This window comes from Eschrichtius robustus, chromosome 5 (assembly GCF_028021215.1).
Source record: "Eschrichtius robustus isolate mEscRob2 chromosome 5, mEscRob2.pri, whole genome shotgun sequence".
In the NCBI taxonomy this organism is placed as follows: domain Eukaryota; kingdom Metazoa; phylum Chordata; class Mammalia; order Artiodactyla; family Eschrichtiidae; genus Eschrichtius; species Eschrichtius robustus.
The window spans coordinates 130586409-130730587 of record NC_090828.1 but is presented as its reverse complement, the minus strand read 5'-3'; the positions used below and the strand labels follow the sequence as shown (position 1 = coordinate 130730587).

General features: G+C 40.6%; 2 protein-coding genes across 3 annotated transcripts; one reads left to right on the top strand and one right to left on the bottom strand.

Annotated features, from left to right (window-relative positions):
* Positions 1–41795: 41795 nt before the first annotated feature.
* On the bottom strand, positions 41796–46879 carry DBI (diazepam binding inhibitor, acyl-CoA binding protein). Its single transcript, XM_068545272.1, has 4 exons — positions 46730–46879; positions 45574–45691; positions 43462–43524; positions 41796–42085 (listed from the first exon to the last, which is right to left on the bottom strand). Exons 1-4 carry the CDS (start codon positions 46736–46738, stop codon positions 42012–42014), a joined length of 264 nt encoding a protein of 87 aa, XP_068401373.1. The 5' UTR covers positions 46739–46879; the 3' UTR covers positions 41796–42011.
* Positions 46880–46909: 30 nt separating this feature from the next.
* C5H2orf76 (chromosome 5 C2orf76 homolog) lies at positions 46910–131250 on the top strand. Of its 2 annotated transcripts, XM_068545270.1 has the most exons (7): positions 46910–47004; positions 75153–75221; positions 78433–78577; positions 104274–104324; positions 116193–116230; positions 123453–123534; positions 131080–131250. In XM_068545270.1, the coding sequence occupies exons 3-7, from the start codon at positions 78445–78447 to the stop codon at positions 131154–131156; spliced, it is 381 nt and encodes a 126-aa protein (XP_068401371.1). In that variant the 5' UTR covers positions 46910–47004; positions 75153–75221; positions 78433–78444; the 3' UTR covers positions 131157–131250. The 2 variants fall into 2 exon arrangements, with proteins under 2 accessions (XP_068401371.1, XP_068401372.1); XM_068545271.1 differs by lacking the exon at positions 78433–78577 and having other exon boundaries at positions 46943–47004.
* The last annotated feature ends 12929 nt before the right edge of the window (positions 131251–144179 follow it).

Below are 144179 nucleotides of genomic sequence, written 5' to 3'. Positions count from 1 at the left end.
AATAATGAAAATGCCATGTGATTATGTTCAGAGATGTAAAAAAGAGATCGACAGAATTCTAGAGAAAATTATACTTTAAAAATCCAATCAAATGGAGTTGGGGTAAGATATTTCTGAAAACTATCAAAAAAGATCTGTACAAATCAAAAATAACACTGCTAGTTTAGACAGGAAGATCTAACAATATCAAGAAACCAACAAGCCTTTAATCAATTTATAAATTGAATTTGACTTCTATATTGATACCATTTGATTGTGTTGTGCAGGTAGAAATTTTATTGACAAGAAGAATAAACAAATAATATTTGTGAAAAACCTGAAGGAAAAAAGAGAGTGATGTCCCCTAACACATATTATAAAGAACTGGATGGGACTTCCCTGGTGGCGCAGTGGTTAAGAATCCGACTGCCAATGTAGGGGACACGGTTTTGAGCCCTGGTCCAGGAAGATCCCACATGCCGCGGAGCAACTAAGCCCGTGCGCCACAACTACTGAGCCTGTGTGCCACAACTACTGAAGCCCGTGCGCCTAGAGCCTGTGCTCCACAACAAGAGAAGCCACCGCAATGAGAAACCCGTGCACCGCAACGAACAGCCCCTGCTCGCTGCAACTAAAAGAAAGCCCGCGTGCCCAACACAGCCAAAAATAAATAAATAAATAGATAGATAGATACATTTATTAAAAAAAAGAACTGGAAATTAAAATAGTTTTGTGTTGATTCATGGATAGAGTGAGAGACTAATGGAATACAAAATTCAAAAGAAAAGTAAATGTATATGGAAATTTAATATAAATTAAATTACATAACTTTATGGATAATGTCAGGAGGCACACAAAACAGCACAAGCAGAAGACAACAACGCTTTAAAAGAAAAAAACATGTAGAGATAAGAAGCATCCTTGATTATGAGAAACAGACCACCTTCTTCAGAGCATATGCTAGCATAAAAACTGCTGCTGAGGAAAATAATCAATAAACAATCAATAATAAGAATAGAAAAGAGTTTTATTTGAGCTAAACTAAGGACCAGCCCAGAAGCCAGCTTCCAGATCACTCTGACAAGTTGCTCCAGAGAAGCAGGGTTTCCAGCACAGTTTTTCTATCTTGTCAGAACGAAGAACATGAACAAGTCAGGGATACATTTCTCGAAAGTAAAAAAAAAAAACAGACCAGCATGTACACAGTGAATCAACATGGCCTTGGCACCTGGGAAGGGAGTCATCATTAAAGAAGTACCAGCATTGGCATCCCAGAAAGAGAGGCATTTAATCTTTATTTTTAACATGGACATTCTTTATTTCTGGTCAATGTGCCCTTCTCTTTTATAATTAAAGCATATTTACAATGTATGTTTGATAGGCCACAAAGAGGCTATTTTAGTTAGCATAAAATTCAAGTGAACTCATGTATAAGCCAGAATGACTTCCCTATATCATAATCTGAAAAAATTTCTTTTATTCCTGCCTACACAGAAACCTTTCTTTGTGAGAAATTTTTCTCCGAGAAAAAGTAGAAAACCTTTCTGGCTATTGTCAAGAGGCACACACCCAAAGACAAAACCAGAACAGGGCTGAAGAAGGACAGAGCACCAGAGTCCTTGGCACCAGGATATGGCTGGGGTGACAGAAGTGCTGCAGGGGATGGAAGGGGGTGCCTCCTACACATGAGGATCTTTGAATTTCACACTTTTCTTGGGGTGTCTGTATCTTCCTGTGACCCTCTTGTCTATGATCAGACATTTCTGTTCCTCAGAGGTAGGTTGTTGGCTTCAGGCTGTGACACTCATCACTGCCTTTGCTCCAGTAGCAAGGAGTCCTGTAGTCCCAGAAATGTTCCGCCTTGATGTGACTCCCCTCCCAAGTGTACAGTCCATGCCTCAGGCCATTTTTTCTCTAAGATTAGGCCAAGGGCTGTCAGGCTCTCCAAAGTTCCCCGGTCGCTACTGTGGGTGAAGGTAGTTCCATTTTAGGTGGCTTTGGACTCTGTCAGAGGATGACACTGACATGGGTTTTTACAAGAGATCCAGCTACCCTTACAAACCTCTACGTGAGACCCCAAATCCTTTTTCTTTCTGATGTTTTTGTTGCTTCATTTTCCAGTCACATACACAGGAAAATAATGTTAAGAAATGTTTTGCCGTAAGCTCTGTCCACTTGGAGATCCTGGAGCCGATTGAGACAGCCTGGAAATACTTAAGAGGCAGGAGGTACAAACAGATACAACCTCTGCCCACTCTGTGGTCCCAGAAATGAAGTTTGCATCCAGAAATCAGTGAAAAAATGTTTTAACCCCACATTTGTGCTTTACTAGAGGATTCTTTTAGGGAGGACGAACAAGGAGTTGTCTAAAGTCAGATGCCTGAGAATCAAATCTGTGGGCCTTAGTCTGCATCCAGTAAAATAAAAGAATATACAATAGTAAAGAACAATGAAATTCTCCAGGATTGCAACTGCGGTCTGTGATAAGACATTCCTGTTTTAAGTTTCTGAAGGGCATTTTGTCATTCCCAGAGATTGGTATTCAAGTTCCGAGTCAGATGATCCTTCATGGAGACATGCTTGAGCTACATTTATCATGTGAACGGATAGAAAATTCTCCAATTACCCTTGTGTGACACCTCGAAATATTTAAAGTTTTTTTCTAAGAACCTTTGAAGAGTTTTGATACCGACCAGGGTTCTTGGCTTTCCCCAGTCCATAGAAACTGACTAGAGGCCAGACAAGAAATTCAGGCAAGGCTTCACTGGGGTCCCTGAACCGGCTGCAGGAGGGAGCGAGAACAAGTGACAGGCTCCCCTGCTCGCTCCCCCAGGGGTGGGGGGGGCGAGCTCGTTCCTTATAGGGGGGGAGGGTAGGGGCGTGTCCAGGGGTTGGGCTGGGGGGCATGCGCAGTACCGGGCTATTGCTCCCAACACCCAAGTTTTTGCTCCAGGCTCTGCAGAAATGGCAGTTGGGTTTTGTTTTGTTTTGTTTTGTTTGCCTCTTGTATCTTTTGGGTTCCGGAATTTGCCCCCACTGGGCATGCACACAGTTATTTTTAGTCCCATATAGTTTCTTTGTATTTTGTAGCTCCAGGAGAGGTGTGTCCAGGTGCAAGCTTTGCAGCAGGGCAGCAAAGGGTCCCAGGTCCCAGGCCTGTCTCAATGTGAATGCATAATCTGTAAAGAGCAATTACAATGTATAAGTCAGTGCGATGAAGGCGATCACGTGTGTTAATTTCCTTGTTCTTCACAAATCTGTGACTCAAGCACTGCTATTTATTGCATAGTAAACACAAAGAAAATTTAGGCTTGTCTAAATTTCACACTCTGGTTAGGAGAACAGTGGGGACTTGAACCCAACTGTTCTGGTTAGGAGAACAGTGGGGACTTGAACCCAACTGGGCTGGGCTGGTAATAAAGGCAGTGCAGTTAACTACTATGCTATACTAACACATCTACTTACCTGTGTGCTTCAAATAATCCACATCTATAATTAGATTTATTTTTATACCTAGTCATTTTATTTTATATTGAGGTATTATAAGTTTTGAGTATGGCAATTCTCCATTTATGTGTAAATAGTTATTTTGTAGGCCAATAATGATTATGAGTAAAGCTTTAGAGATCCTAATAAAATGTAGAGGCATAGATTGCAGTATGACGCTACAGGAAGCTACCTCATGAAAAGTTGTATTTAATAAACACAGGAATGACTCAAGATTAGGATGGCAATAGAGAAACTCAGTTGCTTTTATGCTTGGTAATCCAGGATATTTATGGGAAGAGACAGATTATATCAAAGATTTTATAAAGACTTTGTTCTTTATCCTGAGTATCTAATATTCCAAGCATCCCACGTCCAGTCTACTAGGTACCCCAAGTAAAGAAATAAAATCACCATTTACACAATTTTAATGTTTCCTAATTTACATATGTATTACTTTAGAACTCTAACCAAATTACACAATCTAAAACATTTTCAAAGCTTTACTATAGATACTATTCAGATTCTATTCCAAGTAAGGAAACAGAGGAAACCACTACTGAGGCATTCTTCAGCCAACACCATCCTACTGTTAAGAGGCAGTTCTATGAAAAGGATTGTAGTTGTGAAACATCCAATGGTATTTTAATAACAGATTATAATGTAACTATCACTATAATGATTCAATGACGTTAGTACATAAGACACCTCAATTAAACTTTTCCAAAAAAGCAAATGGACTTCAAAAGCTTCTCTATATTGATACTAGATATGTTGAACTGATTATATACATTTAAAATGATTATATCTAATGTCATGTTTTGCTGTAAACCACTTGAAATAATTCTATCTTTATTTCATATTATATATTCAACAAATAAGGTGATTGGTTCAGTTTTTCAGTGTTCTCATTTTATTTAATTATGCACGTATAAAGTATCTGTGAATCTCAGCAGTCAAAATTATATTAAAATATACACTCAGAGAGTTTCTACAATTCTGCCTATCTCTTCCCTGCAGCCGATAAGTAGACACTTGTATTCTTTTTGATTTTATTTCCCATTTTTACACCAAAAAAGCAGGCTATATCATATTTTCCACATACAGTGGAGATCACTCCATATTAGAATAACAGTCTTTCTCTGATGTCTTTTAGCTGTATCTCATATAATTATGTGTTTTCCCCTCATCTCCCAGGCCCCTTTCATCAAGGCAAGTCCATATGACAAATTCTGCCTAATAGGGTAAGAGTAGAATTGATGCCTCACTTCTGGGCCAATAATGTTAGAGCCAATGTGTGACCTGCTTTCTCTCTCTTCCTTTGCAATCATGATCAGAGAGTCCCAGTTGTGGGATGGGAGTAACTGCATTCCTGAGTAACCGTGGTAGTCAACACACCTAGAGGGTCAACTACCCAGAGCAACTGAGAGATAATAATAAGTCTTTTATGTATTAAGCCTCCTGAATTTTTGTGTTTTGGTCTCAGACACCGTAACACATGTGGAACTTCTTTACATCTGTCACGGAAGCTTCTTAAAGCAAAGACTTATTATTCCACTTCAATACACCTATGAAACATCTTTCAAATATCTGTAGTTGGCCATGGAAAAATCTCAGGTAGTTGTAAAATTTATTTATCGAAGAGACCACAGTTTCCTATCACAAGAGAATCAAAATAAAAGTAGTCAGATAGTAAAAATAATACTAAAGTATAAAAAAGAGTTTAATCACTTAGAATGTGATTAAAGCAAAAGCTATATATAAATATGTAACAACTAGGGTAAACTGAAAACAAAATGGCATTAATAATTATTGTCATTATCATCAAGAAAAATGTAAGTGAGAAAATTATGAGACCAAAGTAGTAGGTTTTTAAAAATTAGTAGAAAACAAAATTGTATAAAAATAAATGAATTAAATGTTCAACTTTCTAAGCTAAAAGGAGTGAAACATAAACCGAAGTGAATTAGAAGGTTCAAATCACTTCAAATAAAGTAGATATTAATAAAAGTTTAAAGAAATAATGAGGAATTAACAAAATGAAGAAAGATTATTGTATCAGTATTAATCAAAAGCAGCAAAATTTTACAGGGAAATAAAGAAAAAAGAACATATGCAGACTTGATTTCTGGTTCAGCATGTAAAAAGTATAGAAGCTGTCACTCCATATAACAAGTAAAAAACTGAACAAACTGAAAATAACTCTTCTTAGATCCATAAGAGAATTGAGGTCACAGGGCAAACTGCTGCCTTCAAAATGGGAGAGACAGACAGGTGGGTACAAAGAATCTCATTTACAGAGCAGAAACTCGCAAGGAGAAACCTCCACAGGAACCAGGGTAGGAAAATTTAAACTGCAATCTGCAAGTTGCTAGAGGTTCATTGTGGGCAAGTCTGAGAGTTAAAAACTTGGAGTGGGTACTCACTCATAGGAGGGGTCCCCCACTTTTGTGCGTCTAACCTACAGAATTCATCCCTACCAGGTTTTCACACTGAAAATTAGAGAAAATGTGCTGCACTTCCAGCAGGAGTGGGGTGGTAGGGGTGGAGTACCAATTTTGAAATAGGCCAGAACATTCTGTTCTTCTTCATGAGGCCTGCCCTCAAGAGAAACTATTTTACCAAACACTAAACAACTGGGTTTTTAACATAACTGACCTGAAGGAAGGGAAATACCCAAATGCAGCCCTCTGTAGAGAAACCATATAAATGTAACAGATGTAAGAAAACCAGTAGCCAGAAAGCTAACCTTTATTTAAACCAAAGAGCTCACAGAGGAGAAACTGTTTGCAATCACCATGAAAAGGTGTCAATGTAACCCTTCAACAAGAACACATTCTCCTTGTCAAGAAACCATAGGTCCCGTAATCACTCTGGATGAGTCTTTATCCAAGCTCCGGCCCCAGTGTGCAAAAGAAGACTGACTATAAATAGATATAATACTTAAAGCAGGAAAGTGGGGAGAACAGATTACTTGGAGGAGAAAACTCTTAGGTTACACCAAATAACTTCAAATGGAGAAGCAATTCAGTCACCTATACAACTGGAAGTCTATTAAACGCACAAAGACACTTGTAGGACATGTGAGGATTCCCACTGCCTTAAACATTCTCAGTGTCATAAAGAAAAGAAAGACTTTGGTGATCACTCATTGCTCACTCAACGCTAGTGATCTCCAGGTCATCATGATTAGAGCCCCATATCTGGTGATTCTGAATAACCATTCAAGAATTAAGAAAAAAATAATAACATTTTACCAACATTAATAGCTATTACAGCACTACTTAACATATTTTTACGTACAATTAAACCCCTCCACATCACTAACTACATTTCCATCAATAAACAACATAAAAATAAAATGACATTTTGAGAAAATGAATAACCCTTTTTTCACCACTAATTTTAAGCCTGACATTAATTCTTCCCTTAAAAACAATTTTATCGGTACTGGTCTAGGAATTTAGGTTAGCATAGTTACAAGAGCCTTCAAAGCCCTAAGCAAATACAATTTTATTAATTTCTGAAAAATAAAGATTGCAAGACTTTATCTTGCATTAACTGAACGCAAATCAAACACTTCTACTAAGCTAAATCCTAATTAGATTGCTTGGTTTCCACCCCACAAACTTTTAACAGCTAAATCCCCTAATCAACCAGTTTCAATTTACTTCTCCCACCTTTTCGGGAATAAAGGCAGGAGAAACCCCAGCAAAACTGAAGCTGCTTCTTTGAACTTGCGATTCAATGTCACTCACCACAGGGCATGCCAAAAAGAGGGCTTAACCTCTGTCTTTAGATTTACTCTGCTTGTTCAGCCATTCTACCTATTCTCAACAAGCCACAAAGATATCAGCGCTTTTTATTCACTATTTGGTGTCTGAGCTAAAATGGTAGGCACTGACTTGAGCTTTTTAATCCACGCCAATCCAGGTCATCCTGTAGCTTTACTAGGAGATGACCAAGTCTATAATGTAGTTGTAAACCACCCATGCATTTGTAATAATTTTCTTCAGACTTATACCTATCATAATTGGAGGATTCAAAAACTAAATTCCATTAATAATTGGAGCACTCAACATAGCATTTCCTCAAATAAATGTTTCTGAATAATCCCACCATCATTTTTACTCTTGCTCACATCATTGATATTTGAAGCAAGTGCAGGATCAGGTTGAACTATATACCCACCTCTAGCTGGTAATCTAGCTCATGCAGGATCTTCTGTTGACCTAGCCATTTTTCTCTACATTTAGCAGGGTGTCCTCAATTAAGGTTGCTATCAATTTTAGCACTACAATTATTATGAAAGCACCAGCTTTATATCAATATCAAACACCCTTATTTGTTTGATCAGGTCTACTTCTGGCTGTACCATTACTATTATCACTCCCAGGCTTAGCAGCCAGAATTACTATATTATTAACAGACCACAATCTAAACACTACTTTCTTTGATCCACAGAAAGAGGAGATTCAATTTTATATCAACTTTTATTCTGATTCTTTGGCCATCTCGAAGTTTATATTCCTATTCTGCCAGGCTTCAGAATAATTTCACATATTGGTACAAAGTTTTCAGGCAAAAAAGAACCTTTTGAATATATAGAAATATTTCGAGCCGTAATATCCATTTTTTAGGCTTTATTGTATGAGTTCATAATATATTCACAATGGGCATAAATGTTGACATGGGAACACATTTTACATCAGCTACCATAATTATTGCCATTTCTACAGGAGTAAAAATATTTAGTTGACCTGCAACCCTCCATGGAGTTGATATTAAATGACATTAAATGAGACTTAGGTTTTATTTTCTTATTTACAGTAGGATGTCTGACAGGAATTGTTCTAGCTAATGCATCCTTGGACATTGTTCTCCACAATACATATTATGCAGTAGCACATTTTCATTATGTCTTATCAGTAGGAGCAGCATTTGCCATTATAGGAGGATTTGTTCACTGATTCCCATTATTTTCAGGCTATACCCTTAACCCAAGCAAAAATTCATTTCACAATTATATTTGTAGGCGTTAACATAACTTTCTTCCCATAACACTTTCTTGGCCTTTCAGGAATGCCGTGATATTACTCCGATTACCCCGATTCATATAAAACATGAAATACCATCTCATCCATAGGTTCAATCATTTCATTGACAGTGGTAATATTAATCATTTTTGTAATTTGACAGGTATTTGCATCTAAATGAGAAATATCAATAGTAGAATTATCAACTATTAATCTCAAATGACTAAATGAATGTCTCCCACCATATCATACATTTGAAGAACCTACTTACATAAATTTAAAATAAGAAAAGAGGGAATCATACCTCTTCCAAATGGTTTCAACTCAATATGATAAACTCTGATAAACACAGATAAACTCTATCTTTCTCAATAAGTGAACTTTGTCAAAGTTAAACTATAGGTTCAAATCCTTTGTATCGCTATGGCATGTCCATTTCAGGTAGGTTTCCAAGATGCAAACTTTTACACTTTCATGATCATGCATTAATAGTTGCTTCCTGATTAGCTCCTTAGTCCTTTACATCACTTCATTAATGTCAGCAAGTAAATTGACTCACACAAGTTCGATAGATGTGCAGGCTGGTGTGAATTATTCTACCAGCCATTATCCTAATATTAATTGCCCTACCATCACTACAAATTCTTTATATATAAGACAAAATTAGTAATCTTTTCCTTTTGTAAGGGTCATCAATGATATTGAAGCTGTGACTATACAAATTATGAAGATTTAAACCTCAAGTCCTATGTAATTTCTGCATTAGACATAAAACTAGGAAAACTGCAACTACTACAAAATAATCTAACATATTTTCCTATAGAAATAACAATCCAAATATTAATTTCATCTGAAGACGTCCTACATTCATGGGCTGCTTCCTCCTTAGTATTTTAGTATTTTGTTGAGGACTTTTGCGTATACGCTCATCAGTGATATTGGCCTGTAATTTTCTTTTTTTGTGTGTGGTATCTTTGTCTACTTTTGGTATCAGGGTGCTGGTGACTTCATCAAATTAGTTCAAAAGTGTTCCTTCCTCTGCAGTTTTTTGTTTTTTTAAAAAAATAAATTTATTTATTTATTTATTTATTGGCTGCATTGGATCTTCATTGCTGTGCGCAGGCTTTCTCTAGTTGCGGCAAGCGGGGGCTACTCTTTGTTGCGGTACGCAGGCTTCTCATTGTGGTGGCTTCTCTTGTTGCGGAGCACGGGCTCTAGACACGCGGGCTTCAGTAGTTGTGGCTCACGGGCTCTAGAGCGCAGGCTCAGTAGTTGTGGCGCACAGGCTTAGTTGCTCTGTGGCATGTGGGATCTTCCCGGTCCAGGGATCGAACCCGTGTCCCCTGCATTGGCAGGCAGATTCTTAACCACTGTGCCACCAGGGAAGTCCCTCCTCTGCAGTCTTTATGGAATAGTTTCAAAAGGATAGGTGTTAACTCTTCTCAAAATGTTTGGGAGAATTCATCTGTGAAGTCATCTTGTCCTAGACTTTTGTTTGTTGAGAGTTTTAAAATTACCGATTCAATTTCCATACTGGTAATTTGTCTGTTCATATTTTCTATTTCTTCCTGGGAGAGTCTACCTTTCTAAGAATTTGTCTGTTTCTTCTAGGTTGCCCATGTTATTGGCATATAGTTGCTCATAGTAGTCTCTTGTGATCCTTTATATTTCTGCAGTGTCAATTGTAACTTCTTCTTTTCCGTTTCTGATTTTATTGATTTGGGCCCTCTCCCTCTTTTTCTTGATGAGTCTGGCTAAAGATTTATCAATTTTGTTTATCTCTTCAAAGAACAAGCTTTTGGTTTCATTGAACTTTTTAAATTGTTTTTTTAGTCTCTATTTCATTAATTTCTGCTCTGACCTTTGTGGTTTCTTTCCTTCTACTAACTTTGGATTTTGTTTGTTCTTCTTCCTCTAGTTGCTTTAGATGTAAGGTTAGGTTGTTTATTTGAGATTTTTCTTATTTCCTGAGGTAAGATTGTATTGCTATAAACTGCCCTCTTAGGACTGCTTTTGCTGAGTCCCATAGGTTTTGGATCATCATGTTTTTGTTTTCATTTGTCTCTAGGTATTTTGTAATTTCTTCTTTGAGCTCTTCAGTGATCCAATGGTTGTTTAGTAGCGTATTGTTTAGCCTCCATGTGTTTGCGTTTCTTGCAGTTGTGTTTTTCCTCGTAGTTGATTTCTAGTCTTAAAGCACTGTGATCAGAAATGATGGGACTTCCCTGGTGGTCCAGTGGTAAAGAACCCCACCTTACAATGCAGGGGATGGGAGTTCGATCCCTGGTCAGGGAACTAAGATCCCACATGCCATGGGGCAACTAAGCCCACATGCCACAACTACTGAGCTCGCACACCTCAACTAGAGAGCCTGTGTGCCACCAACTACAGAGCCCACACGCTCTGGAACCTGCGCACCACAACTACAGAGCCCATGCGCCCTGGAGCCTGCACGCCACAACTAGAGAAGAGAAAAGCCGCATGCCACAACTAGAGAGAAGCTCACGCGCTGCAGTGAAGAGCCTGCACACCACAACGAAAGATCCTGCACACCTCAACGAAGACCCCTCATGCCACAACTAAGACCCGATGCAGCCAAAGATAAATAAAATAAATAATTTTAAAAATTAAAAGAAAATGTTTCAAAACATGTATTTAAAAAAAAAAAGAAATGACGCTTGATATGATTTCAGTTTTTGTAAATTTCCTGAGGCTTCTTTTGTGGCCTGGCATGTAATCTATTCTGGAGAATGTTTCATGTGCACTTGAAAAGAATGTGCATTCTGCATCTTTTGGATGGAATGCTCTATAAATATCAATTAAGTCCATCTGATGTAATGTGTCATTTAAGTTCTGTGTTTCCTTATTGATTTTCTGTCTGGATGATCTATTCATTGATGTAAATGTGGTGTTAAAGTCCCCCACTATTATTATGTTACTGTCAATTTCTCCTTTTATGTCTGTTAACATTTGCTTTATATATTGAGGTGCTCTTATGTTGGGTGCATATATATTTACAATTGTTGTATCTTCTTGGATTGATCCTTTGATCATTATGTAGTGTCCTTCTTTGTCTCTTGTAACAGTCTTTATCCTAAAGTCTATTTTGTCTGATATAAGTATTTCAACTCTGGCTTTCTTTTGATTTTCCTTTGGGTGGAATAGCTTTTTCCATCCCCTCACTTTCAGTCTGTATGTTTCTCTAGATCTGAAGTGAGTCTCCTGTAGGCAGCAAGTATACATTTCTTGTTTTTGTATCCATTCAGTCAGTCTGTGTCTTTTGGTTGGAGTATTTAGACTGTTTACATTTAAGGTAATTATCAATATGTATGTTCCTATTGCCATTTTGTTAATTGTTTTGGATTTGTTTTTGTAGGTCTTTTTTCCCCCTTTATTCTCTTAGTCTCTTTTCTTGTGATTTGATGACTATCTTTAACGTTATGTTTGGATTCCTTTTTGTGTGTGTGTGTGTATATCTATTATAGATTTTTGTTTGTGGTTACCACGAGGTTTTTGTATAGGAGTCTGTATTTGTACGTGCCTGTTTTACCTTGCTGATCTCTTAATTTCAAAAGCATTTTAGATGCCCTGCATTTGTACTCTCTTCCCCTCACAATTACTGTTTTTGATTTCATATCTTACATCTAATTGTTTTGTGTATCCCTTAACTGCTTATTGTGGATACAAATGACTTTGCTATTTTGTCTTTTAACCTCCCTACTAGCTTTGTGCATGGATGATTTCCAACCATTATTGTATGTTTGCCTTTACCAGTGAGCCTTTCCATTTTATAATTTTCTTGTTTCTAGTTGTGGCCTTTTCTTTTCTGCCTAGAGAAGTTCCTTTAGCATTTGTTGTAAATCTGGTTTGGTGGTGCAGAATTCTTTTAGCTTTTGCTTGTTTGTAAAACTTTTGATTTCTCCATCAAATCTGAATGGGTAAAGTATTGTTAGTTGTAGGTTTTTCCCTTTCATCACCTTAAGTATATTGTGCCACTTACTTCTGGCCTGCAGAGTTTCTGCTGAAAAAAATATCTGTTATTTGTTACTTTTCCTTTGTTGCTTTTAATATTGTCTCTTTATCTTTAATTTTTGTCATTTTGACTATAATGTGCCATGGTGTATTCCTATGTGGGTTAATTCTCCATGGGACTCTCTGCACTTCCTGGACTTGGGTACTGTTTCCCCAGGTTAGGGACTTTTCAGCTCTTATCTCTTCAGATATTTTCTCCGGCCCTTTCTCTCTCTCTTCTCCTTATGAGATCCCTATAATGTGAATATTAGCATGCTTGATGTTGTCCCAGAGGTCTCTTAAACTGTCCTCATTTCTTTTCATTCTTTTTTCTTTTTTCTGTTCAGTGGCAGTGATTTCCACTACTCTGTCTTCCAACTCACTGCTCCATTCTTCTGCCTCATGCTTCATTTAGTCTACTATTTATTCCTTCTAGTGTATTTTTCATTTCAGTTATTGTATTCTTCAATTTTGTTTCGTTGTTCTTTATCTTTTCTAATTCTTTGTCAAAAACTTTAATTTCTCTCTTCATGCATCCATTCCCCTCCCAAGTTCTTTGATCATCTTTATGATCGTTACTCTGAACTCTTTTCAGGTAGATTGCCTAGCTCTATGTCACTTAGTTCTTCTTCTGGGGTTTTATCTTGTTCCCTTGTCTGAAACATATTCCTCTGTTGCCTCATTTTGTCTAAATTTCTATTTGCATTTTTATGTATGTGATAAGTTAGGTATGTTTCTTGACCTTGTAGAAGTGGCCCTCTGTAGGAGATATCCTATAGGTCCCAGCAGTGCACTCCCCTCTTATCCCCTAAGGGCCAGGGGCCTGCCGGTCTCAGGGTAGTGTCTGGGCTGCGTTCGCTGAATTGGTCTGCAGGCTGCAGGACTGTAGTTTTCTTGTTTCTGGTGTCTGCGACCTGGTGGGTGAAGCTGGTCTAGAGGGTTGTGCAGGCTTCCTGGTGGGAGCGGTTGGTGCCTGCCCCTGGTGGGTGGAACTGGGTCTTCTTCCTCTAGTCGGCAGGGCTATTTCTAAGGGCTTGTCCAGAGGCAGGTGTGGGCTCAGGAAGTCTTTAGGCAGCCTTTCTGCGGATGGTGGGTCTGTGTCCCCACCCAGTTTGTTGTTTGGCCCGGGGAGTCCCAGAACTTGATCCTATGGGCTGTTGGGTAGGGCCAGGTCTTGGTGCCTCCAGGAGAGCTCATGCATATAAATGCTCCCTGATCTATCTGCCACCAGTATCTATGTCTCCAGAGTGGGCCACAGCTGCTCCCCTCCTTTCCAGGAGACCCTCCAAGACGAGCAGGTAGGTCTGGACTAGGCTCCCACCAAATTACTGCTTTTGCGCTTGGTCTTGGTGTGCATGAGATTTTGTGTCCACCCTTTAAGAGTGAAGTCTCTATTTCCCTCAATCCTGTGGAGCTCCTACAATCAAGCCCCAATTACCTTCAAATCCAAATGCTCTGGGGACCCCTTTTTCCAGTGCCAGACCCCCAGCCTGATGTGGGGCTCAGAACACTCACTCCTGTGAGATAACCTCTGTAATATAATTATTCTCCAGTTTGTGGGTCACCCACCTGCAGAGTATGGAATTTGATTATACTGCAAGTCCGCCCTTCCTACCAGTCTCATTGTGATTCCGTTTTTTTTTTTTTTTAATGAAAGCTTCTTTCTTTCTTTATTTTATTTATTTTTGGCTGCGTTGGGTCTTCGTTTCTGTGCCAGGGCTTTCTCCAGTGGCGGCGAGCGGGGGCCACTCTTCATCGCGGTGCGCGGGCCTCTCACTGTCGCGGCCTCTCCCGTTGCAGAGCACAGGCTCCAGACGCGCAGGCTCAGTAGTCGTGGCTCACGGGCCCAGTCGCTCCGCGGCATGTGGGATCTTCCCAGACCAGGGCTCGAACCCGCGTCGCCTGCATTGGCAGGCAGACTCTCAACCACTGCGCCACCAGGGAAGCCCCTGTGATGCCGTTTTCATGAAAAAAGAGCTGTAGAGGATCTTTTCTGAGAGATTTCAGTCTTTTTCAAAGATGGTTTTCCTGCAGATTGTTGTGATTTTGGTGTGCTCGTGAGAAGAGTTGAGCTTAGGGTCCTTCTACTGTGCCGCTCTTGCCTGCTCTGTAATATGCGTTTTAATTTTGCGCGGCCAGTGTACTACTTCTGAAAAAAAATTCGGTAGCTCGTGGCCGTATCTAGGAAGTTTTGTAACAACCGGCTCATTGTTCATTCATTCTGTTGTCTCTTTCAGAACAGATTGTAATAAGGCCAGCGTTTCTAGAAATAGAACATCTCATAAAGTGTTTGAAATAGTGAAGAAATGAGCATGAGCATTAGATGGTGCTCCACTTTGTTATTTCTAGTATTTTCCTTTTCCTTTTTCTTCTTTTAAAATGAAGTATAGGTGATTTATAATATCATGAGTTTCAGGTGTACAGCAAAGTGATCGGTTATAGTTTTTCAGATTTTTTTTTCCTTATAGGTTATTATAAAACACTGAATATGATTCCCTGTGTGTACACAGTAAATCCTCGTTGCTTATCTATTTTGTGTATAGTAGTTCGTATCTGTTTATCCCATACTCCTCATTTATCCCTCCATTCCTCCCTTTCCCCTTTGGCAACCATAAGTTTCTTTTCTATGTCTCTGTGTCTGTTTCCGTCTTTTAAACAAGTTCATTTGTATCATTCTTTTAGATTCTACCTATAAGTCATATCATATGATGTTTGTCTTCCTCTGTTTGACTTACTTCACTTAGTATGATAATCTCGAGGTCCGTCCATGTTGCAGCAAATGGCATTATTTCATTCTTTTTCATGGCTGAGTAATATTCCATTGTGTGTGTATGTGTGTGTATATATATATATATATATATATATATATATATATATATATATATATAAACACACAACTTCTTTATCCATTCATCTGTTGATGGATATTTAGGTTGCTTCCATGTCTTGCCTATTGTAAATAGCGCTTCTACGAACACTGGGATGCATGTATCTTTTCAAATTAGAGTTTTTGTCTTTTCCGGAGGTATGCCCACGAGTGCGATTGCTGGATCACATCTCTTTTTAGTTTTTGAAGGAACCTCCATACTCTCTCCATAGTGGCTGCACAAATTTATATTCCCACCAACAGTGTAGAAGGGTTCCCTTTTCTCCACACCCTCTCAGTTTTTAAAAGGAAGGAAACTCTGACAAATGCTACAACATGGATAAAACTTGAGGACGTTATGCTAAGTGAAATTAACCAGTCACAGAAAGCCAAATATCACATGACTCCACTTATGTGAAGTATCTAAAATAGTCAAATTCATAGCATCAAAGAGTGCAATGATGGCTGCCAGGGTCTTGGAGAGAGGGGAAATTTGGGGTCAGTGTTTAATGGGAATAGTCTTGCAAGTCAAAGACTTCTGGAAATGGATGGTGGGGATGGCTGCACAGCAGTATGAATGTACTTAACAACACCAGTGAACTGTACACTTAAAAACAGTTAAGATGGTAAATTTTAGGTAATGTGTATTTTACTGCAGTTGATCTGATTTGAGGAACGTGAAATCTCGGTAGTGTTCAGACCAACCTCAGCAATTGGTTACTCCTGGGTGTGTGTTCCTGGTGCTCCAACCATGCATGGGATTGCCTAAAGGCCAGAATTGGGCAAAACCCTTGGGAAAACTAGCCTGTTCCTTTGCTTAATACTCTTAAATACCACGTCAACACTCTGGTCTGGGACAGCAGCTCAACACCATTCTCTGGTAAGAAGTGTTGTTTCCAAACTCAGGTTCATGCGCCCACCGGTCAGAAGCCAATAATTTGAGAGGAAGTGTCAATAGAAAGGAAAGGTGCTGTAATCAGAAAACCCAGAAATCTGGGGAGAAGGTTGCCTCATGTCCTGAGACCAACTCTGAAGATTCTGCTTAGCCATGACGGTTTCTAAATGGAAAAGGTGAGGGGGAGAGAACCTCAGTGAATCACTGAGGCAGGAGGTTGGGTTCTGCATCATTCTCCGTTGTGTGCAGGCTGGTTGACTCTCCCTTCAGATGTTATCTCGCCTGTGTGATCTGCCTACAGGAGTGCTAAAGGGGGCTGTTGGGGGTTGTCATTCTTTAACTACTTAATTCTTTATTCCTCTTTTTAATCTAGGAAAAGAATCAACAGGTTAATTCGGTTCTTTCAAGGTTAGAGGGGAACAGAAGTGGGCAAACAGGAAAGGGGCAAAAGAGCTACTTTCAATTCCCCACTGTCAAACATCATTCCACTTCCGTGGGATTAAGGGGCGAAGGTCCATCTTCCGTAACTTCTTCATGCTGACATAGGGCACTGTACTCTCAGAGTGGAGGATGTCAGCGTGAGTCTGTAGCATCTCTTTGTTGCAATTTTAGTTGCCCACTTACATATACAGGCAGAGCAAGCGACAGTTATTTTGATTCCCACCAAGATATAGATTATTATGAGCAATAATGTTAATCCCATTCTCTTGAGGCCAGTTCTTGGAACTGTGCTAGCCGTAGATTCAGTACTGCTCAAGGTGGAGCCGCTTATGTAATGGCTCCAGTCTGGTCATCACGCAGTTAGCGATATTTGGGTTTCCTTCCTTTTAAAACAACTCAGGAATGCGCATCAGACACTGAGTCTGTGACTCTGTAGTCCTAATCATTAACTGCTCGGTTTTGTACTTGGGGAGCGGGGGCTGCAGGGTTTTGCTCAGTTTCGCTTTCACTCAAAACATTGTGCCAAACTTCTGTTAAGTGTTTCATTATGTCAAGAAAACATTTTGGGACCAACTAACTGGCAGTGTGCTGCATGAGTTCTCCTTGGGTTAGCGAATCATTTAGTCTCCTTTAGGAGCTCAGAAAAGTCCATCTGCCTTCCAGGGATGCTCCCTCCTCAGCCTTGAGTTTGCACCATCTTTAAGGAATCTTCCTTAAGGCTCTGGTGGTCGCAGCTCCCTTGCTTGAAACTGCTTCCTGAACATTCTCTCAAACCCAAGAAATATGTTAAAAGAATCTTCAGCCTAAGAGAAAACTCAGCAAGAGGATTCCTTTGAGAGATTTTAGGGAGCTGGGAAGATTTGAGCAACTCGAAAATAGCCATTCTTTACATCTCTTGGAAATGGGAACCCTCCTGAGACTCTCAAGGAACCACTGTACCTTTTAGTCAGATTGGGACACAGATGTGCTGGGTGCCCATTTTAATGTGCTTTTTCCAGGGAACACTAGATCCATTTAAACCCAGGTTAAGGGTTTGTACTCCAAATTCTAAACAATTGTTGTACAGAGAGAAAGTGTGTCCATTTCTCCCATAATGTGGGGAGGGAGCATTTAAGGAAGAGAATCAAAGAAACGTCAGGAAAAGGCAAGCAATTAGGGAAAGTGGGGATGCAGACCCTACAATGGCTGGCTTCCTGCTGGCCCTCAAAGACCTCTAGTCTTCAAAGTCAGGCTCACAGTGTTCCCCTCCTAGGTCCAGCCCAATTTCAGAAGTGTGGGTCACACCCATTACTTGTCAGTGGGATAGAAGGAAGTGCCCCCTCCATCATGATCAGCCTGGCTTCTGGTCCGGTTCTGCCCTTGAGGTCCAGGAGCCAGAGTCTGCCACGTTCCTGTGCCATGTGTCCCCTTCCAGTCGAAGGCACATCCCTCTACTCCTGCTGCTGCTTGTGTGGTAGTGACCTAGCTCTCTGTCAAGGGTCACCCCCTGACCCCCTCCGACTCACATTCCACCTTGAAGCTCTCTGGCTTCTCAGGGCCTTTTGTGGGGTCTGGCCATGTGGGTGAGCTTGGGCTTCCTCACAGCATGGCAGCCTCTGCAAACTCAGACTGCCTGCAAATGCAGCTGAAAGTGTCAAGAGTGAGTGTGCCAGTGAGTGATGCAGAAGTGCATGACATTTTTTCTAACATCACTTTTAAAGATTTTTTTTTTGATGTGGACCATTTTTAAATTTATTTATTTATTTACTTATGGCTGTTGTTGGGTCTTCGTTTCTGTGCGAGGGCTTTCTCTAGTTGTGGCAGGCGGGGGCCACTCTTCATCGCGGTGCGCGGGCCTCTCGCTATCGCAGCCTCTCTTAACATCACTTTTAAATTTGCCTTTTCCTACACGATAAATGCCTTCAGATCGTAGTCTTTTGCCCGCTCAAGCCCAGTGTCAGTTTGGAGAAGGGAAGGGCCACCTCAGGTCCACACATGGGGCAAAGCAAAAGGCACCAAAGAAGCCCACAGCAGTATAAAGAGGGGTTATAAGGCTCAGGGAAGGCGAAATCTCTCCCATAAAGCCCGGTAGAGCACAGTACCTCCTCTAACTCAGGGGGGCTGAGAAGGGAGTCCCATGATTATCTTAGGCCAATTGTGAATCTTTGCCTGGGCCTGGGCACCCACTAGCAAGCATAGAACAAGGAATGGTCGTGACTTAGCCTCACTACATCAGCCACAGGCCTTATGCGCAGAGCTTCCTGTCTCCTAGGCACCCCTTAGAGCATGAGATACAGAAGCCCCTCACTGAGGACACTCAGTGGGTGACACCTGACTCTTCACCAGGGCAGCCAACTTCTGTCAGATCCCACGGAAGCAGGGCCAGCTTCATGGGCATGCGACCCACATAGTCACAAACGGCTCCAGGCTCAGGAGGGCCCATGCTTGGCACAATGTTCTGCAGTCACCATCTTGAAATTCATAGTAGTTTTCAACGAGGGGACCTGTGTTTTCGTTTTGCTCTGGGCTCCACAGCTTATACAGCTGGTCCTGCTCGTGCAGCAGGTACAGATACGATGGCAGAGCACGACCAGAGCCAGGAGTGTGGTGCTGGGGAGGGTGGAGACCTGGTCTTTCTTACTTCCTCGTTTGATGGATGAGGAAATGGAGTTTGATGAGGGGCAAAGCAAGGCTCTTCCTTCCCACCCCAGGTTCCTCATGCTGAAGAAGCTCCTCAGAATATCACGGAGGCAAAGAGCCAGCGTTCACTCCCTGCAGAGGCAGCCCAGAGGCAGCCCAGAACGATGGGGCATCCGGGCGACGGCATCAGATGGGCTGGAATCTGACTCCTAGCTGAGGGGTCTTGAACAAGACTTTCAGCCGTCCTGTGTCTTCATGGGGAAAATGGGATTATCATACATGGCTGATGTGAGGACTCCATGGGGCGTGGAAGGGACCAGTGACACATCATAAACCATTTGATGAGTGTTAGTTCACCTCGCTTGTTCTTGCCTCTGGGGACAAGCCGCAGCATCTAGAACCGTGGGCTCTCCAGTTCTGGGCTGGCCACGCCCTGCACGGTAAGGACAATTTTCTCGTTCATCCTTCCCACTGACACCTCACATCCAACAACCCGGACAACTGCACTGAATAGGCCTCACGGAGCAGGGCCCTGGAGGCTCCTTACCAAGCTGGCCTTAACCCTTTGTGGTCAGGGCGCCCCTGGGGGAACGGAGGAAGCTTTTATTTACCAACTTGTAGTAAAAGCAGCTGAACTCTCGGGGCTCAGTGGGCGACACACAGCACTGCCAGCAGATGCTTGACGAGTGAATCAATGTATAAAGGGAGTACTGAACAATGCTCGGAAGGAGGGAAAAACCACCAAAAGTGACTTTAGACTGTGCTTCTGTTTGTGTCTGTATTTCCAATGCTGAGCAGAAGCTCCCTTAAGGCCCCTGTATAGAGTGGAGTGTAGCTGGAGGGAAAGAAAACAGAAACCATTGCCCTGCACCGTGGGTGTTCTCTGGACCTCGGGCATGTCACAGCCTTTGGAGCTCAGGAAAGCACTACCTTATCACTCTTGCAACTGGGAGTTCCACCCCCCACTACCTATCCTCTTTCTGCCTCAGTTCCCTCATCTGTGAAATAATGATAATAACAATCCCTAACTTAGAGTCATTGTGAGAGTCAAGTGTGGAAATATGTATAGAGCAATTGGCACAATGGCTGGCACATAGTACTCAGTCTTCCATTAAAAAAGTCTGTTGCTACTAAGGAAAATTGATAGGAAAAGCACTTAAAATTGAGAATATTCTATTCGTCAATTTGGAAAAATCATGTTTCATGGTGGAGGGAACATGGACCCCTTGGGTGTAATCTCAGGGTGACCAACCCTCCAGGTTTGCTGGAGGTGGAGTGGTTTTCTAGGATGCAGGGCCTTCGGCGCTAACATCAGGACAGTCCTGAGCCAGTTAGACGAATGGGTCACCCTACGCAGGCTACCTATGTCCTCCAAGCCTTGATGTGCTCAGCTGCTGAATCACCATGGGCATTAAATGAACACGGAGCCAGGTGGATGGGGGACGCTCAGCCAGCACTCACTGTTAGTAACTGGTGGGCAGAGTGTGAGTTTGGCCTCCACGATGCTCAGGTGTCATCACTGTTTTGTGTAGTTAAGGAATGACCCAGTTACTTTCAGAATTCCAGCTTCTCAGGGTGTCAGGGAGCCAGCCCAGGTGTTAGGCAATGTAGAAACTCCCTGGCTTCCCCAGGAGCTGTAGGAATTTAGCTCCTGTACTGCTCCTGATGGTGGGAGAGGCCTGGATCCATATGTGGAGACTCAAGCTTGAGGACTGCGCTGTAAAAAGAGTCGTTGGTTACTTACATGCCTCTGCCCTCAGAATTCTATTTTACACGTTAATTACTAAATATTCTATACAAAAGCAGAGAGAAACGCCCACTTACCTTCAACAGTTCTCAACTGAGGGCTAATCTTTTTTTATCTATATGCCACTACCTACTCCCCTACCACTCTGACTTCTGCCTGAATGTTTTCTAAGCAAATATTTCACCCGTAAATCCTTCCGTATGTATCTCTAAGATGTAGATATAAGAATTCTTTTTAAAAAACATAATCCAATATCATTATCACAAAACAGTGATTCCTTAATCATCAAATGTCCCATCCATATTCAAATTTTCTAATTATCTCATCACTTCTTTTTGAGTTATTTTGTTCAAATCAGGACCCAAACACAGTCCATACATTGTACTTGGCTGATGTGTCTCTCGGGGTGTCTCCCTCCCTCTTTATCCCCCCCTACAATGCACTTTCAGGGGACAAAGCTTGATTTTTGCTTTGTAGTGTGTGTACCATCTGGAGTTTGCTGGTTGAAACCCTATGGGGCAGTTTAACATGTTCCTAAACTGTCTCCAGTATTTCCTGTGAGTTGATCGTTAGATCCGGAGTCTTGATCAGATTGAGGTCAGATTATTTGCAAGAAGGTCCCGAGGGGGAGGAGTGGTTCCGTTTGCATGATTCTCAGGGACATGTTTTATTTATGTGTGGTGGAGCCTGTATAATCCTTTGTGACCAAAGAAGAGGGGTCTCCGCAGCTGCCGCTCACTAGGTAAGAACCTAGCCTCCCTTTGCTTTAGGCCCCTGCGCCCATCATCTGGTGAGGGCGACTGGAATCCTTGCTCGCATGCGGTGCTCCATCCGTGGGCCCCCTCTCTTCCTAGCGCTGGGCCCACCCCACCCCGGGGCAGGGAGGTTGAGTCAGCTACAGGGCCGCTCTTTCTCAGACTCTCCCTGCCCCTGGGATGGGCAGGGTTAGGGGCAGGAGGCAGTGTAGAGTCCCTGTTTTTTCTCTTGGTAAAAAGCCCCAGACGAGGTGAGGTGGAGAGTTAAAGTGAAAGCTCTGGGGCCGGATGCCAGCTCTGTCCCTTACCGTGCACCTGCAACTTACTCAACCTTTCTGAGTCTCTATTTCTTAATCTATCACGTGGGGATAATAGTATCTACTCCATGTAAGGGCTTAGAAATAGCCTTCCTGGTACACAGCTCTGAAATGCTTCTCAATGTTAGTGGTCCTTCTCACCACCAGCTATTCCATCTGCCTGGACACCCAGGTGAGTGCTGAGGCCCCTCAGGCAGTGCAGGTGGCACTGGGAGACGGGAGGGTCCCTGGGAAGATGGCATCGCCCAGACACAGCTTCCCTGGCTTTCCGATGCCTGAGGATGCAGGAGGGAGTCATCTCTTGGGGGTGAGCCCTGCTTTGTTCCCCATTTCTCCTTTCGAAAGGCAAATATTCCTAGACAAGTATTAAACCCAAGTATTTAAACCCAAGTATTAAACCCAAGTATTTCTGGAGAGGGGCTGAAAGGAAGGGGGGAAATCCAGAAAATAGAGACAGGAGGGAGTGTCTGCAAAGGCGGGTTCTGCTCCCATCCTCGGGGGAGAGAAGCTCACAGGTGAGAGGCTCTGAGCAGATTTCGCTTTTGAAATCAATGGTGCTGTCCCAGGATGTCCCAAAGTATGGCCACGTCGGGGGACAGACCTCCCAGAGTCACTTTCAAAGGCAGGGGCGCTCACACGTCTTTGTGTGTAGGGATATGAAAATCTCCAGGGTGGCATGGAACGTGTTTAGAAACCACATTCAAATCATAACAACTCACTTTTAGAAGAGGGAAAAAACCCTACCTCATTGCAACACAGCCTACAAAAGTTAAGGCCTGACACAAAACTTTGGTGAAACTGCCATGAGCTTTTAAGGAGGAGGAATATGCTTCTGAGGCGGGGACGCGGTTCACGGGTTTCAACGAGGCTGGCGAGTCGAGGCTTCAGCGCGCCCTCTAGAGGCCAAGGATCCAAAGTACAGCGCGAGCTCGCCCCGCCCCTCCCCCTGCCCCGCCCCTCCCCCTGCCCCGCCCCTAGCGGAGCCGGCAGTCTCGCGCAGGGCCAGTTTAGCAGGGAGGCTACAAGAAAAAAGCCTTGTAGCGGGCGGGCGAGGCAGTGGTCCCTCCAAATAAATGTGCGTGTGCCTCTTCTTGTTCTGCCTCCGGTCCGCTGAGGGTACGAACTGAGTAATAGGGGGTAGTAAATTGCCAGTTAAAGGTCTCTTCTGGTTTAAGAGACTTTTGCAAATACTTCAGATTTAAGACTTCCCCATCAGGCCTCCTCTCCGGAAGAGTCTCCTCTCCACCCCTCCTTCCCAAGAGGTGAGAGGCAAGGGAGCGGTCTATGGCCTGGGGCTGTGTCTGGGTCACCACTGGATCCGTCATTGATGTGCGGTGGCTTCAGGAACTCAGGACCTGCGTATGCCTTCTCCCGGAAGCTCAGCGGTCCCCGTGCCCATGCTTGCTTGCCTTCACCTCGTGCTCGCTGGCCCTGCCGTCCTGGAGGCATGGTTACAGCTCACTTTGAGGCTCTGGCTTGAAAGCCTGCCTGCGTCCCTGTCCCTCAGAGCCCTTCTGTACCTTGCTGAAGGAGTCAGCACCAAGGGCATCGTCTGGGAACTTGGGCTCCTCTGGGTCCTGGAGCCGCCCCAGGCGTGGCCCTCAGCACTGGTGCACTGTTCTCCTTGCCAGAAACCTCTAGTCCTTCCCAAGATCCAGCTGCCTGCCAGCAAGGAGAGGGAGCTGCCTGTCTGATCTTCTTCCACCCTCAATCACTGGAGTAGTTTACTCGTATGGGACTTGGTCTCCTCCCTCCGTATTCAGCTAGAGGAGGGAGGGGTAAGAGAAGACCCTCCAGGATCACCTCCTGTCCTTCTCTCCCTCTCCTGGAGTGAAAACACCCCTTAGGTAAAATTCTGCATCCTCTTTATATTGTAGTTAATCAACAGTCTGTTCTCAGCCCCCCAAGCTTTGCTTTTGATAAGTAGTGGGAAGCTTTTGGAAATCAGAAAAACTTTTCTGTCTCTGTGAAGTCAAGTTTTCAAGATTGCTGTCTTCCTAGGATTAAAAAAAGAATCATTTTGAAAGGTGAGCAATGACACGTTCAAAAGATATTTCTTTTCCAGGTCTATAACTTCAAAAATGACAGCAGAAGATGACTATTATTTTGGCTATTTCTAAGTACCCAGGTTTTGTATTCTAATATAATTCTACATTAAAGGGAGTCAGGACTCTGCTAGAAGGTAACTGATTCTATGTCCAGGGAGAAGCAAAAGGTGAGGAGGGCCCCGGAGTATCCTGCTGTTGGTCTCAAACAGCAGGATAGTTGTAGTTGTTAAGAGCAATTTTAGTGTAAAAAGACATGAGACTATAATGCCACCTAGCAAGGGAAAACTTTATGCAATGTGTACAAAAAGATAGTATTTTCAATAAACTTCAGTAATACGGACAGTGTTGATAATGTATGGATCTCTTATTTCTTGAGGCTCTGTTTATAAAACTGCGTCCGTCCAACATATTCTCTATGTTTGCAAACGGCAACAAGTGAGTACAGGCAACGTGAGCAAGGGAGAGATGAGCTAGGTCCTTAGCAAGGACCTAGCAGCACTGATGGCCACACAAAGTCACAAAGTAGAAAGAGCCCGAGAGTGTGCTGCAAGATGATGGATCAGGCAAGACTCTAAACGAAGAGAACTGCCTAGACTGCATTTCCTGAGTTCTGGGAGATAAAACCTCTAGTTCTCCTAGTTAATTAAAAATGAGGGCTTCCCTGGTGGCGCAGTGGTTGAGAGTCTGCCTGCCGATGCGGGGGACACGGGTTCGAGCCCTGGGCTGGGAGGATCCCACGTGCCGCGGAGCAGCTGGGCCCGTGAGCCACAACTACTGAGCCTGTGCGTCTGGAGCCTGTGCTCCGCAGCAGGAGAGGCCGCGATAGTGAGAGGCCCGCGCACCGCAATGAAGAGTGGCCCCCGCTCGCCGCAACTGGAGAAAGCCCTCGCACAGAAGCGAAGATCCAACACAGCCATAAATAAATAAATAAAATTAAAAAAAAATAGAAATCTGTGGTCTATCCAGCCAATGGAATATTAAAAAAAAAAAAAAAAAAAAAAAGCTTAAAAAAAAAAAAAAATGAGTCCCCATAAAGCAAGCATATGCTTCCTCCTCTCCCTCCGCTTCCTTCCCTTCTCCTTCCTTTTCAGGTCTTTTTACTGTATTCCTAGAAGTTATCAGAATAAACCCCACCATAATCCCACAAAGGTAAAAAACAACTAAAAGGGTGATGATTATAAGATGTATCCCATGGTGTATTTGTGGATATTTTCTTTCAGTCTAGATCTTTTTCTTAAAAGGCCAGATACTTAATATTTTAGGCTTTGCAGGCCATGTGGACTCTTTTGCAGCTACTCAGCTCTGCCGTTGTAGTGCAAAAGCAGCCATAGACAACCTCTGAATGAAGGGCATGGCTGGGGGGGCTGATAAAACTTTATTTACAAAAGCAGACGGTGAACCATAATTTGCTGACGCTTGAACGAGAGTATGTGAAGCTTCAAATAATCAGTCGTGATAAGACTCTAATTTTAGTTTAAATTGTTGAGGAAATTTATTGAATTAAGTCTGTAATCAGTGTTCAAATATTTATGAAAACTTGTTCTCTAAATGTGGTTTATTAAAACTGTGTTGTTTAATAAAGGCTGCATTCATTTCCATACAAGTGGTAGGAATTGTTCCTCTCTGATCATAAAAGCCCTTCTGATATTAAAATAGCCTGCCCACGTAAAGGGCAGAGCTGAATCTAAACTCCCTCATTTTTCAATTGGTAAAATAATGAATTCCCATTCATTCATGTGTGACAGAGACTGGCCTGCTACCAAGCAAATCCATTTCCTCTTCTCTCGGGCACACACAGCCAGACCACATTTCCTGGTTCCCTTACAGTCAGGGTGCCATATGACTGAATTCTAGCCAGTGGGCTATCAGCACAAGTGATACATGTCAGTTCCAGACCTGGCCCGTAAAAACCTCCACTTTCTTTCCCAGTCTGCAGGCTGAATACAGAGAACTCCGAGGCTGTAGGAGAAGGCAGAGCCAAGGCCCTGGAAAGAGCCATCCACTGAGTGGGAAATCTGTTCTGGGCTTCCCATGAGTGAACAATTAAATTCTATTGTAAGGGTCTCTGAGATTTTTGGCATAGCTGTTATAGCAAAACACATTATTGTAATTATGGTAATGGTGGATTGCAATGAAGATTTATTAATATAATTTATTGTGAAATATCTTTGAAGGGGGTAAGGTGGAGTACGGCAGGAAGTAGATGGGATTTTGACGTCCAGCCATCCAACCATTTAACACATATTTATTGCGGATTTATGTGGCTAAGCTCTGAGGATACAGAGATGGAGAAGACACATTCCCTGTCTTCAAGGACCTCACCAGGAGGGAGCAGGTAGTTGTGTTAACAAATAATCGTAATACAGCACTCAGAGTCCCAGGATAGAATTGTATCCATGGGCGTGGGTGGGATAGAGGAAGGAGTTACCAGTTGGGGGAAAGGAGGGAACAGCTTCTTTCAAGAACGTACAAAGGTGCCACAGCCTGAGGTCAACTGGATCTGTAGTTGTTGGGGGAGCGGAGGAGTACCAGGAGGTAAGCCAGAGAAGCAGACACCCCTCAGGTCCCACCAGGCACGTGGCAAGAGGCAGGCAGGGGGGTCCAGGATTGAGCTCTGCATAAAAAGCTCAGGAGTCAGCGGAAGTCTGCTCTCACAGTGCTTTTTCCAGCCACCACAAGAAGAGGCTGTACAGTGAACTAGGCAACAGGACCTGAGTAAGCTTGCTGGGACCCCTACAGTGACGGCTGGCACCATCATAGTTCTTCCCTGGGCTTCCAGAGGGAGCTCCAGTGCTTCCTACAAAGGTTCAGTCTCTCAGTAGGCCCTGACTGTCTACTGTGTATCCGGTACAGCTCCAATTCCATTGTCTGGTAGGCGGTGGGGACCACAGACACATAAGCAGATCACTTAAATTCCGTACATGTGATCAGTCTGCCAAGAGACATACTTGTAGGATATCGTAGGAACTCAGTGAAGGGGTTGGCTATTCGTATAGAATAGGTAAGGACTTCTTGACCTCATCTTCTGGAATTTGTACCCTAAGTCTTTGTTCCCTCCTCACAATAAAAATTGCTGTACTTACGGAGTAGATGCTGGGTGCCAGGTACTTTATGCATCTGAACACATTTGATTTCATTCAGTCCTCATAACAACCCCCCTTCCAGATGAGTAAATGGCGTCTCAGAGAGGTTAGTAATAAGTGGCAGAGCCAGGATTTGAATCCAGGCCTCCTGGCACTGAAGTGAGTCCCATACTTTAAGCACTCTGTCCTAGGGCTGACTCCCTGGGGGCTTCACGCTCTGCTCATCAGGCCCTCAGGCCTTCTTTCTTCCAGACCTGGGCCCACTCCATCCAGGGAGCAATTATGCCATCTCTGCATGTCCCTCTGAGAACCATAGCTGGCTCTCTCTGGACTGTCTCCAGCCCTGTTCTGTCTTCCTACACAATAGTGGGTAGGTCCCCATCCTCCTCCCAGGGCCCCGGGCTGTCAGGTCTACATGTGACAGCCCAGTCTTCTCCTACACAGATATTTCATGGCCACTGTCACCTGCACAGCTTTAGACTTGGGGTTTCTCCACCTGCAATGCCTTCTGCCTCTCACACAAATTCTACTGCCTGTGATGTCTGCCTCAAATTCTGCCTTCTCCAGGATAACTTCCTGGCACGCCAGGACCTCTGCCTTTGAATTACCTATTATTTTCATTGCTAGAACACTAACTTAATTATCATTGTTTTCCCGAGACATCTCTCTTCTATGGTACTTTTTTCTAGTATAGTTTTCACATATGTGACAGCCTTTCTTTCTTTGGCAAGACTGGAAGTGTATCCAAATTTTATTAGACTTAAAATGTAAGGTGTAATTAAAATACAATTTAATTTGTGTCTCTAATAGTGCTTTTTTTTTTTTGTTACTTTAAAAAACATTAATTTTATTGGGGTATAATTTAATACAATAAAATGCACTTCTTTGAAATATACATTTTGATGAGTTTTGATAAATTTATATATTCATGTAGACCACCACAATCAAGACAGAAGACGTTTATATCACTCAAAAGAATTCCCTTGGGGACTTCCCTGGTGGTCCAGTGGCTAAGACTGCAGGCTCCCAATGCAGGGGGCCCGGGTTCGATCCCTGGTCAGGGAACTAGATCCCGCATGCCACAACTAAGACCCGGCGCAGCTAAATAAATAATTTAAAAAAAAAAAAAAAAAAAAGAATTCCCTTGTATTCCTTCTCAAAAAATTCTGCACTTCCATTCTGGCCCCAGGCAATCACTGATCTGGTTTCTGGCACTGTAGATTAGATTTGTCTTTTCTAGAGTTTCATGTAAGTGAAATATAAAATATGTACTCTTGTGTCTGACTTCTTTCACTCAGGATAATGTTTTGGATATCCATTCGTGTCTCAGTAGTTCCATGTTACTGCTGAGTAGTAATTCCATTGTATGAGTGCACAACAATTTTCTTTTCCATTCTCCTGTATGGATATTGGAATTGTTTCTTGGCTATTGAGAATAAAGTTGCTATGAACATTTGGGTATTAGGTTTTGAGTGGACATATGTTTTCATTTGTCTTTAGTCAACACTAAAGAGAGGAATTGCTCGGTCATAGGGTAAAAGTCTGTTTAACTTTATAAGAAACTACCAAACTGGGAAGTGGTTGCACCATTTTACATTCCCATTAGCAATATATAGTTGCTCCACATCTTCTTCAACACTTAGTAGTGTCAGTCTTTTTAATCTGAGACATTTTAGTGTATATGTAATGGTATCTCACTGTGGTTTTAACTTGCATCTCCCTGATGACTAATGATGCTAAGTATCTTCCTTTGGGCTTATTACCCTTTGTATATCTTCTTTTGTGAAGTGACTTAGAATCTCTTGCCAATTTTTAGAAATTGGATTCTTTATCTTCTTTTTATTATTGAGTTGTAAGAACTCTTTATATATTCTAGATACAATTTCTTGTCAGGTAAATGTATTGCTAATATCTTTCCCCCAGTTTAGCCTTGCCCTTTCATTTTCATTTTCTTAATTACATCTTTGAAGAGTAAAGGTTTTAATTATGATGAAATGCAATTTATCAATTTTTTTTCTTTATGGTTTGTGCTTTGTGTTTTTTTGTGTCCTATCAAAGAAATCTTTGCTTACCCCAAGGTTTCAGATATTTTCTTATGTTTTCCTCTAGTAGTTTTATAGTTTTACCTTTTATATTTAGGTCTATGATCCATTTTGAGTTAATTTTTTATATATGGTATGGAAAAAGGGACAGCTTTAATTTTTTTCCATATGGATTACAGTTGTTTTAGCTCCATTTGTCAAAAAGTCTATCCCGTTCCCCACTGAATCATTTTGGAACCATTGTCAAAAATCAGTTGACTGGGCTTCCCTGGTGGCGCAGCGGTTGAGAATCTGCCTGCCAATTCAGGGGACATGGGTTCGAGCCCTGGTCTGGGAAGATCCCACATGCCGCGGAGCAACTGGGCCCGTGAGCCACAACTACTGAGCCTGCGCGTCTGGAGCCCGTGCTCCGCAACAAGAGAGGCCGCGACAGCGAGAGGCCCGTGCACCGCGATGAAGAGTGGCCCCCGCTTGCCGCAACTAGAGAAAGCCCTTGCACAGAAATGAAGACCCAACACAGCCAAAAAAAAATAAAAAATATAAATAAATAAAAATTAAAAAAAAAATCAGTTGACTAATAAAGCTACAGTCATCAAGACAGTGTGGTATTAAGTACTAGAATAGACAAGGAGAATAATGGAACAGAAAACAGTCAATTGACCATTGACAAAGGAGCAAAGAGTAGTCTTTTCAACAAATGGTGTGGGAACTACTGCATATCCACTTGTAATAAAAAATTATTCTAGACATTAACCTTACATGTTTCACAAAAATTAACTCAGAATGGATCATAGACTTAAATGTGAAATACAAAATTATAAAACTCCTAGAAGATAACACAAGACAAAATCTAGGAGATCTTAGATTTGGTGATGACTTTTTAGATAAAATACCAAAAGCATGATCCATGAAAGAAAATTTAAAACTTCTGCTTTGTGAGAGACACTGTAAAGAGAATGAAAAGACAAGCCACAAACTGGCAGAAAATATTTTCAAAACACATATCTGATAAATTGAAAGTTAGTAAATGAGTAGCTCTTGCATCCTGTGATATTGCTAAACTCTGTTATTAGTTGTAGCTTTTTTGTAGATTCCTTGAGTTTTTCTTTCAATGTAACCATATTATCTCTTAATAAAGATAGTTTTACTTCTTTCTTTCCAACCTAGATATTTCTTTTTCTTACCACAGTGCCTTGTTAGACCCTCCAGTACACAGCTGAATAGAAGGGAGAGTGGTCATTTGTACCTTGCCCATAATCTTAGAGGGAAAGCATTCAGTCTTTCACCATTAGGTATGATGTTAGCTGTAGTTGTATCGTTTATACGCTTCATCAAGTTGAAAAAGGTTCCTTGTGATCTTAGTTTGTTGAGAGTTTTTATCATGAATGGGGGGATGACATTTGTCAAGTGCTTTTCCTCCATCTTTTGAAGTAATCATATTTTGTTTCTTTAGTCTTTTGGTATGAATTAAAGCAATTAGTTTCTGAATGTTAGGCCAAACTTGTATTGCTGAAATAAATCTCACTTTATGCTTTTTATATATCACTGGATTTGATTTGCTAATATTTTGTTAAGCATTTTGATATCTATGCTATGTTTTGTCTTTTTTTCACTCACTGTAATATTATGAGATTTGTCCACATTGTTGCATGAGGCTGTAGTTTGTCCATTTATTGTGCCACTGTGCGAACATTATTTATCTATTCTCCTGTTGACGGGCATTTGGGTTGTTTCCAGGTTTTGGCTATTGTGAATAGTGTTGTTATGAACACTTTTGTACAAGTCTTTTTGTGAACATGTGTATGCATTTCACTTGTGTGTATACCCAGGAATTGAATTACTGGGCCATAGGGTATATGCATGTTTAGCTTTAGTAGGTATTGCCACACAGTTGTAAAAAAAAATATTTGAGCTGAAATATTTGTGCTGATGAGACATCAGCAGTCTATGAGAGTTCTGGTTGCTCTACATCCTTGCCAACTCTTGACAATTTTTTTTTCCTTTCTCATTTTTGCCATTCTGATGGCTGTGTACTTGTCTCACATCATGGTTTTACATTTCCCTGATGACTAGTGAGGTTGAGCACCTTTTCATGTGTTTTTTGGCTACTTGGATAGCCTCTTTTGAGAAGTTCAAGTCTTTTATTCATTTTTCCATTGGGTTATCTGTCTTTTTGTTATTGATCTGTAGGAATTCTTTATATATTCTGGGTATGAGGATTTTGTAGGATAGACATATAGCAAGCATGTTTTCCCACTCTGTGGCTTGTCTTCGTACTCTCTTAATGGTGTTTCCCACTGTGGTTTTAAATGAAATTCTATTTAACAAAAAGTTTTTCCCTCGTCTCAAATAAAAACTGGGTTTCTGGCTGGCCCTATAGTTTGATAGTTTTCTCGTACATAATAAAGTGTCCTTAGATGGAGTGAAAGAAGCCTCCCACAAAGGATACAAATGTATGATTTCACCCACGTGAAGTTGTAGAACAGGCAGAACTAATTTATGGTAGAAAAAAATGAGAGCAAGGTTTGCCTCTGGGAGCATGATAACAGATAGTGGCTGGGACGGGACATGAAGGAACTTCCTGGATCGACGGTTGTGTTCTATATTTTGATAGGGATCTGGGTTGTACAGGTACATGAGCTTGTTAAAACTTATCAGTCGGTACATTTAAGATTTTTGCATTTTTTGTAAATAAATTTTACCCCAAAGAAATAATAAAACTGTAAGCAAATGTTGAACACTACTTAATAATATATACACTTAAGTATTCGGGGAGAAGCATACTAATGTCTGCAACTTACTTTGAACTGCATCCAAAAAATCATTCAGGTCCCTGGATAGAGTAGTGGATGGATTGCTATATGATAAAACAACTAGAGTAAAATGCTGTGGTAAAAATCGAGGTAGGGGATACTCGGGTGATCACTGTAAAAAAAAAAAGTCTTCACTTTTCTGTAGGTTTGTAACGTTTCATAACTAAATGGACAGAAATAAGTTGAAAGTCCTTAAAAAGTCCTTCAAAGTTCGGTGTGGCTAGAAGAAGGCCAGTTTTTCCTGCTCTGCATCCATCACCTGCTTCTGCAGACCCTCCCTCCATCTGCGCGTCCCGCGGTTCTGGCCTGGGGCTACCCCTGCAGGAAAGCGGCTTCCTCCCTCCCAGCCAGGAACACCATTCCTTCCGCCCATCCAAGAGCTCAGCATCCTGTGCAAGCACGTGCGTCTTGACTGTCTGCGTGGTGCAGGAGGATTGCGTCCTCACACTCAGCCCGCAGAGACTCCAGGAAAGGCTAGGCGTCTGGTGTCCCCCTGCCTGTGGCATCCGGCCAGCCCAGCCCAGGGGGATGGACCTCCGCCCCACGCGGCTTTCCTGGGCGCAGTCCAACTGGGAACTCCTGCCGCCTCCAGGGGCTTCCCGGTTAACCATTTAACACACGTGACCTCGGTTAATGGAAAACATCTGGCCTTATGCTCCCCGGCAGATTGAGACTTTGGAGAGCAGAGCTGGAACTGAGAAAGACACGTCTGCTCCAGACAAACGAGCGGAAACTGTGCAAGACTGTGAAAGATGGCAGAGAGATTGAGAGAGAGGGAGGGAGAGTCTGGAGGAGCAGCGGCCACTAGAGATAGGAACCTGGAGAAGACATCAAACCCTCTCACTTTCAAGGGGGTCTCAAACTGCAAAACACCATTTTTTACCTGCCAAACTGTAAAAACAAAATAATTCTTAAGTGATAATACTCAGTGCTGGCAAGGATGTGATAGTGAAAGAGCACTTTTGTACATTACCAGTAAGAATTTTTTATGGAAATAATTAAAAAATATGTATAAAAGATCATACATTTTGAATCAATAAATTACATTCTAAGGGTGAAAAATCAACATGTTTTCAAAGACCTGTATATAAAATTGTTTAACAAAGTATTATAATAATAGCAAAATTGGATATTGTCCATCAGGGTACTAATTAAATGACAGTCCAACAATGTAATGCAAATACTATGCAGACATTTTTCATGATATGCTTTTAAGGGAGAAAAATCAGGTTACAGAATTTTATATACAATGTGATTCCCATTATATGCTATAAGAGTATGAGAAGTAACTTGTTCTCTTTTTCATATTTCTCGTATTTCCCAAGTTTTCTGCAATGCATGCACATTGTTTTTCAAATCAGAGAAAATTTTTTTTTTAAAGCAGCATAGTCTTGGACTGGGGTATGAAAGTGATGTCTGTCTAGGGATTTGGGATATAATGTAAAGAAACTGTATCTTAAGAGGCTTGTTTAAAAACTCTTCAAAAAATCAATTTGCAAAGTCTTTTGCTTATAATATGAAGTCAGTGCAGGTCCCTGTTTGGGATCATATTGATGGAAATGTTAAGTTGGTGGGTAGAAGGAACAAAGATTACAGCTTAAGAGCAGAGTTCTGTCTGCATTGGGCTGGAGCAAATGTACTACAAAATTCCTGACAGTGTAATTGTAAGCATGGGATATGAACTGTCCATGGTGGTAAAGGTTACTGCTACTGCTGTCTTGCAACATAGATGGCATTAGATGCAAATTCTCACCAGCCACAGGGGAAATGAGGAGTCACTGGAAGGGAAGGATGGGGGGGAAGGGAACTTCCACTTATGGAGCTCCTATAGTTTGCATTGTGCTGTGAGTTTTGCAAGCATTATCAATCATCTAATCCTTAGAGTAGCCCTGTGAGATGTGCGTTATATTGTTGTAGCCAGGAAGTGACAGAAACCCATGTCAAACTAGCTTAAGCAAAAAGAGGATGCAGTGGTTCAGTTATCTGGAAAGGACAGTTTGATGGAGGCCACATGCAATATGCTCATAAATCTCTGGCAGGTTATGTATAACCCAAAATAGCTGCAACAGTGTCTCCCATCCCACAGGCCTCTCCTACATTGTGATTATGATACTCTTCACATCAAGAATGGGGTCCGTGTTCTTCCTCCTTGAATTTGGGTGGGCTATGACTATGGCAGAGGTGATACCATGTGACTTTTGAGGCTAGGTTATAAAAGGCAGTACAGATTCTACCTGGGTCCCTTGGCACACTCACTCTGGGAACTCAGCCACCATGCTGTGAGGAAGCCCAAGCCACATGGAGAACTGTGTGTAGGTGCTCTGGCTGACAGCCAGCATTAACCACTAGACATGTGCGTGAGGAAGCTCTGAGGTGACCCCATCCCCGCCACCATCTAGCTGCACCCACGTGAGCCATCCTGAACAAGAGCCACTCAACTGAGTCTAGTCAAGCCCAGAATCATGAAAATGATAATGAAATTATAGTTGTTATTTTAAGCCACTAATTTTGGGGGTGGCTTGTTATACAGCAACAGATAAAGTGTCCAAATAAAATCTCAGGTAAGAGATTTTATTGACATCATTCTTTGCTCGGGCAAACAGCTTCTTCCATGCTTCTGGGAAAGATGGCAGCAAGCAGCTCCCGCTTATAATGTCCCTACAATTAGAGATTTTGGAGGATGGGCGAACTTTCCACTGAGGCCTGGCCACTTAAGGTGTTCCGTGCCCCTGGCCATGAGATCATTCAAAGATGGTCAAAAGACCCAGGCAATCGTTCTTCCCTAGGATTTTCATGCTGGGACCTTCGGGAAAAATGATCCCTCCTATACTCTAGGACCCTGATGGGCTAATTCCCCAGGAATAGGGGAGGGGGAATTATACCTCAAAAGCAGGGGTGCTGGTCCAAGCACACATGAGCACAAAGGATAGATACAGTTTAATATTGGGGAAGAGTCTGGGCTACCTCAACCAGAACCTCTCAGATCTTAAAACCCTAAAAAAATTCATTCATTCTTTATTCATTCAAAACACTTTTGTTGATTAATAATTGCTATCATGTATTCATTTTTCTTTTGTGTATTAGGCATTTATTAAATCTTCACTTAATTCTGCACCATAGAGATTATCCTTATTTTATAGCCAAAAAAAAAAAAAAAAAAAATCTGAGGCTCAGAGAAAATAAGAAACTTACTCAAGGTCAGAAAGAATAAGAGTGGCCACTTTGTGATTCAAATTATATGGCCTGGTGAACTGGCAACGTCCCTCAGGGCCACACTTAGGCAAAACTGTGCGAAGGCTGAGATAGAGTCCCTCCAAACCCCTCCCACTTTGCAGTCTGCCCTTTCTTTTGGCAAATCTCCTACCAGATGCTCATGCCCTGGTGCCGGTGGGTGATTTCTCAGTATGGTCACCTTGGCAGCGACCTGAGCCCTAGCTTTTTCATGATTTCCACCAGAACTGTGCTCACACCCATGCCTTTAAGGCCCCTGATTCCTAACACAGGTGAGCGCAATCAAGTGTTCACAAGAGAGCCCTCCGCGTAATGGTGTCTCGTTTGTACTTGACCATGACATTCACTGTCTTCTAAAGAAGGGCTCCTGGTGGAAGAGACCAGCCCATGGGTAGCCGCACGGGGATCAGCGAGCATATCACTTTCCTAGGGCTCCTGTGACAAATCACATAAACTGGGTAACTAAAAAGGACCAGAAATTTATTCTCCCACAATTCTGGATGCCAGAAGTCCAGAGGCAAGGTATGGGCAGGGTTGGTTCCTTCTGGGGAGTCAGAGAAAACCCATTCCACGCTTCTCTCTTGCCTTCTGGTGTTGCCGGCAGCCCTTGGCATTCCTTGGCTCCTAGGTATGGAACTCCAACCTGTGTCCCCATATTCACGTTGTCCTCCTCTCTGTGCATAACTTGGTCTCAAATTTCCCTTTCCTTTCTCTTATAAGAACAGCAGTCATTGCACTAGGGCCCAGCCTTAATCCAGGATGATCTTGTCTTGAGATCCTTGTCTCAATTACAACTGCAAAGACCCTCTTTCCAAATAAGGTCACATCCACAGGTATTGGGGTGTGTGTGTTGGGGGGGGCGGGTTAGGACTTGGATGTACCTCCTGGGGGAACACAATCTAACCCACTCTAGCAGGGTATTTTGGGGCCCTACAAGTCACACACTTAGGCTACCCCCCATCAAGTGCAGAGTCCTGTGCTGTCTTTGATATCTCACTGATTTCTCTGGACAGGCTTTGTGGGGCTATCTTTACAGCTACATGAAAGGAAAATATTTTCAGTCTAGACTTACACTAGTTCATTGATTACTTAGCAAGAATACTTATCAAAAAAAATCACAAAATGGGACTTCCCTGGTGGCGCAGTGGTTAAGAATCCGCCTGCCAATTCAGGGGACACGGGTTCGAGCCCTGGTCCGGGAAGATCCCACATGCCGCGGAGCAGCTAAGCCCGTGAGCCACACCTACTGGGCCTGCGCTCTAGAGCTCGCGAGCCACAACTACTGAGGCCGCGTGTTACAACTACTGAAGCCCGCGCGCCTAGAGCCCGTGCTCCGCAACAAGAGAAGCCGCCGCAGTGAGAAGCCCGCGCACCGCAACGAAGAGTAGACCCTGCTCAACGCAACTAGAGAAAGCCCGTGCGCAGCAACGAAGACCCAATGCAGCCAAAAATAAGTAAATAAAATAAATAAATTTTAAAAAATCACAAAATAAGAAAAAAGCTGTAGGTCGACTAATTCCTGGTCCTCCAAGGGTTGAGCTATATCCAAGGCAGGCGGGTGTTGCGAAGCAAGGGGGATTCTCTGCTTGGAGGTGTACAGAGAGGGCATCCAAGGGCACTTCTGTTGCAGTTTCTGGTTTACAGCTCTTTCAGAGCAAGGAGGGCATCTGAGTTATCCTTAGACCTAGGATTCTGATGGGGCTTTGCTCATTTTGGGGGTCTGTTCTTAGCTACCTCAAGTCCTTTCAAAAGAGAGGTTGTGTGCAATCACACAAATAAATAAATAAGGGAAGAAACATTTTGACCCTCTCTTCCCTGGGAGCTGCTGAGGGCAGAGGTGCTGTCCTGCCCTGAGCCAGTGCAAAGCCACAGCCCCTTAAAGCCTGCCTCCGCTGGTTATTTCTCTTCGCTCATCCTCAACTCCGAATACCTGTTATTTATTTATTTATTTATTTATTTAACATCTTTATTGGAGTATAATTGCTTTACAATGGTGTGTTAGTTTCTGCTGTATAACAAAGTGAATCAGCTATACATATACGTATATCCCCATATCTCCTCCCTCTTGCGTCTCCCTCCCACCCTCCCTATCCCACCCCTCCAGGTGGTCACAAAGCACCGAGCTGATCTCCCTGTGCTATGCAGCTGCTTCCCACTAGCTGTCTATTTTACATTTGGTAGTATATATAAGTCCATGCCACTCTCTCACTTCGTCCCAGCTTACCCTTCCCCCTCCCCGTGTCCTCAAGTCCATTCTCCACGTCTGCATCTTCATTCCTGTCCTGCCGCTAGGTTCTTCAGGACCACCCTTTTTCCTTTTTTTTTAAGATTCCATATATATGTGTTAGCATACGGTATTTGTTTTTCTCTTCCTGACTTACTTCACTCTGTATGACAGACTCTAGGTCCATCCACCTCACTACAAATAACTCCATTTCGTTTCTTTTTATGGCTGAGTAATATTCCATTGTATATATGTGCCACATCTTCTTTATCCATTCATCCGATGATGGACACTTAGGTTGCTTCCATGTCCTGGCTATTGTAAATAGAGCTGCAGTGAACATTTTGGTACATGACTCTTTTTGAATTATGGTTTTCTCAGGGTATATGCCCAGTAGTGGGATTGCTGGGTCGTATGGTAGTTCTATTTGTAGTTTTTTAAGGAACCTCCATACTGTTCTCCATCGTGGCTGTATTGATTTACATTCCCACCAACAGTGCAAGAGGGTTCCCTTTTCTCCACGCCCTCTCCAGCATTTATTGTTTGTAGAGTTTTTGATGATGGCCATTCTGACCCGTGTGAGGTGATACCTCATTGCAGTTCTGATTTGCATTTCTCTAATGATTAGTGATGTTGAGCATCCTTTCATGTCGAATACCTGTAATTTAATTTTACACACCTTTATTCATCCGGCTGCTTAAACCGCCCCCTCACAACTTCCCAGCCTGATTCCTGTCAAGCCAGCCATCCCTGGGGCCTTCTTGTTCCCCACCTCTGGCTCTCCTTCCTTTCTACGCTGGACACATGATCTTCTGCTCAGCCCCATTTTATTGAAGAAACTGAGGCTTACAGAGGTGACATAACTTACCCTATGTCTATGTAACTAGGGCAATGGCTGAGCCAAGGTCCCGAAATTGCAATCCAGTGGCCTTTCCATGTCCCCCAAGACGCCTGGTCCCTGATCCATAGCAGCAGTTCCCAGGCTTTTGGATCTTGGAACTACTTTGGAGTAGGGAGAACATCCTAGGACATGGCTGACCCCCAATTGTTGAAGCGCTGCTAAGAGGGGAGCAGGAGTTTGTGTCCTCAGGCCAAGGCTTGTCCGCACAGTTGGGGAGTGAAGTACTGAGGGTGAGGCTAAGGGAAGGACCTCCAGGCTAGGGAAGACCTCCAGGCTGCTAGCACGTTGCTGTTTGCTGGGCATCATGCGAAGCACTTTACCCATTTTATCGGCTCATTTTCCAGATGAAGGAAGTGTGGCTCTAAGAACATAGGTGATTCAGCACCTGAGAGCCTGAAGTGGGATTCACATGTACGTCTGTCACCAAAGTCAGATTGGAGGTAATAAGTCCCACACAAGTGCTGGGTGTGCCTGAGGAGGGGGTGAAGACTGGTGTCCTGCCTGCTCCCCACTGCCTATCTCATTTTTTCCCCAGTGACACCTGTGAGCCCTCCCTGGGCTGTACACGGACTCCCGCAGAGGCTACGCGAGCAGGCACCGCCCCCAAGGCTACTGGTGACATGTTCTCAGAATGCCAGACCAATATTGCTTTCGGAGAAACCGGTACCACTACTCTATAGTGAGTGGGGAGGGCCTCTCCTAAACCTGGCAGAGCCTCGGAATCACCTGAGGTGCTTAAAAAGTACAGCTCGCCTGGACCCCACGCCAGCCTTGGAGAGGTGACCTGCTTTTCGAAGCCACTCTTCAGGAAGGAGCTGCCAGCGGGTGTGGGATTCCACAGCGTCTTACGCTGGCCCAGCGAGATAGGGGTCACCACCATCATCGGACAGACGGAGGAGGTGCAAAGGGAGGGGCAGCCAGTGGTCACGAGAGGGAACGTGACGGAAGGGGACGAGAAAGGCCTTCCCCAGCCAGAGGGCCCTGGGGTTGGATCTACTCATCACCTGAGTCTTCATTTCCTCATTTGAATAATGGACATGGTAACCCCCATGACACAGCTAGGAGGTCTAGTCCCCACCTTAAGGCACCATGGATGAAATTCAGAACTGAAGCAAAGAGACTGAGAAGGAGCCTGGCTCTGCAGGCCCTCCGCAAAGGACGGCCATCGATCAGAGGCCAAGCCAGTGGTGGGCAGAGGGGCCTTGGGTCCACCTTTTCACTCCAGTGTTTCCCTCCAATCGGCATCCGCTGGAGAAGAGGTACGAGTCATCACAGTACAATCTTAGCGTAGTGTAACTAACTGCAGGGGGCCAGGCTGCGCTACCGTCATCAGGGCTTCCTTGAGCTCAGGCCCACTCTTCTGGGATTCATGTTACAGCGAGGCAGTGACATGCAGCCTGAGCACAGGTCCTGGCTGCCTTTCACAAGCTAGAAATAGGGCAGGATACTAGGCAGGTGCTTTTCTTATCCACACCCTCTCCAGTGTTACCAAAGGAGTGGTAATTTGCTCTTGGGCTAGGTCCCTGACTCTGATAGATATTGCAAGGGACGTTGCCAGGGACAAAAATTGGTTTGAAGGAGGGCGAGAGAGAAATTCCTGATAAAGTGCTACACACTGGGGCACCTATTCTATGCCAGGAGCTTCTCACAACCCCTGGGTGGGTGCGCTAGGCCCGACCCTGGACCAGGTCTGTTTGGACAAGCACCATACCTTGGCCTCTATTTAGGACTGTTCTTCCTTTGGTTTACTCCTGAAACAGCCAATAACCGAGCCAAGATGATCCAAATATGGGTACAGGCGAGTGGCTCTGACTCCTTACTGCCTCCCTTGGGGCTCATAGATGCCCATGAGTTGGGTGGTCCTGGCAGCCTGGGTGGAGGGGAGCCAGGTGGGAGAGGACTGTGGGCTCCCTGCCTCATATGCCCTCAGTCACATCCGCGCCCAGCAACTGGCGCTGCACAAATGACACTGCTATTCAGGATGTCACCTCACCTGGGCCGCATGTCTGGGTTTTGGACCTTGACCTCACTGCTTTGTTGGAGTGACCTTCCCGTCTACATCTGAGCTGTGGGGCTTAGCTTTCCGTGGGCAGCCTGGGCTGGAACAGGACGATCAGCTACTCTCAATAATTACTGATACAGTCAGACTGACCGTCTGAATGCCTTTGACCATGTCGATTCCCCAGCAGCTCCCCATCACCTACGGTCAAATTCTGTACTTCTTAACTTCGTTACCAACTTTCCACTAGCTAGTCCCATTCGGCGTTGACGGCCTGCCGTACGCCAGCCCCACCAGACGCCTGTCCTCCCTGCTGCTCCTGTGTCTCCCACCACAGCACTGCTCATACCTGTGAGGCCACCTTGAGTGGTACAGGTATCTGGACTAGGGAGAGCTGCACTTGAACGCTGCTTCTGAGTTTCTTTACCAGCTGAGTGACCCTGGCCAAGTTACTGTAATGCTCAGGTCTCACTGTCGAGCAAGGCTGAACTATGTCTAAAACCAGGGTACAGGCTTGGGAGGGGAGAACTAAGAGCTTCCTGGCCTCAGGGAGCCTCTCTTTAATTCCTCTCGGCCTTAGCATGCTCACCTGCAAAATGGAAACGTGAGTGCTTCCCCTGCAGGACTGTGGCAGTGACTGACGGGGAACATGGGGCAAGGAGGGTCTGACAGCTGTCTCCTTTTCTTCCTTCTTACTATGCAACCACCTGCATCCTCCAAAGTCAAGCTCCAGCCTTTCTTCTCTGCAACCATAACCCCTTGCCCTTCCTAGGTCCTGATTGCCCTTCTCCCTGCTAAGCCCTCACTTTCCCCACTTGTTCTTTGCCTGCCCAGCTGCCTGTGGCCAGGCTTCCACAGGGACTCTGGGAATGCTCCCTGCAGGTGCACATTTCACCCTGACCGGGGCTTCCACCCTTGCTTGTTTGCTCTGCAACCATGGACTGTTGGACCTCAGACAGACCTGACACTCATCAACCCTGCCTTCCTCCGAGCTTGCGGCCAGCAATGCTCCTGACAGAGGGCGGGCAGTAGCTGCAAACTGACGTCTCAGCGTGCCTGATCAGCGTGGCTGGAGTTGAGGGAAGGAGGCGGGAAAGGCCACTTCTATAATCCTTTTCCTCCACACGAGAGGTGAGCACATGCCAGGTCTGAACAGGTGGGAGCGCCTGCCCACCCTCCAGCAGAGCATAGCGGAGGGTTAGAAGGGTAAGTGCAAACACTTCCAGATGAAATTGTTGGCAAAAGTGAGGAAGAGAGATCGCAACAGAGTACATCATTTCAAGAACCCAGGTCATCAAAGACTTAAAGTAACAAGCATACTTTTAATTGACCTATTGATAAAAACTACTCAGCGGGGATCAGTAACCATTTCAGCCCCCACTCTGCTAGTGTCATATCCTGGGCTATTTTGAGCAACTGGGTTAACTAGTTATTTATTAACTTCATCCACAGTATTAGAAAAACAAGGTATTAGATCAGTTTAGGTGAAATGTGTGGCTGGCAGCCAAACCCAGTCCCTTACATTCCATATTTTTTCTTTAGTTCTTCTACTTTGTCGACATAAGCTTTCATGGCATCTTCCCTGGAAGTCCCTGTAAGGCATCAACAAGATTATTTGTCAGAGAGGCAGCATGGTAGAAAGGCAGCAGACTTTAGAGCCCTGGTTTAATGCTCTGAGGCTCAATTTCTCACCTGTGAAGGGGGTGGTGGTTCTACTACCTGCACCTCACAGACCTGGCCAGGATCTGACTTGAAGTCCTCGAGGAGGCTGGTCCACAGGGAATGCTCCATAAAGCACTGAGCCCATAATGTGTGTGCAGCTGTCCAGGGCCTGTCACTGGCCTGCTGGCCACGTGAGTCCCCCTACTGTCATGTCAAGCCTAACATGGGGAGCTGCAGTGACTATTGGTCCTACTGACTTTCACAACTGGCTTTGACCTATCACCTATTTCTCTGTCTGGCTCTTATCTCCCAGAGCTGTTAAGCTGCCAGGGAAAAAACAAAGGCAGGCACCCTCTTCTCCCCAGAGAGAAGCTATGAGAAAAGTCTTGAGAACTCTGAGCACAGCAGCTGGCTCTCGGAGGGGAATATAGAGGACACTGGAGATATCCCTCAGAGACAGTGGTGCCCGGAGTCCTGGATTCTACGCTGAAGGAGAGATACTCACTAGGAATCAGAGTGTGTTCTGGAGCAATGGCAAGTACATGGGGCCTGAGAATGGTATGGAAATGCCCAATGAGAATGGACAGTCAGACGGGCATTCCTCTTCCAGTTACTTGCAAATCCTAGGAGTATATTTTTTGTATTCTGGCCCCTTTTGAATTCAAGTGTTTCTCATTTGCAGGAAGACAGAGGGCTTATTCAGAAACAAGCTAGCTAGGGCACAAAAGCTGGCAGGCACTTTAGTGCCAACTTTTGGGTCCTACTGCTGTAGGTGGCACGTGATTAAGTCAGAGCTGGGATATTTCTTGGCTGCTGTTGCTTAGCGTATAATAGCTCCATTCACTGAGGCTACGATGTGCCAGCAGCTTGCCATGCATTAGTTCATTCCTTTTTTTAGGTGCCTTTCTGGCTGGAAGGGAACCGGGGAGGGCTGCTTGGGCTAGAGGGCCACTGCCTGGCCTTGTTGGGGAGAAGGAGGTTTGGACAGGAAACCACCCCTCATTCTGAATACATATAAAGGCCAAGTCAACTCTATCACCTCCCAGTCTGTTAGTGGCCTGGTCCCCAGCCCCTCCTCTCTCCAGATGATACCATGACTCAGAGATGGTGTTGTTGGAAAAGGCATAAATGGTATTAGAAGAATAAGTAGGTGGCCCAGTTTTTTTTCCATTCTGGCCCCGGTCAAACTGGCTCCCCAGTATGTGCCTCATCCACTGTGTTCTCTCTCCTCACCCCTTACATTCCTTAATGAAGAGTGTTTCATTACTGGGCTTCCCGAATGAGGGAAACACATTAGAACAATTACCTTTCAGCTCATTCCAGGCATCCCACTTGGCCTTGCCTTTGAGGTCCAACATTCCAGGCCGTTCTTAAACAAGAGAGGGAAAGACATGAGACCTGCTGCAAGTTCTAACAAGGAACTTTATCAATTTTCTTGCCATGAAAGCTATATTTTATTACACTATTCTTTCTAGGCTCTGCTATGGAGTTAGATGGGTCTAGTACGGCAGGTTCTGCCTTCAGAAACCCACATGTACAGAAATCCAAATTTAAAATCTAGACAAAGTAGGAGAAAAACTGTTCTCATTACTAGAGAGTCCTTGTCTTATAAGTTAAATAACTCCAAAATTTCTTTTAAAAACTGTACTTTAATTTTTTTTTTTTTTAAAACAAGTACTACAATCCATTCATCTGGTTTAAAATTCAAACACCACAAGGGGAATACTATAAAGTTTCCTCCCACTCTTCCCACCCAATTTCTCTCCCACGTTATTATCAGTTCTCTGGGTGTCCTTTACTGTGAACTGTCTGTTCATATCCTTGCCCCATTTTGCTACCAAACTGTTAGTCTATTTCTCGTTGATTTGTGGGAGTTCTGTTCGTGAGGGCAAGCTTCCTTTAAGTCATACCGTGGTTTTACACATACAGACCTGTTATCAGTTGCACTTGGAAAACACACTTACCACTTCCCTGCTGGCCTCGTTCACTGCCACACTGAGAAGAAAGCCAAGGGGAGCAATCGCAGTGCCCATAGCCTGGACCACTGTGTCTGAGAAACATCAAGTCTCCCCCCAAGTGCTCGCCAGGAAGCATTCCCAGGGATACCTGAGTGAAACTGCACCTGCAGGATCATCAACAGCATCCTAGAACTGCACATCCTAACAGCCCTTTCGTGATGATGGAAAGGTGGTACATTTGCATTGTCCAACTCAGGGGCCACTTGCCACTTATGGCAGCTGAGCACCTGCAATGTGGCTTGTGTGACTGGGGACTGAACTGTTGATTTTATTTAATTTTAAGTATTTTCCATTTAAATTTAGATAGCTGCATGTGGCTAGTGGCTACTGTAGCGGACAGTGCAGCCCTAGAGTGAGCTGATCGGGAAGTGATAGATTCCCAAGCCAGTCTACCTATACTGATGTGGAAGCAGGGAAGAGGCCAGTCTCTGTGAAAATCGTGTTTGTCAGGAAAGCTTCTCAGCCATTCTGGTCACCCTCATTTCATCTCTCCTGCCTCCCTAGGAAGATGCAGGATTTATAAACCCAGGGTAAAACTCACTTTCACCGCAAGACCTTTCTTAACTAAGCCCACCCTGTAATCTTTGATTTGGCACTGCCCAGGATCCTTAGCAGCCGGCCCACCAGCTCCACCTTCTACCCCAACTGCAGTGGAATTAGGGGCTATGCTTGCCCTCCTGAACAGGGGCGGGGTGACCTCCTTCTACGCTACTATGGCCACCGCCTCTGAGTCCCTTCATAGACTGCATCGTGCTGTTGCCATATACACCTGAGTTTCAGGAACTTATGGGCAGAATGAAAACTGTCCAAGGCAGAAGAGACAGGATTACAGAATATGGTGGTCCAAACCAAGGTCTCAAAATCTGTACCAAGATTTTTTGACAGGGGCCAAATGGTCATCTGGAACTGCTATCAGCAAAAACGCTTCTGACCTGCCGCAGGAAGCCAGCTGCTTCTCTGCTCCAGCCATCAGGCTTGGCCTGGCTGCCAAGTGCTCTGACTTTGATCCTGCCCATCTAGGTGGAAGCAGTATGGCTCAACACTGATCTGAGAGTTGGAGCAAATTTCTTCCAAGCTGGGATCTTTGCTTCCTCCCAAATAGATGGAAAACGCTGGAATGAATAAAGTTCTTCCCAAACTAGGATTTGAATACTGCTATATGAGCCACCAAGAAACCAAGAACAGTGCAGGGTCTGTGAACCCCATCCAGGAACATGATCTCTGGGGAACCTCTCCCAGCTTAAACCTCAGGAACACCATGAACTGCGTTAAGAGTAGGGCAGTAGGGCTGTGGGTGGTTTTGAGAGTGAGGTTCCCAGGGATTAAGAGTTCTAGCACCAGCCAAGCCTGCTGAGCCTGCTTTGATGAGTCTGGACCCTCCCAGCCTCACCTCAGCATACCTGTATTTACGTCACCCACGGTTGCTTGTTTGTAGCGGCTGTAGATGAACAGCATCTCATCATCTGCTGGCTTGGTCTTGAGGTGCTTAACTTCCTCAGCAGCTTTCTCAAACTCAGCCTAAAGTCGAGGGAGAGAAGAGGCCTGAATAGAGCACAGTAATGGGGATGGAGGGATTGGAAAGGCAGCACTCCTCTTGCAGTGAAGTCTTTCCTCAACTCAACAGGGCAGCTAGAAAGATTCAGCAAAACCAGGAGGGGAAGCACATCGGTTCACTCATTTGATGAACAACTATGCATTGGGCTCTCTCACTATACTAGGTATCAGGTGCTGGAAACAGAGGTGAAGGAGACAGGCTAAGACTGCCTGCAGTGGGCATACACTTCACAGAAAAGGCAGCGTGGCCAACTCCCTGGCCAGAACGGGGTCCCAGGACAGCCCTGACTTGCGGATAGGGCTGGCACTGCGTGATTGAAACAGCTGAGAAAGGAACAGGGCATGAGCGCAGCGGTGTCAGCGGCCAGAGCCCGCTGGCCCCCTCCCCATGAGGGAGGGCATCCAGCGCCGACCTCTGACCCAGTGCCTAACTGGAGGAAGGGTAGAGGAGCCAAAGGTCACCCCACACTGCTAGGTCCCAAAAAAGCGTCTACAGTCGAAGGAGGGAAAGACCTCTAGGTCACCCCTCCTCACGCTGGGACCCTCCCCTTGCCTCACGCCTGACACTCGGCCCCTACTTTCCCTGACCTCCAAGCTCTCAACCACGGCCTCCTTGCTTCTCCACTCTGTATGGCGCCCCTACTCCTGCCGTGTCCTTCCGGATGGGGCACACGGTCGCCTTACTCTTTCGATCCATGTAACCCACTACATCCTATCTGTCTTCCTAGGACCCTCGCCTCCGACCCCAATTCCTGCTTCACTGCGAATTCCTCCCCATGGGCAGCTTGCCAGCAGTTGCGGGCTAAGCAGCGGTGTTAGGAGTCCAAACACGGAAAGTTCCGCTTACAGGGCTCTGTCCAAAGAGTTTGCGCTGGGCATGGGTCCAGGAAGAACAGCAGAGCCGGAAGGAAAAGACCTTGCAGGGTTGTGTCTGCGGGATGATCCCCGCACCAGCCTCCCGCCCCGTGGCACCTTCGCAGCTAGGCTGGGCATGCGTTATACCTGAGACATGCCGGCGGCGTTGCAACGATTCCAGGAAGCCCGCGAAGACGGCGAGAAACAGAAAGCAGCCGCACAAGAGTCAACTGCCAGCGCCTTTAGAGGCGCAGCCGCAGGTCTCCCCAACAGCGCTCGGGCGAGCAAGAGGCAGCCAATCAGGAGCCAGCTGTACGCTGGGGGCGTGCCCAGCCTCGGAGCACGGCCTGCCTCTTCGGAACGCTGGAGGGTTTGCTCGTGCATGCGCACCAGGGAGGAGCCGCAGGGGACGCCGGGAGCAGGTAGGGACCGCGGAAGTAGGGCGCTCTCCGTTGTGATGGTTGTTAGGCCGGGGTGAGGGTTCGGTCGCGGGCCACTGAAGGGAGTGACCGGCGAGGCAGAGGAGAGGGGGCGGGAGCTGAAGGGCGGAGGTTTTAAAATTTGTTTAATTAAATCTTGTGTCCGGCGTGAAAGGCCGGAAGTTGCACCGTTGGACAAGTAACCTCTCGGGCTTGGGGAGGGCGGGACCCCTCTCAGGGGACCAGAAGAGGCCCTCTGGGGATGGTCCCTGGAGAATCTCGCGAGGGTGGGAAGCTGGACTGTGTTCCCGAAGGGCGAAGCCGAGACCTCTTCCTTTGAATTTTTGGCACGTTCTGTGGCTTGCTGGTGGCCGTAGTTTGCAGTCCTGTTTTGTTTGTGTGCAGTAATCCATCTGGTGCGTTAAAGTCAGGGACAGTGTCTTATTTGTCTGGACTTAACAAACTTGGCCCGGACTAGGTGCTCAGCAGACATCTGTTAAGTAAATGACTCCTTCATTCATGAATGCGTACTGAATGGTCGGGTATCTTGCGCCGTTCTAGACCTTGGGAATACAGCAGTGAATAAAACAGATAAATCCCTGCATTCCTGGAACTTACACTGGGGATAGTAGTGAATAAAATCAGTTAAATAGAGAGTTTGCTAGGGGGACAGGGAGTTGGAAGTTTGCAGTTTTACATGGGGGGGGGGGGGCGGGTGGAGGGTTAAGGGAAGGTAACATTTGAGAAAGCCCCTCAAGGAGAGGAGGGAGCCTTTCAGGCAGAAAATTAGTGTAAATGTGTGAGCAGGGAGTGAGGGAAGGATAGGAGATGAGGCTGGAGAGTTAAGGAGGTGGCAGGCTGGCTACATGATGCAGAACTTTGACTTTTATTCTGAGTGAAATGGCAAGTTAGAGGCTTCTGAGCAGAGGATGAGGAGACTGAGGGGGGCAGCTTTGCGAGGTTGTTACAGAGGCCGATGTTCTCCATGGGAGAACGGAGCAGCACAGGTGGATGGGAGAGTTTGAGGGTGATGCCTAAGAAACCCAAAGGGAGAATTTTGTGGCAGCGGTTACAAAGGAGCTGGGTGCAAGGAGGGAATTGATGGAAAATAATTCTCTGGAGATCTTTTAAAAAAGAGAGAGCATTCCTCTCCAGTTCCTGATTTGTAACGAGATGAGTGGAGTACAGATCCACGCCCCCAACTCCCCTCCCCCCCGCCCCGTTAATTTATAGCTGTAGGTGTTTAGACTAAAGAAAGTCCAGGTAGAAGCTTTCAGATGTAACTTCCTAACTTAGTAGAGGTCAGGCTTTGTGAAAAGGGAAGAAGTGGAGATGCAATAGCAGGGAACACATCTAGAGTCTTCAGTCTATGAATAATTTTGTTTGAGAAAGCAAAGCCAAACAAACTAACAAAAATTTTGGAATTAACTTTGGGGAAATTATATTTGAATTGTAAGAGATGTGAGTGTCTTCCAAAATGACAGTTCAGAGCTGTCTTTTCACTCCTAGGCTCAGATGAAGCTTGGATTCACTTTTGCTCCATCATCTGGTGCTTACAGCCTTCTTGATGGAAATTCCGATGATTCCCTGGGTGGGTCAGATTTGCAGTCAAATATATCTTCCAGTCAGTAGGTTTTAACACGAGGTTATTGCGTTTGGCACATTTGAAAAGATTAGGTACCTCTGATAATGTAATTTTGTTTATATTCCTCCAAGGTTGGCTGGTGTGATTGAGTTTTGAATGGAGTTAAACATTGCAGAGAGCACGGCTAGTGTTTTAAATTAACTTGGCAGTCTCCAGTTTAAGTGGGGCTGATTTGTTGGTTCCTTTTTTTTGGAATATACTCCACTTTCCTTAAAAAACCAACCTTGCATGTGGTGGTTTTGTGCCCAGGTTTGTATACAAAAGTTGCTTAAAGCAACTAAAGTATGGAACTAGTAGGGATTGTGGATCCCAGGGAGCAGCGTGCTATGTGATCTTGACAAGGAGGAGAAGAAAGAGTGTTATTCCTTGTTAGAGGGCCCACCCTAGGCCAAGTTTTGAAATAGCTGAAGGCATGCTTTTTGTCTTACTGCTTCCTTCCCTCACTTGTCAGTGACCTATTTTTTGTAACCTCCACCTATGGAAATGCTGCCTTATGCCCTGCATTACCACCTCTAGTCTAGGGAATTGAAATGCCATTCAGCTTTTAACATAAAGAGAGGGTAACAAGTCAGCAGCTGGGATTTAATTTTTAAAAGTAAATTTTAGAGTATATTTGGGGTTAATAAATTGTATGAATTTTTTTATTCTACATTTTGACAATACTGGAAAGGAAATTGCTCTTCATATCCTGTGAAAAGACAAGTTCGTTGGCTCTGTTTATATCCTTTTAGCAACAATCACAGTTTGTAATTATTTAATTTTTAAAAAAAAATAAATTTATTTATTTATCTATTTATTTTTGGCTGTGTTGGGTCTTCGTTTCTGTGCTAGGGCTTTCTCTAGTTGCGGCAAGTGGGGGCCACCCTTCATCGCGGTGCGCGGGCCTCTCACTGTCGCGGCCTCTCTTGTCGCGGAGCACAGGCTCCAGACGCGCAGGCTCAGTACTTGTGGCTCACGAGCCTAGTTGCTCCGCGGCACGTGGGATCTTCCCAGACCAGGGCTCGAACCCGTGTCCCCCGCATTGGCAGGCAGATTCTTAACCACTGTGCCACCAGGGAAGCCCCTATTTAATTATTTTTTGTAATTATTTTATTTACATTTATTTTTATTTTAGTTTACTCTTCTACTGTCTGAGCCCCCTTCCCTACATAAGCCAGGGGGGCTAGGGATCACTGTGTATCAATCAGTGCTCCGTCTCCAAGTGCCTGGCACTTGTTAGGCACTTAAGTGGTGGGTGAATGAACAGAGTGCTTTTTCCTCTATGAAACATATTCCTTCTGATTAGCCATGAACTTAGAAACTAAGTTTATTAGAACTGAATGTGAAACTGTGGGTTAAAGTAGAGGAACTCTTGTGCAAGGACCGTGTAATCTCTTTGTCACACCCCCAGCCTTGGAAACAGAACACCTGATATGTTAAGGAAAGAAGGGAACCTGATAAGCCAGCTCCTTCGCCTGATGGACCGTCCTAGTTAGTGGAGAGGCCATTATCATTATTGCAGCTTGCCCTCACATCCTTGGGTTGCCAGTTTTGACTACTCACGGGCTTCACTTGCTGGGTCTCAGTGGAAAGCCAGTCGGGCAAGTTACATTAACAGGTGAAAGCAGTTCTTGCCCAGTAGGTGTGAATAATAGTTTAATATTTCTTGGTATAAACTAAACCTCTAATTTCTAAGAGTAACCTAACCATTAAAACGTGAAAATCAATAAAGAGCTTTACAGTAAAGCTTCACTAGAAGACAAGGGTTAGAGTATTCACAAATGATGGATTATATTCATTTGGTATTTGTTTTCCAGTTTCTTGGAATGTGACTCCTGAGGCATGGCTCCACCAAAGCTGGGAGGAGAACAGTGTGTTTTAAAGGGAAGGAGGTGTTATTGAACCCAACTGGGGTCTGCTCGCCCGATGGGCAGCAAAGCCAGTCTACTAACGCGGGCTTGTGGTGAAGGAATGTACAGCGTTTACTGTACAGCAGGGCACCAAGCAAGGGAGTGGGAGAAGCCTCCTAGCCACTCCAACTTGGTCTTTGAGTTAGGGTTTCTTTTTAAAAGGGGAAGAACAAAGAGGCTGGGATTAATCATTGTTTTGTGACATTTCTTAATTGTAGTTTCTGGTTTTGGGAGTCAAGATGTCTCTGGTTTACCATTCTCTGGCCGTGTGGTCCATGGCTTGGGGATCTGTTAGCTCATCTTGCCCTGGAGAAACAACCTGAGTTTGTATGTTAATGATGATGTCTATAAATAGCAATTTTAGTACATTAAAGATGTTATCGACAACAGCAATTGTAGTCATCTGACTCTGGTTGATTAGTGCTCAGTTAGCACAGGATTGGGGTCTGAGGGGACAAGAAAGGGAATAAAATTTTGGATAAAGAGATTAATCATAAACTTGGTAAGGGAACTCGGTTTTAGGGGGACTTGGGTTCAGAGGCACTTGCGAAATGCTTCTGGGACAGGAGTGGAGAGAGCTGGGCAGAGTTGGGCGCCTTTGTTTTGTGAAGGGTGGGGAGGTGACAGCTGAGGGGGTGGCGTAAAAATGTACCATAGCTTTTCTTTCTTCTTCTTTTTTTTTTTTTTTCCTTTTCCCCTCTTATGTCTCTTTTCCTTTTCTGATGATATAACTGGTGAGAGGAGGCCTGGCAGCTGGAGGTCTCAACCAGCCCTTCCCCTTTGCCATTCTTTTCTTCCTTTGGGTGTTTGTATTCAGAGAAGTTGCAGCAAGGTGGGTGAGAGGAGAATGGGTGTGTGTGTGAGACGTAAGCGTGTGTGATTCTCACCTTTCCCCTGTCCTGATTTTGCCCAGCCAACATGGCTCGGGGTCGGGGTTGGTTTGGGCTTAGTTGAGACATGGAGACCAGGGCTTGGATGGGGGTCAGGGTTCCTGGCGGAAAGTGTCCTACACTGGCCGGGAGTAAGGAAGGAAGGAAGGGAAGACTTTCTTTAGAGTTACTTTTATGTAAGTTGGTCATGCAGTGGTCAAGTATTCTGTTTAGAAATACTTATGACTATGGGCAGGAATAATGAAGTGTTTTATGAAGTTATCTTGCGCTCAGTACTGTAGTTCTTGTTCAGCTTCATTAGAAGTATAAACTCTCTTCTAAATCTACATCGTCTTCCTCATCTTTGCCTGTTAACCTAGCTCCTAGTTGCACATGACAAGCACTTGGTAAATGCTTTGGAACTCGGTTGTTAGAGATGATTTTTCTAGTGAGCTCTTCTCTTGCCTGTCAACAAAAAAAATTAGAAATATTAAAATCTGATGACAAATGATTTGGCTGATAATTCTTTTGGAGATAATGCCGTTTTAAAAAACTTTGTTTTGAGATAATGCCATAAAAAAAAAACCCTTATTTTTATCTTGAGATAATTGTAGATTTATGTGCTCCCCAGCTTCCCCAGCATGAGGGATCTTAGTTCCCCGACCTCTTCAGTGGAAGCGCAGAGTCTTAAACACTGGACCGCCAGGGAAGTCCCTATGTGCTCTTATTGTTAAATAACACAGAGATCCTTTGTACCCTTTACCCATTTTATCCCAGTGGTAACGGCTTGTACAACTATAGTACATGCCACGAACAGTACATTGACATTGATATGTTCAGGATACAGAACATTTCCGTCATCATCCTTATGTTGCCCTGTGATAGCCACAGCTGCTTCCCTCCTGCCCCTACCCCTCCCCTGCTCCTGGCAGCCAGGAATTTGTTCTCTCTATTGCTATAATTTGTCATTTCAAGAATGCTCTATAAGTGAAAGCATGTAGTTTGTAATCTTTTGGGATTGGCTTTTTTACTCAGCACAATTCTCTGGTGATTCATCCAGATTGTTGCGTGTACCAGTAGTTCTTTCTTATTGCTGAGTGTATTCCGTCATATGGATGAACCAGTTTGTTTAACCATTCACCTGTTGAAGGACAAAGCTGCTGCTCGTACAGAATCTGTACTCATGTACAGGGTTTTCTGTGAACATGTTTTCATTTTTCTGGGATAAATGCCCAGGAGTGCAAATCTGGGCCATATGGCCATTCCATGTTTGGTGTTGTAAGAAACTGCCGTTGTGGCTACACCCTTTTATTATACATTCCTACCAGCAGTGAGTGAGAGATCCAGTTTCTCCATATCCTTGCCAGCATTTGGTGTTAGCACTGTTTTTTATTTTAGGCATTCTGATAGGTGTGTAGTGGTATCTCATTATGGTTTAGATTTGCATTCCCTAATGACTAAAGATGTTGAACATCTTTTCATGTGTTTATTTGTGCAATCTGTATATCTCTTCTGTGAAATTTCTCTGTGTCTTTTGCATGTGTTTAAATTGGATTTTTTTTAATGTTGAATTTTTGGAGTTCTTAATATAGTCCAGATACTATTCCTTTGTTGGATATGTGTTTTGCAAATGTTTTCTTCCAGTTTTTATTTTGTTTTTTCATCCTCTTAACAGAGTCTTTCACAGAGCATAAGTTGAAATCCAGTTTTTCCAATTTTTTTTTTGTGGATTACACTTTTGGTGTCAAGTCTAATAAATCTTTGCCTAGCCCTAGATCCTGAAGATTTTCTCCTATTTTTTGTAAAAGTTTTATAGTTTTGCATTTTGAAGTTAACATAATGAGGTTTGAGTTAATTTTTGTATAAGGTGTAAGAGTTAGGTTGAGGTTCTCCCCCCATCCCCTGCCCCCTTGGATGTCTAATTGCTCCAGCACCATTTGTTGAAAAGATATCTTTCCTCTATTGAACTGGTTTTCCACCTTTGTCAGTAATCTATTGGGCATATTTATGAAGTCTTTTCTGGGTTCTGTCTTCTGTTGATCTATGTATCTATTCCTCCACCAGTACCACACAGTCCTGATTATTGTAGCTGTATAATAAGTCTTGAAATTGGGTAAACCGATTCTTCCTACTTTATTCTTTTTCAAAATTGTTTTAGCTATTCTAGTTATTTTCCCATTCCATATGAATTTTAGAATAATCTTGTCTGTGTCTACAAAAAAAAATCTTGCTGTGATTTTGAATAGAAATTGTGTTAAACTTGCATATCAATTTGGGGAGAATTGATATTTTTACCATGTCAAGTCTTCCAGTCTATGAACACAGCATGTTTCTCCATTTATTTTGATCTTTGATTTCTTTCATCAGCAGTTTGTAGTTTTCAGTGTAAGTCATGTGCATGTTTTGGTAGATCTATACCTGAACATTTAATTGCTTTTGAGTGATTGCAAATGGTATTATACTTTTAATTGTGTCCTTGTGTTCATTACTAGTATATAGAAATACGATTGGTTTTTTGTATTTGTACAATTGTTTATCTTGTATCCTGTGACTTTGCTGAATTCACTTATTCTAGAAGTGGTTTTTGTTGTTTGTTTTTTGTTTGTTAGATTCCTATTCCTTGGCATTTTCTATGTAGATTCATTTGCAGATAGGGACAGTTTAATTTCTGATGTATGTGCCTTTTATTTCCTTTTCTTGCATTATTGCACTGACTAGAACTTCCAGCACTACGTTGAATAGGAGTGATGAGAGTGGATATCCTTGCCTTGTTCCTGATCTTCGGGGGAGGGCATTTAGTCTTTTACCATTAAGTGTAATGTTGCCTGTAGGTTATTTTGTAGGTGCCCTTTATCAAGCTGAGGAAGTTCCCCTCTCTTTCTGAGAATTCTCATTATGCATGGATGTTGAAATTTGTCAGATACTTTTTCTGCATCAATTGATATGATTTTGTGATTTTTTTTTCTTTAGCTTGTTAATGTGGTAGATTACATTGCTTGCTTTTCGAATATTGAACTAGACTTGCTTCCCCGGAAGAAATCCCACTTGGTCATGGTGTATAATTCTTTGTGTATATTGTTGAATTCTGTTTGCTTATATTTTAAGGATGTTTATGTCTGTGTTCATAAGGGATATTGGTCTGTGGTTTCCTTTTTTATAATGTCTTTGGTGTGTTATCCTGGAACTATTAGCTTCATAAAATGAATTAGGAAATGTTCCCTCCTCTTCTGTTTTCTAGAAGTGATTGTGTAGAATTGATGTTAATTCTTTAAGTGTTTTGTAGAATTCTCCAGTGAAACCTTCTGGGCCTGGTGATTTCTGTTGAAGGAGTTTCAAAATTATGAATTCAGTTTCCTTAATAGTTCCCATTCAGATGATCTATTTTGTATTGGATTAGCGGTGGTAGTTTGTGTTTTTCAAGAAATTGATCCATTTTATCTAAGTTGTGAAATGCACATATGTAGATTCATTCATAGTATTCCCTTATTACCCTCATGGTGTGTGCAGAGTCTTTGATGATATTCTTTGTTTCGTTTCTGATATTGGTCATTTACATCTTTTCTCTTTTTTTGCCAGTCTTGCACAAGATTTGTCAGTTTTTTTGATCTTTCTAAAGAACTAGCTCTTTTTTCATTGACTTTCTCTTACTGTTTTTCTGTTTTCAACTTTATTGATTTCTGTTCTTTATTACTTCTTTCCTTCTGCCTACTTTGGGTTGTTTTGCTTTTCTTTTTCTAGGTTCTTGAGGTGAGAGCTTCCTGACCTTCCACCGGGCCCCCCTCTGACACTACCTGCTTTGTTAAATTAACATTTGTTAAGTGGAGCACAGATTGCTGGATGGTGAGCTGTGGCCAGCAGAGGACCATAGAGAAATTGAAATAGAGAAGTTTATTACTCACAGGTCCTGGAGGGAGTACATGGCACTCCTCGAGGGGCCACATGGTGAGGTGAAGACTGGGTGCAGAGAGAGAGAGCGAGCAATAGGGCCTGGAGCACATGACTTTATTAGGGTCTATGGGTGGAATGCTTTGGGGTTCCCAGGCTAAGGCCAGATGGGTCAATTCAGATGGGAAGTGCAGGGTTCTAGTAAGCTCCATGGGGGTTTTATCTAAGGGGGGTGTGTAAGGGGCAGGCCCTGGGAGGCAGGGGAAACTGGTGATCACAGGGGCTGTTGGGGAAGTCATATGAGGAGCTTGTATTTGCTTGTGACTCTGAGGGCTGCTATCTAGGGCACATGCTTGCATGAGGGGGCAAGTTTCAGTTTGAGGTCCCTATGGGCCACACAGCCAGCAAAATGGATGCCGAGGCAGCAACACCATGGAGTAGCTAAACTCTCCACAGCGCCCCAGTGTGGAAGGGGAGGGCCCTTTTATTACGGTGGAGGTGGAAGTCTGAGCTCTGCAGGTGGTCTCCACTGACTCTGGGAGGCAGGGGAGTCAAGCTCATTATTGTCCAGCTCCCTACTCAGCCTTCTCTGATGTGACCCTGGCAGGGGCTGGGGCTCCTCATTAAAGCCTGGGAAGGGTAGGAGTCTAGGCTCTAGCTCTGCCTTTGCTCGTGGCGGTGGGGCTGCAGTTTTTTATGCGATTTCTGGCTGGATTCGAGGGCTCGTTTGTCTAAAAGTTTTCTGTCTTGGCTAGGCTGTCCCTTTCCTGGTCCTTTGGCTAGAGAGAGCAGGCTTTGTTCAAGCTTTTTTTTTTTTTTTTCCCTGCACCTGTTCATGTTTCTGGGTTGCTGACTTCTTCAGCTCCGTGTCTGAGAGATATGAAAACCCAGGGACCTCTCCACCATGTTGTTCCTCAGGTCTATAGGTCCCTGGCCAGTCTGCCGCCCTCCCTCCACTTTTTTGATCCTCTTATGTTTGTTCTATAGATAGTGTCCAGGATTTTTAGTTGTACTTTAGCTGGAAGCATAGGAAAAAGTACATCTACTCCATCTTCCCAGAAGCAGATGTATAGAACAGTACCGTTTAAAATTCATCAGTATTATTTTCCCTGTGAATTACCCTAGATTCTGAATTTGTAACCTAAGTTATGGCTATTAAAGTTGAATAAAGACTCATCGTTCTCCATTCTTTTCAGGAGAGCATTAGTTCTGTTTTGGCTATGTGAAAGCTGTTACATGTGGTGAAGCTTAAAACTTACCAAATTCAATAGCAGGATATTTTTCTTCTGAAGAAGCCAAGTGGTAGGGGAATATAGCCAATATTTTATAATAACTATAAATGGAGTATAACCTTTAAAAAATGTTGTATACCTGTAACTTATATAATATTGTATAGCGACTATACTTAAATGAAAAACAGAAAAAGCCATCTGGTCAGATGCTGATTGCTTTGCCATTAAAAGTGAGTTTCAGTAAGGCCAAATTCAACTTTAGCTAGTGCTTGTATAATGTACATTTTAAAATATTACCTTAGAAACAAGTTTATTTTAAAAAGCATCCTTCCTGGGATGAGTGACACAAAAAGTAAGTTTTGAATTTATCTTAACAGTACTTTCTGATTAAGTGTGAAAGTACTGGGAATGTTGCTCCAGTGAAACTGGTTGTTCTCTATTAGAGTCCGCCAAATACATTATTTGTGTGATATAATAGGTAGCTCTTGATGGAAGTCACAAGACGTTATGTTCTGGTCTTGGCTGTGCTACTGAATTAGCAGCATTATTCTTGACTCACACATCCTTTGTTTCCTCATCTGTAAAATGGGGACAATTGGACCTGCTTTGTTGATAGGTAATGGAGGATTATTAATGATGCTTCTAAAGCATTTAGCACAATGTTTGACACATGCTGAGTAGCTATTATTATCATCATTAATGCCGTTTATCAAAGCAGAAACCTTGAAGCAAATTCATAACAAAATTAGAGATTAAATAACTTGCTCCTATCCTCATTATTAGGTCGTAGAGTTGAGACTGAGGGGTCTGTGGCTTTTCTTCATTGACTCCATTATAATTTTTCAGGAACTGTTTGCAGTACCATTTAATATGGATTGGTGTAATAATAGTTACATGATTGTTTTGTTTTTTTTTTTTTTTGCCTGGTTGAGTTGGGTTCCTGGACCCAATTCCAATGTGTGTGTGTGGAGGCTTCCCCACATCAACAATCAATGCTTGGATGCTAGCAGGTATACAGAAGTTCAACTCAATTCTGACACTGTCTGCCCAGAGATGGAATCAGATTCCATAGACAAAGGGCTCAGTCCCACAAGACCTCCCTCCACTTCAGAGGCCAGTCACAAGTTGTTACCTGTGCTTTTGACCAGCTACAGATTGGAGGTTCTGATGATCCCTCCAGTTCAGGATGCCCGTTGCAAGTCCAGGTTGTAACCTGTACTTCAGATCAACTGGCTGTAAATCAGAGGTTCCCACGACTCCCTCTTGGGGTTCAATTAGTTTGTTAGAAGGGCTCCCAGAACTCCGGGAAACCTGTTTACTCACTAGATTACTGATTTATTATAAAAGGATATAAATCAACAGCCAGATGAGATACGAAGGTCAAGGTCCTGAACAAAGGGGCTTCTGTCCTCGTGGTGGATGGGGCCGAGCATAGGGGCATGTGGAAGTGTTCTGGTTCCCCAATGTGGAAGCTCTCTGAAAAGGTCCAACAAGCTGTCCTTTTGGGTTTTTTATGGAGGCTTTGTTACATAGTCATGATTGACTAAGTCACTGGCCAATGGTGATTGACTCAACTTCCAGCAGGGGGTAGGACTGAAAGTTGGTTCTCCTGACAACTAGCCCCCACCTTTGGGTGGGATCCCGAAAGTCACCTTCCCTGAAGTGTTTTCAGGAACTGAGGACAAGAGACCAAATATCATCCCATTGTTCAGGAAATTCCAGGAGTTTTGGGAGCTGTGAGCCAGGAACTGTGGATGAAGACCAAATATATATTTTTCCTACAAATCACAATAAGGCAGTGGTAGTGAGGCTTCACTGTAACTCTAGTTCATGTTTTAATTAGGTTACTTTTGAAAATGAAAGTTTTAGTTTAAGCGAACATAATGTTAAATCAGTCACTTATGCCCCTTTATCCACCACCTCCCTCTGTAAGAACACCTTTCCCTTCTATATATGTCTTTGCAATTTGGCATTTGTATTAGTCTCTTGGGGTTGCTATAACAAAGTATCACAAATAGGGTGGCTTAAGACAGCAGATATTTATTGTCCCACAGTTCTGGAGGCTAGAAGTCCAAAATCAATGAGCAGGGTTGGTTCCTTCTGAGGGCTGTGAGGGTGAATCTGTTGCATGCCTCTCTCTTAGCTTCCCGTAGCCCCAGGCATTCCTTGGCTTGTAGATGCATCACTTCAGTCCACCATCTTCGCATGGTGTTCTCCTGTGTGTCTGTCTTCACAAGGCCCTCTTCTTTCATAAGGACACTGCTCATATTGGATATGAGGCCCAGCCTACTCCAGTATGACCTCACCTTAACGAGTTACGTCTTCAACAACTGTATTTACAAATAAGGTCACATTCTGAGGTCCTGGGTGGGAGTTAGAACTTCAACATGTTTTTTTAGGGGGGACACCCTAAACAGCCCGCAACAGCATTCATCTAAAAATCAGAAATAAGCGAGTTGGTACTAAAAACACAGCCCTTTTCCTCATGCATTACTGTCTCACAGTGATGGGAAAACTGAGAGCAAAGGAGGAATAAGTGGGGCTGAGTCAGTCAGGAAAGGTCCTTCTGATGAGGTGACATTTACTTTGGGAACAGAAGGATAGGGAGGATCCAGGAAAGCAAGAATGTTTCAGGCTAGGGAGCTACCTGTGGAAAGACCAGAAATAGCTCGATGTATTGGAAGAAATGAAAGAGGGGCCAGTGTCACTGTTGTGTGGTGGCCCAGGGGGAGATGGGGCCTGGGGCCAAATCATGCAGGGACTTGCTGGCCAAGATGATGAGTTCACTTCTTTACTTTAGGGGTTCTGGGGAGCCTTTGAAGAATTTTAAGCAGGGGAGACATACTCAGATTTACATATTTAGAAGATCACTCCCGCTGCTATATGCCACATGGATTGAGGGGACCACACTGGTGGTGGGAAGACCAATTGGGAAGCTTTTCTATTTTTCCAACAGAGACAAAGACAGTGGAGGCTTGGACTAGTGTAGCAGTAAGGGAGATGGAGAGAAATGGGGAAATTCAAGGTACGTTTTGGGGAAAGAGCTGCGAAGATTTGCTGATGGGTTAGCTAGAGAGTAGGGAAAGGAGGAATCCTTTGCTGATGGCTTGAGTAACTCAGTGGATGATTGTATAATCGACTGAGATGGGGAAATCAGGGTTGGGGGTAGGTGTCAGATTTAAACTGCCAAGTTCAGTTTGGGGTATGTGAAATGTTAAATGCCTGGTGATATCTAAGTAGAGAAGTTAAGTAGCCAACCCAGTTTTGACCTGAGGGCTGGAAATGTGTTTGAGAGAGTTGTCAGAGGAGCACTAACATTTCAAGTTCTTAAAGAGGAGAGGAGCCTGGAAGCGATCTAGCAAAGGAGCAGTGCAGAAAGAGACAGCTGGAGAAAGCGGTGTCGCAGAGGCAGAGAAGGGTGAGCAAGTTCTTCAGCCGTGCTGAGAGCTTCTCAGAAGTTGAGTGTGATCTTCCTTCACTGACATCAGAGTGCTACGAAGATAAGGACAGAGACGTGTTCAGTGGATCTGACCTCGTGCTGTTTTAGCTGAGGGGTGAGTGCAAAGTCTCGTTTAGAATGGATTGAAGGGAGAATGGGAGAGGTGGGGAATTGGATCAGGCATGTGTAGGCAACTCTGTTATTCTGGAGAGCAAACACACTGGCCCTGTGCTGGGGGCAGACACTGTCCTCCAGGGCTGTAGGCTATACAGACATCCTGGGAAAAGATAGCCCAGAACAAAGGCCACTAGTGCCTCTGCTTATAAGATACGCAGAAACTCAGAGACTCCTGGAAAATTGTCTTCCACTAAGAGCCACTCCTCATTTCTACACCATATTCTGCTGAATTTTCCTATGGGTGTGCCACTTTCTCAGCCACTCTGGTTAATCTGACTGACGGGCTGGGACTAAGTCAATTCCATTCGTCTCAGACAGCATTTAATTAGGGCTACTCTCAGTAAGACTCCAAGCAGCAGGACTAGACCAACCTGCGGAATTGACCTTAGCCATGTCCCCAGGGTCCTGAACAAATCTCAGAAACCACCCATGGGCCTTAGAAAACGAGGGACCTTTCTCTAACTTTCTATATTGAGCTTCCCACTTGGTCTGAGGCATCAATCCAGGTGCAGCAGCTTGTGCTAGCCTTGGCACAGACCACCCTGGGCAAAAGGCAGAAGTTTAGAGTCTGCCATCCATAATGACACTGGCAGTGAGGGCGAGGTGGTGTTACTTATCACTTTAGCTAAAGCTGGGGACAGAATTCATACCACCTTTTCTAATTGGATGACTCATTGTGGGGAAAACTGCCCGTAGGGTGCACTTAACCCTTCCGGAAGCTTTCCTGAGTAACCAAGGGCTGTTTTGGAGAGATTGCCACCATTGATCTAGTCGTTGGTCATGTGAGAGCTTACTCATGGTGTTTTCTGAAACACCTGCAGGTCTAAGATGCAAATAACAGTATTGTGGGGAGAGAGGCAAGTTAATACTGGAGCCTCCGCTCGCCACACACACACACAGACACAAAATCACAGGCCTGGAGGTGCTGGTGTGACCTTGGAAAGAAATTTCTTTACAATTTACAGTTGGGACCCACATGGTTCAGAGCACACAGGTTGTCAGGGCCTCCAGTGTGACCTTTAGCCTGATAGAAGGCATTGGGGTTTTCACTTGGGTTCACATTATTGCATTTAAACCTTGCTTTTGGGGGGACTGCCTGAGGGCAGGCAGGCAGTCTGTCTTGTTTGACTAGGCTGCCAGCTGAGTGTCATTTGTCTGTAACATGGCATGCTGAGCAGTGGCTGTGGGAATGGGGTGGAGAAGACATCTGGAAGTGTTGATAGGTGTTTTGTATGAGAGGTACAGGAGCTGGGACAGATGTTCTGGTACACTTGTTGGTGATGGTTATCGTTGTGGTCAGAGCCATCTGTCAGGGGTGGCAAGTTCAGGAATCAGTTAAATTTAAGGTGCTTATACCAGTTTGGGGGAACCTTGTCAGGGTGTTCTGCTTCATGAGAACTGCTCCGGGGCAATTCTGAAAGATAAAAGATAGTTAACGAATGATCCTTCCCACCCCTATCTCCTGGGGCACAAGTTGTTCTCTCCCTAGGTGGTGAGGTTATTTCCCTCCCTCCACCTCCACAGAAATGTGTGTGTCCCATTCCAGAAGCTATAACTTCACCTTTTTTCTAATCAACTCCTATTCCCTGAAGGGAGTTTTTATAAAACTTACGGAGACCCATTAGGTCCCCCACTGTGGCCTGAAGTGTACTCCACCGATGTGATCTAGATCATTGTCAGTCCAACAAGAGAATCCAGGAAGCTGAACCAGAGTTATGTTCAAATCCCCTAAGCCCCCTTTTGGCCACCTTGCCACATGGAAGATGTACCAGTCAGGCTGGCTGGGGGTACCTGAAGGGGAAAGAAAGAAGCATTATGCACAGGAACGGTCTGGGTGGAATCCCAGGATTTCACACTGGTCTCTATAGCTGCCCCTGCCCCCTCTTCCTCTTTGTCCTGATCATCTCCCAGGAAACAGCAGAGAGAGGACGATCCCTTTCTGGGGGTAGCTGTGTTCAGTGAACAAGCTGCCATTCTAAGGTGTGTGTTCCAGGAGGAGATGAGGGAGGTAGAGTGAGAATTCTTTTTTAGTTGATTTTTCAGACGGCGGTTTCAGTGCTTAACAGTACCAAGTAGCTGTGATGTTAGGGAGGTTTGGGAGGTCTACTGTGTTGGGAAGAAAGAAATTTTCCTCTACTCCTCTGAGGATTGTTTCCACGATTCACAGCCCTTAAGAGAAGTGTCTTTAATCTGCCCCTCTGTGGTTTTCTAAGAGGTAGATCAAATAGCTGGGCCTTTGGCAACAGCTCAAGAGTAAGTAAAACATAAGATTCATCTATGGGAATATTAGCCAGAGCTATGGGAACAGCCTTCAGTTCTGCCACTGAGCAGAGTGAACATGTCTGGTTTTGGTTTTTCACAGCTGGAGCTCGGCTGAACAGTCACAGTAGGCCAGTGGACACTGCTGGGTTTCAGCTTAGCCAAACCATCTGTGAACTAGGCCCAGGCATTTAGGGGAACCTTGCTGTGAACAGAGGGTCCTGTTGAGTCAGTAACTTTGCTTCAGGTGGTAGAGTGAAGAAGAAAGTTTTGCCCAAAGGGAAAGCTGCCACTTTTTCAAATCAAACTGATATGCACACAGGGCTCAACTTGCTAAGTTGTTAAACATATCATTTCCATTTGATAAGGGAACCTGTTTGGTTCTTCCCATCTTATTAGTCATTGAGCTGGAGTTGACTCACTCCCGAATGGGAATGTTAGGCTGAAGAATCGCAAGCTGTGTCAGGGAGGTGAGGAGCCCAAGACCAAAAGGGGTCTCTGGGTGGAGGCTGACTTCCCTTTGCTAGAGGCTCCAGCTTGCAAAATCATCAGCCACAGTGACTGGTACCTCAAAGGGGTCGTCGGGTTGTAGGGCCCACAGGTAGAGATGTACCGCAGCTTGCTAGACCACTTTCAATGCAGCTGATTGGTTTGGGCGCCACTCAGGATGCTGCCTTGTAGGTTAAAAGACCAAGTAGAGTGTCCAAGTGAGGACTTCATCAATCAGGGTTCAACTGGAGAAGCAGCAGAACCAGTAGAAGACAAAATACAGAACACACACATACATACCATACACATATCACACGAGGAACTGGCTTACTCCATGCTGGGGACTGGCTAAGTAGGTTAGACATTCAGAGGCCGGTAGTCAGGAAGGGCCCATGAGGAGCAGATACCAGCTGAGGCTCATGGTGTCAAGCAGCGCTCAGGAGGGAGGACCCAGAGGAAGGGAGAGCAAGTGCAGACCCGCTGTGATTTGGAGTCTCTGAGCTCAGGGACGCCTAAGTCCTCCTAAAGGGCTTCTAACAGATTAAGTCAGGCCCGCCCAGGAGAATCTCCCTTTTGATTAATTTAAGGTCAGCTGATTATGGACTTTAATTACATCTACAAAATGTGTATGCTACAAAGTACATACAAAATATGCTTCTTCCTCTGACATTCAGGAGAAAATATCCCTTGTGGCTCAGAGTAACCAGAAGCATGCCAGAAAGGGCATTCTGGGCACTCTAGCTCAGCCTGGCCACACTGACACGTCACAGAGCCGTCCCAGGCACACACCGTCTCCAGTCCCCAAAGAGACCAGCAAGGTGCTGGCGTTCTTTTTTGGTGGTAGGAGGCTGAGGAGACAGCTGTTGTTCCGTGATGGCCAAAGGGATTGGGCATTATGAATCCACCCACATAATCCCAAGAAACTTTACTTGTTGAGTAGAGCCCTGGATTTAGCTGGTAGAGGTGTGATAACAGCACAGGACCATTGAGACTGAGGTCTCTGACTTGCCAACCAACAGGACATTTTTTATATGTTGAAAACTTTGAACATCAGTGGGTAGGGCAATTGTATGACGTCCCAACCCACCCACTGATGACAAACAGCAGGGGAGCTCCTCCCAGTAGCATTTCTCTACCTATAGCTCTTCCTGATGGGGGAGAATCTCCTTTGGCACTGTAGACAGGGAAGTATAAGGATATGTATGCATCATTTGTACAATCAGATGTAGAAACAACAACAGTACTTTGAATTGGCCTGAAGCATCCCATCTACTTCCTCATGTTAGTTTCCTTTCCCCGCTGTGAATCCTCTCCAGATCCCACTAGCTGAATCTGAGTACCTCCTCCTGCACAGGGCCAGGTAGGACAGACGTGGGTGCCTGTATGCACAGAGCCATAAACATTTGAGTCCCTCCTTTCCCTGATGTTCCTCAGTATGCTTGGGTGCATAAGGCCTTCAGTCTCTCTTGGGGACGGAGAGACCTCAGGCCACCCCTAATGCTCCTCCTTAAAGCAGATGTCAGGGTAGGGGGCAAGGGGAGGGATCAGGGTTACAGAGGGTTACTGGAGCTCTGTGCCAGTTAGCAGGGCACACATATGTTTAGTTTCATATGACCCGGTGGCTATTCATGGCTCAACTTAATGAATTTTTCAGTTACCCAAAAGCTCTAGATCTCCATTGATGACATAATTTGTTTCAGCTCTGGGGACTCTACTTAACAGCTACAGCCTCATTGCCTCTCATCTGGGGCCGCAGGGCTTGCGCCTCATTGCCGTGGTTGCACCCCTTCCCCTCCCACCCCAAGGAGAGTGATCAGCGACCAAAGGACCGTTGGGCAGTTTGTTTCAATCCTACCTTTTGCTGCTCATCCTCTAAAGGTTAATTAACCCTTACAACCCCACACCCACCACTTGGACAAGAGCATGTGCTTCTGGATCCCAGGGAATCTTCTTATATGCCCTAAACCCATGGGACCTTTGTCTTTTCTGTTCCAGAAAGCCATGTTTCTGCCAGCATCCCATCCTTGTCACACACTGTCAAGAACTGTGAAGAGTCTTGAGATTTTATCCTACTCGGAAGCTGACAAATCAGCCTGTCACAGTTTACTGGTCGCTGGCAGAAGACATGGAACTCCTGGGTCTGAGACAAAGGACTGTATTACAGCACAGCCAATAGCATGAGCTCCCTGTTTGTGTCATTTCCTCTTGCCCCGTGAATCCACAGCTGTAGAACCCTGAGTTTAGCTAATCCAAATATTTTATAAAGAACTGCAAGCAGAGACTCCCCCGGTGGCCCAGTGGTTAAGACTCCGCGCTTCCATTGCAGGGGGGCACGGGTTCGATCCCTGCTCGGGGAACTAAGATCCCGCATGCCACATGGTGCAGTCAGTAAATAAATAAATAAATGTACTATTGAAAAGATAACGTAGCAACACTTTAAAAAAAAAAAAAAAAACTGCAAGCGAACCTGCCCAAACTTAGCCCAGAGAGAGACGTTATTTTTATTACAGTGGACAACAAACCAACCTGCCCTCTATTCTGGAGGGAGAGAATATCTCTGTCTTCCTGGGTTGTTCGCTATACACACATCCTTGGAAAGATATCTGAGAGCTAGAGCAGCCAGCGCCTCTGCTCGCAAGACGTGCAGAAGCGTGAGCGCGCCGTGGAGAATCGTCTCCCACGCACACTGTGCAAGGATTAACATTCTCACTGATGACTGCGTATCAAGAAAAATCGGATTTACATTCAGTGTACCTTGTTTAAAACAAGAAGGAAAGTGCGTGAAATATTCTTTCCAAATGGTTAAGTCTCAAACCCTTTGGAAAACTCAACTGCCCAGAATAGTTAGTTCTCTGAGAGTCTTACCTGCCTTGAGCAGAGAAAACAGATTATGATTTTGTGTATTTGCCCCAAATTGAAGGTCACAAAGGCAGGTCTGTGGAACTGTAGGTGTTGATTTGTCAGTGGGTGGTGTACTCAGGGTGAACAGCAAGGGTTTATTTGCTAGAATTGATTGACTGACTCTTCCTCAGGAAAGGCCAGCTGCTAATGTCATCTTGCAGTAAAGCAGTTCTAGCATGGAGAAGTATTTGTGTGGTTGTCTGATTTAACTAATATTTGTTTTGCACCGCCTATGTTATCTTAAGCACCTAAGGTGTGAGACTTTATTTTTTCAACCTATCTTAAAAATGGCTGAGGTCAAAGACTTTAAAATCTTTCATAAGTTAATACATTGAAAATCTCTTTCTTAAAAGTTTCACGTCAGTGAAAGATGAATAAACTGATTTTTCTAATATAATAGGGTTTTTTTATAATTAAAAAAAATTTATTTATTTATTTGGCTGCGTTGGGTCTTCGTTGCTGCACGTAGGCTTTCTCTAGTTGCGGCGAGCAGGGGCTACTCTTCGTTGCGGTGCCCGGGCTTCTCACTGCGGTGGCTTCTTTCGTTGCAGAGCATGGGCTCTAGGCACGCGGGCTTCTGTAGTTGTGGTGTGTGGGCTCAGTAGTTGTGGCTCGCGGGCTCTAGAGCGCAGGCTCTGTAGTTGTGGTGCACAGGCTTTGTTGCTCCACGGCATGTGGGATCCTCCTGGACCGGGGCTCGAACCCATGTCCCCTGCATTGGCAGTCGGATTCTTAACCACTGCACCATGAGGGAAGTCCCTATAGTAGGGTTTTGATTTGAATTATACAAACATTTGGAAGAAAAAGACCAAGAGGTTTTCAAATATTTATTTGATTCTCACGTGGTCCTACTCTATAAGTGTATAGTTTCATTTCTTAAAAATTATGCTTTTGAAAATTTTTATAGCAAATTTCTGTTAACTTTTTTCTTTTTATTATAATGACAAGCTTTTGGTATTTCATTGTTACCAAGATCTATTTTTAGAATAAAATTTTGTTTTCCATTTAAAAGTTTAAAAAAAATTATGCTTTTGAAGTCGGCCAGAATAGATTAAAATGGAATTAACATTTTAGGCATAGTCTTAAATGTGACTTGATTATAATTTGTCATTCTTATGAACTTTAGTTAAATTGGAATTTTATATAAAGTTACTAATTTACCAAGGTTGTATTCTCTTTAAAAGGTGAACATTTCTCATTCACCTACTTAGCAGTGTGCTAGGTGCTCAGTATTTTTAAGAAGAGTAATAAAGAGAATGTAGGTTTTTTCCCTCTCTCTCTCTCTGGAGGTTTTTTCCCTCTCCCTTAAACAACTTTTTAAGGGGTAAAATGACATACTTGGATGATATTTAGTAGTACATATGTTTATTTACTCCAAAATCATTGTCAGAATCATTTACATATTGAGTAATGATGAATCTTAGCAGAAGTCTTCTTTTTCCTACTTTTATACCTGATCATCTATGCCAGTTTAGTTTCCTCATGTAAAAGAACAATAAACTATATTTCTTATCTTCTTTTTATTGATTTGTTTCAAAAGGAAGGCAAATAGACTCTTCGCCCTGTAATATTAGTTCCTAAATCTAGAGGAAAATTAAGCATTTAGTGTGAGTAATATACATATATATTTTTGTATGTGGTTAGAATGTTAGTTCTTTGAAAGTTGTACCTTTTTCATATGGGTAAGACAAGGTTTAAAGCAAACTTCATATATGACAAATTTGATTTTACAATACTTAAATTTAGGGAGTAGGTATAACTTTACAAAATATTGTAGTTTTTCAAAATGATTCACCTTAGGAGTCTGTTAATTTTCAAGTCGCATACACCCCTTCTCCTGCCTGTTGTGGAAAGGAAAGTCAGCCAGTGCACTCTTTTGCCTGGTGGTTATAAAATCTTCTCCATGCTAACTGCCCGAGTGCTGAGTGCTTTTTCTACACTTAAAGCTTCTAACTCGTAAGGACATTTTGGATTCTCTTCCATTCTCTTACAAAAAGATCAAGAGCATGCTTTCTTCAAATACTGGAAAGCACTTTTTTTTCTTTTTTCTTTTTGGTAATACAGTCAGTTCTCATTATTCACAGATTGTGTATTTGTGAATTTGCCTACTCACTAAAATTTACTTGTGAGTAAAAGCAATACTCAGGCACTTTCTTGGTCATTCCCGGATGTGCATTCCCCAGTGACACATTTGAATCAACAAAATTCACGTTACCAGCTGAGGTCAAACCAGGCAACTTGCTGCTGTCTTGTTTCAGCTCATACTGTAAACAGTTGTCTGCATTGTGCTTTATTTAATGCCATGCTTTTCACATTTTTATGCTTGTTGTTGGTGGTGTCGCTGTTTAAAATGGCCCCCAAACGTAGTGCCATCTAGTGTTCCTAAGTGCAAGAGGGCTGTGTGTGCCTTACAGAGAAAATCCGTGCATTAGGTAAGCTTTGTTCAGGCATGACTTGTAATACTGTTGGCTGTGAGTTCAGCGTTCATGAATCAACAATATATGCCAAATAAGGTGTCTTTCAACAGAAACGCACATAAAACAAGGTCATGTATTTATTGGCTGATGAAAATGTTGTGGCTAGAGGAACCAGAGGCTCCCCAGAACCTGGCCCTGTATTTCCCTAGGAGCAGTGGTTCGGTATTCACGAATTCAGTGTTCACGACCACTTTACAGACATTTTCCACTGCGAGTAAGCGGAATTGGCTGTAGTTACTTTTTATCCACTGCGAGTAACCAGAATTGGCTGTAGTTACTTTTTTTTTTTTTTTAAGCTGAGAGAGGTCATCAGTCGAGTATTTTATGCATTTGCATGTTTTGTGCTTATCATAATGCTGGGCTCTGAGCTTTTTGTTCACCTCAGGAGCCAACCCCCACCAAGCTGGTTTACAGCTCTTTAGCTCAGAACTTTGCCTCGGGGAGAGGAGCCAGCTTCGGAATGAGAGCTGTTAGGCTGTTAGCGAACCTGGCTTGCAGCTTGTCTTGACTTTCCCTGACCATTCCATGCTGAATTTCCACCTTCCCTGTTCAGGCCGCTGGATCCTGGGCCATAAAAAGCAGCTTCAACCTGACCCGTAAGGCTGGTCCAGGAAGGGAGGGTGCTGGGCTACATCCATTCTTGGCTCTGATGATGCAGTGGTTACCTGTCAGGGACGTGGGAGCTCCATGTGAGGTCATTCCTGCATGGGTTTTGTGTTTGCTTTGTTTGTTTGTTTTTAAGAGTTTTGCTTTGCTTTGGATATGGGTTTTTTCTTCATTATCCCAAACCAGCTGGGTAAGGTACCAGCGAGAACAGGTTTTTTTAGGCAGGGAAGTTTAAAGACCTTCCTAAGCCCTAGGCACTGTTACTTTTCAGATCCCCACCCTACATTGTAAAAAATGGACCTATATCCTGTATTAAATCAAACATATATAAGTCGAGTTGAGTTGCTGTTGAAATGTTACGTGTTGTAGGTAGTTACTTAAATGTTAATTTTGATTTTTAAAGGTTTTCATATTCTGGAGCAATGAGGTTTTTCTTCAGGTCTCAAACATTTTCATGGCCCTGGAAGAGCTCATAGACCCTGGGTACTATGTCTGTAGTGCAGGACTGATGTGTCAGGAGGAATTCCGGCGTTCCTCAGCCCTGCAGTTATCCAGACATCGATGGGGGCTCTGCTGTGCCTCATGACGCACACGCTGCTGGGTTTACAAAAATAAACCATGAACAGATGACTGCAGTATGACACGGTCAGGCGCTGTGGGGGGACAGAGGGGTCTTCGCTGAGCTGGGGCAGAGGAGGAGCTGACTGATGCTGTCCCGGGGCAGGTGGTCCCGGGCCAGTTTCGGGGGCTGCCTGCCTGTGTGGTGAGGGGAAGAGGTGAGGGGCACAGGGAGCCTGGGGAGAAGCTGGGGGTGGAGAGGTGCGGAGGAGGCTTGGAACAGCCTGCTACGTGTGGAAATCATGGGCAGTTGTTGCTGCCGGCGTGACATGTGCAAAGTGGGCTGTGGTGGGGACGAATACCATCTGAGGGGTAGGGAGGGGCTGAGTATGGAAGGCCTTTCGTGCACCTCGGGCAGGTGTAGACTTATCCTGGGCATGTGACCTGCTCCTAGTGCCCCTCACTGCTCAATACTTTCCGGATTTAGTTGGCGTCCCTCAATACGTGTCAGTAGTATAACTAAGGTTCCGACCCTCTCTGTTCTGTACAGTGTTTGATAAGTTCTGTTTTGTTTGCTTTGTTCAGTTAGCTCTTTTTTCTTAAAGGAAGTAGAAATACTTTAGCTTTAAAAATAACTTTTTGTTGCTGTATACCACATACATCAGAAAAGTGCAAATGTAAGTATACAGGGAAATTAGCCTAATTCCAAAACACATAATCATTATTAAAACATCAAGCAATATTAAAGATAAATAAACCAAGTAACAGGCAAGAGCTAATATTCACTAATACGTCATAGCCATCTTTTAAAGTTAGTATCCCTGGATCCATTTCACCCTTTAATGTCTGCAGGGGATTTTATTTTATGGCGTGACATATTTACTTAACTAGGTCTTCATTGATGAACATTTAGATGGATTCTAATTTTTATAAACTATTAGAAACACATCAATGAAAAAATCTTCCTTGAATGTACATCTTTGTGCACTTATCTTCTCTTAAAATGATTTTACTATGAAAAATTTTAAGCATATAAAAAAAAAAATTGAAAAAAAAAATTGAGTAGTATGATAAGGTCCCACATACACCCAGCTTCAGCAGTTACCAATGTTCTACAATTTTTTAAATAATCTACACATCCATAATTGTTTTCCCTCTGTCAGAGTATTTGAAAGCAAGTACCAGTCATAATACCGTTTCACCTATATACCTCAGTCTTTTAAGTTAAAGACTCAGAAGCATAATAATATTAAATAAACAGAGTTGATATTAATTCCTAATATCATCTAATATTATGCAAATAAGGATCCGTGCAAGGTCTAAACATTGGTTGATATATCTCTTTTAAGTCTCTTGGTTTATAACCTTCCTCTCCTTCTATATATCTCATGCTAATTATTTGTTGAAGAAAACAAGTCATTTATTCAGTAGAATTTTCCACAGTCTGAACTTGGCTGATGACCTCCTTATGGTGTCATTTAACTTGTTCTTCCAGACACCATCATAGCCCATAAACCAGGAGTTAGATCTGGAGGCTTGATTCATTTGTTAAGTTTGATTACTAAGTTCAAGTGTTGTCAGCCCCTGCAGTATTCATTCTAAAGTTTCCCATCAGTCTTTTACCTAATGGTTTTGACACCCCTTTATGATCATTGCCTACATTCATTATTTCATTAGGGTTTTCAAAATGATGGCTTTTAGCAACTTTTGAGATAATTGTAGATTCACATGCAGTTGTAAGAAAGAGTACAGAGTGATCCTGTATGCCCTTCATCCAGTTTTCCCCAAGGGTAACATCCTGCTTCAGTGTAGTCTAGTATCACATCCAGGGAATTGATGTTGATACAATCCATGGACCATATTTAGATTTCACTGGTTTTACATTTTCTTATGTATGCATGTATGCACGGGCATGTGCATTTAGTTTTATGCAGTTTTATCACATGTGTAGATAAATGTGGATAACACCATGGTCAGGAATCCGTTCCATCACAAGGATCTCTCATGCTACCCATTTATAGCCACAGCCACCTCCTTCCCTCCCCGCTGACCTCCAGAACACTGTTCTCCGTTTCTATAATTTTGTCATTACAAGAATGACATACAAATGGGACTACGCAGTATGTAATGTTCTGAGGTTGGTTTTTTTTTTTTTTCAGTTTAAATTCCCTTAAGATCCATCAAAATTGTTACGTGTATCAACAGTTTATTCCTTTTTATTACTCAGTGTTTCATGATATGAATATACCACAGTTGGTTTAACCATTCACATGTTGAAGGACATTTGGGTTTCCAGTTTTGGGGTATTACACGTGAATATGCTATGAGCATTCATGTATAGGTTTTTGTGTGAACATAAGTTTTCATTTCTCTGGCATAAATACTCAAGAGTGTATTTGCTAGGTCTGTGATAAACACATGTTTAGTTGTGTAAGAAACTGCCATTCTTTTCCAGAGTGGCTATACGGTTTTGCATTCCCATCAGCAATGAATGAAAGATCTAGTTTCTCTGCACCCTCACCAACATTTGATGTTATCACTGTTTTGTTTTAGCCATTTTGATAAATATGTAAATCATGATTTTTAAATTCTATCTTTCCTTCAGTGCTTTTTGGCTGTAATTCTTCTATAAAGAAGAACTTTTTCATCAGCCATTTGGTAACCTTGAAATACAGTCTGTATAAGAATTTGGTTATTTTTCTTATTTTCGATGCCCACCTCCCCACCTTGGTAAGCCAGTTTTCAGAAAAACAAATAAGTGCCCTTTTAGCTCCAGAGTGACTAATTGGCTTTTTAAACCGTATTGTTATAAACACATGGATTTTTAAAATATTTGATGTGATTATCTTCCAGGTAAATTAGTAGAAGAGAAATTGCCACGTCAAAGGGTAGGCAAATTTAAAATTTTGATATAGATTACCCCACTCCTCTCCAGAAAGGCTGTATCATTTTATGTTCTTAGCAAGAGTACATAAAATATTTATTTTTCTATACCCTTGCCAACACCGGTGTGGCCAGTTTTTAATTTAAAAATATTTTACCAATCTGATGGCAACTTGGTATCTTACTATTTCTATTTTCAGTTCTTTAGTTACTAGTAAAGTTGATCATCTTTTCATGTTATTGACTTCTTAACAATTTAGCCAATTGCCTCTCTGTCCCTTCATTTGAGGAATGCCTTTTAAACTTGATCAGATTCATTTTTTTAAAGTAGGTCAAGCCTTCTGGGAAAATGTCACATTTATAATTTGTAATACTGGCTTTCCAAGCTGTCTCTACAGTATGTCTGGCTCTCTAAACTAACAAGCTGTATTTCCAACAGTCCTTGAGGCAAATTAAATAATGGCTTCATTCTGATAGTAGCTAATATGGTTTAGTTACTGAGTATAAATTACAACAAATTTCTGATGAAGATGACCATATGTTGTTGACCAAAATTAGATATTAATGCAAATTTGGAGTTTTAAATTGAAAACTTCAACTATTTAAGTACAATATATGGGCAGCTTTTTATTAAGTGGAAGAAACAAACCTACAATTAGAAAAGTTTCATAAGGCATGCATATGCTAGCTTGCCCAGCCTCCTTGGTTAGACCATTTATATCATTTATTTCATTGTACCTGGGAATCTCGTATCTTTATCTGCTGCCTACATGAGCTGTCTTTATGCCCAAACCTATTTAACCCCAAGTAGACTGTTGATAAAAGCAGCTACTATTTATTGAGATCCAGCTGTGTGAGATCCAACTATGTGTTGGGGCTAAGAGGTAGAGTCAATAATTAAGTTAGATCTGTCCAGCTCTAAACTCTTTGGGAACTTGGACTGTATTACAGGGCTTCCCAGCATGTTTGGATGTATATGTCTGGTGTGCTTTGGAGGGCTTCTTTGTTGTTTTGGGGGCTTGGTGAGAGGAGGAAGAAGTTGGTCATAATTTTCACAGACCTGTTAACACTGCTTCTAAAATACGGAATCTTTTATAATATCCCTTTCTTGAGAGAGATTCTTTATTAAGTACCTCAGTATATTTTAAATTGTAAATGTCTTGCTGAACTGCCATTATTTGGTAGATTCTAGGGTCAGAATTTTTGGGAAGCACTGTAAAACCAGATTTAATAACAAATAGTGTATTTTTTTGGAAATTTTTATGTTCATATTCTTTGTCCACTTTTCTGATATGTTTTACATTTTCGTTGTTGGTTTGTAAGGGTTTTTTGGTTTGTTTGTTTGGTTTGGTTTTTGGTCATGTTTAACCACACTAAAGAATGCAAATAAATAAAAAGATATTATTTTACCTATTGATTTGGATAAAAGTAATAATAATTTTTCTATTATAATATCTAGTGTTTGCAAGGAATACACTGTTCATGGGAAAACTGATGTAGACCTCTGCAGAGCAATTTGGCAGTATCAAAAAATCTAACAAATATGCTTATTCATCTTGAGCCCAGGTTTTCTACTTCTCATGAGTCATTTCTCGTGTATGTATATCAGAGCCTTTCTCATGGGTGATATATTTGAAAATATGCTAAATGTCCAATAGTAAGATGTTGGAGGTAAGGAGTATGGAATGTTGTACAGACCTTAAAAATCATTGAAGAAAAATATTTAATACATGGGAAAATGTGCATAAGAAGTTAATTTAAAAGGCAGATTATAAAGAGCTTGCACTGTATGTTCCTAATTTAAAATTTTTTGTATATATAAGTCAAAGTATGTAGACTCTGGATTCTAAATCAAACAGGCTAACTGTAAAAAAGACGTTTTGGAGGCAGAGAAAATCAAACATGGACTGAGTATTAGATGAAATTGAGTATTTGCTATTAGTTTTGTTAGGTATGATAATGACATTTTAGTTTTATTTTTTAAGTGTTCAGTGTTAGAGACACATACTGAAGTGTTACAGGGTGAAATTATATGAAATCTGGAATTTGCTGCACAGTACTCAAAAATAAAGGAATTAGATAACAACAACAAAAAATAACAAATAGTATAGTAGCTAATAATAGAATTATCAAAAGATTTAATTTAATAATGGAATTATCAAAAGATTTAATTTAGAGGGAAAATATTATTTTTAGTTCCTTAAAAACCACTTGTTTAATTATAAACAGTATACTAATTATAATTGCAGATTATTTTATGCATTAAAACAGCTGAATCTTTGCTTTTCATGCATAATATACTGTATATTCTCTCAAACTTCGTAAAATATTTGTGTAAGCATTCTATGATTCAGAGAGACTTTCTAGGCCAAATTAGTGTGGCTTATTTGTGTATATTATGAAGTATTCCAGATACACTAAAAGGCTTAAAGAATAGTAATTTATACTATCCCTATACCTAACATCCTACTTAAGATATAAAGTGCAACCAGTATAATTGGAACGACGGTTTTACCTCTCCCTAATTGCATAATCCTTTCTTTGCCTCAGAAAGAACAATTAATCATCTCCTTTTAAACATAATAAAAGTTATGCTTTTGAACTTTATGTAAATGGTAGTGTAGTCTGATGCTTTTGCAGCTTGATTTTTTTCCATTCACCTTACTGTTTCTGAGATTTCATCTGTGTTGATGTGCATAGTTCAGGTTCATTCATTTTCACTGCTTGAACTAATTTCGTTGTACGAAAATGTCATAATTATCTGTCCTCCTGCTGATGGACATTTAGTCGTTTCCAGTTTTTGCGATTAACAAATGATGTTACTATTAATGTTCTTTTACAGTTCTCCTTGTGCCATGTGTGAGAGAGTCCCCAGGACACCTACCTATGAATGAAATTGATGGATTGAAAGGTATGTGAATCTTCAGCTTTACTAAGTATTGCCAAATTGTCTCCAAAAGTAGAACCTGTTTGGATGCCAGCCTTAACTGGTTCTGCACCCTTGCCAACACTAGGTATTGTCAGACTTTTTTGTTTGTCAGTTTGATGAGTAATATATCTCATGGTTATTTTGAATTTCACTGATTACTGGTGAGGTTGGACATCTTTTCTTATGTTATTAGTATTACAGGATTTTTTTATTCTGGAATTTTATTCTTAATATAGCAGGTTCTTATTAGTTATCTATTTTATACATATTAGTGTATATATGTCAATCCCAATCTCCCAGTTTATCCCACCACCACCACCCACCCCCCCGCCCCCACTCCCTGCTTTCCCCTCATTACAGGTATTTTTTTAGTACTTGCATATTATGGCTGTAAGTTGTATGCAAAGTTGAAAGCATGAAGGAGTTGCTACTAGTTAGAAATATACCATAATTTTTTTTTTAAAACATTGGCAACGGGGCTTCCCTGGTGGCGCAGTGGTTGAGAATCTGCCTGCCAGTGCAGGGGACACGGGTTCGAGCCCTGGTCTGGGAAGATCCCACATGCCGCGGAGCAACTAGGCCCGTGAGCCACAACTACTGAGCCTGCGCGTCTGGAGCCTGTGCTCCGCAACAAGAGAGGCCACGATAGTGAGAGGCCCGCGCACCGCGATGAAGAGTGGCCCCCGCTCGCCGCAACTAGAGAAAGCCCTCGCACAGAAACGAAGACCCAACACACCCAAAAATAAATAAATAAATTCATTAAAAAAAAAAAAACATTGGCAACTTTGCAGATATTTTGGAGGAAATAGTTTGGGATGATTTTTCGAACAGTGCATTAGAGAGAGCATTGGATTTGGAATTAAATTGGTGCTTGAATCCTGGCTTCATATTTTATCAGCTATATGACCTTGGGCAATTAGTGCAATCTCTCTGAGTCTTTCCTCATCCTTAAATGAATATAATACCTCCTGGTTTGATGATAGAATTAAATCTGTAACAGTTTTTGCCTGGTCATCAAAGAAACACGTGGTCTTGTGTTATCCTGATGGCAGATTATGTGTTTTTCTGTTGACTAATTCTGGACGCTTTTCGTTGAGTACTGCTTTCAGTTGGTCTAATTGGGAGCAGTGCTTGTTGGAATTAAGCGTTTGGTTTTCCAGAAGGAGCTCATAATAGAGGACTCCCTTCCAATCCCACCATATACACAACATCACCTTCTTTGGATGAAGACCGGCCTTTGGTGTGGTCAGTGGTGGTGCATTTTGCCTGCCCCACGATCTCTTCCGTTCCACATTATTGTACAGTATCCATTTTTTCATCACCTGTCACAATTTGTTTTAAAAATGGAACGTTTTCATCATGTTTAAGTAGAGAATCGCACACGGGAATATGGTCAAGAAGGTTTTTTTTACTTAACTTATGTGGAACCCAAACATCAAAGCAATGAACATAACCAAGCTGGTGCAAATGATTTTCAAAGCTTGATTTGGATATTTGGAGTATGTCGGCTATCTCCCGTGTGGTATAACGTTGATTGTTCTCAATTGTTGTTTCGATTTGATCGCTATCAACTTCAACTGGTCTACCCGACCATGGACCATCATCCAGCGAGAAATCTCCAGCACAAAACTTTGCAAACCACTTTTGACATGTTCAATCAGTCATAGCACCTTCTCCGTACACTGCACAAGTCTTTTTTTGCATTTTGGTTTCGTTTTTACCTTTCCTGAAATAATAAAGCATAATATGCCAAAAACGTTGCTTTCTTTTTTCCATCTTCAATATTAAAATGGCTACACAAAAATTCACCAATTTTGATAAGTCTCTTTTTAAATGCACTCTGATATGACAGCTGTCACAATACAATCTAACATAATTGTTTTGAATGAAGTTAAAGACAACCAAGTGCTGCTAGAGCCATCTTACAGAAAAAACCGAAAGAACCTTTTGGCCAACCCAATACATAGCTTTAGGATGAAATAAACATATTCAAATTAAATAATAGTGTGGAAGATGGATGATACCGTGGCACGTGATTAAATCCTTCCTGAAATCTGGCAGCATTTGTGAAATTAAAATGCAGCCTGGGGCTTCCCTGGTGGTGCAGTGGTTAAGAATCCACCTGCCAGGGTGCTTCCCTGGTGGCGCAGCGGTTGAGAATCCGCCTGCCAATGCAGGAGACATGGGTTCGAGCCTTGGTCCGGGAAGATCCCACATGCCGCGGAGCAACTAAGCCCGTGTGCCACAACTACTGAGCCTGCGCTCTAGAGCCCACGAGCCACAACTACTGAGCCCTTGTGCCACAACTACTGAAGCCCGTGTGCCTAGAGCCCATGCTCCACAACAAGAGAAGCCACTGCAATGAGAAGCCTGTGCACCGCAACGAAGAGTAGCCCCTGCTTGCCTCAACTAGAGAAAGCCCGTGCGCAGCAACAAAGACCCAACACAGCCAAAAATAAATAAATAAATAAATAAAAAAAAAAAAAAAAAAAAAGAATCCACCTGCCAATGCAGGAGACACGGGTTCGAGCCCCGGTCCGGGAAGATCCCACATGCCGCGGAGGAACTAAGCCTGTGCACCACAACTACTGAGCCTGCACTCTAGAGCCCGCGAGCCACAACTACTGAAGCCCGTGTGCCTAGAGCCTGTGCTACGCAACAAGAGAAGCCACCGCAGCGAGAAGCCTGCGCACCGCAGCAAAGAGTAGCTCCCGCTCACCACAACTAGAGAAAGCCAGCGCACAGCAACGAAGACCCAACGCAGCCAAAACAAAAAGAACAAAACAAAACAAAATGCAGCCTGATAGTTGACGCTAATATAAGTGTACTTCATCTCAGGGCCAAATGAGGAGATCGCTGGTGTACCAAACCAGAGCGGTCACATGTTTAGTGCAACCCCACTTCTCCCCATACATGCACACCCACACCCTTGAGTCAGTTGTGTTCATCTTCTGTGCCCTGTCAGTTTTCTACCAGTCAGAACATCCGTGACTGTGATAAAGCTGTCCAGGATCGCAGTGGGTAGGTGGGAGTGACCTTGGGACCCTTTGGTTGCCCCGGAATCTGGCCTGGGTGTGGGGGCTGTGTTGTTAACTGTGCAGTGTGGGAGAGATGGGCTGGGTGCCCAAGAGCTGATGGAGGAAGTGCAGCCTTGTAGATAATTATGAGTTGATGTTATTGTCCCTCGCCACAGGCATTTCTTCACATGGCTTCCGAAGATGTGACCGTTACGGTTCGCCTCATTCGTTCATTTGAGCATCGCAATTTCAGACCTGTAGTATATCATGGAGTTCAGTTGGACCAAACTGTAAAGGAATTTATAGTATTTCTAAAGCAAGGTATGAGACATCTCAGCCACTTTGTTTTATTAGTGTTTTGAAAAAAATTGTTGACTATTAGAGTGATAGTAATCTTTAAAAAACACTTGGAAAGATATTAACCTGTGTTCTAAGCCAGGTGTGAGGCTGGCTCCTGCTCTGGGCCTTGCCATCAGCGGCAGTGTTTCCCTGAGGCTTATTTAGCAACATGTTTGCCCTCATCAGAGATTGTCACTATTGTGTTTGGCTTCTCCCTTTTTTTTTGTTTTTAATTAAAAAAAAAAAAATTAAGGTCTGTGTTTGCTTGTAACAAATGGGTTTACGTATTTGGAGGCCGATTAGTAAGAGAACGTAGTGTTACCCGGCTGAGCACAAAGAGGGCCTTCTGGGGAGTGTGACAGGAAGGTGGCAGGCCTCTGTACAGCCAGGAGGTCACGAGAGCTGCTGGTCATTGTGGGCACAGAAGTGACAGCCAGCCTCACTGGTGCTACTGTATCATTTCAAGCTTAACATGCAGCAGGCATGAATTTAGTCTTCATTTTGATTGGTGGGTTTCTAACCTCTGTTTTTAATTACTGAAGTGTTCCAATCATCAACATTTGATGAAACATCTAGAATAAGCTTTTATTATTATCTTATGGTATAATGTACAGATCTTAGTGTACTGTTCTATGAGTTTCGACAGATGTAGTACTTTATATCCAACTTAATTTTTTTAAACTGACATAATTTCAGACACAGAAAAGTTGCAGAAACTGCTGGATGCTCTTCACAGATTCCCTAAATGTCAACATTTTGTTACATTTGTTTTTCTCTCTCCTCCTCCTCCCCCCTTCCTCTCTTACTCTCCCACTTCATTTTTTTCTCTGAACCTTTTAGAAGTATGTTGCAGACATGATTCCCTTTTACCTCTAAATATTTCAGTGTGTATTTTCTAAAAACAAGGAATTCACTTAAGTAAACCTAGTACAATGATGAAAATCAGGAACTTAACGTTGAAACAATGCTATTATCTAATTTACAGACCTTATTGAGATTAATTAATTAATTAATTAATTCCTTTAATCTGAGTTAATTTCTTTATCCTGGAGTCTTTTATTGTATTTCATCACATTGGCAATTTTGAATAGTACAGCCCAGTTATTTTGTAGAATGCCTCCCTCAGGTGGGTTTTTCCAGTGTTTTCTCATTATTAGATTTAGGTTATGCTTTTGGCAGAGAAATCATTGAAACAATGCTGACTTCTCAGTGCATTTACACTAGGACGCACATGCTGTCGACTGCCCCCATTACTGGCAATGGTGACTTTAATCAGTTGGTTAAGGTGATATCTGCCAGGTTTCTCCACTGTAAATTTTTATTGTAATTGAAAAGTAACTTGTAGGGGTATATTCTGAGACTATGTGAATGTCCTGTTGCTTCTCAGACTTTCATCCACTAGTTCAGCATCCTTTGATGATTCTTGCCTGAATCAGTTATTATGATGATGATTGGCAAATGGTGATTTTTCTTATTCCATCATTCCTTTTAGATACATTAGTTGTTTTTCTACAGTAAGGAAGAGCTTTTTACCCTACCCCCCCCATTCTCACCCCCCGCCCCATTTATTTCATCTTTTGTTTATATCACTGTGGACTCAAGGATTCTTACTTTATTCAAAGGATTATAATTCTTTACTATTATTATTTTATTTTGATGCTCTACTCATCCCCATTTTGGCCGGTGGTAGCCCCTTCAGTCTGGGTCCATGTCTTTTTAACATGTCCCCAATCCTTCTTTGAGCACTTCCTTAGTTTCTGGTCTAAGATGTTCCAGACATGTCCTGTTCTTTCTCTGCCCCAGCCCTGGGATCAGCCATTTCTCAGAGGATCTCTGATTTTGTTACTGGAGAATGCTATTGGGAGACCAAGATCTTGGTTTATGTGTGTGCAGTGTAAGTGTGTATAGCTAACTTTAAAAAATGTAGTTAATTCTTGACATTTTACTTCCTGATTGACTTTGTACAATTTCTAAACTCTTCTCCCTTACTTTTTTTTTTTGGTCTCATTTTGAGTGGTTTCACTGCTCAGTATTACTTGCTTAAGAAGAAAGTGAGATATATAAGCCCATAGGGAAAACAGACTAGTCAGTCTACTTGTTACGGAGAGATTGAGAGTTGGTACTGAGATATTGCCAATTAAAGAGGGTCCTGCTTTTGAAAAGATATCGCCAAAAGCATATTCAGGTTTTGAAATAAAAACAAATCCCTACATTTTTTATTTTAAAATCTTTGTGTGTGTTATGGGTTACAGTGTTTCTTACTGTTAATACAGTGAGTGCTGTGGTGTTCTTGGTACAGTGCAGAATAGGTTCTCTGAAGTCCTTGAGAATAAGATGTAATCTTCAAGCTGCTCCAGTGCCAGGGGAAGATGTATTCTCCCTGGGGTCACTGTGTCCTTTCCTTCCCAAGTACCATAGAATGCTCCCCATTAGAGCAGTGGTGTGGATCACAGCTAGACGCTCAGCCCAGCCTACTCACATCTTTCACCTGTGCTACTAATAGTATATCCACTACTTGTTTCTGTTGTGCATGTGGGAAATGTGTTCCACTGATTAAAAGGTAAACTTTGGGGTTCAGACCTTTTTGACTTGTGTGCTCTGTGCCTGTCTTTGTCATCTGATTTGAGGTACTGTGGAACTCTGCAAAGCTGGTGAATTTATGCTTTATGAATTGTGTACATAACAAAGACCAAATAGCTTATAACTGAGAAATTTTTGAACTAATAATAATAATAGCAAGCATTACTTTGAATCAGATACTGTGCTAAGAACTTTAAGTAGGTTATCTCATTTCATCCTCACAGCATCCTTCTAAATTAGGAACTGTTGTTATCTCCATTTTACAGATGAAGAAACTAAGGAACAGAGAGAGAAGTTAAGAAACTTGCCTGAGATTGCGTGGCTAATACAAGGCAAAGCTACAGTCCAGCCCAGGCTGTTCAGCTGTGCATCATGCCCTCCTAAACACTACACTAAGTTGCCTCTTTATTTTTGTCTACCGCCTTGCTTGCTTAAGAGGATCCCTGAAGTAAATGGATTCACTCAGTGTCAAAAGAGTCTTTGAATTTAGTTCATCTTGCTCTAGTGTTTTTTTAAATTGAAATATAGTTGATTTACAGTGTTTCAGGTGTACAGCAAAGTGATTCAGTTATATATATACATATTCTTTTTCAGGTTCTTTTCCACTATAAGTTATTACAAGATACTGAATATAGTTCCCTGTGCTATACAGTAGGTCCTTGTTTACGTATTTTATATATAGTAGTGTGTATCTGTTAATCCCAAATTACCAATTTATCCTCCCCACCCCTTACCCTTTGGTAACCATAAGTTTGTTTTCTATGTCTGTGAGTCTATTTCTGTTTTGTAAATAAGTTCATTTGTATCATTACTTTAGATTCCACAAATAAGTGATATCATATGATATTTGTCTTTATCTGACTTACTTCACTTAGTATGATAATCTCTAGGTCCATCCATGTTGCTGCAAATGGCATTATTTCACTCTTTTTTATGGCTGAGTATATATATGTATATGGATTCCATTATATATGTGTACCACATCTTATTTATCCATTCATCTGTCAATGGACATTTAGGTTGTTTCCATGTCTTCGCTATTGTAAATAGTGCTGAAATGAACATTGGGGTGCAAATATCTTTTCAAATTAAGAGTTTTCATCTTTTTCAGATATATGCCCAAGAGTGGGAATGCTGGATCATAGGGTAACTCTAGTTTTAGTTCTTTAAGGGACTTCCATACTGTTCTCCATAGTGGCTGCACCAAGTTACATTCCTACCAACAGTGTAGGAGGGTTTCCTTTTCTTTACACCCTCTCCAGCATTTATTATTTGTAGACTTTTTGATGATGGCCATTCTGACTGGTCTGAGGTCTGGTCTGACTGGTCTGACCTCATTATAGTTTTGATTTGCATTTCTCTAACAATTAGTGACGTTGAGCATCATTTCATGTGCCTGTTGGCCTTGCTGTAATGTTTTGAACACTTAAAGCTGGAAGGATGTTTGACATTGTGGCATAGAGAATCTTGCACACAGACGGAAATGTTCATTGTGGTGAATGACCTTTTGGGGTTATTTTAGATGCCTTCTTGCCTTTCTAGCTGTTTTTTTCTTATCATAGTCACTTTTCGCCATCCATAGCTTAACCTTGTCTCTTCCCATAAGTGTCTGTTTTTCTCCCTTAGCCAAGAAACTTTGGTTAAATTTGATCCATTCTGCATTGAGAATCATTGTACTACTACACCATGCCATTAAAATCTAAAGCTGTATAAATATAGTACATAAGTATAGTAAATATAAACTAACACTTACAAATAAGTATAAATATATCAATAATAAATACTCAAGATTATACTTATATGTAAGCATATAAATATAATAAAACAAACAAATCTGTTATTAACATATCTGATGTTAATCAGATATTCTGAACATAGAGGTACCATATATTACCTTATATAGATGACAAATTTTCTAGATTCAGAATAAATAAACCAATTATCTAGATAATATGACATTTTAATTAGTCATTGATTTGGAAGCATTTTAATACTTTGTAATACTTTAGATCTTGATTCTGCATGTAAAATTATTTCATCTATTAAATAGAGGAAAGCTGTGGAGATTTTATCCAACCTTCCAATTCAGAACTCATTCTTCATACCCCGTTACTCCTGGTGATATGTTACTTTGTAGAGCAGTCTATTCTATTGGGTGACTACTAGAATAGTTAGAAAGATTTTCTTTATCTTTTTAGTTTTTATATATTTGTTTATATCTAATTCTCCCCTCCACAGTTTCCCCTATTTTAACATCTTACATTAGTATGCTGCATTTGTTGCAATTAATGAACCAATATTGATGCATTATTAATTACAGTCCATAGTTTATTCAGGTTTCCTTAGTTTTTACTGAGGTCCATTTTCTGCTCCAGGATCCCATCCAGGATACCACATTACATTTAGTTGTCACGTCTCCCTAGGCTCTGTGAACTGTGACAATTTCTCAGATTTTCCCAGTTTGATGACTTTGACAGTTTGGGGGAGTACTGGTCAGGCCTATCATAACATGCCCCTCTGTTGGAATGTTCCTGACGCTTTTCTCATGATTAGACTGGGGTTATGGGTTTTTGAGAGGAAAATCACAAAGATAAAGTGTCACTTTCATCACATCATATCAAGGGCACCTACTTTCTACATGATTTATGACGGTTGATGTTGACCTTGATCGCTTGACTGAAGTAATGTAGGTTTCCCCACTGTAAGGTTGTCTCCCTGTTCATAATGTACTCTTTGGAAGGAAGTCACTATGCACAGTGCGCAGTTAAGGAGTGGGGAGTTAATTTATTTGGAATTCTTTTGCATGGGAGAGTTTATGTATTTTGTTACTCAAATTATTCTAGATTTGGTCATTGGAAACTCTTTCAGTTGGCTTCTATGCCCCTTTGACATATGCCGCCTGTGTGTAGTTCTGGTACTTTAAGATGTTTAAGATGTACTTTAAGGCTCACTTTGTATATCCTGAGCCAGTCCTAGCGTCAGCCATTTCTCTAGGAGCCCTGGTTGTTTTATTGGAGAATGGTATTAGAAGCCAAGATCTGACTGCTAGGTATGCTCTTCACCCCTGGGGTTTCATTTCTTCTAGGCTCTCTTAACTGACAGAGCAAAGAAATATATGAACCTGTATACTTACTTATACATATGTGTAAATATTTTCATGTTTACCATCTGAATCTGTATGTTAAACATGAATTCTTACTGATGTTTCCAACTCTAATCCATTATCACGTGGATCATTCCGGCCTTCTCCCCTTGCTTATCTGTATGTCCCCAATCCAACAGTGAGGAACCTGGTTCCCAACATCTGCCATCCTTTTACTTACTTGTTTAATTCCAGTATGCAGGTATAGCTGTATCAGAGTTGTTAATTGGTACTCTGTGGGAAACAACGTGATATTAACTAGAGTACAGTGCTTTTGTGCAGTTCCTTTTGCCTTAGTCTTACAAAAATCTATTCATTGCCAAAGTTATTTAGGTCAGCGCCATTTTTTCACCCTCTTCAGTAAGATTATTTCATCTATTTGCAATACAGCTGTATTCTCTTGTCACCCTCTGCATTCTTTCCTGGGATCCCCTGTCCTCCTAAATGTTTTTTTTTGTTTTTTGCTTTGCGTACATTAAGGTTCACTCTTTGTGCTGTTAAGTTCTATGGGTTTTGACAAATGAATTATCATACAGAATAGTTTAACTGCCCTAAAAATTCCTCAGGCTTCACCCATTCATCCTCTCTGCAAGCCCCTGGCATCCACTGATCTTTTTACTGTCTCTAGTTTCGCTTTTTCCAGGATATCATGTACTTGGAATCATACAGTATGTAGCCTTTTCAGACTGGCTTCTTTCCCTTAGGAACATGCATTTAAGGCTCTTTGGAGTCTTTTCATGACGAGTCACATCTTCTTAATCTCCTTCATCTGGAGCAGCCTTCACCTTCATTTATCTGTCATCGCATTGATTTTTTTAAAGGAAAATCCAGGTCTGTGTTTCATAGAATGCCCCACAATTTGGATTTGTCTGATTGTTTTCTTATGATTAGATTCAGGTTAAACATTTTTGGCAGGATTACCAGGTAGCTTGCGGATCTACAAACCACGACCTGTGGGGCCAATCTGACCTGCCACCTGTTTTTTTAAAATTTATTTATTTATTTATTTTTGCCGTGTTGGGTCTTCCTTTCTGTGCGAGGGCTTTCTCTAGTTGCGGTGAGCGGGGGCCACTCTTCATCGCAGCGCGCGGGCCTCTCACTATCGCGGCCTCTCTTGTTGCAGAGCACAGGCTCCAGACGCGCAGGCTCAGTAGTTGTGGCTCACGGGCCCAGGTGCTCCACGGCATGTGGGATCTTCCCAGACCAGGGCTCGAACCCGTGCCCCCCGCATTGGCAGGCAGATTCTGAACCACTGCGCCACCAGGGAAGCCCTGCCACCTGTTTTTATAAACAAAGTTTATTGAAACACAACCACACCCATTTGTCTACATGTTATATGTACTGCTTTTGTGTTTCAGTGGCACTTACACGGTTGTGACAGACTGTATGGCTCACAAAAACCTAAAATATTTATTACTGTTCTTTACAGAAATAGTTTGCTGATCCCTGATGTTGGTGATTCCTCCTAGTTGCATCACATCAGGAAGCACTTGGTATTGCTTTGTCCCATTATTGGCGGTATTTATTTACTTATTTAACTTACTGGATTACCAGTTTTTTATAACAGGATAAAACTCAGGAATGGCCAGGTGGAAAATATGCATAGGACAAAGCATGGGGAAAGGGTGCGGAGCTTCCGTGCCCTCTCGGAGTGCGCCATTCTCCCTGGTATCTCCATGTGTTCACCGACCTGGAAGCTCTGGTGATACGTATTTAGGTCATTTGGTTAAGGTGCTGTCTACCAGATTTCTCTGTTGTAAAGGTATCTTTATAACTAATAAGTAGTGTGTGGAGCGATAAACATTGAGGCGATATGCATGTGTTGCTTCCAGTAGTTTTAGTGTCTATGGATGATCCTTACCTGAGTCACTGGTGGTTGCAGAAATTGGGATTTTTTTCTAACTCTGTGACTCCTTCTGCATTTATTATCTGGCATTCTTCTGTAAAGAAGCACTCCCTTGGTGCCCCTCCTATTTAGAAAGGAACAGGATAATTTTGTAGTAGCAAAGTCATAGCACATTATCACCTTATCACAAAGGGGCCATTCCTTCAATACAGTGTTGAGGTGATGGTCTCTTGTTTGTAGTAGAAAATGTATTGTAGATTCTTTAGTTTAAATACTTAACTCTATAAATTTGAAACACAAAATAATACTCTATCTTCTGTGGCTATGACAACAGAATGAATATATAACAACGAAGAAGATATGCTAACTTAAGGACAGTTAGTGCTTACCTCTGGGAAGGGAGGTTAATGGGACTACAGAAAGAGAAAAGGTTTCAACTGTATCCATAATGTTTTATTTAACAAAAAAAATAGTAAAGATCTGAAGCAGTTATGACAGTATGTTAACATTTGTTAAATTTGGTTGATAGGTTAAATGAACTTTTGTTCTATTCTCCATACTTTTTAATGTTTAGATTATTTCATGATTAAAGTGAAAAGCGTCTTGATATAGCTTAACTTCGAAGTCTTACTATAATATCTGATAGAACCCTTCATCAGGGTAGAATGTTGGCACAGTGTTCTGATTAATGTTATGTCTTTGGTATTCTTGCCTAAGAATAATCTTACAGATTAGTCATTGAAGTAGTCAGTTTCTTTTTTTCCCTTAGGTGTTTGTGCTTTCCTAAAAATCTTTAAATGTAGATCCAGCATCTAATAAAAAATTACAAATTATACCACTTCTATTTTTAGAGCCTTTAATATGAGGTAAAGAATTATTTTGCTGTCCATTGGTACTTTAATAATTTTCCAGACTTTATTGATTTTTATATTGAAACATGTGTTTTAACATCTCAGACTCCTTTGTAGCATCCTAATTGCCAGCAGTATATTTATTATGTTGCCTTATTTTTCTCATAATTAATTTTTCTGTGGATGCCTTTTATGGGGACCTGAATGAATGAGTAAAATTACTGGTTACCTTCTTGTGAACTTTCCAATAATGAAATACTAAGTGGGTTTTTGCAGAATTCTGCGATCCTGAACTCTTCTGTAAAAGTTCATTAGATTCCAAAGTTAAGTTCAAAGGTGGGAAAACATAAAATGAAAGGAAAACTTAGTACAAAGTAGGAAATAATTTTCAGAATATAATAGATATGTTACAGGCTTTTGCTTTCAGCCAAGGTGGAGTAACAGGGACTGAACTTATTCTTTCAATTGAAACAACTGAAAAACTGTGCAAAACACATGAAACAATGATGTTCAGATATTGGACATCAGAGAGCACGAGATGGGATAGCAGAAACAAACAAGGTGGCCCCTATGATTGTGCCATGTTACTGCGGGAGAGAGCATGTAGGCCACAGAGCAGAGTGGGGGAATCCAGGCAGAGGCTGGAGAATTCCATGAGTTTATGAGTCACAGCTGGCATCCTGGAGTGGAGTCTGGAGAGTTCACAGGGCAAAGTACTGGAATGGAGCGAGCAGTACAAAGAGAGAGCTCTAAAGATTTGCAGAGCCTGAATCTTCAGTTGATTACAATCAGCATGTGTGTGTAAGGAAGCCAGGTAGAGAACCGCCTGACAGTAGCAGAAGGCAGAATGCTCAGAGCTCATGCAGGGCTGGGAACAGTTTGTAGTTACACCAGTCAGGATGGAAAACCTTGTAATTAATAGGTTATTGAGTAGAGTATCTAGAAGGGTATTGCTGCAATAGTAGGGCAAAATTAACCCTTGGCTAAATTCTGCTCTGCTCTTACCTAACAAAGCTCAAAAGTAAGACTCAAAAGGATGTTTCCAAGTAATTTCACTGTGTTCCAGAACAAAGCTCAGGATGTTTATAGGAATACAAGTATATCCAGTCCTCAACAAGATAAAACCCACAATGTCCTGCATCAAATCAGAACTTACCAATAATGCAAAGAAACAAGAAAATCAGAACTTACCAATAATGCAAAGAAACAAGAAAATATAAATCATAAGAGAGAAATCTCAAGAAGTCTAAATCATAGGAGAGAAATCAGTCAATTGAAACCAAACAGGAAATGCTGTGGATGGTAGAATTAGTAGACAATGACAATTAAGACAGTTATTGTGACTATATTGCAAATGTTCAAGAAGGTAGAGGAAAGATTGAGCATGTGACAGATGGAAGATACGAAAAAAAAAAAAAGAAAAGACCCAGATTGTCCAGATTGAACTGTAGATGAAAAATACCATGTCTGAGATGTATATGCACTGATTAGGGTTAACATGTAGATCAGATGGGCGGAAGAAAAGGTAAGTAAACTTGGAAACATAGCAACAAAAACTATCTAAAATAAAGCACAAAGAGATAAAAGACTGAGAGAAAAATAAATAGAGCAGTAGAGGGGTATGGGGTAACTTCCAGTAGCCAAATATACATGTAATTGGAGACCATGAGGAGAGGAGTTGGGACAGGGGAGGGAAGACCTATCTGAAGAAATAATGATTGAAATTTTACAAGTGTGATGAAAGCTATAAGCCCGCATATCCAAGTAGTTCAACAGATCCCAAGGAAAAGAAACATGAAGAAAGCTGTACCATGGCATAGCATAATCAAATTGCTTACATCTGGTAATACAGGTAAAACGTTAAAAAACAGCCAGAGTAAAAAGGACACATTACGTAAAAGGAATAAAGATGAAAACAACAACAGCCTTCTCATCAGAATCAATGCATGCCAGGAGACAGTGGAGCGTCATCTTTAAAGTGTTGAAGGAAAAAGAGTCAACCTAGGATTCTGTTCCCGTTTTTCAGAAATGAAGTCTCGTCAGACATACAGAAGCAGAAGGAGTCTATCACCAGGAGACTGAACTATAAGAAATGCTAAAGGATCTCCTTCCAACTGAAGGAAAATAATACCAGATGGAAACCTGGATGCACACAAAGAAGTAGTACTAAAAAATCGTAAATGAAGGTAAACAGAAAATGCTTCTTTTCCTTACTTTAAAAATATTTCTTAAAAGATATTTGACTATTTAAAGAAAAACAATAATGTGCTGTGGGGTTTCTGGAGAATATATGGCAGCAGCAGCACAAAGGCCAACAGGGGAGAAATGGAAACATGAGGATATAAGATTCTTTTACTATATATGAAGTGTTACAGTATCTCTTGGAGGTAGACTGATAAGTTAAAGATAGTTACTAAAAACCTTAAAGCAAATACACACACACACGAATTAAAGAATTACAGCTAATAAACCAACAAAAGGGGGATAGAGTAGAATCATAAAAAACTGTCAAATAGTCAATTTAAAAGAAGGTGAAAGAAGCAACAAGCATATGTTGTACAGCACAGAGAAATATAGGCATTATTTTATAATAACTTTAAATGGAGTATAATCTATAAAAATATTGAATCACTATGTTGTACACCTGAAACTAATATAATATTGCAAGTCAACTATACTTCAAAAAAGAAAAAAGAAAAGGGAGATGATAGTTCTGTTCTCTTCTAATCTATCATGGAAACAGTTTGGAGATTCCTCAAAAAACTAAAACTAGAACAACCATATCATCCAGCAGTTCCACTCCTGGGCATTTTTCCAAAGTAGATGAAAACGCTAATTCAGAAAGATACATGCACCTCAGTGCTCATTGCAGCATTATTTACAAAAGCCTAGACGTGGAAGCAACCCAAGTGCCTATCATCTGCCTTTTCTTAAAAATGTAGTTCTGTTCATAGAACTTAATTTAAAGTTATTCTTGGTTGCTTCATATTGTGTCTATGATCTCTTAAATCCTTAGGTTTTGTTTTTTTATCCTGATTGCTACTGTTAAGCCATGTCTCCCAAATGAAATTTCGGGAGGTAGTTGGGTTTTGGACTTAGGCAAAGGACATTCTCTCCCTCTCCCAGTCACACTGTCTTTCTCTCCCCCTCTTAACTGATTTCTCCTTGGTCTCTCTCCTGCGCTCCAGACTCAATTTCGCCTGCTAAACTAAGAACTTCTTTTGTCTTTCTAGTTGGTACCTACAACATCACATTTTGTAATGATTGCTCACCAGCTGTCCATGTGCTCATTTAGATAGAGCTCCTGACCAATATGCTGGAGGAGAAAGTAATAGATGTCAGTTCTAGGACAGAGCTTCTAAGATCTGGTGTCTGATCCTCCTGCTTTCCCCTACCCAAGAGACCATGGATGCCTTGTCTTTCAGAAGGTGCAGAAGTTTTGAACACTGTTTATGTGGTTAAATTTCTCATCATTTAAATAGTTTTATGTGTCTATAGTCAAATACATTAAAATGCTTTATATTGAAAAAATAAAGGAAAGTAGAAGAGGAAATAAAGAATAGATGGACAAATAAAAAACAAATAGTAAAATGGTAGGTTTAAACCCAACTATATCAATAATCACATTAATTGTAAGTGGTTTAAACACCCCAACTAAAATTCAAACATATAACAGGAAGTCTCAATTACACGTTGCTTGCAAAAAATGTATTTTCTTGTGTATGAAGATAAAGATCAGTTAAAGGTAAAAGTTATACTATGCTAATACTAATCTAAAGAAAGCTGGAGTGACTGGTAATATCAGATAAAGTAGATTTCAGAATAAAGAATATAGCAGGGATAAAGGCTCTCGATTTATTATGTATGATAAGGCATCAATTAGTCAAGAGAACATTATGATCCTAAATGTTTATGCACCTAACAACAGAGCCTCAAAATACATGAAGTCAAAACTAGTAGACTACGAGGAAAATTAGGTGAAGCTGCAATTATTGTGAGAGATTTCAGCACCCCTCTCTCAGTAATTTATGGAACAAGTAGAAAATTAGTAAGGATATAGAAAACTTGAATACTATCAACCTAAATTGACCAAATTGATATTTTAAAAACTCTCTACCCAACAATAGCAGAATATACATTCCTTTCAAGTGCTCAGAGAACATTTACCGAGAGATCATTCTGAGCCATAAAAACAAATCTTGATAAATTTGAAAGGATTTGAGTCATGCAATGTTGTTTTCTTTTCTTTTTTTTTTTTTTTTCTGGGTTTATGTTTTAACATGCATGCTTCTGATGTAACTTTTTTTTTTAAATAATGGATTGATTGAGATGTAATTCACATATGATAAAATTCACATGTTTGAAGTGTACAATTTAGTGGTTTATAGTACATTCACAAAGATGTGCGATCATTACCACTGTCTAATTCCAGAACATTTTCATCGTGCCAAAAAGAAACCCTGTACCCACTAGCAGTCATTCCCCATTCTCCCCTTCCCCTAGCCTCTGGCAACCACTAATTTACTCTCTGTCTCTGTAAATTTTCCTATTCTGGACTATGTTTAACTTTTTGAAGTGTAAAAAAGAATTCTTTTTTTTTTTTTTTTTTACCACCCGAACCCCGCCGCTTTCCCCCCTTGGTGTCCATACGTTTGTTCTCTACATCTCTGTCCCAATTTCTGCCCTGCAAACCGGTTCATCTGTACCATTTACTAGGTTCCACATATATGCGTTAATATACGATATTTGTTTTTCTCTTTCTGACTTACTTCACTTTGTATGACAGTCTCTAGGTCCATCCACGTCTCAACAAATGACTCAATTTTGTTCCTATTTATGGCTGAATAATATTCCATTGTATATGTGTACCACATCTTCTTTATCCATTCATCTGTCGATGGGCATTTAGGTTGCTTCCATGACCTGGCTATTGTAAATAGTGCTGCAATGAACATTGGGGTGCATGTGTCTTTTTGAATTATGGTTTTCCCTGGGTATATGCCCAGTAGTGGAATTGCTGGGTCATATGGTAATTCTATTTTTCATTTTTTAAGAAACCTCCATACTGTTCTCCATAGTGGCTGTATCACTTTACATTCCCACTAACAGTGCAAGAGGGTTCCCTTTTCTCCACACCCTCTCCAGCATTTGTTGTTTGTAGATTTTCTGATGATGCCCATTCTAACAGGTGTGAGGTGATACCTAATTGTAGTTTTGATTTGCATTTCTCTAATAATTAGTGATGTTGAGCAGCTTTTCATGTGCTTCTTGGCCATCTGTATGTCTTCTTTGGAGAAATGTCTATTTAGGTCTTCTGCCCATTTTTGGGTTGGGTTGTTTGTTTTTTTAATATTGAGCTGCATGAGCTGTTTATATATCTTGGAGATTAATCCTTTGTCTGATGATTCGTTTGCAAATATTTTCTCCCATTCTGAGGGTTGTCTTTTCGCCTTGTTTATGGTTTCCTTTGCTGTGCAAAAGCTTTGAAGTTTCATTAGGTCCCATTTGTTTATTTTTGTTTTTATTTCCATTACTCTAGGAGGTGGATCAAAAAAGATCTTGCTGTGATTTATGTCAAGAGTGTTCTTCCTATGTTTTCCTCTAAGAGTTTTATAGTGTCCGGTCTTACATGTAGTTCTCTAATCCATTTTGAGTTTATTTTTGTGTATGGCGTCAGGGAGTGTTCTAATTTCATTCTTTTACATGTAGCTGTCCAGTTTTCCCAGCACCACTTATTGAAGAGACTGTCTTTTCTCCACTGTATATCCTTGCCTCCTTTGTCACAGATTAATTGACCATAGGTGCGTGGGCTTATCTCTGGGCTTTCTATCTTGTTACATTGATCTATATTTCTGTTTTTGTGCTGGTACCATACTGTCTTGATTACTGTGTAGTATACTCTGAAGTCAGGGAGTCTGATTCCTCCAGCTCCGTTTTTTTCCCCTCAAGACTGCTTTGGCTATTTGGGGTCTTTTGTGTCTCCATACAGATTTTAAGATTTTTTTGTTCTAGTTCTGTAAAAATGCCATTGGTAACTTGATAGGCATTACATTGAACCTGTAGATTGATTTGCGTAGTATAGTCATTTTCACAATATTGATTCTTCCAATCCAAGAACATGGTATATCTCTCCATCTGTTGCTATCATCTTTAATTTCTTTCATCAGTGTCTTATAGTTTTCTGCATACAGGTCTTTTGTCTCCCTAGGTAGGTTTATTCCTAGGTATTTTATTCTTTTTGTGGCAATTGTAAATGCGAGTGTTTCCTTAATTTCTCTTTCAGATTTTTCATCATTAATGTATAGGAATGCAAGAGATTTCTGTGCATTAATTTTGTATCCTGCAACTTTACCAAGTTCATTGATTAGCTCTAGTGGTTTTCTGGTGGCATCATTACGATTCTCTGTGTATAGTATCATGTCATCTGCAAACAGTGACAGTTTTACTTCTTCTTTTCCAATTTGTATTTCTTTTATTTCTTTTTCTTCTCTGATTGCCGTAGCTAGGACTTCCAAAACTATGTTGAATAATAGTGGTGAGAGTGGACATCCTTGTCTTGTTCCTGATCTTAGAGGAAGTGGTTTCAGTTTTTCACCATTGAGAATGATGTTTGCTGTGGGTTTGTCATATATGGCCTTTATTATGTTGAGGTAGGTTCCCTCTATGCCCGCTTTCTGGAGAGTTTTTATCATAAATGGGTGTTGAATTTTGTCAAAAGCTTTTTCTGCGTCTATTGAGATGATCATATGGTTTTTATTCTTCAATTTGTTAATATGGTGTATCACATTGATTGATTTGCGTATATTGAAGAATCCTTACATCCCTGGGATAAATCCCACTTGATCGTGGTGTATGATCCTTTTAATGTGTTGTTGGGTTCTGTTTGCTAGTATTTTGTTGAGGATTTTTGCATCTATAATCAACAGTGATATTGGTCTGTGATTTTCTTTTTTTGTAGTATCTTTGTCTGGTTTTGGTATCAGGGTGATGGTGGCCTCAGAGAATGAGTTTGGGAGTGTTCCTTCCTCTGCAAGTTTTTGGAAGAGTTTGAGAAAGGTGGGTGTTAGCTCTTCTCTAAATGTTTGATAGAATTCACCTGTGAAGCCATCTGGTCCTGGGCTTTTGTTTGTTGGAAGATTTTTAATCACAGTTTCAATTTCATTACTTGTGATTGGTCTGTTCATGTTTTCTGTTTCTTCCTGGTTCAGTCTTGGAAGGTTATACCTTTCTAAGAATTTGTCCATTTCTTCCAGGTTGTCCATTTTATTGGCATAGAGTTGCTTGTAGTGTTCTCTTAGGATGCTTTGTATTTCTGCGGTGTCTGTTGTAACTTCTCCTTTTTCATTTCTAATTTTGTTGTTTTGTTTTGAGTCCTCTCCCTCTATTTCTTCATGAGTCTGGCTAATGGTTTGTTAACTTTGTTTATCTTCTCAAAGAACTAGCTTTTAGTTTTATTGATCTTTGCTATTGTTTTCTTTGTTTCTCTTTCATTTATTTCTGCTCTGATCTTTATGATTTCTTTCCTTCTGCTAAGTTTGGGTTTTGTTTGTACTTTCTCTAGTTCCTTTGGGTGTAAGGTTAGATTGTTTATGTGACATTTTTCTTGTTTCTTGAGGTAGGCTTGTAGAGCTATAAACTTCCCTCTTAGAACTGCTTTTGCTGCATCGCATAGGTTTTGGATCGTCGTGTTTTCATTGTCATTTGTCTCTAGGTATTTTTTGATTTCCTCTTTGATTTCTTCAGTGATCTCTTGGTTATTTAGTAACGTATCATTTAGCCTCCATGTGTTTGTGTTTTTATGTTTTTTTTTCCCTGTAATTGATTTCTAATCTCATAGCGTTGTGGTCAGAAAAGATGCTTGATACGATTTCAATTTTCTTAAATTTACTGAGGCTTGATTCGTGACCCTAGATGTGATCTATCCTGGAGCATGTTTTGTGTGCACTTGAGAAAAAAGTGTAATCTGCTCTTTTTGGATGGAATGTCCTATAAATATCAATTAAATCTGTCTGGTCTATTGTGTCATTTAATGCTTGTGTTTCTTTATCAATTTTCTGTTTGGATGATCTGTCCATTGGTGTAAGTGAGGTTTTAAAGTCCCCCACTATTATTGTGTTACTGTCAATTTCCTCTTTTATAGCTGTTAGCAGTTGCCTTATGTATTGAGGTGCTCCTATGTTGGGTGCATATATATTTATAATTGTTATATCTTCTTCTTGGATTGATCCCTGGATCATTATGTAGTGTCCTTCCTTGTCTCTTGTAACATTCTTTATTTTAAAGTCTATTTTATCTGATATGAGTATTGCTACGCCAGCTTTCTTTAGATTTCCATTTGCATGGAATATCTTTTTCCATCCCCTCACTTTCAGTCTGTATGTGTCCCTAGGTCTGAAGTGGGTCTCTTTTAGACAGCATATATATGGGTCTTTTTTTGTATCTATTCAGCAAGCCTGTGTCTTTTGGTTGGAGCATTTAATCCATTCACGTTTAAGGTAATTATTGATATGTATGTTCCTATGACCATTTTCTTAATTGTTTTGGGGTTTTTTTGTAGGTCCTTTTCTTCTCTTGTGTTTCCCACTTAGAGAAGTTCCTTTAGCATTTGTTGTAGAGCTGGTTTGGTGGTGCTGATTTCTCTTAGCTTTTGCTTGTCTGTAAAGCTTTTGATTTCTCCATCGAATCTGAATGAGATCCTTGCCGGGTAGAGTAATCTTGGTTGTAGGTTCTTCCCTTTCATCACTTTAAGTATATCATGCCGCTCCCTTCTGGCTTGTAGAGTTTCTGCTGAGAAATCAGCTGTTAACCTTATGGGAGTTCCCTTGTATATTATTTGTCGTTTTTCCCTTGCTGCTTTCAATAATTTTCCTTTGTCTTTAATTTTTGCCAGTTTGATTACTATGTGTCTCGGCATGTTTCTCCTTGGGTTTATCCTGTATGGGACTCTCTGCGCTTCCTGGACTTGGGTGGCTATTTCCTTTCCCACGTTAGGGAAGTTTTCGACTATCATCTCTTGAAATATTTTCTCTGGTCCTTTCTCTCTCTCTTCTCCTTCCGGGACCCCTATAATGTGAATGTTGTTGCATTTAATGTTGTCCCAGAGGTCTCTTAGGCTGTCTTCATTTCTTGTCATTCTTTTTTCTTTATTCTGTTCCACAGCCGTGAGTTGCACCATTCTGTCTTCCAGGTCACTTATCCGTTCTTGTGCGCCTCAGTTATTCTGCTGTTAATTCATTCTAGTGTATTTTTCATTTCACTTATTGTATTGTTCATCTCTGTTTGTTTGTTCTTTAATTCTTGTAGATGTTTTTTAAACATTTCTTGCATCTTCTCGATCTTTGCCTCCATTCTTTTTCTGAGGTCCTGGATCATCTTCACTATCATTATTCTGAATTCTTTTTCTGGAAGGTTACCTATCTCCAGTTCATTTAGTTGTTTTTCTGGGGTTTTATCTTGTTCCTTCATCTGGTACATAGCCCTCTCCCTTTTCATCTTGTGTATCTTTCTGTGAATGTGGTTTTTGTTCCACAGGCTGCAGCATTGTAGTTCGTCTTGCTTCTGCTGTCTGCCCTCTGGTGGATGAGGCTATCTAAGAGGCTTGTGCAAGTTTCCTGATGGGAGGGACTGGTGGTGGGTAGAGCTGGCTGTTGCTCTGGTGGACAGAGCTCAGTATAACTTTAATCCGCTCGTCTGCTGATGGCTGGGGCTGGGTCCCCTCCCTGTTGGTTGTTTGGCCTGAGGCGACTCGACACTGGAGCCTACTCCGGCTCTTTGGTGGGGCTAATGGCGGACTCTGGTAGGGCTCACGCCGAGGAGTACTTCCCAGAACTTCTGCTGCCACTGTCCTTGTCCTCACGGTGAGACAGAGCCACCCCCGCCTCTGCAGGAGACCCTCCAACACTAGCAGGTAGGTCTGGTTCAGTCTCCTATGGGGTCACTGCTCCTTCCCCTTCGTCCTGATGCACACACTACTTTGTGTGTGCCCTCCAAGAGTGGAGTCTCTGTTTCCCCCTGTCGTGTCAAAATCCTGCAGTCAAATCCCGCTAGCCTTCAAAGTCTGATTCTCTAGGAATTCCTCCTCCTGTTGCCGGATCCCCAGGTTCGGAAGCCTGACATGGGGCTCAGAACCTTCACTCCAGTGGGTGGACTTCTGTGGTATAAGTGTTCTCCAGTTTGTGAGTCACCCACCCAGCAGTTATGGGATTTGATTTTATTGTGATTGCGCCCCTCCTACTGTCTCACTGTGGCTTCTCCTTTGTCTTTGGATGTGGGGTATCTTTTTTGGTGAGTTCCAGTGTCTTCCTCTGTACTGTTGTTTTCTGACCACAGTGGAATTAGGTTAGAAAGCAGTAACAGATATATCTCTGTAAAATCCCCAAGTATTTGGAAACTGAATAACACAGTTCTAAATAACCTATGGATAAAAGCAGAGAAAAGGGAAACTTTTGAACTGAATAAAAATGTATACACAATTTTTCAAAATTTGTGGGAAACAGGTGAAACAGTACTTAGGGGAAAATTTATGGTACTAAAAATGCCTAATGTAAAAAAGAGAAGAGGTCTCAAATCAGTGATTTCAGCCCTTATGTTAAGAAACTAGGAAAATAAAAGCAAATTAAACCCAAAGTAAGCAGAATAAAAGAAATAAAAAAGATCATAGCAGAAAATAGAAAAACTATTGGGAAAATCAATAACAGCCAAAGCTGATCTTTGAGATTAATAAAATTGATAAAGTGCTAGCCAGACTAATCAGGAGAAAAGAGAGAGAGAAGACACAGGTTATCAGTATCAGGAGTGAGAGTTGTTATATCACTACAGATTCTCTACAGAGTTTGAAAGAATAATACAGGAATATTTTGAACAACTTTGTGCCATAAATATGTTATCCTAGGCACGTGGAAAAATTCCTTGAAAGACTCAACCCAAACTACCAAATCTCACTAAACAGGAACAAACAACCTGAATAATTCTGTATTTTAAAATGAACAGTAACTAAAATACATTTTCACAAAGAAAACTCCAGTCCCAGATGGCTTCACTGGTAAATTCTACCGTACATTTAAGGAAGAAATAATCTCAATTCTACAGAAACTCTTCCAGAAAATAAAAGAAAAGGAATTATTATTATTATCTCATTCCCTGAGGCCATCCTTATCCTGATACCAAAATCAGAGAAAGCAATTAGAAGGAAAAAAAAAAAAAGCTGCCAACCAATAACTTTCATGCATAAAGATGTAAAAATTCTTAATAAAATTTTAGCAAATCAAATCCAACAATATTTAAAAAGGAATAATACATTATGCCCATGTGGGGTTTATCTTAGGAATGCAAGGATGGTTTACCATTCAAAAATCAGTCAGTGTAACTCATCATATTATAGATTAAGAAAGGAAAACCATGTAATTATTTCAATAGATGAAGACAAAATGCTGCATCCACTTCTGTTAGAAACTTTCAGTAAAGTAGGAATAGAAGGGAACTTTCTCTGCCTGATTAAGGATATTTATGAAAAACTGACACCCTACATCATACTTAATGGTGAAAAACTGAGGGCTTTTCTCCTAATATAAGGAACCAGGCATGGTGTTTTTTAGAAATCACTTCTATTCAACACTGTGTTGGAGGTTCTAGCCAGTTAAGTAAGACAAGAAAGAGAAATAAATGGCATCCAAGTTAGAAAGAAAGAAATTGTCATTATTCGCTGGTGACATGATTATCTATGTAAAAAATCCTATGGAGTCTATACAAACAGTACTGGAACTAGTAAGTTGAGCTTAGCAAGGTTGAAGGATATAAATCAATATACAAAAATTAATTGTGTTACTAGCAATATATAGTTGGAAACTGAAAAAGAATAATAGCATCAAAAAATATGAAATACTTAGTATATATTCGATAGAGCTGTAAGAACTTTACACTGGAAACTCCAAAACATCACTGAGAGAAATTTAAAAAGACCGAAGTAAATGGAGAGATAGACTGTGTTCATGGATCAGAAAACTCTATATGGTTAAGACACCATGACTCCTGAAAATAATGTGTGGATTCCAATGCCAATGAAAATCTCAACAGACTTTCTTTTTCCCTTCAGGTAATGTCAAACTTATCCTAAAATTTATAAACAAGTTATTCTAACTTGTTCAGAAATTATAAGGAAAGTAAAAAAGACCGATAATATATAAATAAATAAACATATAAATAAGTCACAAAAAGTTGGAAGACTTAACACTATCTGGTTTCATGACTTATTACTGTAATGCTATATCAGGCAAGATAGTGTGTGTGGTATTGATATATAGATGACATATATATCAATGAAAAATAGTCCAGAAATAGTCCTACACATATATGTTTAATTGGTTTTTGACCAAGGCATCTTGGGGGGAAGAGGTCATCTTTCTAAAAAGGTGTTGGAACATTTGGATATCCATATGCAAATAAATGAACTCAACTCTTACCTCCTACCATACACAAAAACAATTTTTGTTCAAGACCTGAATTTGAAAGCTGAAACCATAAAACTTCTGAAAGAAAACATAAGAGAAGATCTTAGGGGCTGATTTTGGTAAAATTTCTTAATACAGCACAATAAGCAAAAAATAAAAAAAAACTTAGGCTTCATCAAAATTAAAAAGTTTTGCTTTTTAAAATACACTTAAGAAAATGAAGAGGCAAACCACAGACTTCGAAGGACTTTGTAAAACATATAAATAAGGGATTTGTATCTAGAATAATAATAACTAGAAAAGAAACCAAGCTGTTACCACTCAGTAATAAGACATACAACCCAATTAAAAATGGGCAAAATAGGGCTTCCCTGGTGGCGCAGTGGTTCAGAATCTGCCTACCAATGCAGGGGACACGGGTTCGAGCCCTGGTCTGGGAAGATCCCATATGCCGCGGAGCAACAGGGCCCGTGAGCCACAACTGCTGAGCCTGCGCGTCTGGAGCCTGTGCTCCGCAACAAGAGAGGCCGCGACAGTGAGAGGCCTGCGCACCGCGATGAAGAGTGGCCCCCGCTTGCCGCAACTGGAGAAAGCCCTTGCACAGAAACGAAGACCCAACACAGCCAAAAATAAATAAATAAATAAATAAAAATAAAGGAATTCCTTTAAAAAAAATGGGCAAAATATTTGAACACGCACTTCATCAAAGAAAATGTATGGATGACAAATAAACACATTCAGTGATACTCATCATCACTGGCCTTTAGTGAAATGCAAATTAAAACCATAGAGCATAACACACCCACTAACATGACTAAAATCAAAAAATTGTAGAAATTAAAAGCTAGTTTTCAGCTAGGACGTGGAAGAACTGGAACTCCTTATATGTTGCTAGTGGGAATGTTAAAAAGATACCACTTTGGAAGATGATTTGGCAAAGTCTTAACAAGTTAAACATACACCTACCATACAATCCAGCCAATTCCACTTGTAGGTGAAATGAAAATGTCTGTGCACGTCTGAATACTCATAACCTTATTCGTAGTGGTGCAAAATGGGAAACACCCTTTTTCATAAGGAAGTGTTTGTTCTTTTTCTCCTCCTCTTCAAGCATTTTTATATGTAAAGCCTTTTTCTCACCATAATGTGTTTAACGTCTAATCTTTTCTTTTGCCACCGCGGGAGATACCAGCTTTATCCTACCCTTCTTAGTGCAGCAGATGGGAGTTGGGAGGGCTGGATTCTAGTCCTGGTTCTTGATGCTTTGTGCTGACCACCTGCCTTCTTGAGACCTCAGGGTTCTTACCTGCTGATTAAAGGGATTAAATGATACATATTCACTCATGTATATTTTTGAGCACCTGCCATGTGCCAGGCACTCTTTTAGGTACTGGCAACATGATGAAGAAAATAGGCTGTAGTACCTGCCCTCACTGGAACCAGTATTCATTAACCTATAATGTGCCAGGCACGGTCGTAGGTTTTGGGAAGACAGGCCACTGTGTTGTAATCTCCAGGAATTTATGAATTAGTAGGAAAGAGAGACCAAACTAAGTAAACAGACAAAAGTATAATCGTAAAAAATGTTGTGAAGGGAGGAATATGAGAGGAGACCCCTGTGTTAGTAGGGCTGTCAGGGGAGGCCTCTTGGTGGAGGTGACAGTTGAGCTGAGATCTAAAGAGAGAAAGAGAAAAGGGGCTCCCGTTCACCTCTGTCATCGTCTCTCCTCTCAGAAGTCTAGACCGAGCGTAAGGCAGTGACTTGGTGTTTTGACTGTCGACATCTCTGAATGAAAATAGTTTCGTTGAGCTCTCTGTTCTGCACCTCAACCCTTTCTTCAGGGGTTTTCACTGTCTAGTTCAGGGAATATAAATGGCAATAAGTTAAACATTTAATTCTCCTTTCCGATGTTTAGTCAATACTTCTTTGGCTCAGAATTCATAAGTAAGTGAGAAACAAAAGATAAAATGAAGATCTGTGCTCTGCTAAGCCTAAGACAGACGTTTCAGATGGGGGTCAGGCAGGCAAATTTGGACTTCAGACAGGTTTCCTTTGGCCTACAGTATTTTCAAAGTCAGAAAAATTCACCTGACCCCCCAGACTTTAGCGTTTCCGTCTAAAACTTTAGGCAACAGATTAGAATGTATGGGCTGCAGCCCCCTTTAATGGGATGCTTGCTCATACCTCACAGCCCCCTCCTGTTTGCCCGGCCTCATTTACTCCTGTCATCTGGTTGGCCTCCTGTGATTTTGTTTGTCAAAGAATCATCTCAACAGGTTTTTGTTTTGTGTTTAAACATGCCTGGGACTGGCCTGCTGTGAGTCTGATCTACTGGTGCAGGGGGCTGGGTGATTCTGACGTTGGCTGGTGAGACCATAGCCCTGGCTGTGAACGTACTGGGTTGGCCAAAAAGTGCCTTCGGTTTTTAAGTAAAAATAAAAGACACATTTTTCAGTAACACCAAGAACTTTACTGAACAACGTATTCACCATTTTGTTCCACTACCTTCTTCCATTTTTCAGGCAACTTCATGATTCCATCTTCCCAAAACTTTTTATCTTTTTGAGCAAAGAACTGTTCCTGGTGCCTTTTACAGTCTTCCAGGGAATTGACATATTTTCCATTAAGTGAATTTTGTAAAGACCGAAATATATGGAAATCCGAAGGTGCAATGTCTGGGTGAATACGGCGGATGAATCAGAACTTCCCAGCCGAGCTGTAACAGTTTTTGCCTGGTCATCAAAGAAAAAGTATGCAGTCTTGCGTTATCCTGATGGAAGATTATGCATTTCCTGTTGACTAATTCTGGATGCTTTTCATCGAGTGCTGCTTTCAGTTGGTCTAGTTGGGAGCAGTACTTGTTGGAATTAATCGTTTGGTTTTCTGGAAGGAGTTCTTAATAGAGGACTCCCTTCTAATCCCACCATATATGCAACATCACCTTCTGTGGATGAAGACCGGCCTTTGGTGTGGTTGGTGGTGGTTCATTTCACTTGCCCCACGATCTCTTCCGTTCCACGTCATTGTACAGTATCCACTTTTCATCGCCCGTCACAATTTGTTTTACAAACAGAACATTTTCATTACGTTTAAGTAGAGAATCGCATGTGGACATACGGTCAGGAAGGTTTTTTTCACGTAACTTATGTGGAACCCAAACATCAAAGCAATGAACAAAACCAAGCTGGTGCAAACGATTTTCAGCGCTTGATTTGGATATTTTGAGTGTGTCGTCTCTCTCCCGTGTGGTATGACGTTGATTGTTCTCAATCAATGTCTCGATTTGATCGCTATCAACTTCAACTGGTCTACCCGACCATGGACCATCATCCAGCGAGAAATCTCCAGCACGAAACTCCGCAGACCACTTTTGACAAGTTCGATCAGTCACAGCAGCTTCTCCGTACACTGCACAAATCTTTTTTTTTTTTGCTTTTCGGTTGCATTTTTATCTTTCTTGAAATAGTAAAGCATAATATGCTGAAAATGTTGCTTTTTTTTCTTCCATCTTCAATATTAAAATGGTTACACAAAAATTCACCAATTTTGATAAGTTTTTTAAAAAAATGCACTCTGATATGACAGCTGTCACAATACAATCTAACATAATTGTTTTGAATGAAGTTAAGGGCGACTAAGTGCTACTAGAGCCATCTTACCTTTTGGCCAACTCAGTACCTTTTTACAGGATTCACAGGGAGCATGTGCTCTCAAGAGTGGGGACTTGTCTTGGTAACTTCTTATTTACCCTGTATCTGGAATACTTGGTAGTAGGTAGTTTAAATGCATATAACATAAATGAATAAATTATATTTTAATTTTGGTATGTATTTGACCTTTAAAAGGTAACTGTACTTAAACAGTTTTCCTAATTCAGATGTGTGGGAGTTTTTAGAGTTTTCTTTGATAACACATTCCTGTAGTTTTAAGATCAAAATGTAAAAAGGAATCCAGTGAGAAGCCTCCTTGCCACTTCTGTTCTCTATCTGACCAGTGCATCATGCTCCCTCCCATGAAAATATAAGCGTGTGCAAACATATATTCGTATTTTCCCCCCCTTTTACTTCAAAGGTGGCTTACTAAAAATAAGGCTCTGCCTTATGCCTCCTTTACTCTTGACATATCTTGAAGATCTTATCATATTAGCAGAGAGCTTCTTCCTCATCCTTTTTTTTTTTTTTTTTTTACAGTTGAAAAATATGTTTAATGGTTTGGGCATATTATAGTTTATTTAGCAAGTACCCCCATTGAAGGATATTTGGATTTTTCCAGGCATTTACTATTGCAAACAGTGCTACAGTTAGTACCTTTGTATGTATGTCGTTTCATACACACACGCACAAGAGTGAGCAAAGTATATCTCTATGGTAAATTCTCCAAGTGGAATTGCTAGGTCAAAAGGTATATGCATATGTAATTTTGATATATGTTACTTAATTGCCCTCTGTGGGGGTTGTAGTTTAATTATTATTTAAAACTAATTCTAGTATTTGGGACACTGTTTAAAAATTTTGTTTACTCTGTTTTTGTTCTGTTTTCTTTGCTGAGTTAGAGTTGTTACATGGTAGGTTATCTGAAATTTGGTAAGAGTATTAAGATCGTTCTAGATCATTGGTTTCCACTACTAACTTATCCCCCCCAAGGGGTTCTCAGATTCATGTGCCAGATGAACATCAACTATATAATAATGTCTCCCACATACATACTGTATATTTCAAATGTATAAGATGCTATTGTATAATAAAATGCTAATTCACTTAATACTATGTCTATTTGAATATTTTATAATAAAAAATAATCTTTCTTTTACAGATATCCCTTTGAGGACCAGCCTGCCACCACCATTCAGAAATTATAAATATGGTAACCAATTTTTCTTATTCTTTTAAGATATATATTAATGTAATTTCACATTAGTTTTATATTGATGTGAATTTAAATTTGGTTTTCAAAAATGATTTTACTCTCTGTATATAAAAACCACTATGGAAGTTATTTAGAAATATAGGAATTCTAGTATATCATTAAATTGTAATTGTGTAGGGAAGTGTATGAATTGTATATTCCTCCTATTTGTGAGGAATAGCATGTTTGGCAAACTGTTTAAAATGAATTTCTTTGTCAGGTAATCAGAAAAGAAGAAATGATTAAAGACTAGGAATTATAAGAAGAGATTTAACATTTTAGAGGCCAGTAACTTGAGCATGTTACATAGTAATTTTATATGTTGCAATTATTGATTTTAAAATGTAGTAATAAGGCAAGAAGCTGGGTTTCATTATTCATTATAAAGATGGTACAGTTATTAACCTTCAGCGTAGTGACACTCACCAAACTTTGAATTTGAGACTTCACTTGAGAATTACAATGCACCTAATAAATATTTCTGTTAATTGGTGCAGACATTTTTAAAGCATAAATTTTTTATTACCCTAGATCATTTTTGGAGTGGTTTTTAATTCTGCTGCCATTTGGTAGAGCAACTTGTGACCTAAAATACTTTGAAATCACAATCTTCACCGTGTGTATGCATTTTAATATCCAGAGACTAATTGTGAGGTCACAAGGGGTAGTCAAGCAGAAGTTAAAGGCACTGAGTGGAAAGTACTTTGATTTATTGGACTTAAAGAATTTACGTACTAAATATTGAATAAGAGAAAGGAGTAAAAAGCTTGATTAACTAAATATGAAACTTCTCCAGTTTCATCTTTCATGGCTTTCAAAGTATCATGCCTTGAAATATAACCTTCAACTTGAATCAGCCTGCAGATGCCACTTAAAGTTAGCATAGCTACATATAGTTTCCCTTTTTGCATGGTGTGGGTGTGTATTCAAACTTGTGTTCCATGTAAGTTATTTTAAAAGACCAGTTTTAGATCATGAAATCATCAAAATATCTGACTGTTAATCATCACGGTGGTAAATAATATATTCCTGTCAATTTCTCCCTTTTATGTATGTTAGTATTTGTTTTGTGTTTTTACGTGCTCCTATATTGGGTGCTATATGTTTTTTAAAATTAATTAATTAATTAATTAATTTGGCTGCATTGGCTCTTTGTTGCGGTGCGCCGGCTTCTCTCTTGTTGTGGCGCGTGGGCTCAGTAGTTGGGGCGCAGGCTGTAGAGCGCACGGGCTTGGTTGACCCGCAGCACGTGGGATCTTAGTTCCCCGACCAGGGATCGAACCCGCGTCCCTTGCATTGGAAGGCAGATTCTTAACCACTGGACCACCAGGGAAGTCCCGGGTGCATATACGTTAATGAGTGTAATCCTCCTCTTGTATTGAGCCTTTTATCATTATATAGTGTCCTTTCTTTCTTTATGGCCTTTGTCATAAAGTCTATTTTGTCTGATATAAGTATTTCCACCCCTGCTTTCTTGTCCTTTTCATTTGCCTGAAATAGCTTTAAAAAAATTTTTTTGTTTTTGTTTTGTTTATTTTTTAATTGAAGTATAGTTGATTTACAAGGTTATGTTAATTTCTGCTGTGCAGCAAAGTGATTCAGTTATACATATATATATACATTCTTTTTTATATTCTTTTCCATTATGGTTTATCCCAGTACGTTGTGCTGTATAGTAGGACCTTGTTGCCCATCCATTCTGTACATAATAGTTTGCATCTGCTAATCCCAAAACTCCCAGTCCATCCCTCCCCCACACTCCTCCCCCTTGGCAACCACAAGTCTGTTCTCTATGTCTGTGAGTCTGTTTCTGCTTTGTAGATAGGGTTCATTTGTGTCAAATTTTAGATTCAACATATAAGTGATATCATATGGTATTTGTCTTTCTCTTTCTGACTTACTTAGTGTGATACTCTCTAGTTGCATCCATGTTGCTGCAAATGGCATTGTTTCGTTCTTTTTTATGGCTGAGTAGTATCCCACTGTATACATGTACCACGTCTTCTTTATCCATTCCTCTGTCAGTAGACATTTAGGTTGTTTCCATGTCTTGGCTATTGTGCATAGTGCTGCTATGAACATAGGGGTACATGTATCTTTTTGAATTATAGTTTTGTCCGGATATGTGCCCAGGAGTGGGATTGTTGGATCATATGGTAGTTCTATTTTTAGTTTTTTGAGGAACCTCCATACTGTTTTCCATAGTGGCTGCACCAACTTACATTCCCACCAACAGTGTAGGAGGGTTCCCCTTTCTCCACACCCTCTCCAGCATTTGTTATTTATAGACTTTTTAATGATGACCCTTCTGACCAGTGTGAGGTCTGGTTAGCTACATACAAGCTACATACAAACATATGTCTGTAGCTTAGATGATTTAACAAAGAAAGGGACATTAATACAACACTCCATTAAAAACCACTGTGAGGTGGTACTAGTTGTAGTTTTGATTTACATTTCTCTAATAATTAGTGATGTTGAGCATCTTTTCATGTGCCTATTGGCCATCTGTATGTCTTCTTTGGAGAAACGTCTATTTAGGTCTTCTGCCCATTTTTTGATTGGGTTGTTTGGTTTTTTATTGTTGAGTCGTATGAGCTGTTTGTATATTTTGGAAATTAAGCCCTTGTTGGTCACATCATTTGCAAATATTTTCTCCCATTCTGTAGATTGTCTTTTCGTTTTGTTTATGGTTTCCTTTGCTGTGCAAAAGCTTGTAAGTTTGATTAGGTCCCATTTGTTTATTTTTCTATTGCCTATTGCCTTGGGAGACTGACCTAAGAAAACATTGGTATGATTTATGTCAGAGAATGTTTTCTTCTAGGAGTTTTATGGTGTATTGTCTTATGTTTAAGTCTTTAAGCCATTTTTGAGTTTATTTTTGTACATGGTGTGAGGGTGTGTTCTAACTTCTTGAGGGTGTGTTCTAACTTCATTGATTTACATGCAGCTATCCAACTTTCCCAGCGCCACTTGCTGAAGAGACTTTTTCGCATTTTGTATTCTTGCCTACTTTGTCAATGATTAATTGACTGTAGGTGTGTGGGTTTATTTCTTGGCTCTCTATTCTGTTCCATTGAAACATATGTCTGTTTTTGTACCAGTATCACACTGTTTTGATTACTGTAGCTTTGTAGTATTGTCTGAAGTCTAGAAGGGTTGTGCCTCCTGCTTTGTTCCTTTTCCTCAGGATTGCTTTGGCAGTTCTGGGTCTTTTATGGTTCCATGCATGAAATATCTTTTTCCATCGCCTCACTTTCAATCTATGTGTGTCCTTCACCCTAAAGTGGGTCTCTTGTAGGCAGCATATTGTAGGCTCTCGTTTTATTATCCAGTCTTTCACTCTGTGTCATTTGATTGGAGCATTTAGTCCATTGACATTTAACGTAATTATTGATAGATAGGTATTTATTGCCATTTTAAACGTTGCTTTCCAGTTGATTTTGTATTTCTTCCTTGTTCTTTTTGTTTTTCCATGGTAGTGGATAATGTACCTCTCATATTATTCTACCTTATTAACATTCTCTTGTCCTATTATTTCTATACTACTCAGATGAATTGACAGGAAAAATGAATACATTTATCTGTGAAGAAATTAGAGAACCACCATGGCTTTGATAGATTTCAAGTGACTGTCTGCATTTGGCTCTTTAACAGTCTGCCACTTTGTGTTTGACAAGAAAGGCTGAAGTGTTACTTTCTCACCTGTCCTTGTCCTGCAGTATTGCTACACTCTCTATGGGGTTGAACACACTGGGTGTTGGGGAGTGGAAAGGGCACAGGCTCAAATTTCATTTTTGTTAGTTGCCATTTCTGTGCCCTTGGACAAAGGTCCAGTTCTCTCTGCCAGGCCACCAAGAGTCTGAGATTTCTCAGAGCCCTTCCTCCCATTTAATTGGCATCTACATCTATTACTGATTTACCCTGGCCAGACAGTGTGTTCATAAAGCACGGGGGATGTTGTTTTATTTTTAAATCCTATCGTTTAGGCATGGTGCACGTGTGCAGTAAATGTTGGTTGTTGTGCAGTGTGGGGCTGCTAATCCTGTTTGTTTCTAAGGCTGTGTGAGTGTAGATTAAACAGTGCACGTGTGAACACATTAAATACTCCGCAAACATAAGATCTTCTTTTTATTTTTATGAGGTTGCTTTCCTCAAGGAATTTGCATTAAGGAAACAATATCCACAGAAGTTGTTTCTGTTAATAATGAAGATTATTTTTTTAAGAAGGAAAAACAAGTGAAAGAGATGATTTAACAAAGAAAGGGACATTAATACAACATCTTTTGCTAGCTTGTCATTTCTCCTTTCTTACCTTCTTCCCAGGTCTTACCAATTTCTGTTGGAGAGAAAAATCTGGTGAAAATTTCTGTTCAAAGCATTTCTTTTTCTGCTAAAAAATGTGGCCTCCTTCTTGTGGGGTTCTATAACCTATCAGAACAAAGATATGTCTAATTTAAAGACTTGTTAGCAAAATACACAGAACATGATTAACATTTGGCAAGGTCAAACTACAGTTTTGCAAGTTGATTGCAAGGTCCTTTTGTTTAAAAAAAAAACTACTCTTGGCTTCTTTAGTCTCCAGTAACAAACTGATATATATCTGCAGTGAGAAAAAGAGGGTAATAGGTAACTCAGTATAACAGATAATTCACAAGTCACATTTGTTTATTTTCTTGTGTACATTGTAAGCTTATTTTTAGCAGTTGTGGCATATTTACATCCGAAGTATGTGTCTTTCACTTAGGTTAGATTTATTTTTATTTCTTAACAATACATATAGTCCAGGGATTAGGCTGACCTTATATTAAAAATTGCAATAGGTAATTGAAAGTTGACTATTTAAAATAATGGGTAATTCAGGGTGCTGGTTCTTAACTGAATAGGTACCCTATTCTTCTGTAGTATTAGAACATAGTTAAATCAAGGTTTGTTTTTTTTAAACAGATCCTTTTTTTGTTGTTGTTCATCAGAAAGTCACACAAATTATAATCATCCTCATCAGTTCACTCAGTCCCTTGTAATTAATTTCTTTTTCATGTTGATCTTTTGTTAGCACTTTTATGAATTCATCAGTTTTCCATTAGAGTTCTGAAAATGCTTATTCATTCAGTTCAGCAGTATAGTCAGTTACCAGAAACCTGTGCTTGTCAGAGTCTTTTTCATGAATTCCTTGAAGATGAAACCCTTTTATAGGAACATTTTTGCAAAAGCATCAGAGTACACCCAAAACTGTCTGTAAATGACAAAAAACTTAAAAATGACCACAGTTAAAGATCTTTATTTTTTTTCACACACACACACTGTATTTTATTTTTACAAGAGATAAATAGACTGACACCAAGCATTGTACATGGATGACCACAACAAAAGCAACAATGATTGCAATTACCAAACACGAAACACACTCATACTATGTCATAATATTGACATTCAGTCCAGTAATCCTCCACTGTAACAGCTCCTTTACTTTGCAGTGAAAATTGATTTGTATATTCTTTGCCTCTGAGTCCTTGTGGGATTTTTTTTTTTAAATTCAAACAGAAAGTCACAGAAATTATACTCATCCTCATCAGTTCACTCAGTCCCATGTAATTAATTTTTTTTTTCATGTTGATCTTTTGTTAGCACTTTTATGAATTCATCAGCTTTCCATTAGAGTTCTGAAAAATGCTTATTCATTCAGTTCAGCAGTATAGTCAGTTACCAGAAACCTGTGCTTGTCAGAGTCTTTTCCATGAATTCCTTGAAGATGAAACCCTTTTATAGGAACATTTTTGCAAAAGCATCAGAGTACACCCAGAACTGTCTGTAAATGACAAAAAACTTAAAAATGACCACAGTTAAAGACTTGATGAAAGTTCATAATAATGCAATTGACAAGGAAATTTAGTTATTTCTGAGATGCACATTTTAAAATAATAACTAGAATTATGACTTAATAACATTATACCAGAACATATAAGATTTTTAGGAATTTCATGTAATGTCTGAAACATTTATATTAACATATTTCCAAACAAATAACCCAAAGAAAGTTTAGTATTAGTTGTTTTTTTGTTTTTTAATTTTTTAATTTAATTTTATTTAGTTTTTTATACAGCAGGTTCTTATTAGTCATCCATTTTATACACATCAGTGTATACATGTCAATCCCAATCTCCCAATTCATCACACCACCATCCCCACCCCCCCGCGGCTTTCCCCCCTTGGTGTCCATACGTTTCTTCTCTACATCTGTGTCTCAACTTCTGCCCTGCAAACTGGTTCATCTGTACCATTTTTCTAGGTTCCACATACATGCGTTAATATACGATATTTGTTTTTCTCTTTCTGACTTACTTCACTCTGTATGACAGTCTCTAGGTCCATCCACGTCTCAACAAATGACCCAATTTCGTTCCTTTTTATGGCTGAGTAATATTCCATTGTATACATGTACCACATCTTCTTTATCCATTCGTCTGTCGACGGGCATTTAGGTTGCTTCCATGACCTGGCTATTGTAAATAGTGCTGCAATGAACATTGGGGTGCATGTGTCTTTTTGAATTATGGTTTTCTCTGGGTGTATGCCCAGTAGTGGGATTGCTGGATCATGTGGTAATTCTATTTTTAGTTTTTTTAAGGAACCTCCATACTGTTCTCCATAGTGGCTGTATCAATTTACATTCCCACCAACAGTGCAAGAGGGTTCCCTTTTCTCCACATCCTCTCCAGCATTTGTTGTTTGTAGATTTTCTGATGATGCCCATTCTAATGGTGTGAGGTGATACCTCATTGTAGTTTCAATTTGCATTTCTCTAATAATTAGTGATGTTGAGCAGCTTTTCAGGTACCTCTTTGCCATCTGTATGTCTTCTTTGGAGAAATGTCTATTTAGGTCTTCTGCCCATTTTTGGGTTGGGTTGTTTGTTTCTTTAATATTGAGCTGCATGAGCTGTTTATATATTTTGGAGATTAATCCTTTGTCCGTTGATTCGTTTGCAAATATTTTCTCCCATTCTGAGGGTTGTCTTTTCGTCTTGTTTATGGTTTCCTTGCTGTGCAAAAGCTTTGAAGTTTCATTAGGTCCCATTTGTTTATTTTTGTTTTTATTTCCATTACTCTAGGAGGTGGATCAAAAATGATCTTGCTGTGATTTATGTCAAGAGTGTTCTTCCTATGTTTTCCTCTAAGAGTTTTATAGAGTCTGGTCTTACATTTAGGTCTCTAATCCATTTTGAGTTTATTTTTGTGTATGGTGTTAGGGAGTGTTCTAATTTCATTCTTTTACATGTAACTGTCCAGTTTTCGCAGCACCACTTATTGAAGAGACTGTTTTTTCTCCATTGTATATCCTTGCCTCCTTTGTCATAGATTAGTTGACCATAGGTGTGTGGGTTTATCTCTGGGCTTTCTATCTTGTTCCATTGATCTATGTTTCTGTTTTTGTGCCAGTACCATATTGTCTTGATTACTGTAGCTTTGTAGTATAGTCTGAAGTCAGGGGGTCTGATTCCTCCAGCTCCATTTTTTTCCCTCAAGACTGCTTTGGCTATTCGGGGTCTTTTGTGTGTCCATATAAATTTTAAGAGTTTTTTGTTCTAGTTCTGTGAAAAATGCCAGTGATCGTTTGATAGGGATGGCATTGAATCTGTAGATTGCTTTGGGTAGTATAGTCATTTTCACAATACTGATTCTTCCAATCCAAGAACATGGTATATCTCTCCATTTGTTGGTATCATCTTTAATTTCTTTCATCAGTGTCTTATAGTTTTCTGCAGACAGGTCTTTTGTCTCCCTAGGTAGGTTTATTCCTAGGTATTTTATTCTTCTTGTTGCAATGGTAAATGGGAGTGTTTCCTTAATTTCTCTTTCAGATTTTTCATCATTAGTGTATAGGAATGCAAGAGATTTCTGTGCATTAATTTTGTATCCTGCAACTTTACCAAATTCATTGATTAGCTCTAGTAGTTTTCTGGTGGCATCTTTACGATTCTCTGTGTATAGTATCATGTCATCTGCAAACAGTGACAGTTTTACTTCTTCTTTTCCAATTTGTATTTCTTTTATTTCTTTTTCTTCTCTGATTGCCGTAGCTAGGACTTCCAAAACTATGTTGAATAATAGTGGTGAGGGTGCACATCCTTGTCTTGTTCCTGATCTTAGAGGAAGTGGTTTCAATTTTTCACCATTGAGAATGATGTTTGCTGTGGGTTTGTCATATATGGCCTCTATTATGTTGAGGTAGGTTCCCTCTATGCCCACTTTCTGGGGAGTTTTTATCATAAATGGGTGTTGAATTTTGTCAAAAGCTTTTTCTGCGTCTATTGAGATGATCATATGGTTTTTATTCTTCAATTTGTTAATATGGTGTATCACATTGATTGATTTGCGTATATTGAAGAATCCTTACATCCCTGGGATTAATCCCACTTGATCGTGGTGTATGATCCTTTTAATGTGTTGTTGGGTTCTGTTTGCTAGTATTTTGTTGAGGATTTTTGCATCTATAATCAACAGTGATATTGGTCTGTGGTTTTCTTTTTTTGTAGTTATCTTTGTCTGGTTTTGGTATCAGGGTGATGGTGGCCTCAGAGAATGAGTTTGGGAGTGTTCCTTCCTCTGCAAGTTTTTGGAGGAGTTTGAGAAAGGTGGGTGTTATCTCTTCTCTAAATGTTTGATAGAATTCACCTGTGAAGCCATCTGGTCCTGGGCTTTTGTTTGTTGGAAGATTTTTAATCACAGTTTCAATTTCATCACTTGTGATTGGTCTGTTCATATTTTCTGTTTCTTCCTGGTTCAGTCTTGGAAGGTTATACCTTTCTAAGAATTTGTCCATTTCTTCCAGGTTGTCCATTTTATTGGCATGAGTTGCTTGTAGTAGTCTCTTAGGGTGCTTTGTATTTCTGCGGTGTCTGTTGTAACTTCTCCTTTTTCATTTGTAATTTTATTGATTTGAGTCCTATCCCTCTATTTCTTGATGAGTCTGGCTAATGGTTTATCAATTTTGTTTATCATCTCAAAGAACCAGCTTTTAGTTTTATTGATCTTTGCTATTTTCTTTGTTTCTCTTTCATTTATTTCTGCTCTGATCTTTATAATTTCTTTCCTTCTGCTAACTTTGGGTTTTGTTTGTTCTTCTTTCTCTAGTTTCTTTAGGTGTAAGGTTAGATTGTTTACTTAAGATTTTTCTTGTTTCTTGAGGTAGGCTTGTATAGCTATAAACTTCCCTCTCTGAACTGCTTTTGCTGCATCCCATAGGTTTTGGATTGTCGTGTTTTCATTGTCATTTGTCTCTAGGTATTTTTTGATTTCCTCTTTGATTTCTTCAGTGATCTCTTGGTTATTTAGTAACGTATCATTTAGCCTCCATGTGTTTGTGTTTTTTACCTTTTTTTCCCTGTAATTGATGTCTAATCTCATAGCGTTGTGGTCAGAAAAGATGCTTGATATGATTTCAGTTTTCTTCAATTTACTGAGGCTTGATTTGTGACCCAAGATGTGATCTATCCTGGAGAATGTCCTGTGCGCACTTGAGAAGAAAGTGTAACCTGCTGTTTTTGGATGGAATGTCCTATAAATATCAATTAAATCTACCTGGTCTATTGTGTCATTTAAAGCTTCTGTTACCTTATTTATTTTCATTTTGGATGATCTGTGCATTGGTGTAAGTGGGGTGTTAAAGTCCCCCACTATTATTGTGTTACTGTCGATTTCCTCTTTTATAGCTGTTAGCAGTTGCCTTATGTATTGAGGTGCTCCTATGCTGGGTGCATATATATTTATAATTGTTATGTCTTCTTCTTGGATAGATTCCTTGATCATTATGTACTGTCCTTCCTTGTCTCTTGTAACATTCTTTATTTTAAAGTCTATTTTATCTGATATGAGTATTGCTACTCCGGCTTTCTTTAGATTTCCATTTGCATGGAATATCTTTTTCCATCCCCTCACTTTCAGTCTGTATGTGTCCCTAGGTCTAAAGTGGGTCTCTTGTAGACAGCATATATATGGGTCTTGTTTTTGTATCCATTCAGTAAGCCTGTGTCTTTTGGTTGGAGCATTTAATCCATTCACGTTTAAGGTAATTATCGATATGTATGTTCCTATGACCATTTTCTTAATTGTTTTGGGTTTGTTTTTGTAGGTTCTTTTCTTCTCTTGTGTTTCCCACTTAGAGAAGTTCCTTTAGCATTTGTTGTAGAGCTGGTTTGGTGGTGCTGAGTTCTCTTAGCTTTTGCTTGTTTGTAAAGCTTTTGATTTCTCCATCAAATCTGAATGAGATCCTTGCCGGGTAGAGTAACCTTGGTTGCAGGTTCTTCCCTTTCATCACTTTAAGTATATCATGCCGCTCCCTTCTGGCTTGTAGAGTTTCTGCTGAGAAATCAGCTGTTAACCTTATGGGAGTTCCCTTGTATGTTATTTGTCGTTTTTCCCTTGCTGCTTTCAATAAATTTTCTTTGTCTTTAATTTTTGCCAATTTGATTACTATGTGTCTCGGCGTGTTTCTCCTTGGGTTTATCCTGTATGGGACTCTCTGCGCTTCCTGGACTTGGGTGGCTATTTCCTTTCCCATGTTAGGGAAGTTTTCGACTATAATTTCTTGAAATGTTTTCTCTAGTCCTTTCTCTCTCTCTTCTCCTTCTGGGACCCCTATAATGCGAATGTTGTTGCGTTTAATGTTGTCCCAGAGGTCTCTTAGGCTGTCTTCATTTCTTTTCATTCTTTTTTCTTTATTCTGTTCCGCAGCAGTGAATTCCACCATTCTGTCTTCCAGGTCACTTATCCGTTCTTCTGCCTCAGTTATTCTATTGATTCCTTCTAGTGTAGTTTTCATTTCAGTTATTGTATTGTTCATCTCTGTTTGTTTGTTCTTTAATTCTTCTAGGTCTTTGTTAAACATTTCTTGCATCTTCTCGATCTTTGCCTTCATTCTTTTTCTGAGGTCCTGGATCATCTTCACTATCATTATTCTGAATTCTTTTTCTGGAAGGTTGCCTATCTCCATTTAGTTGTTTTTCTGGGGTTTTATCTTGTTCCTTTTTTATCTTGTTTCATTTCATTTCACTGGAATTCCTTGTTGAATCAAACAGCATGATTGATAGAAATGAATTTTAGTTTAAGGTTAAGAGTTTATTCAGACATAATAACACATGTAATCGTAATACATTAATTAAATGGTTAGATAAAAATGAGTGAAGAATTGGAAACTTTCTGAATTGAGTAAAGCAGATTAGATGGTGTGAGCCTGTGTATTATTTCAAAACCAGAAGACAGTAGTAGTCTTTGGGTATTAGCTGCCTTGGTCAGATTACCAGTGATCCTTGATGGTGTTTGAATTCTGAGAGTGGTAACAACTTGTTGGTATGATTTGACCTCCTGTCACTGAATCTATTCTGAGAGATTAATAGATTAGTAATAGTAGTAGTAGTAGACATTAACAAAGTCTGTCTTAATTTAAGACAGACTGTTTTTTTTAAACCTTATTTGTTAATCTTAGCATTTAATGACTCTAACAAACGGGGTAGAATAATGTCATTCACCTGTCTTCTTAAGGGAAACTGTGCTGAGTTGACTTCAGGTTATTGTACTAACACAGTTGTGTGTGTCAAAGGCCAGGGCTTTAAATATCTTTATACAGTGAGCTTTAATTTTAATGATATGCAAATGTAATTTTCAGTTTACTATGTACTAGAGGTTTAAGTGAACCTGATCATAAGGCAAAGACTCAGATTTCTCAGTTTCATAGCTGCCACCTTCTCCCCATCTCACTTTAATAGTTTGAAATGAAGTTTTAGAATAGTTTTAGTAAAAAGACAACTTGTTTTTTTTTTTCTTTCAGATAAACTAAAGATTGTTCATCAAGCACATAAATCAAAGGTATGTTTCATATGTACAGTATCTGGCACACACATAGCAAGTAATCAATTTTTGTTGACTTAGTGAATAAATGAATGAACACATATATTTCTCAGATATTTTCCATTATAATAGAATTTTTAATTTTGTAGCTACCCTTTCTATAGCCTTACTTTTCCATTAAAGGAAAAAAAAAAAAAAACCTCTAAGTCATATTCCTGTTAGTAGATCCTTTAAAAAAAAGGTGTTAATTAAAAAAAAACAACGTTATATATCAAGCAAATGTGTAACATAAAATAAGCATAAAACTTGGTAAAATAAATTCAGGTTACATATAAAGGAAGTCAAGTATTATCTGTCAGTCCAATTTCTTTGATTTTCTTAATTCTGTACCAGAAGAAGAGAGCCAAAAGCAGATGAAAATACTGTGTTTTTTTTCTGATTTGACTGTTTCGGTGTGTAAGAGTAGGCTCCGGACTGTGGCTCTTGGGAACAGACCTATTAGTTCCACAGAGGACATAGCCTTCCCCAAAGAGGACTGATTAGTTATTTGTTTATAGTATATTTCCATTTCTGTTTTCTTACTTTTTTAGAGCGATGTTTTTATGTTTGCTTCTCATACAGATAGACCAGAGTGGTCTTTTTTCTTGAATCTCAGTGATCTTGTGTAGACTTCTCATTAAAGTAACCTTCTCTATTATACAGACTACTCAAGGACAAGGGACTGTATCTTCTTCTTCATATCTCCAGTACCTAGCACAATGCCTCATTCGTAGGAGTGTTTCCATAACAATTTTTGAAGGAAATATTTTATGAATTCATTTAATTTCATTCTCTTCTCTAGTCATAGATGCCCTCCATAAACTCAGTCAGCTTTTAAATAAACATATAACAAAAGATCATAAAGAAGATGGCCTGAGGGTATGTCTGTTGACTGTGAATTAGTAACTCAAAAACATTTTTTTTCTGATGGCTTAAAACAACACACATTTATTCTCTTATAGTTCTGGAGGTCAGAAATCTGAAATCAGTTTCCCTGGGTAAAATCAAGCTGGGTCTTTCCGGTAACTTTATTTTTTTATACCAAGGATTATATATACAAATTTGACAGTATCCATTGTCAAACACTTTAAAATTTAGTGCTTGTGTGTGTCTGGGACTGTGGTGTAGAATCTGTACTTTGTATCGATGCTAGAATTGTATCTGTCCACATTCTCCATCCACTTTCTCTTCTCCAAGGCGGGACCCTTTACAACCTTGTCCCTAAAACGTGGAGAGTAGGAAGCTTGGTCTGATTGTAGAAGGGGAATATATAAAATGAAGTCACAATGAAACAGTATGCTCTTTGAAAAGGTTGTCATTCTCCATTCAGTGTTGCATTTTTACATCATTGAGCTCATGTTTCCTAAAAGGGATAATAACTAAATTATTCCCTTATCCTTAATGAAGACCTAGTTCATGATATGCAAATAATCAGTATTATTACATTTTTAAAAAATCAGGAAGTTTTCCTTCTATAGTTGGAAATATCTTAGAATTGTTCCTTATATTTAAAACATATGTTCCATCTTGGCATGTTAGAGTTGAAAAATTAGGGCCTATTTTTTAGTTGAACAATGTATTTACTTAAAGAAAGAGTCCCAGAACAAATTAAGTCACTTAGAATGTTTCAGGAATCTGGCTTGATAAACTTTCATCTAAACCATAATGATTCTAGTTAAGTACAGCCTATATACCCCAGAGATGGTTCTTCAAATTTCCTCTTTAACTTTTGTAAGGAAGGAGCCAATATATTTTCACAGATATGGTTTTAAGACTTAAAAATTTTACCCACATGTCCTCATTTGTGCCTTTTCCAACTACCAGACATTTTTGTCATTTTTCATGTGCATTCTACTCCTCATTTGCAGGGCCTATAAGCATCACTGGCCCAGACTGTCAGTTTTCCAACCCATCTGTAATTTTAATCTCCTTCCTTAGCCAAAGGGAGAGACTTCCAAATAACTCCTGTATCTTAATGAACTTGTTCACGAAAGGCATTTTCCCCATTTCCCGAATTTTCTAGGTCCAAAGACTTTCTTAATTACAATTACCAGGTATACACAGAAATTTCTTGCCATCACAATAAAAAGGTGACTGGATACCTTCCCACCAGAGCCTCCTGTTTGGATGTTGAGCTCAGTGTTTATTGAATGAATCAATAGTTACAAATAATTACCATAATATGATTTATTTTTTATCAAGAAAATGTATTTGTGTGTCTGTGTGTGTATTTTGATTATAATCAGTAGGCTACTTATAAAGTCATAATTCCTATCAAAAAGATTTGAAAGAAAAACCATAATTTCTATCTTTTATTTTGTGAGTTTGGAAACCAGATAGCTATCCTTGTTCAAAGTTTATGAAAGGAAGAAGTCACACTCTTGAATAAACTTTGTAAGAAATATACAAGATCTTTAAGAAGAAGACTTTAAAATGCCAGTGAGGGTATTCAGTTGTCCAAACTCATTGAGCTGAGCTCCTCTTAAGATCTATGCGTTTTCTTTATGTGAAATTCTACCTCAATTTAACAAAAAAGTAAAGCATGTAAAGAGGGATACAAGATGAGACTTAAGTGCAAGTATTAGGATATTTGGATGGGAAGATGCAACAGCATGAAGATGTCAGTTCTCTCATAGTTAATTTACAAATTTAATGCCACCCAAATAAAATTCTACAGTTGTGTGTATATATGTATTTGTATATATATGTGTGTGTATATATGTGTGTGTATATGTGTGTGTGTATATGTGTGTGTGTGTGTATATATATATGAGCTAAAGAAACTGATTATAAAACTAACATGCAAAAAATAAATAATGAAGAATAGTCAGAAAAAAGAAGAGAAATGAAAGTGACTAACCCTGGCACATGTTAAGACATATTATAAAACTATACTAGTTAAAACGGTGTGGTACTGTCACATGAACTGTTAGTTCAATGGCACAGAATTAGAAGCCCCAAAATAGACCTAATTATATATAGGAATTTAATATATATTAAATATTGCATTTCAAATTTATGGAGAAAATATGGAGGATTCAGTAAATGTTATTGGAACAGCTAGGTAGACATCTAGAAAACAGTTAAATTGAATCCATATCCTTTTCTTATGCCAAAATAAATACTCATTGGGTTAATGACATAAATCTAAGATGAAACCCATAGGTGAGGGTAGAAATGAAATAGATTAACACGAGTGGATAATTTGTTCAGGCCGTGTGATGGGTACAGGAGGGTTCATTGTACTATTCTGTATACATTGTATGTTTGAAATTCTCTATGATTAAAAGTTTAAAAGATGAAATTAATTAAAATATTTGAAGCAAACATGGAATCTTAAAAGTAATCTTAGACTGAAGGTCCAAATATGATAGGAAAATAAAAGATTGATACATTTTACTTTATTCGTTAATTTATTCAACAGACATTCAGCACCTTCTTTTAAAAAAAAACTCTATAAGAAAAATGAACAACTGAAAAACTGAGAGAAAATTTTCTAACTTATATTACAGAAAAGGCCTAATTTTACAATTCCATTGAAAAAATTATCCTACAAGTTTATTAAAAAATAGAAAATATTCAAATCTTTACTTAAAATAAATAGAAATTAAGACTATACTTAATTTATATCTGCTGGATTGGCAGAGATCAAAAGATTTTGGTAATACACTGTGTTGGTGAGGGTGTGGGAAACAGGGACTCTCAGTGATGGGTAGCATTGGTATAAATGGGTACTGCTTCTTTGGAGAGTAATTTGGCGATATCTGTCAAAATAAAAATTGCCCTTACTTTCTGACTCAATAGTTCTAGGAATTTATCTTACAGATAAAACTTATGCAAAATAATATATGTACAAGGATATTTGTTGCAGGATTGTGTATGGTAGGAAGAGATAGGAAACAACCTGAATGTCCATCAGTAGGGACAGAGAGGGAGAGTTAATACTTTCATTGGAATATGCTGCAACCTTGATAAATTATGAGGCAGCTCTTACACTGATTTTGAATGACTTTTAAGATATTTTAAGAGAAAAAAGTAAGGTGTTAGAACACAGCGTATAATATGCCATTATTTGTGTGAAAAGGTTTACATGCACATCTCCACCTGCATGTACACGTACAGGGACAGTCTCTGGAAGGATACATAAGAATTAGTACAAATTCTCTGGAGAAGAACTAGTCGGATGGGGTTGGGAGGAGACTACTTCTCACTCTCTCCATATGTACGTGGAGAATTTTGTATTGTGAGTATGTATTACCTATTCTAAAATGATTTTTTTAGGCCTTCCCTGGTGGTCCAGTGGCTAAGACTCTGCGCTCCCAATGCAGGGGGCCCGGGTTTGATCCCTGGTCAGGGAACTGGATCCCGCATGCTGCAACTAAAGACCCCACAGCCTGCAACGAAGATCCCGCATGCAGCATGGAGTGTCCTGTGTGCTGCAACTAAGACCTGGTGCAGCCAAATAAATAAATATTAAATTAATTAATTAGTTAATTAATTAATGATTTCTTTTTTTAAAAATTATTATTTATTTATTTATTTATTTTTGGCTGCGTTGGGTCTTCGTCTCTGTGCGAGGGATCTCTCCAGTTGCGGCAAGCGGGGGCCACTCTTCATCGCGGTGCGCGGGCCTCTCACTATCGTGGCCTCTCTCATTGCGGAGCACAGGCTCCAGACACACAGGCTCAGTAGTTGTGGCTCACGGGCCCAGCCGCTCGGCGGCATGTGGGATCCTCCCAGACCAGGGCTCGAACCCGTGTCCCCTGCATCGGCAGGCAGATTCTCAACCACTGCGCCACCAGGGAAGCCCAATTAATGATTTCTTTAGTGAAGTTTTTCTTTCCCCCCTTTTAATCTGTGTGCTTTGGAGTTTAAGCCCCTGTGCTCTCTAGTGAGTGAAGCTTTGGAGCATGGCTTCTGGGTCAGCTCTTTTGGCTGCTGAGAGGCCTTATTGTTGAGCCTCCCTCTCAGCCATATTCTAGAAAGAGAATCCGTCACTAAACGGCTGCGTTCTGGTTGACAGGTGGTACTGTGTGCCCAACTAGTGCTCACTACTAGGTGCCGTTTAGGGGCAGATATCAATCCTCCTGTATTTATGATGTTTAACTGAATTTGTGAATAGCATTGGAGAGCAATCTCATCTACTCCCACCCCAAATCACACAGAGAAATGTTAGTTAATATGACATGGGACCAAGTGTTTGTTAGCAAGGTGTTTAGATATGTGGACTTTCAGCAGAGGCAAATTTGCTTCTCTCAGAAGTCAGACTGTTTTTGTTTTTGCAAAAACAGAAATATAGATCAATGGAACAGGATAGAAAGCCCAGAGATAAACCCATGCACCTATGGTCAACTAATCTATGACAAAGGAGGCAAGGATATACAATGGAGAAAAGACAGCCTCTTCAATAAGTGGTGCTGGGAAAACTGGACAATTACACGTAAAAGAATGAAATTAGAACACTCCCTAACACCATACACAAAAATAAACTCAGAATGGATTAAGGACCTAAATGTAAGACCGGACACTATAAAACTCTTAGAGGAAAACATAGGAAGAACACTCTTTGACATAAATCACAGCAAGATCTTTTTTGATCCACCTCCTAGAGTAATGGAAATAAAAACAAAAATAAACAAATGGGACCTAATGAAACTTCAAAGCTTTTGCAAAGCAAACTACAAACAAGACGAAAAGACAACCCTCAGAATGGGAGAAAATATTTGCAAACGAATCAACGGACAAAGGATTAATCTCCAAAATATATAAACAGCTCATGCAGCTCAATATTAAAAAAGCAAACAACCCAATCAAATAATGGGCAGAAGACCTAAGTAGACATTTCTCCAAAGAGGACATACAGATGGCCAAGAGGTACCTGAAAAGCTGCTCAACATCACTAATTATTAGAGAAATGCAAATCGAAACTACAATGAGGTATCACCTCACACACCAGTCAGAATGGCATCTACAAACAACAAATGCTGGAGAGGATGTGGAGAAAAGGGAATCCTCTTGCACTGTTGGTAGGAATGTAAATTGATACAGCCACTATGGAGAACAGTATGGAGGTTCCTTAAAAAATGAAAAATAGAGCTACCATATGACCCAGCAATCCCACTACTGGGCATATACCCTGAGAAAACCATAATTCAAAAAGACACGTGTACCCCAATATTCATTGCAGCACTATTTACAATAGCCAGGTCATGGAAACAACCTAAATGCCCATCAACAGACGAATGGATAAAGAAGATGTGGTACATATATACAATGGAATATTACTCAGCCATAAAAAGGAATGAAATTGAGTCATTTGTAGAGACGTGGATGGATCTAGAGACTGTCATACAGAGTGAAGTAAGAGAAAAACAAATATCGCATATTAACGCATATATGTGGAACCTAGAAAAATGGTACAGGTGAACCGGTTTGCAGGGCAGAAATTGAGGCACAGATGTAGAGAACAAACGTATGGACATCAAGCAGGGAAAGCCGCGGGGGGCAGTGGTGGTGTGATGAATTGGGAGATTGGGATTGACATGTATACACTGATGTGTATAAAATGGATGACTAATAAGAGCCTGCTGTATAAAAAAATAAATAAAATTCAAAAAAAAAAAAAATAAAAGACTGGCCAAAGCTGGAACCTCAGCCCCCTGGCTGACTAGCCACATACTCGGCCTATACCTTAACCTCTCTGATTCCTCCTGGATTATTGTGAGGATGTGATGATGACGATGATAACAGAACAGTGACAGCCAACAGTACTCCCTGTGTGGCTGACACTGTCCTGAGGGTTTTATGTGCTTCATCTCTTTTCATCCTCTCCACAGGGTAGTGAGAAGGTGCATCCCTCCCCCTACTTTTTTTGTTTTTTAACAGATGAGCACATAAGAGCACCTCTAAGAGAGGTTTGTTTGTTGAGACCTCTAAGAGGTGGTTGTTGAGACCACGCAGCTGGATGTTGGTGGAACCTGAACTTGAACCCAGCTCCAGCTCCAAAGCTCAGTGCTTTATGTAGTGTGTGCATGTAGTAGGTACTCACTGTGTATCTGTTCACTTCTCTCCCTACAGTGATGGGAGCAGAATGTAAATTATTGCTGTGACCCAGAGTAACAATTCAGTTGTCTTTGAGGAATCTTACCAAGTATGAAACACATATAAGTACTGGTAAAATGCAGATTTTCTTTCCTTCTAGACAAATGAACTTGTGTTGAGTTTGGAAGATGATGACAGACTCCTGTTAAAAGAAGACAGCACCCTGAAAGCAGCTGGAATCGGTGAGAAAGAGTGTGTGTGCCATGTAGAGTGGGAGGGGGCGCTGGCTTTCCTGGCCTGTATGGTGATACCTGGCTGATTGTATTCGGATAACTTAATGCAATGTAAATGGTACCCTTGGTGCTCTTTACACTACCTTATAATTATTCAGAGGAGGAGGACGAGAATGATGTACATTCAGATCATTTGACTCAGGGAAGTAGATATCTGCTCTCCAAACATTCAGAATGCAAATAGTTCTTTCCAGAAGGTATGCTCAGAATTCTGCGGAGGGCGACTTTAAGTGATTGACAGGTTATTACTCACTTAATAACCTACTTACTCATATCAGCATCATTTGAACAGACAGTTTAAGAGAATAGGGCCTGGTAGAACTCATGTGGAATAATGAAGTGAGATGTTGTTTGTATAACATGCAGCGTAGTTTCTGATAGTCACCCAGATCACTCTGGGCCGACCAAGTCATGGAATTTCAAATAGGAGCCTAGTGTGTACAGTTGAAAAATTGCCTGATTTAGCCTTTCCGTTTGGAATATGCATGTAGTTTTAGTTTAAAGAAGTGCTGTGTGACATGTTTTATGACCATTAGAGGTCACTATAATTCTACTTACGTGTACACTTACAGATGATGTGGCAGGCGGACGAAGTTTGTGAGAGAGATGTGAGCAGTTGAAGGCATTATGCCTCGGACATGCCTTTGTGGTCCGTGACTCTAGTGAAACAGCACAAATCATACTTACTTTCTAACTTTTTTATATGCACTGGTTAAGGAGCACTCTAAGGGTCACGAAGTCCATGTTAGGAAGCCTTAAATTTTTTTGACAGGTGTTTTATTGAGTTATTTTAGTCACATCTGTCAGGAATTCATTTTTAAATGACACACGTGGCTAAAGTGGGTTCCTGGCATATCTTCCAATTTAAATATGATTTTAAATACCATGTTGTATAACCTCAGACTTGTTTACTGTGTTTAAGTCTACACTGTTGGCTAGATTCAGTGTCTTTCCTTATTGTGAATACATAAGGTTGATTGGAAAAACTTATCATTTGGAAAAACAATTTTCAATTTGGCATTTATTTCTTCAATTGCTATTATATTATTATAGCAGGTGGCACTTAGCAACTGCTTGTTGTTAAGCATAAAGCTATAATTAGTATAATAGACTGGTATTGATACAGGAATTGACAGATAGCTCCATGGAAAAGACTGGAAAATCCCAAAACCAACTAAAAGAAATTTCACAATATAACAAAATTCTGACATCTCAGATAAGTGGGGAAAAGAATGAATTAGCCAGAAAATGTTGGGCCCATTGCGAAAACATTTGGGAAAATCAAATTTAAATTCTTAGTCTTCATTCCAAAATAAATTCTCTATAGGTTAAATGTGATAATGTAAAAAAATTTTCTTAAATGTAGGTCAGTAGTTTCATAATGCTGGGGAGAAGGGCATGCCCTTATAAAGGGCATGCCTTTGAAGCCAGAAGCCATAAAGCCGGGAGAAATGATAGATTTGACCACGTAGAGTTAAACGAGAAGCAAAAACTGTGAAAAAATATTTGCAGCATATATGACAAAGAAAAAGTTATTAGCCTGACTTTATAAAGAGGTCTTATAATTAATATAAAAAGGAGAAATAAATTCTACTGAGAGAAGAAATAGCTAACATAAAAAATAGTTCAGCCTTATTAGAAATGAGAGAAATGCACATGAAAATAGATACTATTTTATGTAGTTTTCTACTCTAGTGGTTAAGAATTAGAGGCTAGAGTCAGAGTGCTTGGGTTCACAGCTTGACTCTGCCACTTACTGTCTGGGTGACCTTCAGCAAGCAGTGATTATAAGACTAGCAGACGTGAAGAACGGTGGTAGTATCTGAGGGAGTGTTAGGAAATGAATGTTCTCTCGTACTATTGTTCGGAAGCTGTATTACCTCTAACTTTCTGTAGGTCAGTTTGACCAATAAGACTTTCTCAAACTTAATTTTCTGTCATATCTATTACCAAGCCAACAGAAGTGCTTCCTCAACTCTGTGACTCCCGCCAGGTTGTTTTATGCCTTCTGAGGTGTTATCTCTCACCTTCTCTGTTTGGGATTCATTGATGTAGAGCTTTATTTACTGAATGGAAATAGACTATATTGTGTGATACCATTATTATTTTAAAATGTATGTGTTTACATGTCTGTATATGTATATGGAGAAAAGATCATATGCTAAAATTATAGAAATGGTTTCTCTGGGTGGTGGCATTGCCAGTAATTAATCTTTTTCCCTTTATTCTCCACATTATCTAATTGTTCTTGTATTGATAATTTAAACTTTTTTCTACTATTTACATGTATTACTTGTAAAGTAAGGACCCAATTTTAAGGAATAAACTCCTAAATTTGGAGAAAATTGGTTTGAATGAAGGCTCCACATTTTGCTTGCTTTGTGACCTGGAAGCCATTTAGCCTCTCTGAACTTCTACTTTGATTTCTGTAAAACAAAACGGAAACAATTAAACCTATTTCAGATGGTTGTCATGGGTTGCGTAAAAGAATGTATATGAAAGCATCCAGAGCAATGCATGTAAAGGCCCTCAAAAATACTTAGTTTATTTGGAAGCCATTTTGGAGAAAGCAATTGGCAAATGTTTTGAATTTGTTAAAACATCAAGTTGTTGGTTTAATTGTTATTAATTTCAGACTTAAGTAACGAACCACCTATAAAGGTGTAAATCAAATCCCTCTTTTTGTCATTCTTGTTTTAAGGCCATAGATCTTAGATCAGCATCAGATCCTTTTTGTGGGTTCTCCACTGGTTTCAGGGTGGTACTTCAAACTGCTCTCCTGCCGTGGCAAGCCTGCAGCCCTGCCTGAGGGTGACTTTGGTCCCTGTGGGGAGTGATCCCCTCTCCTGCATGTTCCCCTTTGTTGCCTAGAGCAGTGCAAAAAATTCTAAGTGCAAGTAGACTGTAAAAGTGATACTTGAAGTGTGTGATTTTCCTAGGGAATTTTCCCTCCCTCGGTGGCGTGCCTGGTTAGGGTTTTAAGAGGTTTAAGAGAAAAATTCTAAGTCATCACTCTCTCCCTTTTTACCACTTGATCTTGCTGTAGAGCTGTCACTCTGCTAGCATAGCCAATTGCCATGGGAATAATGCCAATGTAACAAATGTATCATTAGGACTTTTCTGCAAAAACCATGAAAGGAAAAGAAAGACTGTGAGGGGGGAAATTAGGGGAACAAACTGGTTTGAAGATTTCTTTTCTCACTGAGAAATTCTCTGGCCTTTTATCTACGTTGCAGATCCCAATTGTATATTCTGCCTACACTTGATGTCAGGGGAAGTTTTTGGTTGTGGATTTAGTTCTAAAATACATAAATAAAAAGATTTGCTTTGTGGAAGGAAGAAGAAGGCCTTACCTAGAATTGTTATTTATAATTTAAAGATTTTCATCTTGTTGTTAACAATTGTGGTTTTATGGACTATGTCCCCTAAGTAATAAATTTGCGTGTTAAATATTTTTGGGGTTATATTTTATCTCTTTCATTTTGCTACATTCTACTGCTGCTATCTTTTGAATCTTCTCTGGTTTAGGAAAGAAACTGGGGTAGGGTAACTCTTCTAAAGTCAGTTACGTTTTATTGGAAATATTTTAAAACAAGATACAGGCGGCCAAACCATAAGTGCTCATCTGTGGGAAGAGTTCGCATCAAGCCAGATCTTGTAATAATTCCCGAACTCCCTTGTGGCTTGTCTTCATCTTGTGTGTCACTCCTGTTGTCTGCCCGCAACCAGAACCCAGCCTTTGTGCCTAGCACCTCTGGGTGATCTTGGATAAGCAGCTCATATGATAGGATTCCTTGGCTCCCACTTCTTTATCAGGATCATATTTGATTTGTGTTTCCTGAAGGTTTGGGTCCCTTTCCCATTCTCTTTTGGGTAGTAATATCTTGGGGCATACGTGCTTTTCTCCTTTGACAGTGCGTTAAACTGGCTGTTCACATTAACATCATAACAGCGATGGTCTGGTACTCGATTAAGTAGGTGGTGGGAACCAGGGAATTTGAGATCCCAGAGCAAGGGGGTCAGAAGGAACCTCCCAGACATGTTTCTTCCCTTATTGCCCTCCCCTCGCCGTTGTGGAAATCACAGTGTCCAGTCTATCAAAGGTCAGATTCATTTTACTATTTGTTTTCTTCAAACTAGTTTGAAATCTTCTCTGCCAGCTTGAAAACAGATGCTCAAGCAGCTACGAAATAAAAGACACAGTCGTTTGGAACTATCTGTTGGATTGTTGACCTCCTTTGGTGAAAAGTTAAAAATATAACTCAGCAGAGAGCATGGTTTTCAATGATTTGTAGATTAGGATTTTGTGAAACTTGGAAGAATGGGGTATAGTCCTGGACCAGGGGAGAGGGTGAAACTTTGTCCTTTTGGTCTCAAATTGCTGCAGAAATCACACCTGGCCCTTCATGGTTTTTTTGTTTCTGTTTTTGTTTTTGCCAATAATGTGCAGTTATTTTCACATTACAGCCCGCCCCATGATAGTCTGCCCTGATCACTAATTATCTGTACTGCAGTCAGGATGCACGTCTCAGTCTCTTTCCTCAGACGACGGTTGCTGTGCTGCGCACGACTTTGGTACTGACTAGTACAAGCCTAGGGACTTAGAAACTATACACTAAATCCTTGCTGGCAGGCGAGTTTATTGAAATAAGTTCGTTGAGGAGTTTAGGTACATTGCACTTAATTTTTCTTGAGATTTTACATTTAAAATGGGTTTTTCTTATATTTAAAAAATTTGAAGTCATTATTTTCCTGTTCAAGGTGTATATATATGTATTTTATAATGGAAACTTTATAAAATTCTTAATTATTTATTTCGTATCCAACATGTGATGTCCTAGCTTGCGTTCATTTTATTAAACCTGAAAGTCAGTATTAAAATGAACCACAAATGTATTTGGAGAGTTCTTACTTGATTTCATTTGATAGTAAGACAAAGGGATGAGCTGGAGTGTATTTATTGGATTTGAGAATGCACATTCATTTCAGATTCACACGCCAAAGCACTGTGCACCTGAGTGCACTGCCGCCTGCGGCACATTTAATTTAAAATCAGGTGCCCTAGGGGACCGGCATGTGGTAGACTTCCCGAGGGTTCTTCTGGAGCCATTTTAAATAGAATTTGGGAAGCAGGAATTTAAGGGATAGTGGTGGAAAGGGTGGTATGTAGAGGTCTTGAAAATCGTTATTTGTTTTCATTTTAATTGGCAAGTAAATTTGCAGTCTAAATACGTGAAATCATTCAGACATTTTCAACAGAGTTCTATAGATTTAAAAAAAAACATTATATTCTATTTCTGTTTGAGGACCACATTACTAAAGTTTAAAATCCATTTGATGTCTTTCTTTTGAATGTTCAGAGCAACTAACTCTTAATTTATGTGTTATTCTCCAATTTGTTAAGGGTGAGAAATTTTTTCAGCCTGGACCATTTGAGTTTAACCCGTTTGTCAGTCTAGTTTTCCTGAAAAAATTCATTCATCTGAAAATAGAATCTTTACCTAGGTGATCTCATTTTGAGTCTGTATTATATGTATTATGTAGATAATGGATTGCTCTGTAAGTTAATTAGAAAGAAGAGAACCTATGTGTCAAAACAAAAATGCTCTGTCAGTTCTTTCTTTTTATCCGCTTAATTCTAAACCTCTTATTGGTGTCCTGAAGAGCCATACGATATATTAGTTTCTCAGAAGGGGTACAGAGATAAATGTCAACTGCGGTAAGTAAAATTGTAATTACAGTTAGTGTGTATTGAGCAAAGTGCTGTGTGGGCAAAGCATGATGTAAAGTTCTGTATGTAAATAGCACATCATGGATGAAACCTTGCATTGTGATTATTAAGAACAGGGGGCTTTTCTCATTCTCCATTAGGAGGAGGATATTAGAATCACTTGCAAATTATGTAGTCTACCTTTGGGCTTGCTTCTCTTCAAAAAAGGAAACCCCAGGAGCTTTTTATATGAAGGATAGATCTCAAAATATCTTCTCTTTGAATGTTGAATTTTTTGAAGCCCCTTGATTCCAAGTGTAGAGCTCTTAGCCGTTCTTTTAAATGCTATTTTCTTGTAAAATTTCACTGTACATTAACTTACTGTTTGCTCAGGGCGCATTTGTTTACAGCCCCTCTCATTGATTCCCAGCTTCTTTCTTCTGTGTCTCCCCATCCCCTACACCCTCCACGCACATCCAGGCTTATTGTGACAAGAGCTTGTAATCTGATTTTTATCAAGATTAATCTTCATCTAATCTTGAAGATACAGTAGGACTGGAATGAGGATCTGAGACTATGGGTGATCTTATTTTCCTCTTTCAGTATTTCTGTATTTTCTGTAAAGAACACGGTAATTTAGGTTTGAGAAACATTAAATTTGCTATTCTTAAAACTAGCAAAAAACATTTTTAATGAAATGTCATGCTAAGTTCTTTAATTTCGTTCTTCTGTGATAAATTCTAATGATGAGATGAGAACTGTAAACTAGGAGACCCGTGCTAATCCTTGGCATCCTTCCTTATTATCCTATTTATTTGGCTTGAAGAATTTTACTTGTCAGTTTTAGGAGGATATGTTAATTGTGTGATCAGTATTCCTTACAAATAATCTTGTCTGTTTTCTTGTCAAGATTCTGAAGGCCCTTTTGCTCTTTCTGTAAAAGCTAAGCAGACTGTATTAACTTCTGGTTTAATTTAAAAAACAAATGTGGAACTTGTTGGCGTGACGCCTTAAAGAATCGCATGTTTAATAATTGGAAGGCTTTCCATCAGATTTGTCTCCAGTCTGAATTAATAATGTTGCTGACTTATTGTTTTAGAAGACAGAGTCCTTGACCTGTTAGGTTGAAAGAATTGTGACTGCTCTGAACCTTTGTGGGTCCTTGAGCTGTGCCATATCCCCTGTGAATAATTAGAGGTATTTGAAGGTATTGCGGTAGAAGCCAATTTGTGTCTTTCACTTTGCATATTGTTGAAGCCTCATGAATTAATCATAAGCAGGCAAAAAATTAACTTCTTCAGACATATTTTGATGGGTCATGAGGGAGAATGTAAAGTGATCTGTAAAATATTCTACTGATCCTCTAAGTATTAAATTATTATACCTACAGGCTAATTTCAGAGGGGAAAAAAAAAAAAAGAGTTTTCCTCCTTCTTCAGGAACTGAGTAGCAAATTTGAAAAAAATAAAGGCTTATTATTTCTAGGACTGTTAAGAGGACTATAAATGAGCAAGTTTATGATTTCCTGAAAACCAGATTGAAGTGTTAATTCTTGTTTTTAATGTTTTTGCTTATTTTTCTTTTAAATCAGTTGAAGTCTAGAGTCTTGAAACTACAACTTATACTTCTTGTTGATTTTGTGAAATGTGAAACCAAACAAGTAACTCATCTTTCTAACTTTAGGCAACTAAAGCACTGAATCAAAGAAATGGATTTCCATACTTGTTTAAAATCTAGTTTTACATTAGATTTTCTTTCCATTTTCTATTTTTCTTTTTTTTCAGCCAATGAAACTGAAATTGCATTCTTCTGTGAAGAGGACTATAAGAGCTACAAAGCTAATCCCCTTTCATCCTGGTGAGAACTTCACAGGGCTTCCTTTTTGCATACTTGTATTAAGCTCTTTATTCCACTAGTGAGTTTTTTAAATTGACAAATAAACTTAAAAAAATGAATCCCAAGCTCTGCCACTTGAGGTAAAATCTGTGGTGTATTCTCTCTTCTGCAGGTCTCATTTTTTTTCTTTCTTGTTGTAAAATAATGTATTTATTTATGGGGAAAACATTTGATTTTTTTAAGTGAAAGAAATAGTTATTCAAAAATCACCATGGAGTGTTGGTTCTTTAGTTATAATTTGTTTTTCTGAAATTAGAGGTCATTTTGGTGACTTGCATGTTGGATTCTTTAAAAAGATTATAAGACTTAAGGTCATTCTGTTTATTTTGTGTTTTCTCCGTAGTTTCTAATTAGACCCCTGTTACTATCTTTGGCTAGCAGGGATTGTAAGAGTCTCTTATGACCATGAATGCCATCTTTTCACTTACCATGTTACACACCACCACACATGAAATAGAATTGGGTATATTTTAGGGAGGTTTTCTGATGTCAGAGGGCTTTTCTTTCTTTTTGTATTAAGCCCGCACAAATAACATTGCTGAAATGTGTTTTTCTGAGCTGTGTTTCCTGACTTCAGGGGCAAACTGTAATAGAATCAAACTCATTTATTTGGAGAGAGAAGATAGCAGGATGATTGCACTTCTGGAAGAAAATTGTTCATTGAGAACAAGTCTAAGTCATGGATGATACATTCTTTCAAAAGAACATAATACTTTAATGACGGACTACCAGCACCCGAAGAGCAGTGAATTCAAGGGGGCCTTTCAGCCAGCATGCATCTAATCGGAACTCTGAGAGAGGTTAGTTGGCTCTAGAATTACTCCATGAAGCCTTAAAACTGCTAGGAGGGCAAATTGGTTTCATTGTGGTATAGGCTAATTTAAGAAAACCTATTCTGCTTAAAAAATCAAGCTTGAAAGTCTGGTTAACATAACCAGAAGATGCGTTGCTTTGTTTAAAGACAAAGCACTTGGAGTAAAGGAAGATAAAGGCAGAAGGTCTGTTGAGCTAGGCCTTATGAGTTATGCTGAGGAGTTGGAAACTTTATCTAGTAGGTAGTTGGGAGCCAGTGGAAAGATTTAAACAGATAAATTACATGATTAGATTTGTATTTTAGAACGTAAGCTTTGGCAGCAGTATCCAGATGGCAGAAAGACTAGAGGACAGTTGTCATAGACCAGAGGAAGATTGGAAGGACTCACCTAGGACTTGACAGAGGGGAATGGAGAAGAGGAGACCTTGTTGACATAGTGCTAACATTTGGTCATGCATTAGATGGCAGGCATTGTGTTAGGTACCTACATGTGTTATTTAATTTTTACCACAACTCTTTAGTCTTGATAGTATCATATTTATCTATGGCTGAGGAAATTGCGGCCCAGAGAGGTAAGGTAACTTTCCCAAGGCAGTGCAGTAATTTGCACTGGGAGTGGAGCCAGGTCTTTCTTAAATTCCTGACCTTGCCCATTTCATCCTGTGGCCTCCCAGGAGAGGTATGAAGTAGAATCTTTGGGACTAGGTGAATGGCTGGTGTGGAAGGTGTAGGAGGAGGAGTGGAGACTTCAATGATTCTTCCTGGAGTGAATGACTGGATCGATGGTGACAGCATCAACCCAAATAAGGAATTTAGTAAGTAGAAGAACAGGTTAAAACATACTCCGTTTGATTATTTTGCAAACATTCAATTTACACACACTTTGTTTCTTTTTTAAGAAAAATTAAGCATACCTTTACCTGTATGTTTTCTTTTTAACAAATAATGCAAAAATATGTACATATGTCTAATCTTTGTTTTGGCGTGTATTTATTTTCCTTATTAGAAAGTTACATATAGGCTTTTTTCACTTGTAAACACAGATGTGAAAATCAGAAACTAAAATACATTACGACTAAAAAGGGCTTTTAACCAAGAGTGAAAGATTGGTTCAAAACATAGAAAACTTATCAATGTACATAATTCTCAAAATATATAAAGAAGAAAGAAATTGTGCTATCTCAGTGTTGCCCAAAAAAAGCATCTGATGATGGGCAACCCCATGTGTGAATAGAAATAGAATAGAACAGAATCCCCTTAACCTGATGAGGGTTACCCACAGAAAACCTACTAATGGAGAAGTGCTTAAGCAAACCTATTAGATGAATAGGACAGGGAGGGCACTATTACCAGTACTATTCAGAAGTGTTCTGCCTCTTATTGTAGCCAGTGCAATAAGAAAAGAAAAGTAGTGAGGACCACAGACGTTGGAAAGGAGACTACACATTCATTTGCAGACAATATGATTGCAAGAGAATCAACTGACAAGTTATAAGAACTAATAAGAGACTTTATGAATGCCTGATAATGAACTTAAAATGTGCACAAAAGCTATAAAATGTTAACTAGAGGATATAAAAGACCTAAATAGAGAGATACTACATGTTCATAGATGGAAGCTTTGATGTAGTAAAGATGTTGATTTATACCTAATCTGTACTTCAGTGCAACCTCAATCAAAATCCCAGGATTTATATTGGGATTTGACAAACTGATTTTAAGGTTCATTTGGAAAAGCAAATATATAAGAACAGCCAAGATCAATTTGGAAAAATGAAAAGGAGGGGGGATTGCCTACCAGATGTCAAAATATATTTTAAAGCTGTAGTAATTAAAACATCTTGGTTGTGATACAGAAGTAGACCAAAAAAAATCAATGAATAGAAACTGACTGCTGTATATGGAAACTTAGTATATAATAAAGGTAGTATTTGTAATCAGTGAAGAAAGATGGATATTTATCCCCTTGCCTAGGCATTAAAAAAATGATTAAGGACCCTCCCTACCTCCTACCATTCACTAAAATTTCAGACAGATTAAATAAGCATGAAAAACAAGATGATGAATTTATTAGGAAAAAAATGGATTATTTTATGACCTTGGGGGTAGAGATGGCCTTCTTAAAACACAAAATGTGCAAGTGCCATAATTTGCTGAGTTTGAAGTATCTATATGAGAAACTAGATTTCCCCCTCCCCCCAGAAAAATTATAAATGGGTTGAAAGGCCAGTAAAGACTGGGAAAAACTACTTGCACTTACAAGGTAGACAGAGGATTAGTTTCCAGAATATATGAAGAACTCTTACAAGTCAATGAGAAAAGGACGAACCTGCAACAGAAAAATGGACACATTTTGTAAAGAAGAAATTTGTAAAAAAATAAAAGGAAACATATATGGCTTATAAAAATGTGAAAAGATGCACATCCTTTTATTCAAGGAAATTAAAACAACAACAGAGTATCATTTCCATTCATCAAGATGGCAAAAAGTAAAGGGTTTGATAACAAGTATTGGCAGTGATGTGTGCCTACGCTGCCAGTGGGAGTATAAAGTCATGTGCAGTCACTTGGTCAAGCAATTTGATGTGCTATCTATTGAAATAACAAATGTATGTCTTCTATTGACCCCGCAGTTCCACTTCTTAAAATTTGTCCCAAAGAAACCCTCTCATGCCTGCAGGAGGAGGCATTTATAAGGGAATTCACTGCAGTGTTATTTATAGTAGAACAACACTGTAAACAACCTAAATGCTGTCAGTAGAGAGTATATAAATGACGTCTGGCATAGCTATACTCTGGGTTACTACTTAATCTAGAACAATGGGGGACATTCATATTACTTACTGACATGGGACAATCTTTGAGACATCTTGATGGGTAAAATTGCAGAGAGGCTCATAAACTGATGTCGTTTGTTTAAAAAAGGCACAAAATGATAATATATATATATATAATGTATATATATAATACATGTGTGTATATGAATATACACATTATATACACATATGTACATATACACAAAAGAATATACTCCAAATTGATAACATCGATTACCTCTGGGGAGGGGCCTAGAATTGGGAGGTGAAGGTGGTAAAAGCCTGTATCTGTATATTTAAGGAGAATCTATTTGTGTTAAGAATTAGTAAAAACTAATGCATGTGTAGGAATTAAAAGAAGCAGGAAAAAAACCGATCAGGCAATTGCCATTAATATTTCGGCATATTCCATCTAGGTTATTTTTTCTATGTATTTTTTTTAATGTTTCTGATCTTTTGAGTGTGTTTTAAGTTATACAAGTAATATTTCCTTGTTAAAAACAACTCAGGTAAAAAGTAAAAATCCCCTTCAAAGGTCACTTTTTTGCATAACTTGGTGTTTATACTTTAGGAGCTTTTTTTTCTGCACACATATCATTATTTCAATGTGCACTTTATTTTATTTTACTTTTTTTAAACTTTAGGTTTATTTATTTACTTATGGCCGTGTTGGGTCTCCGTTTCTGTGCGAGGGCCTTCTCTAGTTGCGGCAAGCAGGGGCCACTCTTCATCGCGGTGCGCGGGCCTCTCACTATCGCGGCCTCTCCCGTTGCGGAGCACAGGCTCCAGACGCGCAGGCTCAGTAGTCGTGGCTCACGGGCCCAGCCGCTCCGCGGCACGTGGGATCCTCCCAGACCAGGGCGCGAACCCGTGTCCCCTGCATTGGCAGGCAGACTCTCAACCACTGCGCCACCAGGGAAGCCCTACATGTGCATTTTAAAGCATTATCATTTGATTATTTTAAAATATCATTCTCTTATACATAGAAGTCTCATTTTCTTTTTGAATCATCATTGTATACCAGATACTGCATGTGTTTTATCCATTATTCAAGTCCTCGAGTTGGGTAGAGCTGTGAGTGGCCCCGTCTGTGAAGTGGAGATGATGATGCCCACACAGAGCCTTGGGGATCAAGTGAGACACTGCCTACATGGGACTTGGTAGGCAGGGCCTGGCATGAGGTAAGCGCTCATCAAATGTCTTACGATACTCATTATGAGCAGTGCAGCAGCATCAACGTCAATGTGGAGCCAAAAACCCTGATGCTCCCAGATATGAAGCCACTTGCCCAAGGCCTAAAATCTGGAAAGTCGAAGAGCGTTCTGCCACTCACTGAAAACCAGGGGTGTCAGGCACTTGGAGAAACGTGGTATGAAGGTTGTCAAGCACGGGCCGAGAGACTGTGTCCAGTTCTTGTTGATTGTCACCCCGTCTCCAAGCATTTTTGCCATTCTCAGTTGAACTTACTTTCTTTTCTTGTGCCAAAGGAACATACAGGCCCTAGCCCCACTTAATAATCACACCTAGTTTTATGTGAGTCTGAGGAGCTTTTTGCCACAGCAAAGGTGTTTTATTCCCTTCTCTTTCTGCCTGTTCCAGATACGTGCGGGAGAGGTGGTGGTGCTCCTGCCTATGCGGGACACTCAGAGAGATGGCCCGGCCTGGGCCCCTTGGGAAAACCGCTGCTCACTGCTGAGGTGGGGAGGGGAGAGTGAGTTTTTCCCACTCCCTGCCTGTGGCGGCAGGGGCTGGAGGAGTCTGAGGTTGCTGAACTGCATCTCTAGAGCACAGAGAAATCCAAGTATGACAGTGTCCAAGGATCCAGACTCTGGTCCTCTTTTCTTTGCTGTGTGGGCATGCATGTGTGTTGGGGGAGGGGCTCTGATTATTGGTTACAGGTCGCTTCCCTTCATTTTACTCTTCAAACGCTCTCATGGTTAATTAGATTAGCAAAGGTAACTGAAGTACGTGGCATAGTTTCTTACTTGGTTTGAGGTGAACATTTTGAACTCCACTGTCATGATGGGGGGCTCTTGGGTGTCTGTGGGCCTGGAAAGTACCCATCTCTCATGTTGAACCCCCAGCATGAAGCTCATGGTCACTATCGACCTTTCCCTCTGCACCTCCAGCATTTATGGGAAGTGAGGACGTGGTAGAGGAGAGCACGGCTTTTGTCATTTCTCTCCATCAAAGGAGATGTATTTATTCAATGAATCAGACCTGAGACCAGTTCCCCCATCCCCAAGTGTGCATTTTGGGTTATAATACACTGATTTTGGATAATGGCCTTTGGAGACTCATTTTTTGGTTGTTAGTGAGAGGATCATATAATGTATAATGATTTAAAAGAAACATACGGGGCTTCCCTGGTGGTCCAGTGGTTGAGACTCTGCGCTTCCACTGCCGGGGGCGCAGGTTCGATCCCTGGTTGGCAAAGTTCCTTTTGAAGGAACTTCTCTAGGCGGGAAACACAAGAGAAGAAAAAGACCTACAAAAACAAACCCAAAACAGGGACTTCCCTGTGGCGGTCCAGTGGTTAAGACTTCACCTTCCAATGCAGGGGGTGGGTTCAATCCCTGATTGGGGAGCTAATATCCCACATGCCTTGTGGCCAAAAAACATAAAATGGAAGCAGTACTGTAAGAAGTTCAATAGGGACTTTAAAAATGGTCCACATAAAAAAATCTTAAAAAACAAACCGAAAACAATTAAGAAAATGGCAGTAGGAACATACATATCGACAACTACCTTAAATGTAAACGGATTAAATGCTCCAACCAAAAGACACAGACTGGCTGAATGAATACAAAGACAAGACCCGTGTATATGCTGTCTACAAGAGACCACTTCAGACCTAGGGACACATACAGACTAAGAGTGAGGGGATGGAAAAAGATATTCCACACAAATGGAAATCAAAAGAAAGCCGGAGTAGCAATACTCAGACAACAAAAAAAATAGACTTTAAAGACTGTTCCAAGAGACAAGCACACTACGTGATCAAGGGATCAATCCAAGAAGAAAACATAACAATTGTAAATATACATGCACCCAACACAGGTGCACCTCAATATACAAGGTAAATGTTAACAGCCATAAAAGGGGAAATTGACAGGAACACAATAATAGTGGGGGACTTTAACGCCCCACTCACACCAACGGATAGATCATCCAGACGGAAGAGTGATAAGGGAACACAAGCCTTAAATAACACATTAGACCAGATAGATAGATTTAATTGATACTTAATGGACATTCCATCTGAAAGCAGCAGGTTACACTTTCTTCTCCAGTGCACATGGAGCATTCTCCAAGATAGATCACAACTTGGGCCACAAATCGAGCCTCGGTAAACTTAAGAAAATTGAAATCATATCAAGCATCTTTTCCAACCACAACGCTGAGATTAGAAATCAATTACAGGAAAAAAAAAAAAAAAAACAACTGTGAAAAACACAAACACATGGAGGCCAAACAATATGTTACTAAATAATCAATGGATCACGGGAAAAAATCGAAGAGGAAATGAAATACCTAGAGAAAAGTGACAATGAAAACACAACAATCCAAAACCTAGGGAACACAGCAAAAGCAATTCTAAGGGGGAAGTTTATAGCAATACAATCCTACCTCAAGAAACAAGAAAAATCTCAAACAACCTATCCTTACACCTAAAGCAACTAGAGAGAGAAGAACAACCAAAACCCAAAGTTAGTAGAAGGAAAGAAATTGTAAAAATCAGAGCAGAAATAAATGAAATAGAGACGAAGAAAATAGCAAAGATCAATGAAACTAAAAGATTCTCAAAGGTTCTTTGCGAAGATAAACAAAATTGATAAACCTTTAGCCAGACTCATCAAGAAAAAAGGGGAGAGGATTCAAATCAATAAAATCAGAAATGAAATAGGAGAAGTTACAATGGACACCACAGAAATGGAAAGAATCATAAGAGATTACTACAAGCAACTTTACACCAATAAAATGGACAACCTAGAAGAAATGGACAAATTCTTAGAAAGATGCAACCTTCCAAGACTGAGCCAGGAAGAAATAGAAAATATGAACAGCTCAGTCACAAGTACTGAAATTGAAACTGTGATTAAAAAGCTTCCAACAGGCTCCTCCCTGGTGGTGCAGTGGTTGAGAATCTGCCTGCCAATGAAGGGGACATGGGTTCGATCCCTGGTCCAGGAAGATCCCACATGCCGCTGAGCAACTAAGCCCATGTGCCACAACTACTGAGCCCACGTGCCACACTACTGAAGGCCATGTGCCCTAGAGCCCGTGTGCCACAACTACTGAGCCCCTGTGCTGCAACTACTGAAGCCTGCGTGCATAGAGCCCGTGCTCTGTGGCAAGAGAAGCCTCCGCAGTGAGAAACTCTGTGCACAGCAATGAAGAGTAGCCCCTACTCACTGCAACTAGAGAAAGCCCACGTGCAGCAGTGAAGACCCAACGCAGCCAAAAAATTTTTTTAAACAATAAAAAAATAAAAATCTTCCAACAAACAAAAGTCCAGGGCCAGATGGCTTCACAGGTGAATTCTATCAAACATTTAGAGAAGAGTTAACACCTACCCTTCTGAAACTCTTCCAAAGAATTACAGAGGAAGGAAGACTCCCAAACTCATTCTACAAGGCCACCACCGCCCTGATACCAAAACCAGACAAAGATATCACGAAAAAAGAAAATTACAGGGCAATATCACTGATGAACATAGACGCAAAAATCCTCAACAAAATACTAGCAAACCCAATCCAACAATACATTAAAAGGATCATACACCATGATCAAGTGGGATTTATCCCAGGGATGCAAGGAGTCTTCAATATATGCAAATCAATCAATGTGATACACCACATTAACAAACTGAAGAATAAAAACCGTATGATCTTCTCAATAGATGCAGAAAAAGCTTTTGACAAGGTTCAACACCCAGTTATGATAAAAACTATGTCCAGAAAGTGGGCATAGAGGGAACCTACCTCAACATAATAAAGGCCATATAGGACAAACCTACAGCAAACATCAAAATAAGCAAATGGGACCTAATGAAACTTAAAAGCTTTTGCACAGCAAAGGAAAACATAAAACAAAAAGACAGCCGTCAGAATGGGAGAAGATATATGCAAAGGAAGCAACCGACAAGGGATTAATCTCCAAAATATACAAACAGCTCATGCAGCTCAATATCAAAACAACAACAACAACAAAAAAACCAACCCAATCAAAAAATGGGCAGAAGACCTAAATAGACATTTCTCCAAAGAAGACATACAGACGGCCACAAAGCACATGAAAGGATGCTCAACATCACTAATTATTAGAGAAATGCAAATCAAAACTGCAATGAGGTATCACCTCACTCCTGTTAGAATGGGCATCATCAGAAAATCTACAAAGAACAAATGCTGGAGAGGGTGTGGAGAAAAGGGAACCCTCTTGCACTGTTGGTGGGAATGTAAATTGATACAGCCACTATGGAGAACAATATGGAGGTTCCTTAAAAAACTAAAAATAGAATTACCATATGACCCAGCAATCCCACTACTGGGCATATACCCAGAGAAAACCGTAATTCAAAATGACACATGCACCCGAATGTTCATTGCAGCACTATTTACAATAGCCAGGTCATGGAAGCAACCTAAATGCCCATCGACAGACGAGTGGATAAAGAAGTTGTGGTACATATATACAATGGAATATTACTCAGCCATAAAAAGGAACGAAATTGAGTCATTTGTTGAGACGTGGATGGATCTAGAGTCTGTCATACAGAGTGAAGTAAGTCAGAAAGAGAAAAACAAATATCGTATATTAATGCATGTATGTGGAACCTAGAAAAATGGTACAGATGAGCCAGTTTGCAGGGCAGAAGTTGAGACACAGATGTAGACAATGGACATTTGGACACCAAGGGGGGAAAACTGCGGTGAGGTGGGGATGGTGGTGTGCTGAATTGGGCGATTGGGATTGACATGTATACACTGATGTGTATAAAATTGATGCCTAATAAGAACCTGCAGTATAAAAAAACAAACAAAACAACTAATACTAAACTTTCATTGGGTTTTTTGTATGGAAATATGTTAATATAAATGTTTCAGACATTAAAAAAAAAAAAAAAATGGGCAGAAGACCTAAATAGACATTTCTCCAAAGAAGACATACAGATGGCCAACAAATACATGAAAGGATGCTTAATATCACTAATTATTAGAGAAATGCAAGTCAAAACTACAATGAGGTATCACCTCACACTGGTTAGAATGGCCATCATCAAAAAAATCTACAAACAGTAAATGCTGGAGAGGGTGAGGAGAAAAGGGAACCCTCTTGCACTGTTGGTGGGAATGTAAATTGATACAGCCACTATGGAGAACAGTATGGAGGTTCCTTAAAAAATGAAAAATAGAGCTACCGTATGACCCAGAAATCCCACTCCTAGGCATATATGCAGAGAAAACCATAATTCAAAAAGACGCAGGCACCCCAGTGTTCATTGCAACACTATTTACAATAGCCAGGACATTGGAAGCAACCTAAATGTCCATTGACAGAGGAATGGGTAAAGAAGATGTGGTACATATATACAGTGGAATATTACTCAGCCATAAAAAGGAATAAAATAGTGCCCTTTGCAGACACGTGGATGGACCTAGAGATTGTCATACAGAGTGAAGTAAGAAAGAGAAAAACAAGTATCATATAATATCGCTTATATGTAGAATCTAGAAAAATGGTACAGATGAACTTATTTGCAAAGCAGAAATAGAGTCACAGAGGTAGAGAACAAAGTTATGGTTACTAAGGGGAGAAGAGGGGGTGGGATGAATTGGGAGATTGGGATTGACATATATACACTACTATGTATAGCATAGATAACTAATGAGAACCTACTGTATAGCACAGGGAACTCTACCCAGTGCTCTGTGGTGACCTAAATGGGAAGGAAATCTGAAAGAAGAGTGAATATATGTATATGTATAACATTCACTTAGCTGTACAGCAGAAACTAACACAACGTTGTAAAGCAACTATACTCCAATAAAAATTAAGAAATAAAAATAACAGGAATATGCAGGATGTGTGTCATGCTGCTCTGCAATGTGGGTTTTTAGAGAGCTGTGACCCGACTATTCTGTGCTTCTGGCTCTTCACATGAGTATTCAGTAAGTAATTATCATTCATAGGCAGCGAGATTTAAGATGGAGAAGATCCATTTCAGGTCCCAGATGATGTCATACGACTCCTGAGATACGTGAAGGCAAACCTTTTGGAAAATGCTGGGAATGTTGCCTTAGAGATTCAAGGCTTTGGTTTTAGCCTCATTCCTATTAAGTTCAATCCACAGGGAAAATGCCACCCCCAATAATCATATTCTTGTGGTCCATGAGTGAGCAGAGTACGCTTGAGGCTCAGATTCTTTAACAGGACTCAGGCAAGTGATAAGGATAAGACTGTGGGTGCTTCTTCCCCCCGTTTCTCACTTCTTGGGAAATGAGAGCCAGAAAGATCAAGGGCTGTCATCTTCAATCCTTTTGTTGTTAAATCCCATTCCCAAATGGGAATCCCATTTGATTTCCTGATCATTGCCCCTTCCCCCTCCACTTAACCCCAGTTTTGTGCCTTACGCCGTCAGACTGTACCTCGCCTGCCTCCCCACCCGCTTGTTGTAGGGCCAGTGCCAGTGCCCCTGGTTCCCTGCAAACTCACATCAGCTCCTGGCTCAGGCCAGTACTACTCCTGTCGTCATTTGCTCTAGGCAAGCCTTCCGGTACCATGGGGTCCTGGCGGTCACTGGCCAGCTCAGCGGTCTCAGCCACCTGCTCCTACAGTCACACTGTAGCCATAGTTACCATCAGTAACCACATCCTCATCCACAGCTTCGTCTCGGCATCATGCCTCTCATTCATCAACAACTGCCTACTGCCGTTCCCTTTCTCTCCCTCAGGTGCCCTCTCCCACAGCCCTTCAACCTCACAAGACTCCGCCATCGTTGACTCCACTGTCTTCTCAGGGTTCCTCCCCTAACCTAATCGAGATTTTCTGGTCCTCCATTATCATGCCTTTGTATGATCCTCACTTACCACCCCCAAGCCCCCAGGTTTAATTCCACGCTCTGCCTTCTCCACACCTGCCCTGAATAGCTGCATGGCTGCCTAAGAACATGTTGACGGACAAAGCTTTAGTTCATGACTACTGAGCTCAAGTGAGTTCCTAACGCTGCCCTGCAGTTCTTACACTTCCCTGGTTCCTATTTCACTGAGGAAACAGGGGTCATCAGAAGATAGCTTGCTTCTGTTCCGCCACAGTGACGGTGGTGAATGAGCAGTGCCCCTTTCTGAGTCTGTCCTCTACCCGTGCATCCACCCCGCCTCTCGAGCTCCGCCGTAGCAGTCAGCCTCTCCCTCTCCTGTGTCGTCTCACCTCCCCTCTCCACTGGATCATTCCCAGCAGCATGTAAACGTGCTGTAACGTCTCCCATCTTGACCATCCCACAGCAGTTGTCCCATTTTCCCTTTACAGCAAAGATCCTTAACAGGATTATACATACCCTCTTCTTTTCCGCTTTCTCTCTTCCCATTTTCCCCTGAACTCTCTCCAGTTGGGTTTCCATCCCCATTATTCTACTGAAATGGGTCTGGTCAGGATCACCGATGGTTTCCCTGTTGCCAAAGGAATATGATTCTCTGTCTTCAAATTACTTAACCTATCAGAAGCATTTGACCCAGAGATTGACTTGGCACTCTCCTACTTGCAAACACGGTCTTCATTTAGCTTCCTCAAGCTCCGCTGGCAACTCATCCTGATTTCCTTTGCTGGTCCTTCCTCATCTTCTTAACCTTTCTACTCCCTCGATGACCTCATGCATCTCACAACTTTAAATGACTACTAGATGCCGTGGACTCCCGACTTTATACAACAGCCCAGATCTCGCCCACGAATCCTGCGTGCGTACATCTAACTGGCTACTCTCCATTAAGATGGTTAATAGGCATCAACTAATAGATATCTCAGACTTTAACATGTCAGAAACCAAGCTTCTGAGCTTTCTCCCCAAACCTGGTCCCTCCTCAGTCTTCCCCAGCAAAAGAAAGAACTCTAGTTGTCCATGTGTTCGGGCCAAAAACTTGGGAGTCATCTCTCTTTTTCCTCTTATACTCCACATCCAGTCCATCAGCCAGCCCTGTTTGTTCCACCTTCAAGGTATATCCAGTGTCCAGCCTCACAGTCGTAGCCTTTTTCACTACTACCACCTGGTCCGAGGCACCAGCATCCCTCACCTGGATTATTGCAGTAGCCATCTAACTGGGTTCCCTGCTCCCACTCCTACCCCACTACAATTCTCCAC

What these genes read in the sequence shown, in the direction of transcription:
- DBI (XM_068545272.1), bottom strand. An exon ending in CGTGGGTGACGTAAATACAG is followed by an intron (nt 43,525 to 45,573) that starts GTATGCTGAGGT and finishes CTCTTGTTTAAG; the next exon opens with AACGGCCTGGAATGTTGGAC. An exon ending in TGCCTGGAATGAGCTGAAAG is followed by an intron (nt 42,086 to 43,461) that starts GTAATTGTTCTA and finishes GATGCCTTACAG; the next exon opens with GGACTTCCAGGGAAGATGCC.
- C5H2orf76 (XM_068545270.1), top strand. Translation starts at nt 78,445, where the DNA reads ATGGCTTCCGAAGATGTGACCGTTACGGTTCGCCTCATTCGTTCATTT. An exon ending in ATTCAGAAATTATAAATATG is followed by an intron (nt 104,325 to 116,192) that starts GTAACCAATTTT and finishes TTTTTCTTTCAG; the next exon opens with ATAAACTAAAGATTGTTCAT. An exon ending in CCTGAAAGCAGCTGGAATCG is followed by an intron (nt 123,535 to 131,079) that starts GTGAGAAAGAGT and finishes CTTTTTTTTCAG; the next exon opens with CCAATGAAACTGAAATTGCA.